Below are 143,202 nucleotides of genomic sequence, written 5' to 3'. Positions count from 1 at the left end.
CCCCATAAGTGGGAGCAATAACTGCGTGATGAACGAAGCTGCTTCCCTAAGCTGGAGCAATCATCACAGGATGGGAGCCAAATTGCCCTTTCATGTGATGATGACTTCAGAGCCTCATAGAACCAGTCTGCTTGATAATTATCAACCAGAAACCTGACCAGGATGACTTACTCTACCATCTATACAACACCCCAAGCCATTTGAGCCCATAACTGTTGTCTTTGTTCCCCTTTTCTACAAAACCTCAAAGTTTCTGTTAGTCCTTGAAGACAAATCTTTAGTAACTATTAGACAAGAAGATAGACCACCCATAGTCACCCAGGAAAAGGGTCTCAAAGAAGAAAGAGGATAAGAGAATGGGAAATCAGTCTTCTGACTCCAGCTGGTCCTAGCCACAAGGACACAAGGACAATTCCTTAACAGTCCCTAGACATGACCAAAATGTTCTCTAAAGCACTTCCTCTTGCACCAACAAACCTTTACCCACTCCCTCAGCCTTGTGCTAATAAAGCCCTAGAAGTCACTTTTCTCCAGAATTACTGAAGAAGACAAAGTTGATTGGCCCCTTTATGAATCCTGTATTTATATGTCATCCTGCCAGTCATCTACAGGGACAGATTAAACCCAGAAAGCCCCGTAGTAGACAACAGACAGCCATTATCAACCCTCTCTTATTCCCGCTTCGGGATTTGTGCTTTCTTTCTATTACTCTAATAAATCCTGTTACTTTACACTCACCCTTGTGTCTCTGGATTTCATTCTTTGAATTTGTGAGACAACTCACCTGACAACCACACTCCATGTTACAACCATACCCTTATATCTGTTCTTCCTAGCATGGCCACATTCATTAAAAGCTCCTTTCCTGGCCTTCACCACTGCTTTTCTTTTCATTGACATTGGAATGAGTGGCAGAGCCTGGTCTGTTGGGATGACCAGGGATGGAGTCAAGGATTCCAAGGAATCCAGTAACATGGTGATGGTTTCAATGAAAAAAAAAAAAAAAAAAAAAAAAAAAATATATATATATATATATATATATATATATATATTTGAAGGAGAGCCTAGTCACGACCTAACCAACTCCTCTGTGTGTGTGTGTGTGTGTTTGTGTGTATGAGAGAGAGAGAGAGAGAGAGATCTCATATATGAAAACTAATCAAATTGCACACTTTCAATTTGTACATTTTCTCGAATTTCAATCATATATCAATAAACTTGTTCCAAATATTTTTCACTCAGTATTTTGAAGGTATTGTTCCACTGTCTTTTAGCTTGTATTTTTGTTGAAAAGTCTGATGCCATTGATTCTAAGTCCATTGTGTGGGGCTTATTTTTATTTGTCTCTGCTGCTACTGCTTGCTATTGGAGTGTGTGTGTGTGAGTGTGTGTGTGTGTCTTCTCAAATAACAAAACTCCTAATAGTTTCTGTTTCTATTGTTCTAAAACATCACAAAAATGTGTAGGCATACCCTTTGCTGGCCATTTTACTGGCCATATCACTCTCAAAATTTGTTTTGTTTTGCTTAGTTCTATTGTCTGTACATGCAAATGGGAGTGCTGTAACATTGAGCTGCATTCCTAGGCCCCCACCCCGGAATTTTTAAAAAACAAAATTCTCTGTTCTTCTATTTTCTTTCTAGAACTCATAGTGGATCTCTTGGACTTTCCTCCTAAGCTTTAACCCATCCCTCATTAGTGGTGCTGGGGATCCAGTCTAGGGTTTCACACATGCTAGGCAAGCATTCTATCACTGAGCTACATCCCTAGCCTACCTTCAATTTTTTATATCTATTTTGGGGGAGAGCTGCTGAGAATTATATTCAGGGGCGCTTAACCTCTGATCCACATCCCCAGCCCTTTATATTTTTTATTTTGAGACAGGGTCTTGCTAATGGCTTAGATCCTAAGTTGCTGAAGCTGGTCTCAAACTTGCCATACAGGTTGTACCACCAGACCTAGCTCTCTTGTATTTTATATTTATTTATTTATTTGTTTGTTTGTTTATGTACTCTTTATTAGATTGCAACTCTAGTTTGGAATATTTTATTTTAGCTACTATATATTTTTCCCAGTTAATTGGAATTGATGAAGAAGCAACCAAGTGGTTCTATCATTCAGTGGGAATTTTTTAAACCTAATTTTCCTGATTTCAATCTAATGTCTTACTATTGTAAGGGACTGGCGAACGATGGAGTAAGAGACCACCAAGAGACCGACTCATGCAACAGCAAAAGGGGGTTTATTACAGATCCAGCGCGCTGGGGCTCCGTGCTCAAGAAGGGAGAGCAGCCAAGAGCCCCGAGCAGGGGTTAAGCAGTGCTTAAGTACACTTTTTGGGGAGGGCGGGGGCTTTGCATACATCAGAGCAAATCATCATGAGGCAGGGGAAAATCGAACAACAACTCTCAAACATGATTAGTACATTCATTGGTGGGAACAGGTTGGGCGGGGGTGATAGGTCAGTCCTATAGCGGGGTATACATTCAAACTGATTGGTTTAGGCCCTGAGGTGCCTATGTGCTGAGCTGCACTGGGTCCAGATTGTTAAGCAACTAAGTGGTCAGGAGGGATTTTGACACATATCTAATGGGCAGTCCCGGGAATTGTCTTAACAGCTACAGGAATTTCAGGCTTTGAGTGTAGCTTAGAAATTTAACAATACCTGGTCCTTTACATTTTAACTTTAGTTTCTTTTATCCTTACACTATTACTTTCTACTATGCCTGGTATAATAAATTATACCTCTTTTAACTTGATTTCTTCAGAAAACAATAAAATTTCTTTAAGCCTTCATTTATAAAACAGGAATAAAAAGATACCAATTTCATACAATTGTTATGAGATTAAAGATGTAATACATTCTAGGAGCTTTGAACCTAATGAGTAGTAAGCATCTCATAAATGCCTGCGATTATTATTATATTAGTGTGACTTCAAGAGGGAAAGTAAATCAACACATGTGACCATCTTTCATTTTTAACCAAAAATCATCTTGTGCTTTTTTCACACTAGCTATCATTAGTACATACCTATCATGTTCTATACAGTTGGTGTATGATTATGCCTTCTTGTGGTAAAATATTTCAGACAAGTAAAAATGTGTAAAGAAAAATGTAACACTGGGTATGGTGGTGCATGCCTGTAATCCCAGCAATACGGGAGACTGGTTCTGGAGGATTGCAAATTTGAGGCCAGTCTGGGCAACTTAGAGAAACCTTGTCTCATAATAAATTTAAAAAGGGCTAGTAATGTATCCCAGTGGTAGAGTACACCTGGGCTCAATGTCCAGTATTGGAAAAAAAAAAAAAAGAATATAAAAATAACCTGTGTAGTCACTGCCCAGCTACGACCCAAAACATTACAAACATAGTTGAAATCCTGTGTACCATCTCAAATCAGTCTCCTCACTCCACAGAAGAGATAATAATCATCCTAGGTGTAGTTTTTATCATTCCCATGCATGTGTTCATATTTTTGCTTCACACTGTATTATTATGCTTAAACTGGCTTGAGTCAAATTTTTTGTTGCTTGCAAGTAAAACAAGGATGATAATTTTTAGGAAAAGGAGGAGGAGGGGGAGGGGAGGGGAGGGGGGATAGTAGAGGATAGGAAAGATAGCAGATTACAACAGTCACTAGTTTGGCAATATGTAAAAAGGTGGATGTGTAACCGATGTGATTCTGCAATCTGTATACAGGGTAAAAATGGGAGTTCATAACCCACTTGAATCAAATGTATGAAATATGATATGTCAAGAGCTTTGTAATGTTTTGAACAACCAATAAAAAAAAAGGAGGAGGAAGAGGAGAAGTTGTCCAGTAATACTGAAATGAAGAGATGCTGAGCACCATGAAGCATGAAATGACCTTTGGATTGGGATTAGTACATAAGTGTTGACTTTGTAGGGGAGAGATCTCCCCTCTACCACTTTTGGTTCCAATGTAGGCTCTTTGACTGGATTCAGGAACCTAATTTATATAAGAGCTGATTAACAACAACAACAAAAAAGCCTAAAATGTTATTAATTTTACATGTGCATGGGGATCTTCATAAGAGAGTGAAGTCTGAAGGACTAACCAAAATATGATACTTTTATATATGTCACACAAAGAAAAATACATTTGTGAAGAAATGGCAGGGAAATTGGTATCGTCAGGACTAGTAAATTCTAGGGATATTAATAAGAGATTTAGGGGAGGGAAGGATGTAGAGATAAGTGGGAGATAAGGGTTCCTTCAAAGAGTTTCTTTATTCAGGCTCAGTGCAGCCTCAGTTACCAGTCTCCGATAAGGGAGACTGTTTTCCACTCTCAGTTGAAAAACCAGCCTCTACCTCAGAGCAAAGGAAGGGACATCACCTTTGTCCTTGAAAAGACCCACAGAGCACTCCTAGGCACATTCCCACCCTGCTAAATTGTTTATCTACAAATAACAGGAGAGATCTGCTGTGCCAGGTGTCCCTGACTCAGTCAGGCTAGGTGGGGATCCATAGCAACCCCCTAGCAGCCACCAATCAGCATGAGACAGGGAAATACCTGGGATGCCAGATGACCCTCCCAATAGTTTATGGTGGTTGATAACTGTTGGGTGCAGAGCAGGCTGAACTGTGTTGTCTGCAGGGCAGGCTGAACAGATGTAGGCTGCAAGATAGCCCACTCACTCAAACCCCCCTCTATCTGGTCCTTTATCATCTGTTTGTGTCAAGTCCCACTCAAGGCTGAGCACTCAACCCCCCTTGGGCCAACAAGGCAGCTTGCAGACCCAGAGGCCCCATTAGATTTGGGCTATAAAAACTCCCTCCTGCCAGGCCCCCCTCTCTCTTGCTCTCTCTCTCTCTTGCTCTTTATCTTTCTTGTGAGCGCTCTCTGTCTCTCTCTTGCTCTTGCTCTCTCCCTGTTCATCTCTTCTCTTCTTTCTCTCTCTCTCTCTCTCTTTCCTTCCTTCTTTTCTCTTTGTTGCACTGCTGCAATAAAGATCTTTTGGTTGCTCTGAGTATTGTGGTCACTTTCCTTTCATTGGTGCCGAAACCCGGGAGAGGGTTAAAACCCACTTTTGGGTCCCTCTTCCTTTGGAAGTGCCACTCACCGGATGGCCTGAACCCAGGCCTGAACCCATTTTCTAGACTGCCAGAACTCCATCCACCACGGACCTTCGATTGGTGAGTTTCCCCTTCCTGGAGCCCTAAACCCAATGGTGGTGTCAGGAGGATTTGACCGTTGATTGTCCGGCAAACCTCTTTGCCCACCTGCGGGGAGGAAAACACCCCACCACAGCCTTCAAGGCCACGGTGGCCCTCAGGGACTCCTTTCGGCAGAATAGACTCCTGGGTTCAAAATTATTCCCTTCCCTTCCCAGCTGATAGTTTCCCAGCATAGGCTTTGTAGGTCTCCCTCAAAGGATTGTGTAACCTCCGGGGACACATAACAGAGAACTGAGCATCACACCCCACCCAGACCACTTTAGGTGGCTCTCCTAAAGTCCTAGTCCTCACACCTCCAAGACTCAGCCACCAGAGAGACGCTTACCCTCCTTCCTCCCTCTTCCCCTGTCTCTTTCCCTCTTTCCGGCCCTGCGAGTCTCCGGCCTCTCCAGGAGGGGTCCCTAAAAGAAAAGCCTTGGCCAAGGTCTCCCACTGCTCCGGCTCCGTCCAGGACGAGACTGTCAGGATTCGGTGACGACCAATCTCTGCAGCTCGAACCTGCCACTAAGGCACTCCTGATTTTTGGCTCTAGCGGGGACACCCCTTTTGCCAATAAATCAGTTTCCTCCTTCTCTCTTATACTACGGTTGCGTCTCCTTCCTTCTCCTCTATACCAAGTTTGCGTCCCCTTCCCTCCTCCTTATACTACTTTGCGACATGGGTAATGTGTCCTCTCTGCCAGTCAACTCCCCTACAATGCCTCTTGGATAACCTCAAAACCCTCTCCTTGACACCAGACATCAAACCCCCCAAACCCCCCAAATTGATCAAATATAGCACCCAGGCCTGGCCCACTTATCCCTTAGACAACCAAAGCAGATGGCCCCCCTTTTGGGTCCCTGGATCCCTCCATTCTAAGGGATCTCTACAATTACTGTGAGCATTCGAAAAAGTGCTCTCTGCACCTCTTGCAGACCTCTGCAAATTTTTCTAGCTTGCAAACCAACACCCACAACCACTGATCCCCAATCTTCTCCTCCTCCAGACTCATCCACTACTTTTGACCCTACTGATGAATTTCCACCCTATTGCCCGGCTCAAATAGGTCCTCACCCTCAACCTTCTGCCCCAGCCCTTCCACTGTCTCCCCCACCTGAACAACCTGACTTCTCCTCTCCACTCACTAGATCAAAAACTAAACAACCATCGTTCCTCAAACCATTGCCTCTTTTCTGAGGTAGCAGGTACTGAAGGAATCCTCTTACCCACTCACTCCTCTCTTCTGTCAGCGCCTACACCAGGTGTCACCAGGTCCTCTTACCAGCTAACCCAAAGCTCAAACAAGCTGAGGAGAGTCCTTGGACCCCTATCAGAGATCTGGTGAAAATGGCCTTTAAAGTTGCTTTGTCATCACTGAAAACAGGTTACTAAGAATTGTCCCTTACAGGCTTTTAGGGATATTCACTTCCATCCTCCCCTCTGCTCTACCTGTTCTACCGCTCAAGTTTTCCTTGCTAGGGAAAATCCTATTCTTTTACATCACTCCTTCCTCATTCTCAGATCCATGGAGCTGCTCTCAGCCCCGCCTTCCCGTCTTCCCCCTCCCTACCCAGGCCCACAGAAAAGGCTTAACTGATCTTCTCCAGAAATCTTCACCATGGCTGATTTTAGGACTTTCAGCAAAAGAATCTCTACAAAAAGTTCAATGTAGATAAACTTCCTATTTTCCCGTTGCCCTGTTTTACTTGGTCACTGGCTGGAAAAATCAGCACTCAAAAAGCTGGACACCCCCTTACTAGTTTTTCACAAAATATGTAAAACAAGGCCTCTGGCCTTGAGCTGGGGCTTCACAGAGAAGGCTACATGTCTAAGATAAGGAAGTTGCCAACTGGGCTCCATGATAACAGCTGGCAGGGGTGGGGAGGGTGGAAGGAAGAGGAGAGAAAGGGAAGAAAAAGCTCTCCCCCTCCCAAGTGTCCTTGAAGGGTTAACTTGCCCAGAACAGAGGGAAAAAAAAAAAACCTGCTTTTTGTGAACTTCTGCAGACTGTGAACTTCTGAGCCCCTTCCCTTACTTGTTGGGTACAAAATTCTGAAACAACCTAAACTTGGGGTTCAGGAGATTAATTGATTACAACAGAAGCAGTGCCCTCTAAATCTGGCTGCTACCAAATGAGACTGTTTCCCTATCTTCCGTGCTATCTTAGGTGCCTTCCCTTGTCTGTCCCTACAATTCTATATACCTAAACATTGTTCATGTTTTCATGAAATGGTCAACAGATGTGATTAATTGTGTGTTGCAAATAACAAAATATCTCTTGTTAAAATGGAATAATTTGCCTAAATTCAGAAATTTACAAGGATTGTTTCAAAGTGTGAATAAAAAAAATAGGAAAGAGAAATTAGAAGGTTCTAGGTATGGATTTAATAGAAGGAAAATGTGTTTCTGGATAAGAGAGTCTATTAAGTAAATAAGAGAGTTTAAGTAAGTGCTAAAGAAGGTCTGTATATACAACTATGGTTAAATAACAACTGTTATTTTGCAATATTGTAATATGTTATTTCTTTAAGAGCTAAACTTGATTAATATAAAAACATCAATAATAATTGTGGTACTATTACTCTTCTTTGTATATTAAATGCATTCATATTTTCCAAGTATATTTCATTAAGATAGAAGCTTTAAAAAAATATATCAACCTGGTGTTCTCCAAAAGGTTGCATGGTTATTTTAGGCTTATAAAAATAGCATATCGGAGATTTATTTATATCATTTAATGTTCTATAACTGGACCTGTTATCAATAAGATTAATATAAAGTTCTATACACTGGGTACAATTTAAATGTAATATACTGTATTACCTAGTTTTCATGTGACATCAAGCAACAACATATATGTAAACTTTATAAAATAATATTTTTTAAAAAAAAAAAGATCAGCTTCAATACTAGAACACTTTACCTAAGATTTAAAGAGCCCTAGCTTACTTGAGATAAGGCTGTGCTTCCCATCTTACTACATGTCAGAATGACTCCAAAGTAGGCCAGACTTCAGCTAAAGCCCAATACTCTTAATTTGGCGTGAAACTGACTTTGCTGGATGTTTATGATCAAGATTTAGAGTTAGGGCTGGGGATGTGGCTCAAGTGGTAGCACGCTCGCCTCGCATGCGTGCGGCCCGGGTTCAATCCTCAGCACCACATACCAATAAAGATGTTGTGTCCGCCGAGAACTAAATAAAATAAATATTAAAAATTCTCTCTCTCTCTCTCTCTCCCCTCTCTCCTCTCTCACTCTCTCTTTAAAAAAAAAAAAAAAAAGATTTAGAGTTAAATTAAAATGGCCAAGAAAACCAATATTTGGCTCTTGCCCTCTGAGTCAGTCTGAATCCAGGGAACAGGGAACTTCTCTAAAGAGCTTTTCAACTCTGGGCCACATAACCTCCTGATCAGGGAGATTATTGAGACCACTGGAGAATGGAAAAGCCAATCAGTGCATTTGCTGTGAATAGGAGGGTCACTGGAGACAGGAGACATCCCTGATGCTTCCAAGCCACATGGTCAAGCAAGACCTGGAGCCATCCTAGCACAAATGGCACTAGCAGAACTGAGAAGCTGCTCTCAAGTTCCCCCACGAGTGACCTCTAGGGAACTTGGCTGACTCTTAACAATAGATAGAAACAAAGTCAATTTTGACCAGCTTGATCTTAAACACCTACCAAAACCAGTTAAGCCAAAACACAGATATTCCTGGGAGTAATGAAAGACAAGAACAGCTAGAAAAGAGGAAACAGCAACTAAGCCAATAGGCTCCATGGGGAATGTTCAGTCAAGTATGGCCTTGGCTCCTCCCCCTCACAGGACCCCTATTAGTCCTCTCTATGTTTCTCCTAATAGGACCATGTCTATTAAATTGCCTACAGAAGTTCCTGCAAGATCAGATATACAAATTCACCAACAGGTCAATCAATCAACTACTTCTTTAAGACTACCAGCCCTGATGCCCAAGATGGAGACCTGCGACTCATGACCAACTCCTCTGGCTCCAGAGACACTGTGCCCACCTAAAACACTTTCTAATCCCTTTTTCCAATTTTCACAACCCCTCTTTCACTTCATAGGAATGAGAACTACTCTCCAGCATGTCCACTCTGCTTATTCTGTCTGCTCTACAGTATCCCCACAAGGAAGCGTCAAACCTAAACTCCCCCTAGTACCATGTCTCCCACCTTAAAAAGGCACTTGTTCCAAATGTCCAGTCCTGGACTTCCACCACGGCCACCAAACTCAAAATTTCCCGCCAACCCTCTTCTTCTTTTACTAATCATTATTCTCTCTCAAGTTTTTATCTCAAACTACAGATACTGCTTCTACATCAATGTGACATGACACCAGGATGACACCACCCACTCTCAGTTTATGGGTCAAGGCGATTGCCCTTCCACTGGCTACAATCAGGCTGTCACCCTTAACATTACTGGATTCAACCAAGCCACCTCCAATACTTCCTAGAGTCCCTGCTACAGGACCAGTGGCTGATACCAAGAATCTCTTCCATCCAGGACTGGTTTGATGCCATCGAGGACTTGTGGCTTCAAGGAACTTTTATGGACTTTACCCCTACCACAGTAGTTGTCTGTAGCCACTGAGTGTTATTTCTGGCTGCCCTGGTGTTCTCAGACCTGTCCCCCGAACATTCCTCCACTTCCCCTTCTAGGTCTAACGCCGTCCACCATTAAGGAGGAAGAAGCCAGAGGACTTTACGCCGTCCCCCATGTCACTTAGAAAAACAAAAAGGGAGGAATGTTGGGTGCAGAGCAGGCTGAACTGTGTTGTCTGCAGGGCAGGCTGAACAGATGTTGGCTGCAAGATAGCCCACGCACTCAAACCCCCCTCTATCTGGTCCTTTATCATCTGTTTGTGTCAAGTCCCTCTCAAGGCTGAGCACTCAACCCCCCTTGGGCCAACAAGGCAGCTTGCAGACCCAGAGGCCCCATTAGATTTGGGCTATAAAAACTCCCTCCTGCCAGGCCCCCCTCTCTCTTGCTCTCTCTCTCTTGCTCTCTCTCTCTCTCTCTCTTGCTCTTTATCTTTCTTGTGAGCGCTCTCTGTCTCTCTCTTGCTCTTGCTCTCTCCCTGTTCATCTCTTCTCTTTTCTCCCTCTCTTTCCTTCCTTCTTTTCTCTTTGTTGCACTGCTGCAATAAAGATCTTTTGGTTGCTCTGAGTGTTGTGGTCACTTTCCTTTCAATAACGTGTTGGGAAACCATGTAGTTTAGCAAGAACACCCCTTTTGGCTTAAAGCAATCAGTTCAAATGAATCTCTCTCTTGTAGTAACCAATCACCCCTACCCAACTTGTTCCTGCCAGTGAATGTGCTAATCATGTTTTAGAGTTGTTATTTGATTTTTCTGCGATGTGTGATGATTTGCTAAGAGATGCTATGATGTATGTGGGGGTCCTTGCCTTCTCCAAAGAGTGTATAAAACTGCTGCAAACCCTGGGCTCGGGGTCTCTCAGCGTCACCAGTTGCTGTGTGCACGTGGAGGGCCGAGCTAGCTCGAAATAAACACCTCTTTGCTGTTTACATCGATCTTGGTCTCTGGTGGTCTTTTGGGGGTCCCGAATTCGAGCAAAACACAGTATGTGGAGGACATCCCTCCAGGAAGAATCTTATTTATGGTTCATTGCATATAGGGAAAGACAGGACAAATGACTCTTCCTGTGGTTACAGTTCCTCGAGGGATTTCAGCTTCATATAATATAACAAGTTGTTATGTTTTGCCTTAACTCCTAACTTGCTAGATTGTTCTTCGATTTGACTATGATAGGGGACGTTTAGAGCTCAGATAACACAGGGCAGAAGGGCAAGTGAGGTGATAGAAAATAGGGTTGGGGCCACTACTGGGAAGTTTGGCAGTAAGAAGAACATGTGAGGACAGTAGTGTAAAAGGGAATATGGGTCCAGAGAGATTATTTTAAGGGCAATCACATTAGGTAGGATGTGTTTGAAGAGATAAGAGAGGGTTCATAAAAAAGAATAAACTTGGGCTGGGGTTGTGGTCAATGCATGCGTGGGGCATTGGGGTTGATCCTCAGTACCACATAAAAAAAAATAAGTAAACAAAATATGTACACTCAGAAATTATATCCCATGTGATTCAAATGTATGATATGTCAAAATCATCGTACTGTGTAACTAATTAAAGCAAATTTTAAAAAAGAAAAAAAAATAAATAAAAATATTGTGTTTGAAGCCAGATTTAAAATTAGGTAGTCAGTGTAGTTAGGTAAATCGGGTCTAATATCCAGTGAAATCTAAAATGGAGGCCATGGGGCTAGGGATGTGGCTCAAGCGGTAGCGCGCTCGCCTGGCATGCGTGCAGCCCGGGTTCGATCCTCAGCACCACATACCAACAAAGATATTGTGTCCGCCCGAGAACTAAAAAATAAATATTAAAAAAAAAAAAAAATCTCTCTCTCTCCTCTCTCACTCTCTCTTTAAAAAAAAAAAAAAAGATGTGCCTGTGGACAGAAACCCCTTTAAAAAAATAAATAAATAAATAAAATAAAATGGAGGCCATGCTGAGAATGAATTCCCCGGAAATGCAGGACAACTCATGGAATGTTAATGAAGTCCCCAGAAAAGCCCAGTGTCCATCCCAAAGAAATGCTAATGTACATCCCCAGCAGATTTGAAGATAGCCCATCCCAAAGAAATGTTAATGAAGTCCTTCCTGCCCAGATTACTTCTTTGGCCCACCTGTGTCCCATCCCTTGGGCCTTCCAACCTACATCCCATCACTGAAAGAACTATATAAAGGGGAAACAACCGCACTTCCATGGATTCCACCTCTTGAGTCCCCTTCTTCCTCCGGGAGAAGTCTTTTCTGCTGTCCTTTAATAAACTTCTAATTTCTACCCTGACCTTGCCTCGGCGTGCTTCTCTGGTGTTATTCTTCAACATTGGGGAAGCAAGGACTCGTCACTGGTCAACAGTGGTAACATGTTCATCTATAACTTTTTTAAAAAACAATAAACTCCAAAAAGACAAGCAAAGGGCACTGTGAGTGCATGGACCATGTCTTGTTTATCTCCATATCCCCAGCCCCTAGCACAGAGCCTGCTTATAGAAGGAACTCACTAAATGTTAGTTTGATGAGTGGGTGGATAAAACACAGAGGCAGTTAGCCTTGGAGTTGAGGAGGGACACCTTTTCTTAGAAAAAAGAATAAAGGAAGAGGGAGGATAAAACCCAAAACACTAAATGAGATAATTTGCCATTTATCAGTCAAGTAAAAGACAAGGCCATTTGCTAAAAACAAGTGGACAGAATGGTTTTGGCAGGTGGTGCTCTGAAGGTCTTCCACTCACATGAATCAACCGAGGATTCTTGGTGCCTATGAAGCAGCGATCCCAATTTGGGAAGGAACCCACAGATATAAAACTTCAAGTATACAAGGATATTAATTGCAGGTTTATGTGTATTAGCAAAAATCTAGAAATAACCTGGATACTCTCAGTTGGAGAAGGAAAAACAAACAGTAACAGACATGATACATTCAAACCTTGGTAGTTATTATGTTAGTCTGAGTCTAAAAGAGAGGGAAGTTTCATATGTTAATGAATCATAACAGGGGATTAGCATAAAGAGGGATTGGCTAGAAAGAAGTAAAGAGACTTCTAGCTGGACACAATGGTGCATGCTTGCAATCCCAGCTCCTTAGGAGTCTGAGGCAGAAAGATTGTCAAGTTCAAGACCAGTCTGGGCAACTAAGTGAGACCTTGTCTCAAAAATAAAGACTAAAAAGGGCCAGGGTTCAATCTCCAGTACATGCACTCTCTTCCAGAAGTAAAGAGAATTCTAGAGACTATAGAAAGCAACCACTACCTCTATAATTGAGATAGAACATCCAGAGAGTAATCCCCTGCACTACAGCTCACATCCAGACTTGTTGGAGAAGACATTACTATGGCTCACTGAGTGGCAGAGAAATGAATGGAACTTGTTGGAAATCTGACTTCTGGAACTTGATATCTGCCTTCTACGAAGCTGGGGAAAGCTGTTCTCAGGGAGATGTCTTACTGAAGGTGCTCTTTTACAAAACTACTCAAGAGTGTGGGGTGGAAGTCATTGTTGATACTGTCGGCCATGCACTGCAAGAACTATGTCTCTCTAGCACCCTCTACTGACATGGCTTCAGCAGAGGAAACATTTAAAGGGCCCAGACTCTTTTTCACAGAGCTGTCAAAAAGGGTGAATTTGCACAAATAACTGGCACAGTAAAGTTATATATACAAGGAAATTTATTTCAGGATTCTTTTTAATGGCTAAGACCTAGAAACGACCTGTATGTTCTCAGTAGGAGAATGATCAACTAATATCATGGTGCAGCTACATTTAAAACATGTTAAATCTGTATCTATTCCTTTAGAGGGATTTCAATGTTCTTTGGACAAAAACAAATTTAAAGATTACTTCAGAGCAAAGCATGTGATTCTGTTTTTGTGATATGAACAAGGATTTCACACTTACATAGATAAATATGGTGATATAAGTATGGTGAAATAATGCGGGGAATGGGTGGGAGGAAAGAAGGAATGAGGTTTTAAAAAAAAATCTCCAGAGCTGTGGCTGTAGCTCAGTGACAGAGCGCTTGCCTGGTATGTGTGAAGCACTGATTCCATTCTTAACACCATATAAAAATAAACAAATAAAATAAAGGAATCCTGTCCATCTACAACTACAAAAAAAAATCTTCATCTGGTCACAGTGGTGCACGCCTGTAATCCCAGAGCCTCAGGAGGTTGAGGAAGGAGGATCACAAGTTCAAAGCCAGCCTCAGCAAGGAGCAACTCAGTGAGACCCTGTCTCTAGATAAAATATTACAAAAGGGCTGGGGATGTGGCTGAATGGTTAAGTGTCCCGGGGTTCAATTTCAAGTACCAAAAACAAAACAAAACAAAACAAAAAAACCAAAAACCAAAACAAACAGACAAACAAAAAACAACTCCAAAGTAATGAGAAAAAAATACAAAGATGAAATAAGCATGTTTATTGCCATGTTCTCTTTATACTGGCAGAAAAGTAGAGCATAAATGTTCTACTATGGAGAGTTTATTAAATTAATTATGATATTCACATATAATAAACACTCTATACCCACTTAAAGTGATATTGTGTATGAAATAGTGTTTAAAATGCATGCTGATAAGTGATAATGAAAAAACATGAGCTCATCTACTTATATGTTTGTATATGTGTAGAATAATCTTTTAATTGAATCACAACAAACATGCTGAAAAATTATCAAATCACAAGTGTACAGATCAATGAATTGTCACAAGTCAGTATATTCCAGCAGGTAAATCAAAAACATTTCAGTTTTCCCAGAACCCTCCTCTGGTCACTATCCATCCCCCAAGGGACACCACTATCTTGATTTCTAACAGCATAGAATAGTAGTATGCACCAAGCCCTGGGTTCAATTCTCAATACTGCAAAAACAAACAAACAAAAACCTGAAACTAACAGCATAGATTAGTTTTGACTATTTTTGAATTTTATATAAATGACTCAAAGTATATAGACTGTTGTGGCTTCTTTTGCTCAATATTATGTTCATGATATTCATCTATATTTTTGTGTGTACTTATAGTTTATTCATTTTTATCATTGTGTAGTACCCATTGCATGGATATGTCTCAATTTATTCTGTGTTGATGGATATTTGGGTCGTTTCTAGTCTGGATCTACTGTGAGCTGTGTTGCTATGAATCTTCTTGAACTTGTATTTTGGTGAATATATGTAAAAATTTGGGTCTATCTCCCCCATTATTAAGTTTAATTGATTAATCTGGGTACAATGGTGCATGCTTCTAATCCAAGCTACTCAGGAGGCTGAAGCAGGATGATCACAAGTTTGAGGACACCCTCAACAACTTAGTGAACCCTTGTTTTAAATTAAAATAAAAGGGTCTGGTTTGAAGCTCAGTGATAGAGCTCTTGCCTATCATGTGCAAGGCCCTGGGTTCAAGGTCAAGTACCATAAAGATTTTAATTGATTAATTAATAAATTAATTAATTTTGTGTTGGGAATTGACCTAGGGTCTTGCAGAGAGACAGGGTCTCCATAAATTGCTTAGGGTCTCACTAAGTTGCTGAGACTGCTTTGAACTTGAAGTCCTCCTGACTCAGCTTCCCAGGCTGCTAGGATTACAGGAGTGCACCACCAGGCCCAGCTTCTTCTGTCTTTTTTTGATAATAGCCATTCTTATTGGTGGGGGGTGATATTTTGTGGTTTTGACTGTTATTTCTCCAATGATTAATGATACTGAGCACTTCTTCATGCACCCACTAAAGACTTGTATATCTTTTGTGAAATAGTTATTATTTTGTTTATTTTTAGAAGTTTTTTTTTTTTTTTTTGGTACTGGGGGTTGAACCCAGGGGTGCTTAATTTCTGAGCCACATCCCTAGCCCTTTTTTTTATATTTTATTTTGAGACAGGGTCTTGCTAAGATGCTGAGGCTGGTGTTGAACTCATAATCCTCTTGCCTCAGCCTTCCAATCTGCTGGGATAACAGGCATGTGCCTTTTTTTTTTTTTTTTTTTTTTGGCAGCACTGAGGATTGAACTCAGGGGCACTCTACCACTGAGCCACATCCCATTTTTATTTTTTATTTTGAGCTGCCAAAGCTAATCTCAAACTTGAAATTCTCCTGCCTCTGCTTTAGAGTTGCTGGGATTACTGATGTGCATCACTATGCCCAGCTTTCTTTATGTACTCTAGATATTATCCTCTTGTTAGAGGTGTAGTTTGAAAAATTTTCTCCTATTCTTTAGGTTGTTTCTTCTCTCTGATGATTATTCCCTTTGCTGTGCAGAAGGTTTTTAGTTTGGTGCAATCCTATTTGTCTATTTTTATTTTGTTTTCTGTTTGTTTGGGGTTTTATCCAAAAGGACCCATTTTAAGTTGATTTTTGTCTCTGGTGAGAAATAGGGGTCTACTTTTATTCTTTTGAGTGTGGATATTTATTGAAAAGCAATAAATTTTTCTCCAATGTGTTTTTTGTTTGTTTTAATTAGTTACACATGACAGTACAATGACCTTGACATATCATACATTTGAATCAGATGGGATATAATTTCTCATTTTTCTAAGTGTACAGTTTGTAGAATCACATTGGTCATGCAGTCACATATATACATACAGCAATAATAATGTCTATTTTATTCTACTATCCTTCCTATCCCCTGTCCCCTTCCCTCCCCTCCCATCACTTCTCTCTACCTAATCTAAGGTAACACTATTTTTTTCTCACATCTTTATGCATATATTTTGTATAATGATGAGGGTCTCCTTTCACCATCCATTCAATTCCCCTTCTCCCTCACTTTCCCTCCCATCTCTCTTCCCTATGTAGAGGTAAACGTCTTCCCATGCTCTTCCTTTCTACCCCATTTTGAGTCACCCCCCGTATATCAGAGAAGACATTCGACATTTTTTTTTAGGGATTAGCCAACTTCACTTAGCATAATGTGCTCTAATGCCATCCATTTCCCTGTAAATGCCATGATCTTATTATTTTTTGGTGCTGAGTAATATTCCATTGGGTATAAATGCCACATTTTTTAAATTCATTCATCTATTGAAGGGCATCTAGGTTGGTTCCACAGTCTAGCTATTGTGAATTGTGCTGCTATAAAGATTGATGTGGCTGTGTCCCTGTAGTATGCTAATTTTAGGTCCTTTGGGTATAGTCTGAGAAGAGAAATAGCTGGGTCAAATGGTGGTTCCATTCCCAGCTTTCCAAGGAATCTCCATACTGCTTTCCAAATTGGCTGCACCAATTTGCAGTCCCACCAGCAGTGTATGAATGTACCTTTTTCCCCCACATCCTCGCCAGCACTTGTTTTTGTATGTCTTCATCATGGCTGCCATTCTTACTGTAGTGAGATGGTATCTTTGAGTAGTTTTAATTTACATTTCTCTGATTGCTAGAGATGATGAGCATTTTTTCGTATATTTGTTGGTTATTTGTATATCCTCTTCTGAGAAGTGTCTGTTCAGGTCCTTGGCCCATTTGTTGATTGGGTTATTTTTTTTGTGTGTGTGTGTGTGTTTAGCTTTTTGAGTTCTTTGTATACCCTAGAGATTAGAGCTCTATCTGATGTGTGAGGGGTAAAAATTTGTTCCCAGGATGTAGGCTTCCTATTCACCTCACATATTATTTCTCTTGCTGAGAAAAAACTTTTTAGTTTGAATTCATCCCATTTGATTCTTAGTTTTAATTCTTGTCCTATAGGTGTCTTATTAAGGAAATTGGGGCCTAGCCCCACGTGATGGAGATTAGGGCCTACTTTTTCTTCTATTAGATGCAGAATCTCTGGTTTATTCCTAGATCCTTGATCCATTTTGAGTTAACTTTTGTGCATGGTGAGAGATAGGGGTTCAACTTCATTTTGTTGCATATGGATTTTCAGTTTTCCCAGCACCATTTGTTGAAGATGTTATCCTTTCTCCATTGCATGCTTTTAGCACCTTTGTCTAATATAAGGTAGTTGTAATTACCTTAGTCTCTGTGTCCTCTATTTTGTACCATTGGTCTACCAGCCTGTTTTGGTGCCAGTACCATGCTGTTTTTGTTACTATTGCTTTGTAGTATAGTATAAGATCTTGTATAGCGATACCACCTTTTCACTCTTCTGGCTTAGAATTGCTTTAGTTATTCTGGGTCTCTTATTTTTCCATATGAATTTCATAATTGCTTTTTCTATTTCTATGAGGAATGCCATTGGGATTTTGATTGGAATTGCATTGAATCTGTATAGTGCTTTTGATAATATGGTCATTTTAATAATATTAATTCTGCCTATCCATGAGCAAGGTAGATCTTTCCATCTTCTAAGGTCTTCCTTTATTTCTCTCTTTAGGGTTCTGTAGTTTTCATTGTATAGATCTTTCACCTTTTTTATTAAGTTGATTCCCAAGTATTTTATTTTATTTTATTTTTTTGAGGCTATTCTAAAATGGGGTAGTTTTCCTCATTTCCTTTTCAGAGGATTTGTCACTGATATACAGGAATGCCTTTGATTTATGGGTGTTGATTTTATATCCTGCCACTTTGCTGAATTCATATACTAGTTATAGAAGTTTCTTGGTAGAGTTTTTTGGGTCTTCTAGGTATAGAATCATATCATCAGCAAATTGTGCTAGTTTAAGTTCTTTTTTTCCTATAGTTATTCCTTTAATTTCTTTCATCTGTCTTTTTTTTTTTAAAGAGAGAGTGAGAGAGGAGAGAGAGAGAGAGAGAGAGAGAGAGAGAGAGAGAGAGAGAGAGAGAATTTTTAATATTTATTTTTAGTTCTCGACGGACACAACATCTTTGTTGGTATGTGGTGCTGAGGATCGAACCCGGGCCGCACGCTTGCCAGGCGAGCGCGATACCGCTTGAGCCACATCCCCAGCCCTCTTTCATCTGTCTTAATTGCTCTGGCCAGTGCTTCAAGAACTATGTTGAATAGAAGTGGTGAGAGAGGGCATCCCTGTCTTGTTCCAAATTTTAGAGGGAATGCCTTCAGTTTTTCTCTGTTTAGAATGATCCTGGCCTAAGGCTTAGCATAGATATCTCTTTTACAATGCTGAGGTAAGTTCCTGTTATCCCTAGTTTTTTTGAACATAAAGGGGTGCTGTATTTTGTCAAATGCTTTTTCTGTGTCTATCGAGATGATCATATGGTTCTTATCTTTAAGTCTATTGATGTGATGAATTACATTTATTTATTGATTTCCGTATGTTGAACCAACCTTGCATCCCAGGGATGAATCCCACTTGATCATGGCGTACGATCTTTTTGATATGTTTTTGTATCTGATTTGCCAGAATTTTTTGAGGATTTTTGCATCTATATTCATTAGAGATATTGGTCTGAAGTTTTCTTTCTTTGAAGTGTCTTTGTCTGGTTTTGGAATCAGGATGATATTGGCCTCATAGAATGAATTTGGAACTACTCCCTCTTTTCTATTTCCTGAAATAGATTGAAGAGTATTGGTATTAATTCTTCCTTAAAGGTCTTGTAAAACTCTGGTACATATCCATCCGGTCCTGGGCTTTTCTTGGTTGGTAATCTTTTGATGGCTTCTTTTATTTCCTCACTTGATATTGGTCTGTTTAAGTTGTGTGTATCCTCCTGACTCAATCTGGGCAGATCATATGACTTAAGGAATTTATCGATGCCTTCACTATCTTCTATTTTATTGGAGTATAAGGTTTCAAAATAATTTCTAATTATCTTCTGTATTTCTGTAGTGTCTGTTGTGATACTACCTTTTTCATCCTGTATGCTAGTAATTTGGGTTCTCTTCTTCTCTTTATTAGCATGGCTAAGGGTCTGTCAATCTTATTTATTTTTTCAAAGAACCAACTTTTAGTTTTGTCAATTTTTTAAATTGTTTCTTTTGTTTCAATTTCATTGATTTCAGCTCTGATTTTAATTATTTCTTGCCTTTTACTGCATTTGCTGCTTATTTGTTCTTCTTTTTCTAGGGCTTTGAGAGGTAGTGTGAGGTCATTTATTAGTTGGCTTTTTCTTCTTTTAAGGAATGAACTCCATGCAATGAATTTTCCTCTTAGTACTGCTCATAGTGTCCCAGAGATTTTGATATGTTGTGTTTGTGTTTTCATTTATCTCTAAAAATTTTTTTAATTTCCTTCTTTATGTCTTCTGTAACCCTTTGAACATTCAGTAGTATATTGTTCATTCTCCATGTGATGTAGGAATTTTTCTTCCTTATTTTATCATTGATTTCCAATTTCATTCCATTATGATTGGATAAAATGCATGGTAATATCTCTACTCCTTTGTATTTTCTAAGAGTTGCCCTATGGCATAATATATGGTCTATTTTTGAGAAGGATCCATGTGCTGCTGAGAAAAAAGTGTATCCACTTGATGTTGGGTTGTATATTCTTTATATGTCAATTAAGTCTAAGTTATTAATTGTATTATTGAGCTCTATAGTTTCTTTATTCAACTTTTGTTTGGAATATCTGTCCAGTGGTGAGAGAGGTGTGTTAAAATCTCCCATGATTATTGTGTTGTGGTCTATTTGTCTCTTGAACTTGAGAAGAATTTGATTGATGAATATAGCTGCACCATTATTTGGGGCATATATATTAATGATTGCTATGTCATGTTGGTGAATGGTTCCCTTGAGCAGTATGTAGTGTCCGTCTTTATCCCTTTTGATTAACTTTGGCTTGAAATCTATTTTATTTGATATGAGTATGGACACCCCTGCTTGCTTCCGAGGACCATGTGAGAGGTATGATTTTTCCCAACCTTTCACCTTCAGTCTGTGTATGTCTTTTCCTATCATATGAGTCTCCTGTAGGCAGCATATTGTTGGATCTTTTTTTTTTAATCAAGTCTACTAGTGTATGTTTTTTAATTGGTGAGTTTAAGCCATTAACATTTAGGGTTACAATTGAGATATGGTTTGTACTTCCAGCCATGTTTGTTTACATTTGTTATTTAATTTGATTTGTTTTTCCTCTTTGATTAGTTTTTCCTTTACTGTACTACCTCCCACTGTTGATTTTCATTGTTATTTTTCATTTCGTCTTCATGTAATGTTTTGCCAGGATGTTTTGAAACACCAGTTTTCTAGCTGCAAATTCTTTTAACTTTTGTTTATCGTGGAAGTTTTTTATTTTATCTTCAAATCTGAAGCTTAATTTTGCTGGATACAAGATTCTTGGTTGGAACCCATTATCTTTCAGCGTTTGAAATATGTTGTTCTAGGATCTTCTGGCTTTCAGAGTCTGTGTTGTAAAATCAGCTGTTAACCTAATTGGTTTACCTTTAAATGTAATCTGCTTCCTTTCTCTTGTGGCTTTTAAAATTCTCTCCTTGTTCTGTATGTTGGGCATTTTCATTATAATATGTCTTGGTGTGGATCTCTTGTGGTTTTGTACATTCAGCGTCCTATAGGCTTCTAGGATTTGGATTTCCATTTCATTCTTCATGTCTTGAAAGTTTTCTAAAATTATTTCATTGAACAGATTGCTCATTCCTGTGGTTTTGACCTCTATACCTTCCTCTATCCCAATAACTCTTAAATTTGTTCTCTTTATGTTATCCCAAATTTCTTGAATATTCTTCTTGTGGTTTCTTATCAGCCTTTTCTGAGCTGTCTACACTCTTTTCGAGATGATATACTTTGTCTTCGTTGTCTGATGTTCTGACTTCTAAGTATTCTACTCTGCTGGTGATACTCTTATTTGAGTTTTTAATTTGGTTTATTATTTCCTTCATTTCCATATTTTATATATATATAACCTCTATCTCCCTGTAGAGTTAATCTTTTGCTTCTTGGATTTGGTTATGTAATTCATTGTCAAAGTGATCTTTCAATGTCTGCATTTGCTGTCCAAAGTCTTCCTTCAGACTCTAGGTCATCTGAACCATGTATATCTTGAAATCTTTATCTGATATTCTTTCTGCTATAGCTATTATCTCCTCTATTGTTGAGTTGTCCTGCATTGTTTGTGGTCCTTTCTTTCCTTGTTTTTTCATGTTGCTCACGTTTCTTTCCAGCTCTGTGTGACTGTTGTATTGTTATTTTTCTCCTATAAATTTGTATTGCTCTTGTGTAGTTCTGAGATCTCTTCTTTGTGATGGGAAACTATGTCTGTTAAGACACTAATCGAGCTGTTACATCCGCCAAAAGCTGATGAGGAAGATTTTCCAAGATCTCCAATGTGTGTTTTAGCACCTTTTGTGTGTGTGTGTGTGTGGGGGGGGTGGGTACTGGGGATTTAACCCAGTGTGCTCTACCACTGAGCCACATCCCCACCCCTTTTTATTTTTTGTTTTGAGATATGGTCTTGTTAAAATGCTAAGGCAGGCCTCAAACTTACAATTCTCCTGCCTCAGTCTCCTGAGTCAATGGTATTACAGATGAGCACCTGGGTGCCCATTTTAGCAGCTTTGTTGAAAATCAGTTGGCTTCTATGCCAATACCATGCTGTTTTGATTTCAGCTTTGTAGTAGTAGTGAAGTCAGGAAGTACAATGCCTTCTACTTTGTTCTTTTTTGTTTACATACAATAAATTATTGTTAATTATAGTCATCCTACTGTGCTATAAAACACTAGAACTTCTGTCTGATAGTGGTTTTTAATACCTGCTAACCGACCCTTCTCCATCTCCTACCCTGCCTCCCAAAAAGAATTTTTTTTTACTCTAACAACAACAGGAACTGACATACACAAGTGTTTAGTGCTCAATAAATGGTAGCTTTAATGTTCAAATGATAATCCAGAGAAGAAAATACTATTGTCAAATGCAGTAGTGAGAAGGAGGAAATTCTCTATTATTCTTATTTTCTCGATGAGGCATTAGAAGTGGCAGACAGGGATTGATTACCTTTTGTGAGCTTTCACATGTTGTGACTGAAGCCAGGATTCAAATCCAGAATCATGATCTTGACTGCTGAAGTTCATGTACCACCGAAAGCTACCATTTTAGAAGTCACAGGAGTGGAATATAGCATCGTGGAATTTGCTGAGTATAAAGGAGGTAAGGCATGATGGGGCTGAGAACCTGAATGAGGTGGGAAGCCTTGGAATAAAGTTGCCAACTGAATTACAGGACACAGGTGAAATCTGAATTTCAGATATATAAAATTTTTTTTTTACAATAAGTATGTTTCAACTAAAATGTTATTGTTTATCTGAAGTTCAAATTTTCTGCATTTTGATTCGACAAATCAAATTCTAGCAGGAAATTTAGCACAAGGGAGGGGGAGGCAATTAGTGAGGGCCTGTGGTAAATCTAACCTGTCACTAGGCGGCGACAGAGAACTGAACAGAACTGGGGAGGGACCTGTGGTGGGGAAAGAAGAGCAGAGCAGTGGGGCTCCCCTAGATCCTCCTGTGGAACCTCAAATCAATCCAGCAAAAGACAAGGCCAGGCAACTCAGAAAAATAACAGCGTGTATATGACTAATAAGCATGAAAAAATGCTTAGTCCCACTCATTCCCTTAATAAACCTACAATAAAATGAGATATTTTCTCTCAGATTGGCAAAAATTAAAATATTAGAAACAATTATGATACTCAGTGTTGCAAAAACTGTAAGAAAATAATGTTAAGTGTGTGCTGCATCATCTTTGCATTAATATCAAAATGAGAAATACATGTATCCTTTAATCAATGATTTAACTCTCCCTTATATAGAGAGACATATAATGATACTTATTGTAGTTTGCACTTGGAAAAAACAAAGAAAACATTCTGAACATCATCCAAAGTGGACTAGTTAAATAAATGATGACATGTCTAGACAATGGAATACATGTGCTCCTTTAAAGAATGATGTGAATCTGTGAAGGGAAAAAACAAAGTGGAGCAGCACTGGTTCTGGGCACTTACTGTGGAGTCAGGAGACCATTGTTAATCAGATCTCAGGAATGTTCACAATTGAACTTTTGCCCTGGGCTGCCCACCCCAGATTTGATTTCCTGAAACTGTTAACTCTTGCTGAACCTCTCTGTACTAGGGACCCCTTTCCTCAATCTACCCAGTGAGTCCATACCGAATACCTTTCTTACAACATGGATTAACTTTTGCCAGAGTCAATCATAATTTCTGGCTAACTCCTATGAGGGTTAAAGCTAATAAACACAGCCACCATTTTGTAAACCTTATATAGAGACACATATAATGATATGACATATAATTATTTTTTTTAAACCATATATAAGTATTAACTTTAGGAATTTACATTAAATTTCAAAACTGCTTAAATCTGTGTTTTCCAGGATTGCAATCCTAATTAGTCTCAAATAAATGTAATTTCCTTGGTTTTTGACTAAGTTGATTTTATTCTTAGTTCCCAGATCTATACCATATGTTGATATGGAAAGAATTCTAAGACAGTTTTTTTATAGAGACAGAGAGAGAGAGAGAGAGAGAATTTTTTAATATTTATTTTTTAGTTTTCGGCAGACACAACATCTTTGAATGTGGAGCTGAGGATTGAACCCGGGCTGCACGCATGCCAGGTGATCGCGCTACCGCTTGAGCCACACCCCTAGCCCTCTAAGACATTTTGTAAAGTGAAAAAAAGTAAGGTGCAGACCAATACATACAGCTTTCTTCAATTTATGTGTAACAGAGAAAGATGAGAGACTGAGACATATTTATAAATTCATAGGTCATTTCTGAAAGGGTATCCAAGAAATCACTCATATGGAAGAGAGAGATTTTTCTTGTTAATTTTTTTAAACCATATAAAAGTATTAACTTTAGGAATTTTCATTAAAAAAGCAATGTGAAAAAAACAAAGAATGTCAGAGTCAGACTGAGGTAGAAGGAAATGTGTCCAAAATTGAGGTAGGAAAAGTGGAATTTGGTCTGGCCTCTGGGTAATGGTGTGATTCCTGAAGCAATACCTGGCTACCCCTGGGGTAAGCTGGGAACCTGCCCACAATCTCTGTATTGTGCGTGGGCCTGGCTCCTTCTGGGCAATGTGAGTATGACATTCAGACAAACTGGTCAACAGAGCACAGGGTGCAGGTTAGTTAACCACTAGAACTATTTTTTTTTAATACCTTTGTTTTTATTTATTTATTTTTATGTGGTGCTGAGGGTCGAACCCAGGGCTTCGCACGTGCTAGGTGAGCCCTCTAGTGCTGAACCACAACCCCAGCCCTCCACTAGAGTTTTTAATTTTACTGATAGGAGGAGCTCAGAAGATTAACAATAGCAGCTGGGCTCAGTGGTATGTAATCCCAGCTAACTAGGAGGCAAGGCAGGAGGATCTCAAGTTTGAGGCCAGCCTCAGCTACTTAATGAGTCCTGAGCAACTTAGTGAGATCCTATCTCTAAATAAAAAATAATTTAAAAAAAGGACTGGGGTTATGTGGCTCAGTGGTTAAACAACAGTGAGAAATTCAAGATGGAAGAAAATATTTGGGGATTTAATTAATTAATACCTCAGCCTGAGGCAGTGAGGACAATGTGGTCATCAAAACACCAGACAATGGTCAAATGCATACTTAGAACAACATATTTGGCCACTCTTCATCAGATAGTTCTAAGATGCAATTGTAAAATGCCTTAGGAAACTTGGCTCTGGGGCTGCCTAGCTCCTGCCTCCTTAAAAAAAATTCTACCACCTGCGGTGCTTTTCCTGAGGTATCTTCAATTTTTTTTTTTTTTTTAAACTGGGGATTGAACCTAGCTGTGCTTTACCACTGAGCGGCACCCCCAGTCCTTTTTATTATTATTTTGAGACAGGGTCTTGCTAAATTGCTTAGGGCCTCGAGAAGTTGCTGAGGCTGGTTTTGAACTTTGTGATCTTCCTTTGCCTCAGCCTCCGAATTGTTGGAATTGCAGACATGTGCCACTGTCCCTAGGCTCAGGTATCTTCAAACAGACTCAGTGGTCTTGTTATTTGTAGACTTTTTTTTTTTTTTTAAGAAGAATGAATGAATGAGCCTCAGACAGAAATGCTATTCTTTTTTTTTTTTTTTTTTAAAGAGAGAGTGAGAGAGGGGAGAGAGAGAGAGTTTTTTTTTAATATTTATTTTTTAGTTCTCTGCGGACACAACATCTTTGTTGGTATGTGGTGCTGAGGATCGAACCTGGGCCGCACGCATGCCAGGCGAGCGCGCTACCGCTTGAGCCACATCCCCAGCCCTATTTGTAGACTTTTGTTTTTGTTTTTTCAGTACTGGGGATTGAATCCAGGGGCACTACCACTGAGCTACAGCCCCTTTTATTCTTATTTTGAGATAGGTCTTGCTAATTGTTGAAGCTGGCCTTGAACTTGTGATCCTCTTGCTTCAGCCTGCTGAATTGCTGGGATTAAGGGAATGTGACACCATGCTTAGCTATTTGTAAACTTTTGGTAGTATTGACATACATATTAATTTTAACTATTTATTATATAACATGCCATAACATACTAGAACAAGTGTCAAAGGGTTAATAAATAATACATGAAATAAAAATTTAACATTGAGAAAATTAAAATTGAGAACAACCCTAGGATTCTTTTATTATAGTGGTACAAATCTGTTTTCAGACCAATTTACAGAATAAGGAGATTTTAAAGTCTTGCAGGAATGTGGTTTGAAAATTGCCATTTTACCACTCAACCATCTCCCTTCTTAACCCCTTAACTGCCCTATTACCAGTGAACTTTTTCTGTGCCACAACATCAACTTTCTCCACCTCTCCCTCTTTATCTTTTCTAGCTTTCTTCCCTCAATGGGATTCTTCTTGGCTCTATAGCATGTATAATCAGGTATGCACTCATTTTCTTAGCAAGTATTGAGGGTCTATTGCCAGGCTTTATATTAAATACTAGCAGTACAGTGTTGACCAGAAACAAGCACAATCTCATCTCTTATGGGATTTGTAATCTCACGTATATGCTCATAATTACAAATTGAGATGACATGTGGAAAAGAGCAAATTGATATACATGTCTTGAAAGTAAATATTAAAGGCAGTGGTTTGGTGCTGTCCAAAAACTAGTGACATCACTAGTACAGTGACTTAATGAAGTCAGATAACTCATAGGAAGTTAATTATAACTTATGGCTAAATTCAAATTCTTAAGGAAACCTGACTTACAGGTAAGTCCTTTGCCATTCCTAGTAAACAAACTTAGAAACAGTCTTAGTCAGCTTCCATGACAAAATACTATAGACTCTGTGGCTTAAACAACATATATATATATATATATTTTTTTTCCCCCCCAAATTTCTGGGAACTGTAAGTCTGAGACCGGGGACCAGGGTGCCACCATGATTGGTTTCTGGTGAGGGCCTCCTTTCTGGCTTGCAGATAGCTGCCTTCTTGTTCCTTCACATGGCAGAGAGAAGCAGCTCTGGTATACTTTTTTTTTTTTTTTTAAAAAGAGAGAGAGGAGAGAGAGAGAGAGAGAGAGAGAGAGAGAGAGAGAGAGAATTTTTAATATTTATTTTTTAGTTCTCGGCGGACACAACATCTTTGTTTGTATGTGGTGCTGAGGATCGAACCCAGGCCACACGCATGCCAGGCGAGCGAGTTACCGCTTGAGCCACATCCCCAGCTCCAAGGTATACTTTTCTTTACTTATAAGGTCAGTGGTTCCATAATAGGTTTTCTACCCTTATGACTTGATTTGTCCTAACTATATCCCCAAAGCATCATTTCCTAACACTATCACATTGGGGATTAGGGCTTCAACATATGAATTTTGGTGAGATACATCTAGTCCTGTGCCGCAGTCTGGCTGGGCACAAGATCACGAGCCACTCACAGCTTTGTAGATTCAAACAGCAATTCTTTATTCCCGAACTCACACCTGCCCTCTACAAACACGTTCTGGGGAAATTCAGGTTCTGCCCACAAAATTCACGTACTCCACCAGGCTTTGAATCCCAAATACTTTCTGAATTCCATGAGAACTCAACGGGAACTCAGGCTGCAGTATATGCCCTATTCCCAGCAGGAATAACCTTAAACCTGGAACCGCCCTAAACCCAGATTGTCCTAAACCGGGAACGCCCTAAACCCAAGGAGCGGGATACTCCCTAAAACCTGCAGGATACACCCTAAACCTGGATCCACCCTGGTCCTTGAGCAGGGTCACCTTTCTCAAACATACATGCAATGTCACAGTGAATGTCTAAGGCAAGTCCATTTCCACGAGTCCTTCCTCTAAGCAACATGGGGTACGCTGGCAAGGAAATTTCGATGCGTCATTCCTACTTGGCAATGGCCCTCAGCAGTCCTGAACAAAAACTCAACTTTATAATTATAGGATATAGAATAAAAATAGATTTAACACAAATTTAGTGGTAACTGATATGTAAGTATTCTCCATTCTTTTCAATATTGTCCAAGATGTAATGACTAGCTGATAAGTAACAATATCAACAGTTTTCTTTTCAAGATTTCTCATTAAGTGGGGAATTAAGGCTTGTGGTCTCTGGCTTCAGATATTATTTCTGACAAAAGCTGATTAATGAGTTATTCGGGCTTTATAATTTTCCATTTCCTCATATTTGACCTAGGGCAAGTCTTTCAGCCTGCTTTTTTAAGCCTCAAGTTCCTCATCTATAAAATGAAGATAATAATAGTCCCTATTCATATTGTGAGAAATAAAAGAGAAATTACAGGTAAAGCACCCATCACAGTGTCTCTGGCATATAGAAAACACTAGAAAATACTTGCTGGGCTGGGGATGTGGCTCAAGTGGTAGCGTGCTCTCCTAGCATGCGTGAGGTGAGGCACTGGGTTCAATTCTCAGAACCACATAAAAATAAAATAAGATATTGTGTCTTCCTAAAACTAAAAAATAAAAAAGAAAATATTTGCTATTATTAATATAGGAAGTACAAAACTATAGAAAATTAATTGAAACAGAAACATAATCGTCACATACTGCTTAAGTAAAGGGCTTACAGAATTACTTATCAGATGAATTAAGGTTCTTCATAGCTGTTGCAGAAGATGAGAGTAATTAGGCAATTTATCTGGAGAGCAATTTGTGAATCATAAATATAATAATTTCCTTTGGTTTAAGCACTCTACTTAAATCTATCCTATGAAAATAGTAAAAAATATGTACAAAGATTTATGAAGTTGATGCTCATTATAGCATTTTAATAGTAGGAAAACAACTTACATATCCAAAAATATGGGAAGATTAAATAACTTATGATAAATTTACATTTTAAAACCTGAAATAGGGGCTGGAGATGTGGCTCAAGCGGTAGCGTGCTCACCTGGCGTACCTGCGGCCTGGGTTCGATCCTCAGCACCACATACAAATAAAGATGTTGTGTCTTCTGAAAACTAAAAAATAAATAATAAAAATTCTCTCTCTCAAAAAAAAAAAAAAAAAAAACCCTGAAATACACATGCAAAAGAATTAGAAGCAAATATACTATAACATCCCATTGATTATCTCTGGACTATGATATTATAGGGAGTTCCTATTATATTATTTATACTTTTCTACAGTTTCTGAAGTTTTCATGATGATTATGTGTTATGGTCACAATCAATATTAATAGCTTTATTGACAAAAATTTTACCCTAATTTTTGTTTTGTTTGTGTAGTACTGGGGATTGAACTCAGAGCCTTGTGCATGCCAGGCAAGTACTCTACCCCTGAGCTACATTCTCAGCCCCTTTAAAATAAAAAATTAAAGAAATTTTTTTTTTTTTTTTTTTTTTTTTAAGATATGGCTAAGTTGCCTAGGTCTGGTCCACCCTAGACCTTTAAAAGGGCCACACAGGGATGAGAGAATCCCAAGTTTATGTAGGAGAGGGTTTGCTCCTGCCCTCCTCAGTTCTTATTTATTTATTAATTTGTTTTGTACCAGGGATTGAACCCAGGGAGTGCTTAACCACTGAGTTACATCCCCAGCCCTTTTTATTTATTTTGAGACAGGGTCTCACTAAACAGCCTCAATAAGTTGTTAAGGTTGGCTTTGAACATGTGATCTCCCTGCCTCAGCTTCCTGAGCTGCTGGGGTTATAGGTGAGCACCACAATGCTCAGCCTTTAGTTCTTATGTGAGATCTTTGGCTACATCTAGGAACACAATTTATATAAGAGCTGATTAACAAGAGAAAAGAATGCACATTTTGTTAATTTTACATGTACATAGGATCTTCACAAAAGAGTGAAGTCTGAAGAAATGAACAAAACGTGATGCTTTTATGCTTCTTTTAAAAAAATATTTTTCAGTTGTAGTTGGACACAATACCCTTATTCTACTTATTTATTTTGATGTGGTGGTGACCATCGAACCCAGGGCCTTCCACATGCTAGGTGAGGGCTCTACCGCTGAGCCACAACCCCAGCCCGCTTTTATGCTTCTTAAAGAACAACAAATTTGTGAATAAATGACAAGAAAAATGGATATCATTAGGACTGATAAATTCATGAACGTTAATAAGAGACTTTTGGGTGGGGAGGATGGATGTAGAAGCTAGTGGCAGATAAAGGTTCCTCCAGAGAGTTGGTTTATTCAGGTTCACTGCAGCCTCACTTATCAGTCAGTCTTTGATGACCAAAACCATTTTCAGCACTGGTGTGTGAGGACAATCCTTCTGAAAGTATCTTTTTATGTCTTGCTGTATGTAGGGAAACACGGATCAAATGGCCTTTCTTGCACTTAAAATTCCTCAAATTGAAGCCAGATTTACAGATAAGGTAGTTAGTGTAGTTAGGTAAATCAGGTCTAATAGCCAATAAGATAAAGAAAATGGAGGCCTTTACCAAGAATGGAGTCCAGGAAAGCAGAGCAGCACTTGGGGAAAGTGAAATGTTAATGTCCTCAAGGCCTGGAACCCATCCAAAGGAACTATTAATGAAACAGCTCCCAGCAAACAGGGAAGTGCTAATCAAAAGCCTCCCCAGGCCCTTCCTGCCCAAATTACTTCTTCAGCCCACCCATCTCCCACCTTTTGGCCTTCCCACCTGCATTCTATCACTGCAAGATAAAGTGAAACAAAGGACAGGAGTGTGGGAAAGCCGGAAGAAGACCTTAGCTATAAAAGAGGGAAGACCTTGCCCTTCTGCGGATTCCACCTTTTGGGTCCCCTTCTTCCTCCAGGGAGAAGTCTTTTCTGCTGTCCTTTAATAAAGCTTTCTACTTGACATTTGCCTCATCGAGCTTCTCTGGTGTTATACTTCAGGAAAGCAAGGACTCGTCACCTGTAAACAGTGGTAACAAAATGACTTCAGCTTCGAATAATCAATAAAATAATTTGGCCTCTTTTGAGAAGGCATGTAAGTCTTTTAAGCTTCACTGGAAGGAAATACTTAAAAATTTTTAGATTTGGTTTCTCCACATTCTACTGCCATTACTCCAGCTTGGATCATCTCCAGTATTCTCTGGGCTAGTGTAACAACTTCCTGATTGTAAGCAAAAATACCCCCAAATGGGGGCAGACCTCGAATCAACAAGCTGTCTTTATCAAGCAGTGGCGGAACGGTACATTTTCAGGGGAGAAAATGGCAACCGGTTACAAGAGGGGTCTGTATTTTATAGGTTTTAATGAGAGTTAATCATAGCAGAATGTTTAGTGTGATTTAATCACTTGAGACTTGGGATGTGCCAGGTGAGGAGACAGGAAACTAGTTGTGCAGGTTAAAAATCTAACGCAGAAAAACAGGTGTAAAAACTCAACTTGTAACTCAGGGAAAGAGTTGTGAAAGCTTGAAACTAAATGTGTTACTGGGATAAAAATCCAGAGCCCAGAGCCCATTTGTTTGCCTTCCCCTCCAGGACTCAGTGTTACTGGGAAAGGATGAAAGCCCAGAGTCCAGGGCCAAACGTTTACCTTCTCTCTCCCAGGATCCATTGTCCTCCCTCCTCCCTGGAGGCTGTCATTCCCCTTTTCTTGGGGGCTGTTATTTTCCGTATCCTTCCCTGATGATTCTGCTTTCCTTCAGTATGGACCCTGTCACCCCACTGTCCACACAGGTCACTGCTAGTTGTAACATGGATTTAGACTCTTCACTTTTCACCTGCAAATGTCTATTGGTGCAACTAAAAGCAGGATTAAAAACTTGGCATCTCTGCTTCTATTTTGCATCTGTCTCTTTTGCTTAGAGTCACTTAGGTTTTCAGGAACAGGTCTAATGATAAATATCTTGTGATAAGTGGAAACTACCTCCAGGCAACAGCAACTTTCTTATCTTCAAGGCCCTGCCTGACCAATTCTGAGATAATGATGGACAGACCGCACCTGATCAAAGTTGCCTGCGTGGGCAGCTGTGCAAACCCTTCAGCTTTGCGAACCCTCAACCCTTACCCTCATTTTCCTTTATGTAAAACCTCAAGGTCATTTTTAGGCCCTCAAACTCAGGGCTAAAGCCAAGGATTCCCTCTGTCCTCCTATTGTAGCTACACTGATTAAAGCTACTTCCTTTTTCCTTTTACTATTTCTTTTTGATTTTGGGGGCAAGTAGCCAGACCTGATATATTGGGCCCCAGAGTCAGGCCTTGGCTTAGGCCTCTACTAACAATGATATCTCTCTACATGAAAATCTGTTCACTCCCTATTTGAAAACCTCACTGGTTCCCTATGGACTTCATCACAAAGTTGAAACTCCTTAGCAGGGTAAGGAGTTCATCACAATCTAGTCCTCAAATCCACGTACCTCTTCCTGCTTCTTTTCCTACCATTCTTCCTGGTATCTTAAAATCTAGACTCTCATATCCCTTCTTTGACACAACTTTAAAACTTTGCAAAATCTACTACTCTGGTAGGCAAATGCTACTCTTTAAGCTATTATATGCCCCCTCCCCTAGGAAGCCTTTTCTGCCATCTCCCTCTGCAGGCAGCATTAATTCCCTTTGGATATTTTTTTCCTTGGTGCCAATTTATTGATTGATTCATACTTTTGTCTCCCTCATAAGATGCACCCCTTTGAAGACTTATTTGATAACCATTTAATAAGTGCCATTATGTGCCAGGCTCTGTGTTAGGCATTGGTATTTAAAAAAATATGTTTTGTTCTTTGTGTCTGCTTAGAACCAGGCACATGCTTACTGGATGAATGGGGCAGTGAGTTATATAATACAGAGTTTCTCAAGGTTCCATGTGCATATGAATCACTTGGGGGAGCTTGTTAAAATACAGATGTTAGGGCCCCACCCTAAAGCCCTTGAATCAGAACTCCTGAGTAAAGTCTGGTCATCCATATGTTTACCAAGCTTCCCAGGTGATTATGATGCTACTTCACAGTTTGTGCACACTGAGAAGGTCACAGTGTTTGTGAACATTGAGAAGCCCCAGAAAAGACCACACTTAAGTCATTCCAGGCAGATAGATAGTAACCCACTCTGAAGTTCAGTTTCTTTAAAAGAAGGAAGTTACACTCTACTGTCATGTATATCTAAAAAGAACAAATTTGAAAAAAATAAAAGAAGGAAGATACTATTTATTAAATACTATTTCAGTTGCCTTATATTTAGGTGCCTTACATACTTCTTTCATTTAGTTCCCATGAAAACTGTTGGAGGGGACTACTCATCTCTCCATTTCAAAAGAAACAGAGGCTCAGAAATATTGTCACTTGCCTGGGAGAAATTGTTGGTGCTAGATCTAACCAGAAACTTCTGGTCTCTGAGGTTGTTTCCATGACCAGGCTGCTTCCTCACACTTGTCACAAGGAATGCCTCTTATTCCCACCCCAAAACAGGTGCTGTCCCTGATAATGGTTTCACCAGGCCTAGGAGAAATGAGAAAAGGAAATTCAATTCTTTTCAGTAAAGTCTATTTAAAGAATTGACCTCAATTCTGTGATTATTTTCTTTCTTTCTTTTCTTTTTCTTTTTCTTTCTTTTTTTTAGGAAGGAAGAAAAATGTAACAGTGGTTCACTTTATGCTTTGACTATATCTTTGTTGGTCTAAAACTGACATGTTTTTTATTTTTTGCAACTTCTTCCTGATCTTCTCCTCCCTAATCTCAGGGAAATGGGATTTCTATGAATCAATCCCCTCTTTAAAAGAAACCCTGTTCCCTGTGATGGGGAGAATCACAGCCTCTAGGCAGGAGTGCCTGTGTTTCTCCTCTGCTAGCAAAGCAAAGCAAAGCAGTAAAACTTCTTTTTCTTTTTGCTTAAAACAGTGTCCTCATTACTGGGTTGGCACTGGGGACAAGGACTGAACTTTCATAACAGAAAGGACTCTATTTTCTTCATTTCTAGAGTTAAAATATCTTTTATGAAGCAATGGTGGTGAGTTGATAGTTTGCTTCCTTTTTAAATTCCTTACTTAGCAAAAGTTAAAAAAAAAAAAAAAAGAAATAAGCAACACCAGTTCAGTGTCCAAGTGTTTTTATAATTTGACTGGTTCTGTTAATCCCAGTACATGCAGACTATTAAAAAAAGACAAAAAAACTCCTCAACTCTGTGAGCCTGTTTCCTAAGCTGGCTTGCCCTGGAGTAAATGGAGATCACTCATAATACGTCCACATACAAGGGAGGTTCAGAAGCTTGTTGCAGGTACTGGGTGTTTTGTGGTGTAGTAATAAGAATGGATCAAATATTCAGTTCTGGGGAGGGGGGGAATTGAACTGCTTTGTGCTTCCAACTCAACAACTGTCTTTCCTCTTCTTCGTATCCTGGGACCCATGAGGGTTGGGAACAAGAAGAGGAGTGTGGTCACAATTCCAGTCACTTCTCATTTCCAGTCTAAACCTTATCCTAGTACATGATTACTAAATGCTCCCAAAGTTTGCCCTTCTCCGGATGGGAGGCAGGAAGCCGAGCTGGAATAGGAAAGAATTTGGAGAGGGCAGAGGTAAAATAAACAAGAGACCTTTGTACCTTTGTACCGGGTGCCTCAGCTTCACTGTTATATTCTCCACTTCTGGTGCATGAGAGCAATCTTCTCAAAAACCCAGCTAGGCCTTGATGCTCCTGTCCAGTTTTTTTGGTCCTGGGAGAACTGGGGAGAGGAACATCATTGTGTTGGCTTCTCCAGCTAGACTGTGAACTCCATGAGGACAAAGAAACTTTGGTTGTTTGTTTTTTTTTTAGTACTGGCAATTGAACCCAGTAGCACTCGGCCACTGGGCTACATCCCAAACACTTCCCCCACCACCTTTATTTTAAAATTTGAAGCAGGAACTTACTAAATTGCCCAGGCTGGCCTTGAATTTGTGATTTATCCTGCTTCAGCCTCCTGAGTAGCTGGGATTACTGGTGTGCTGTACCACACCCTGCAGAGAAGGTCTGCTTTGTTCATATCTATGTCCCAGATAAGTCTAGCCCTATTGTAAAAGTGTAATAAATGTTAGGGACTAGGGGTGTATTTAGTGGTAGATCATTTGCCTAACATGTGCAACCTTCACTCCCATCACCAGTGAGGTTCATCTGCTTGTAGAAAAGGAGTCTGAGCAGGGCAGATCATCTGCTGTCTGGGGAGATGGGTCTCCAAGAGGAAGACTTAGGGAGGTCTGCTCCAAAATTGGCCCTTAGGTACTGAGATTGAGGAGAAAACATTTTTTAAAAATACAGATGTCAGGGCCCCACCCTAAAGCCCTTGAATCAGAAGTTCCTGGGTAAATTAATTCAGGGTCCTGGGGGGCTTGGTGAGTGAAATCCTTGAGTTTTTTTTTTTTTTTTTTTTTTCTCTCTCTCTCTTGTCTAACTCCCTGACACTTCTCCTTTTTTGTTTCTATTTCCTCCTACTAACTTTCCAACACTGAGGAAAGAGCAAACCAAAGGTGCATGCGGGGGAACTTAGGGTGTGAATGCGGGTTGTGTAACTATGGAAACTGAGGGTGATGAGAAAGCTGAACTTGGATGACCACAACACAAGGACTTAATAAAAACACTTGGGGTCAGGGGTGGTGGCACATGCCTGTAATCCCAGCAGCTTGGGAGGCTGACATAAGAGGATTGCAAGTTCAAAGCCAGCCTCAGCAATTAGGCCCTAAGCCACTCAGTGAGATCCTGTCTCTAAATGAAATACAAAAAAAGGCTGGGGATATGGCTCAGTGGTAGAATGTCCCTGGGTTCAATCCCTGGTTCCAAAAAAAACAAAAAAACAAAACAAACAGACAAGAAAAAAAAATACCATAAAAACCAAAAACCAAAAAGATTTCACGGAGCCTGGGACTCTGGAAGCTCGGGTATTGAAGGTCATCAAATCCCACATACTACAGTGAAAAGAATCCCTTCTGGCTCATTCCTGGTAATGAATCTCATTAAGAGACCCTTAGTTGGGCAAATTTATAGTTAGAAAAATCGACTGGTGCCTCAAGGCCTGACAATGCCCTTGTCAATCTATCAAAAAAAAAAAAAAAAGGGGGGGGGAGAGTAAGCATCTCGGGGTGAAGGACTGTGCTGGATGTGGTACAGCATTAACAAACTCCCCTTCAGACCACCCTTGCCAGGTTTTGTATTTTATATAAAAGGAAACTGAGAGTCAGAGAAGTTAAATAATTTGCTAAGGGTACACAGTAGATGAAAAGCCTGGACTTTAAGCCCTGGGGTGCCTGGCCCAAAACCCACAGTCTAATCAAAAAATCCATAATGTCCTCATGGATCCTGCCCTCCCTGCCTGTTATTTCAGGACAGCATAGAAAATTAGCCCTCACTACGGATCTGGAAAGGTGAATTCTGCTAACATCTTTTGTCCATAACTGCTTCCAGGAATCCACCCTGCATCATGCGTCACATTGGCTACTCCAAGGCTCATTTCCCTGACCCAAATGGACTCCAGCATGACAAAGGCACTCTGGAATGGTTGTCTTCAGAGAATGGGTGACACTAGCATTTGGTATTCCTAGGTTGGTTCCTGGAAGAAGAAAGGGCAGAAGGGGCCTGTAGGAATGCCCTAGGTCAGGGTTTGGGGTGTGAAACCTCACACAGACCATGGAGCATAGGGTTAAGAATGATAACGGGTTATGGTTCTCTGTCTGCAAAGCTTTTGGTTCACCACAGAAGAGAAGCAGAACCACCAGCTGTCACCTGTTTGGAAGGAAGAAACCAAATCACAAAAACCACAGATCAGCTGGGCCCAGTGGTGCATGCTATAATTACAACTGGTGGGGAGGTTGCAGGAGGACAGTAAGTATGAGGGCAACCTCAGTACCTTATACCCTGTCTCAAATGTAGAGCACCACCGGGTTTGATCCTCAGTACTACAAACAAAACCAAAACCCACAAAACATTTGCATGAATGTGTACTTCTCTGAATATGTCTGTTTCTTTCCCTGTTAGTGTACTTGGAGTTTGGGTACATGCGGGTGTAATAGATACCTCCTCAGCATATCTTTTGTATATGAGTACATGCGTGCATGGGCATAGTACCAGGGATCAAACCTAGGGCCTCATACATGCTAGGGGAGCACTTTACCACTGAGCTACATTTCTAGGCTGTCAATATATATATATATATATATATATATATATATTAAATTAATTATTTTTTTGCATTATAATTTTAATACACCATTATACAATAATTTATCGTATCTCTGATTATATATAAGGTATGTTGACACCAAATTCACATCTTCATACATGTATTTTGTATAATGATGAGGGTTTCCTGTCAACATATCTTTTACCTGTGTATTTGTTCCACTTTGTTCTCTTTTTTCTACCATTCCCTTGAGTGCCATTGCCCCCTCATCCTACTGCCCCAGGAATTGGTCTGGTCCTTCTCTACTCCCTCAAGACCATTTCATGGTTAATCACATCCACAGAGCATTCAGTATGTCTATGACTTCTAAGTCTACACCAGTCTTCACTTATGGGAAAGAGGTATAGATCTGTATCTAGCTCCTCCCAAACACCTGCACTTGGCTAACACATATTCAGCTCGATTTTTAACAACTCATCAACTCACCACCCCCCCACACACGGCTACCAAAACTAACCTTGTGACACCCTCAACATTTCTAATTGCCTCCCCATATTTCTAGGGATAGGGGTTCCGAGAGTTGCTGAGAAGTGCTCTGAGGGTGGAACAGACACAGAGAAATTAGCTGAGATCTTTGGCAGCCAGTCTGGAAAAAGGCAAACAGTTTAGAGGTGGATTACAATCTCATATGGGGCAATCTAAGTGAGGAGAAATTATCCTGAGGCAAAACGATGGAGGTCAGAGATGGAGTGGGCCACTGAGAAAGCCCCACAGGAGAATGCAGGGCAAGTCCAGAATGATGGTTGATTATTCTTCTATGCATTGTCCATGTTTCTGGTATATGAGAATCAGAACAAACGAGAGAACTAAGGAAACGAAGATAATTGGCCAAGGTCAAGTCCAATTTCCTTAGTAGAACATTCAAGGGCCTTCCTCACCTGGCTCAAGCTTACTTGTGTAGTCTTTCCATTTTGACTCTTCTGCTCATCCAAGTACTACAGGCACTTCTTTGAACTCAGTCTCTCTTATGCCATTAGTAATAGTATTAGTATTGATACTGGGGATTTTTGTTTTTTTCGGGAGAGAGAGAGAGAGAATATTTTTTAATATTTATTTATTTTTTAGTTCTCGGCGGACACAACATCTTTGTTTGTATGTGGTGCTGAGGATCGAACCCGGGCCGTACACATGCCAGGCGAGCACGCTACTGCTTGAGCCACATCCCCAGCCCGATACTGGGGAATTGAACCAAGGGGTGATTTATTCCTGAGTTGCATCCCCAGCCCACCCCTCACCATTTTTTTTTTTTTAATTTTGAGAAAGGTTTTCACCAAGTTGCTTAGAGCCTTGCTAATTTGCGGAGGCTGGCCTTGAACTTGCAATTCTACTGCCTCAGCCTTTGAGTCACTGGAGTTATAGGCATGCACCACAACACCCAGCTCTCTGTTGCTTTTATGTCCACATCCAATTTCCTCTGTCAATGTCACAACCTTGGTGTCTGCTTAATTAAGGCCAACTCATCCTTCTAGATTTGGCCCCAGCTTCCTCAACTGTGACAGGTGCAATGAATGTTCCTGATATCTTTTTGATGTCACCTGTGACATATCTTCATACCTGAACTATTTCAGTTGCCATACTCCATCACTTGTTTACCTTCCTGTCTGCGTGAACTGTGAGCTCCATGAGGACAGTCTGTATTTTACTCAATATTTTCAACTCCAGCATTTCACACACATATTAGATGCATAGTAAACATTTTGTTGGATGGATGAATGAGTGAAAGGGCTCAATTCTTACAGAAGACACAAACAAATACAGAGACAATTCAAAGCTTCATGAAAAAGACCATGCTAATAAGTCATTTTGGGTACAGAAAGGAAGGATTGCCAGTGGCAGGGAAAGGGAGGGGGCAGGGGATTAGCAAGGATGGTGGAATGTGATGGACATCATTATACAAAGTACATGTATGAAGACTTGAATTGGGTGTCAACATACATTATACAAACAGAGGTACAAAAATTGTGGTATATATGTGTATTAAGAATTGTAATGCAACAACAACAACAACAACAACAAAGTAAATGTATAAGGGCATAAATTGGCGTGAACATACCTTTATACAGATTTATGAAAAAATGTGCCCTATATGTGTAATAAGAATTGTAATGCTTTCCACTGCTGTCATGTAGTTAAAAAAAATTAATAAAAAGAAAGGAAGGATTGCCAATTTTCAGCCAGCTCTATTCTACTCTCTGCCCCTGAAATATGCAATTAAAAATAAAAACACTGAATAGTAAATAAAATTGATTTTTAGAACAAATACAACCTTACCCAAATGTATAAAATTAGGAAAAGCTCTTTCTTTTTGGAATGGGCTAGTGGCTTGTTGGTGCCTGTATCAATCAGGGTGCTGGCATCTCAAGAATTTACCTGAAGAGAATTTAATGATTATCTGCACAGATGTGGACAGGGTTAAAAAAAAAATTAGTCATGGATGAAGAGGCCCTGCCACTGCAGAGAGCAGTAACCCTGCTCTGGGTTATTCTACAAAGAATTAAACAGCAGTTTTCAAGCTGGCAGTGGTTTGCCATGAGTTATTCCATTTTGTGTACAAGTGCTGAGGTAGAATGACTCTACATTTACAACCACCAAGTTAACAACCACCATCAGCCTACCACAACCTAAGAGACAAATAAATTAATCATGCAAATAAAAATGACCACCTGTGAACTTACTGAATTAATCAGAAACATATGGATGCACAGGCTTATCAAACTCATTTCAGAAAAACCAGGTCCATGAGCTTATGGAACACACCCAACCACTGAATGAAGTGACCCTCTCAACTGGGGTCCATAAAAGGAGGCACACTGACCCTGTCATCTGGTCATTTGTCATGAGCCTTGCCCTTAAAATTTCTATAGCAATTAATGTTTTATCCTCTGTCCAGGGGCTTTAGCACAGCATGGTTTCTCCAGCCCATGACAACCTGCATAGGCCCATTCCAAGCTGACATAAGAAGCTGACACTCTGACCTAGAGTAAGTTCCTGCACTTTGACAGCTCTGTGTTCTGAACAAGATCTTTGGCTCATTTGTAATCTTATCTAACCACTTTCAGTGATATTTTGCATTTATATCTGATCTCTGGCTTTGCTCTCAGTTTAGCCTCATTAATCTCTGTGGCTGCCTTAACCCTTTCTTAGCTATTCTGTAACACTTGCAAAGTGTAATGTGAGATATAAAAATTGTGGTATATATGTGTATTAAGAAATTCTGGTATATATGTGTATTTTTTTTTAGATAAGTGTTTTAGATATTTGTAGTTAGGATTGGAATAAAAGGGCATGGTGGCCCAAGCCTATAATCCCAGCAACTTGGGAGGTTGAGGCAGGAGAATGGAAATTTGAGGCCAGCCTCAGCAACTTAGCAAGACCCTGTTTCAAACAAGACAAAACAAAACAACCACAACAACAAAATAAAAAATTGTGATTGCCCAGTTTAGGATTGTCTGGTGACCCACAGGTACTCAGTGAGCTGCCACTGTTGAAAGTGGTATAGCCTGTGAATCTATTGTTATTCAGTAAGTTCAGACATTGCGTAAACACACACACATGTTTAGTCTATGTTAATGACATAACTAGCTCCGGAAACCACCCTGGGCCTGAAGGTTCAGGAAGGGAGCCTGGAGCTAACAATGGAGGAGCACAGCTTCTAGAACTGCCAGTTCTCAGATTGGTTCAGCAGACTTTATCTGTTCTCCTCCCATGCTCAGACTGGTCTCTGACTCTCATTAGCTGAACTCCATTAGAAGCCAGACCCCTGGTGAACCATGGTAATATATCCTATAGAGCTTGAACTCCCAGGGCAGGATGTTAGGATTAGAATAAAAGAGCCTGGGAGGGGAGGTGAGGTGAGGGGAAGGGGGATAGTAGAGGATAGGAAGGGCAGCAGAATATAACATACACTAGTATGGCAATATGTAAAAAAGTGGATGTGTAACCGATGTGATTCTGCAATCTGTATACGGGGTAAAAATGGGAGTTCATAATCCGCTTGAATCAAATGTATGAAGTATGATATGTCAAGAACTTTGTAATGTTTTGAACAACTAATAATAAAATAAAAAAAATAATAAACTGTTTTTAAGACTTTATAAAAAAAAAGAATAAAAGAGCCTGGTGGATCTTGAAATACCAAGAATGGATCTTGGTGGGAGTGCAAATGAAGAATAACCAGCATAGAGGGAAGATGTCTCAGCTTTGTGAGTGACACATATATATGGTTAGTTTGCCTATTGGGTAATCAAGTACTGAGTCAAACCCTGTGGATAACAATGATAGATCTCATATTTTGCATATTTAAGTATGTGTGTATATAAATTTGTTAAATCTATGAATTAGTAGGTCTAGGGTGGGACAAGGACATTTATATTTTAAAAACTTCCCAAGGAATTTTTATAGGTCCTGCTTGTGAATCACTGGTAAAGTCCACCTTCTTTCTCTTTTTTCCTGTTTTCTTTTTCAGTGCTGGAAATGGAACCCACGGCCTCTCCCATGCTGGGCAAGCACTCTACCACTTAGCTATACTCCCAGTCCAACTATCTCAATTTTTATAATTAGGTAAATGAAGGTTCATAGAAATGAAAAATACCCTGCCTTGGCTACTCTTGGTTTGAGAACTATCCCTTAAGTGACATTGGAGGGTGGAACAGGAAAACTGGAATGTTTGCACCTATCTTCTTGTATAAGTCCTCCATTTTCTTTTTCTTTTTTTTAAAATTTTTAATATTTATTTTTTAGTTCTCGGCGGACACAACATCTTTGTTGGTATGTGGTGCTGAGGATCGAACCCGGGCCACACGCATGCCAGGCGAGCGTGCTACCGCTTGAGCCACATCCCCAGCCAGTCCTCCATTTTCTTGATGAGGGAACTGAGACTTCATAGATGGCATGGTAATTATACAACTAGTAAGTCACAGAAAAGGAGAGACCAGTAATAAGTACAGTATTTTTCTGGGTCCAGTGTTATTTACAAGCAGCACATTTTGTAGGGGTGTGTGTGTGTGTGTGTGTGTGCGTGTGTGTGAGTGAGAAAGAGAGAGAGAGAGAGAGAGAGAGAGAGAGAGAGAGAGAGAGAGAGAGCGAGAGCACGCCAGACAGACAGACAGCAATTCTAGTCCCCCATTTTGGTAAGATGGATCTTCTCACAGCCCCTGACAACAGAAAAAACAGAAAACAGAGCAGGCAGAGTTCATTGACCACAGGGTTCTATGGTGGAAGTGCCTGTAGGGGAGGAGCCAATGGCTGTGGGTGGCTGCTTCCCATCCTGTCTGTGAGAAGTCTTGACTCACACACTTAATTGCATCAGGTTCTGAATCTCTGGCTATTTTATTTTATTGTGGCATTGGAGATTGTACCATGGTGCTCTATCACTGAGCTATTTCCCCAGCATGGTAGCATACACCTATAAATTCTGCAACTTGGGATAAGGAGGCAGAAGGATTGCAAGTACAAGGCCAGCCTTGGCAATTTAGCAAAACTCTGTCTCAAAATAAAAAAATAAAAAGGGTTGGGGAAGTAGCTTAGTGGTAAAGTGACCCTGGGTTCAACCCTCAGTGCCACAAAATTAAAAAAAAAAAAAAAAAGAAAAAAAATAAAAAAGAAAGAAAAAGGAATTTGAGGCAGGGCCTAAGTTGTCTAGGCTGGCCTTGAACTTGAAACCCTCCTGCCTTAGCCTGCTGAGTTGCTAGGATTACAGGTATGGACCACCACTCCCAGCATGACTCTAGTTGTCAATTTTGTCACTAGCAGAGGGGTATTTCTTCTTTGAGTGGGTGTCAGGTCAATAGCACAGGCTTAGGAAAAGGTGGGTAGGGCCCAGAAAACAAAGGACGAGACCTATTGTGGAAGGGGCTCACAGGAGATTTCAGTCTGTGCAACTCTCCTGGGACAGTACAAGGCTGGGTTCCAGCAGGAGGGCTTCCATGTCACCATTCCAGGAAGATACTCCTGATGACTGCTAACTAGGTCTGGTCATTCTTTTCTCCCCAGTTCCCAAATTCAGAAACATAGCTTCTGCTCCTCTACTGCAGCAAGTCTGCTGGATTTAAAATTTCTGAAACCAGCAGCCCTTTCCTTTCCCCATCCTACACATGTCAGGTGGAATTGGGCAGAAGCTTAGAGATCATTCACTTATCTCACAGATGAGTAAGTCAAGGTCAGAGAGAAGAGATTCATCAAATCACAGGGCAATCAAAACTGGGACTAGATTTCAGTCCATTTAATTACCTACCAGTCTGCCCATGAGTCTGAACTCATACAGTTCCAGATGTGCTTCTGTACCTTTGGTATATGTAATGTCAACATTAAATTCACTTCGTTTGTATTTCTGGCCAATTTAGTTTGCACCGCTTTGAATTCTTAGGTGTGCTCAATTCTGCGTGTCATTCCTGTTTTTTTTTTTTTTTTTTTTGTGTGTATGTGTTACAGTTGTCTGAGTTGTGAGAGGTGTGTGTCTAAGGGCAATTGAGTATGACTGTTTGTTTCTGTGTTAGAATTATGGGTCTATGGGCTGCTGCTTGCCTATGTTTGTCTGTTTTTGTGGTAAAGGATAGAGGTCCAGCCTCAGCCAATTAAGGAGATCTCATCTTAAAACAAAACAACAAAAAAACTTTAAAAACTGCTGGGGATGTAGCTCAGTGGCAAAGCACCCCTGGCTTCAAATCTAGTACCAGACCTAAATAAACAAACAAACAAATAAATAAATAAATAAATAAATTTATTTTAAAAAGGGGTGGGGGGGTGATTGTGGTAGGGTCAATCCACAGTTGATGGTTTTGTGTCTATACTTTTTCAGTGTAATTGTGATTCTGTATGTGCTTGTGTATATGTTACAATTATGGGTCTATGGCTTCTGTGTACTTATATATATATTCTCTTCTCAAGTTGAAGGTTATGTCTGCTGACCACTGTGTGTCCATTTGGATGTATTTGTACTCAGAGTTGTATCTAATTGCAGTTGTGTCTACAGGGACTGCAAGTTTAAAGGCTGCAGAGAGTCTGCCTTTCATTGCCTTTTGTTCCTGGGTTATGAGAAAATGTGTCCAGAGCAGAGCCAAGCTCTGTCCTCACCCAGGCATTGTGGGGGGGGAGGGGGTCAACCTCAACGTCCGGGATGCCCAGGCTTGAGTTCGGGGGCGGGGCCTGGGCCTCCACGTGAGAAAGCTCATTTCTTGAGGCAGAAGCGGGGAGGGCCTGGCCGGCATCTCCAGCAGCGCCCCGCCCACACTGGACTTGGGCCCGCTGATTGGCGGTGTCTGTGGTGACGTCACGGGGTTCGCAGATAGAACTCCGAGCTCCCGGCGCGCGGGAGGTTCTGTCGTTCACCTCCAGGCTTTGTTTCGTCGTCTCCTGCTCACCTGGCCCACCTGGCCGCGGGTGCGACCTGGCCGCTGTAGCCCGGGGCGGGTGCCAGCCGCGGTCGCCATGGTGTCCCCGTTCACTGTGGTGAGTGAACGAGCCAGCCAGTGTCCCTTGTGGCCAGAGCCCATTGGCCTGATGACCGGGCTGCCGCAGGCCAAACTGTTTTGGGGTGAGGCGGGGCAGGGGGTCGCGCTGCGGCCGGCTTCCCCCAGCGTGAGTCGGGCGTTGTCACGGCCCTCTGCTCCCCAGACCAGCTGTGCCCGCCCTCCGAGCGCCCCCCAACCTCCCACCGGCTTGCGGGAGGGAGGAAAACACTGGGCACGTGACTCGGAAGCGTGACTTTGTTGACCTGTGTGTGTCTGGCGCGGGTCGACGGGGTCGCGGCCTGGGAGAGGGAGAGGACTGCCTAGGGCCTACGGGTTCTGCGTAGGAGGACCACAGGAAGGCGTGGGAGAGGGCGGAGCGGAGGAGGGCGACTGGGACCGCTCGGGAATCCTGTCCCAAGTTGGTCTTCTCCTCTTCCTCACGTTATAAACAAGTCGGGGGCGCCGGAGAGGACGCCCCTGAATCTAAGCAATCCTTATAATGTGCTAGGGGAAGATGGGTCATTCTCTCTTGACATCGCCTCATTTTCAGACTTTCTCAACTTGAACCTTTTTTGTGTTTCCCCACCCTTCTGTATCTAGTACTGGTCTTCCCACCTAATGCCAGTTTCTCAGAAAATATGGGACTAGGGGAGGAGGGTGGAAAGGACAGTTGATGCTCTGAAAGGCTGACAAGTGGATGTTGTGAAGCTGACCATCCCTTCCAGTCTCCTCCTCTGGCCATGCCCTTACCCTGACCAGCCTTGATAAGGAAATTTCCAGGGGGTAGAGGAACTCATCTTTACTCCTTGCTTTCACCTCTGGCAGAGAAAGAGCAGGCTTAGACCCTGTACCACACATTTGCTTCTTCCTAGTCCCCTTTATCACGTCTGATCCATACCCAGGTAACTGGTGGTATAGGAGTCTTGAGTGTCTCCCCAAAGCCCTATGTTGGACAGCTCACCTAGCCAGAGACACAATCACTTTAGCAGAATGTGAGTGCACAGGGAACCTCAGCTTCTACAAATCACCCTCCAAGACCCTGAACTAGCAGCCCAAGGAATGTAGCTTGAGGGAACCCAGATGCAAAATATCTGTAGCAGTCCCCTCCTTCAGCTTGGACTGTCCTTGCAGCCCTTGGGTACAACCTTTCTTTCTTTTGCCACCCTCCCCCCTAATCCGGCTGAGACCAAGTCAGCTGCTCTAACTTCCTCCTCTCAGTTCTCCATCTCCCAGTCTGTTTGCTGGCTCCAGATCAGAAGCTGGGAAAAGAACCCCCATCCTACCCCCCTTCCTGCTTATTGCTGGTGTAGTTGAGTTGCTCTTGTTCTCTGGGAAACAAGACTGACAGACATGCACCTTCCTTCCCCTGATACTTGAAATCTTGGTATTTCAGGGACATTTTTCTTGTTTCCAACCAATGAGTCTGTTTCTCTAGCATTCTTAGTACCCCTCCTTGTCTTTTTTTTTTTTTTTTAAGAGAGAGTGAGAGAGGAGAGAGAGGGGAGAGAGAGAGAGAGAGAGAATTTTTTTTTTTTAATATTTATTTTTTAGTTCTCGGCAGACACAACATCTTTGTTGGTATGTGGTGCTGAGGATCGAACCCGGGCCGCACGCATGCCAGGCGAGCGCGCTACCGCTTGAGCCACATCCCCAGCCCCCCCTCCTTGTCTTGATAAGCTACCTTTAGTCTAAGGCAGATAGAGTGGAGAATGAGGAGTAGACCTGCCAAAAAGGAAGAGGAATTGGAGAGGGAGGAGGTTGTCACTGTCTACCCTCCCACATTCCTTGTGTTGCCAGGCCCTAAGCCTGTGACCTGGCCTCATTATTGAGGATCTTGAGTTGGCCAGTCTGGGTGTCTGTTTCCTACAGATTTCATTCCAATTCCAGATAGCTGGGGTAGTGCTGATGCTGGCAGGTGAGAGGCTAAAGGGGTCCTAGGGAGGAAAAGGAAGGGGACCAGAAGGGGGAGGCATGTTGGGTTGCAGAAGGGGACACTTTCTTAAAGACTGCTTGCTTTTGGCCCAGATCCAGAGCCAAGAGTAGTCAAATGGAGCCTCAGGGTGATGATGGGTTGTTTAGACTCTGCTGGGGGTTGGGGCAGGCCAGACTGGGTTTCTGTATATCACCCTTCCCTGTTTGGGGTGGTATGGGGGGTCATAGGCCTGTCTCTAGGGTGGATATCTGGGTTGAAGGTACTGACTCTGAGCCCCATTATGAGCTTCTGAACTCCAAAGCTCTGAGTGCTGCCTTTGTCCTGTATCCTCCAGGTGAAGAGCGAGGGACCCAAACTGGTGCCTTTCTTCAAGGCCACCTGTGTATATTTTGTGCTCTGGCTACCCTCATCCAGCCCGTCGTGGGTCAGTGCCCTCATCAAGTGCCTGCCTATCTTCTGCCTCTGGCTCTTCCTTCTGGCTCATGGCCTTGGATTCCTGCTGGCCCACCCCAGCGCCATCCTCATCTTTGTGGGGCTCGTCTTCTCTGCCCTAGGTGATGCCTTCCTCATCTGGCAAGACCAGGGCTACTTTGTGCACGGTTAGTGGTCATAGTAACTGCCGGGGGTGGGGTGGGGGGGATCCTGGGGCTGGGGGAAAGAGGGTCCTGGGGTTGGCAAGGATTTAGAAAAGGGAGCTTTTGAATGGGGGAGTTAGAGGGTTTTTGTGGTGTGGGGTCCCCTGTTGGAGGACTGCCTGATCACTAGGTGAACTCTAGTGATCAGTTCTGAAGTTCTTTAGGGGAGTATGTGTGTAGGGGTGATCATTACCTTTGTGGATCTTCCTACACTTGTTACTTCCATAGAAAATCTGTTGGATAACTCCCCCCAATACTCATTAATTACTAAGCTTGCCTTCAGCATCCCTTATCCCCTCTTACTCCCAGGTCTGCTGATGTTTGCTGTGACTCACATGCTCTACGCCTCAGCCTTTGGCATGCGGCCACTGGCTCTCCGGACAGGCCTGGTGATGGGAGTGCTGTCAGGCCTGTGCTATGCCCTCCTCTATCCAGGGCTTTCAGGTGCCTTCACCTATCTGGTGGGGGTCTATGTGGCCCTTATCAGCTTCATGGGCTGGCGAGCTATAGCAGGACTGCAGCTGGCTGGGGCAGCCTGGCGCTGGACTGAGCTGGCAGCAGGCAGTGGTGCACTGCTCTTTATCATCTCAGACATGACCCTTGCACTGAACCAGTTCTGCTTTCCTGTGCCATACTCTCGGGCAATCATCATGTCCACCTACTATGCTGCTCAGATGCTCATCGCCCTGTCAGCTGTGGAGAGCCGGGAGCCAGTGGAAGACTATAGACTGAACAAGGCCAACTGAGGGACCAGGATCTGCTCACCTCCCTCTCCTAGGACTGGGGTCCAGACCCTGGGGAACCTACAGGAGCTGGATCAGGATGGCTGCAGTGCCAGCCTGGGCAGTCGGTATCACTTGGGAATTGACAAGTTTGAAGGGGTAAGCAGGAGAAGGTTCTCCCTAGCAAAGCTAGAGGTTCAGGATAGTGCCGAGTACTCAGAGAAGCAGCTTCCTTTCTGGAGCCAGAGTACATCACCCCACCTCTACCCCATCAGGACTGTCAGAGACCTCCTGAAGGGTAATGGTGCTCAGCTTCTTGACCCGCCCCTTCCCCTACTAGGTGAAAGAGTCTGACTTCATCTCTTATGCCTAGAACAAGTGGCAATGCTGGACGAATCCACTCCCAACTTTTCTGTTCTGTATAGTCTAGGGAAAGAGGGGAGAAATCTGTGTTGAGATGATCCAGGGCCAGGGCTTGAAGTCCTTTTAACAGGCCCATAGTTGGGAAGATTGGATGAAGATGGAATTTCCCTTCCCCTTGACTATCCTTGTTACTTGAACAATCTCAATCTTTAAGTGTGACTATGGAGGTGAAGGGTAGGCAGGAGAGGAATTTCCTTGGTCTGGGAGCCTGTGGATACCAAGGATTAAAATTGATCCCATCTCACTCACAGGCCAGCCCAGAGCTTAGGCCCCATACCACCACCCTTAGTTCCTGTTCCCAGGGCTAAGGTAAAAACCATGCCAAAGGAAAGGGCCAGGCTCTGTGTGTGTGTGAGGTGTATATGTGTAGTCTGTCTCCTAGCTAGTCTGTGTGTTTTTCTGCCATATGTCTCTGCCTGCTGTCTGTAAAATCTCATAGGGAGAGGGCCTCAGGGAGCCACTGAAGGGTGCTGAGCCTGGCACCTTTCCTCCCAACATACCCACTCAGTGCTTTCCTCCCTGTCCCTCCTACACTGGGCTCCAATGACATTCTAGGGTCTTAAGACCCAAGGCACATTCAATGCAAGGGAAGGAAGGATGAGGCAACTCCATCCTCTACTGTCCAAATGAAAATAAATAAATAAATAAATAAATAATAAATAAATCAAGGGCCACTGGCTCCCCTGTTTGTCTGCCTGTGTAGCATGCACGTGCCTGTCCTGGAGAGTGGGTGGGGGCATGGTGCCAGGGGCCCTGGCTGTCCTCACAGCCTGGGTCAAAGTCTTGGCCAGGGCATCTTGGCGCCAGCCTGGCTCTCTGGTTCTGCTGACACTGTGCTAGTTGGAGTGGGTCTCCCTTCTCTGGTCACATGTGTGCATGAGGAGAGGTAGTTTAGGAGGACGGGGGAGGGTAGTGTTTGCCATTGTCCAAATTTGTCCTTGATACAATTTCCCTATGCACAGGTGCCCAGCAATATTGGTGACCTTTAGTTACCCAATGTCCTCTACTGCTGCCTGCCTCCTCCCCTCTCCATTACAGACCTGCTGTCTGCTCCAAATGATTCAGATTTCCCTTCAAGTATCTCCTTCTTCTGGGACTTTAGGCTTAGTTGAACAGCTGGGAGGAATGGGAATAGATTGGCTGATTCATACTTTAGACATAAAGCCCTGTCAGATTAACATGTCACACTACTCCAGGGGCATTTGCATTTTAACAGGCAATGCCCTAACCCTGAAGTAGAAAGGAAAGCCTTGGATGGTGGTGAATATGCCATTGGTAGAACACATTTGTGGGAATGTGATATAGGACACTCAAGTCTCATAGGTGTTGGGTGAATCAATGATATTTCAAACTAGGGTTTTATGGATTTTGTTTTTTGTTTTTGTGGTGCTGGGGATTGAATCTAGAGTCTCGTGCATACTAAGCATGAACTCTACCACTGAGCCTCAAACTAAGGATTTCTTCCCCTGCCTTCATGGTACTAGGGATTGAACCCAGGGGCACTCTACCACTGAGATACATCTCCAGTCCTTTTTCTATTTTATTTTGAGACAGGTTTCACTAAATTGCCAAAGCTGGCTTGGAACTTATGATCCTCCTATCTCAGCCTCCCAAGAATCTAGAATTATAGGTGTATGCTACATGCCCAGCCAAACTAGGGTTCTACGAGATCCCTGGTGGAGAATAGGAAGGAATAAGGAGAGGAAGAAGGCTCAATGACCCTAATTTCAAGTGCAGTAACTTAAGATTTTTTTTCTTTTAAGGAAGGATTCTGCTGTAAAATATTTGAAACTGGATGATGAGTCCCTTCTAGCTTTAATAGTGGGACCTCTGGGCACCAAAGAGGCAAAGTCCTGATCCTTTCAAACCTCAGAGTGCTGAACACAGACCTACTGTGTGTGAAGAAATGGGATTGAGCAGGATGCAGAAAAGGATGAAGTCTTCAAGACTTGCCCTATGCCTGAGGGCAGTGGGAGAGTGCAGTGTGGCAGTGGAGGAGAGGAAGGCAAGTCAAGGCCCAGTCAAAAGGAGGCTGGTCACTCCTTTGTGGATGGTTTTGGAGCTTGGTTCATCTTACACTTGAATCCATATTCTAGGCCCCTATTGTACTCCACTCTCAGGAGTAGTAAAGTGTAAGCTCAGTGAGTTTATTGTCCTGTCCCTTCACAGATGTTTACATTGACATACGCCAGAGAGCAGATTGGGCTTTGTACACTGAGGCCATGCAGAGAAACGCCAAGAAGCCCCACGTTACAATAGCCTCCAGATGCCTGGGCCGGGCTGGAGCTCACATCAGGTGCTTTGATTTCTTCTGTAGGTTCTCAGTGATGGATGTTAGAATTGACTTGTCATCCTTGTCTGAAAGGTCAAAGAAAATATTTGTTAGTGTTAATGATGCTAGGGGCCAGGGAAACTACAAACTGCTGGGCTTAGTTACTATGTTACTACACAGGAACTGGGAACTGGACCTTGGGACCCTCAATCTGGGGTTGGCTAAGCAGGGCAGGGATCAAGAGCTGTCCCTTTTTTTTTTTTTTTGGCACCAGGGATTGAACCTAGAGGGTTTAATCACTAGCTACATCCCAGCCCTTTTTATATTTTATTTTGAGATGGGGTCTTGCTAAGTTGCTTAGGGCCTCACTAAATGCCTGCGGCTGGCTTTAAATTTGGGATCCTTCTGCCTCAGCCTCCCCAGTTACCAAGAATACAGGTGTTTGTCACTGTGCCAAGCAAGAGCTGCCATTTTCTGGGGGATGGGTACTGGGTACGGGGGCACTCAACTACTGAACTACATCCCCAACCTTATTTTGTATTTTATTTAGAGATAGGGTCTCACTGAGTTGCTCAGCGCCTTGCTGTTGCTGAGGCTGGCTTTGAACTCGTGATCCTCCTGCCTCAGCCTCCCTAGCTGACGGGATTATAGGCATGTACCACTGCCTGGCAAGAGTTACCATTTTTTTCAACACTGAATATTTAACCATGCATTGTGCCAGGCATTGCCATGTACTATTTCATTGAAGCCCCACAGCCTTATGAAATATGTGAGATAAAAGAATCCAGAAGTTTGCTACGGTTATGTGGTTGGTCAGTGATGGCATCAGGGTCCTGGGTTTGTGTGCTTAGAATCAGAGTTAAATCATCAGGGATCTCTCTATCTGTGAAATCAAAGCTGTATAGCTCCCACAGTGCCTGCCCTGGCCTAGTTCTGTGCAGTTTAGCAGCCACTCCAGAGGCATCATTATCTCAGTGCCACTGAACTGAGCACTTGAGAGACAGAGCCAAAAGACATGGTTCTTTCCCCAAGGAAAGGCATCTATAACTGGATGGAAAGAGGTCTGTAACCATGGAGACCATAGCAATTGAGCACCACTCACCTCTGAGAGTTGATAGAGTGACAGAGGATGAGGATGGAGAGAGGAGGGGCAGTGGGAGAGACTTGTTGGTTAGGGACTTTATTTTGAGGATCGGGGAAAGTTAGGGGGGTATTTAAGCAAGAGGAAGCAAAGAGGTTAGTTTTTTTGGGTTCATTGCTGGCTATGTAGCTATGTGTGGGAAGGAATGAAACATTTCCCTCTATGTGCACACATATGAGCAGAAATAAGACATGCATATGCCAGAGGGAGGGGAACATTCAGTCCCTCTGCTGTTTGTGCCTTCCATTTGTCCTTGCCCTAGACCAATAGTTTTCAATCTTGTTTGCACATCAGAATCACTTTCAAAATCTTGTAAACATACAGAGTCCTTCCTGAACCTTGCTAGAGCGATTGTGGTTGGCGAGTCTGGTGACCATCTTTTCTAAAGGTGGTCTAGGATTACCAAAGGTTGCAAACCACAGCTTACTAAAGGATCACAAACTTACATCTGCAGGGGCAAGGAACATAACAAATGATATTGAGAGGATCCAAGAGTGGTAAGAACCCTGAAAATATTTGCACCATCAGATGGCAGTTAGAATAAATAAAAAATGGTGCTAGCCAAATGAAGAGAGTTGATTAATGGCCCCCAAACTGAAATAACTGCTTGGCACCCCTGCCCCTGACAGGATGGACTCTTTGGGGCCTTACCATAGACGGTAAGTGTGCAGCTGCTGCGGTCCTTGCCAAGTTCATTCTCCACCAGCACGCTGTACTCCCCACTGTCCTTTAGTGTGCAGGTGGGAATGACAAGGGTGCATACTCCACTCGTGGAGTTGTACCAGAACTTGGAGTTGGCCGTGATGTTGACATCGCCCTTGTAGAGGGTCACTGTGGGCCGTGGGTTCCCAAGGAAGGCGCAGGTCATGGTGCAATCCTGGCCTTGGAGCACCATGTGTGGCTTGAGCGGAGTCAGGAAACGAGGTGCGTGGCGCCAGTCCTTCTGCTGGTATGGCTTCAGCTTGGTGTCCAGGTTTTCAACTGTGCAGGAGGGATGGGGTGGATGCCTGTGAGTGGCTCCCTAGCTGTCTTAGAGCTTGGAAGGCACCTGGAGACCCAGCCTATATGAAACCCCAAGGACTTGGACCAGATTCTCAGACACCATCAACTCTGGAAGCCCTGATGTTACACTGGTTCCTAAAGGCTCTACCACACTACCCCTCCCTCTCCCAAGCCATTCTAGGGTTCTTTGACCTAAACAGGTTCACAGGTTTTTATACTCTCCCACACCCCAGGAGCTTAGATGTCTTTCCAGTGCCAACTCCTCAGACCTGGGTATTCAAGCTGTTATCCTGGCCTCCAACTCCCCTCCAAACTTCCCCTCTGTCATTTTAGCTTCCATTGGCTAGTATTCTCTGTTCTGTCCCATTTAGTCCCTCATTTCCATTTTTTTCTGTTATCTCCACCCTAAATTTCTTCATTTCTGCTCAGACTTCATTCCTGCTCCTCATAGTCAGTCCCCAGCCCTCACTCCTATAAGCCCCTCTTCAGAGCAGACCAAGAGTCTCTGCTCTAATCCCCTCTCTACCCAACCCTATCCCTGCCTCAAAAATAGGGTATCTACCCATCTCCATGTTTGTATCATCTCTCAAAATGCCCCTAAGATATCTTCTCTAATAAATACCCCTAACATTGACTTTCCTCAGTGTCCCAGATATTAACTTTTCCATCTCAATGGATCTCTGATTTTGTTTATATGTTTATGGATACTAGAGATTTAACCCAGGGATGCTTTACCATCGACCTACATCTCCAACTCTTATTTTTTTTATTTTGAGACAGGTCCTCAATAAGTTGCTGATGATAGCTTTGAATTTGCCATCCTCCTGTCTCAGCCTCCCTAGCCTCTGGGGTTACAGGTGTGTGCCAGGGTTCTCCGATTTTTATCTCAACTCTTGCGTACCCCTTTGTGACCTTTATGTCATCCCCACCATCAGGGCTCCCAGATGTAATGCAAACCTCAAGCTCCTACTTACTGTGGTCCTTATTGACGAGCCAGGTATCCTTGGAGTCCAGTGGATCACTGTCACCAATTTCATTCCTGGCTACCACTCTGAAATAGTACTTTCTGCCTGGGAGCAGCCCTGTCACTGTGTATTTGTTGCTGAAGACACGCTCAGCTGCCGTGAACCATGTGGGACTGCTGGCATCCCGCTTCATGATGACATAGTGCGCATCACCATCTTCCTGCACGTCAGGGCTGTGGTTCCAGGTCAGAGTCACTGTGTTGGGGACCTCCTCAAACAGTTGTAGGTTTGTAGGAGGCCGGGGGAAATCTGGAACAATTGGAAAGTCTATCAGCTACCTGGGGGCTGAAGTATTATGTCCCTATCCTACCTACTTGCCCAGCCCACTGGAAAAAAGGATGAGGCACTTCTCTTCTTTGATTCATAGGCAGCAGATGTCTTGGAGCTAGACAAGCCTCATTCTGAAGTGTTACTCTGACATTTAGTAGCCCTGTGACCTTGGGCAAGTTATTGAGACCTATTTCCTTATTTGCACTATGAAGAAAAACAATGACTACTTGCTTCATAGGAATAATGGATACACTGCATGGTATGGAGTTACTACTACTCAATAAAAGTTTATCTTTTCTTTTTTTGGAGGCTTAGAGCTTTATTATAAAGCTTCCTGTCCTTTCTGTCACTCCAGTTATTCATGGATTCATCTCCCTTTGTCCTTCCTGCCCCTCTCCCATTCTCTAGTCTGTCTGCTGACCATATTCTCATGTCCCAAAGCTCACCAAATAAGACTGAAGAAACTGAAACAATGGCTTGGTCCTAGTTGAATATCAACCAGAGGGGCATCGGGCCTTTGAGAATCAGAGGGGAATCAAACCTCATCACTAGGCAAAGGTGATACAGCCTTTGTAGTGTCAAAGAAGGCTTCCTTAACCTAAGGCCCACTTTCCAGCGGGAGGAGCTTAAACAGCAGTAAGCTACATTTGGAATATGCAGGGATACCTCCTGGGGCCTTCTGCCTGCTGTCCATACCTGTCACATGCACGTGAATGTCATAGTGTGCCTCTCCAAATTCATTCTGGAGCAAGATTCGATACACCCCTGAGTCAGAGCGCTTGGTGCTATTGATGAGGAATTGGGAATGGTTTTTGCCTTTGGTGATTGTTTCCCGGCCCTTTGTAGTGATACCATCTTTCTTCCAGATCACATTGGGTGGTGGTGAGCCCTGGGTGGTGACAGGAGGTGGTACCATCAATCACCCAGATGGTATTTGGGAGAAGGCCCTCTCAAGAAGTCTCCTGCCAGTCTAGTGCCAGGAATTGGGCAAGGGGGAACAGAGTCAGAGGCAGAGACTATGATGTCTACAATAGTCATCTTGGTTATGTGGAGGGTATATGGTGGCCAGGGTCAGCAACAACTCACAGAGAAGGCTGCATGGATGCAGAGAGCTGTCCCAGCACGAACCACCATGTGACTCTTCAGCCGTGCACTGAGGTCAAACTTTGGGGCAGCTGAGATGGAAGAGAAAGAAGTAAGGGCATGAACCTCTTTCCAGAAGATTCAGTTTAAGACTTCCCTCCAAAGCCTTTCCCAACCTCTGCTCTTTCCTGGGCCCATTAAAGGATATCAGATCTATAGATGCCCAGCAACACTGTGAAGCATTTATTTGTTTCCTGTCAGTCTCCCTCTACTACTATGTAGGATCCTAGAAGGCAGGTCTTGTGTCTTGTTTATTTCTATATCCCTGACACTGCCCTTGGCTCACAGTGGATACCATTTGGCACACAATGAGTGCTTCTGGGGTTACTTCTAACTCTGTCCAGGTACAAGGCACAAGTGAGAAATGAATTTTTTTTTTCTCAAGATGCTGAGGATTGAATTCATAGCCTCATGCATGCTAGGCAAGTGCTCTACCACTGAGCTATAGCTATAGCCCTGGATTACTTTTCCTTGTTCTTCTCTTTTTGTTTCTGAGATGGGGTCTTGTTATGTTGTCCAAGTTGCTCTGAAATTCCTGGGCTCAAGTGATCCTCCTACCTTAGCCTCCTGAGTAGCTGGGGCTACTTTGGATAACTTTGTCTTGATATAGCACCACCCAATTTCCCCTTGTGGGATGAGACCCTTGAGAGGAAGGTTTGGAGCTAGAATGATAGGCCTGAACCCTCAGCCCTCTCTGTCCTTACCTGGTGGTGGCATGGCACGAACCCCTTCATCTAGCTCCACAGGCTCCCCAACCCCAGCTTCATTCACAGCCCGGATGCGGAAGAAGTACTTCTGCCTCTCAGTCAGGCCCCCCACTGTGTAGCAGGTGCCTGAGATGGGGATTTTTGTGCACTTGGACCACTCCTTGCTGTCTTCAGCCCGCATCTCAAGGATATAGCCAGAGGGTGGGTCTCCTTCTATAGGCTCCTGCCAGCCCAGGGAAATACTCGAGTTGGATGAATCAGACACATGCAGTCCCTGCACCAAGCCTGGGGGTTCTAGATAGGACAGACATCCAGTCAGTCCCCAACTGATCCCACTCACCCTCCCATTCATCTCCCCAACACCCTCACTCAATCTCAACAATACCTTTACTACCTCATCTGACCATGCCTACTTCTCACCCTCAATATTCCTGGGCCCTAACTTGTACCACTTCTACTACCGACTCCTATAGCTCACATCCTCAAAACTTAACCTTTCACACCCAACAACCTCCAAATTCAATTCTTTTACCAATTCAATAGTTTCATCCTTAAAATTAATATTTAACATTCCTCACACAAATTCGCATAACCCATACATTCAAGCCTACATTCAAAACGCCAACTTTTAACCATTTCTACTATATCAATTTATAGGGAGTACCATGACCTCATCTTTTAAACTCATCCTCCCAATCATCTTCCCAACACCCTCACTCAATCCTCAACATACCTTTACTACCTCACCTGACCAGAAATGTTTAAAGCTTGATAATACCTTTTCCCACACTGACTCCTCACTATTCCTGATGCTCAATCTTTATTTTCTTTTCTTTCCTTTTTTTTTTTTTTTGGTACTTGGTATTAAATTCAGGGATGCTGTACCACTGAACCACATCCCAGCTCTTTTTAAAAACATTTTAAATATTTTATTGAACTTAAATAATTGAATATCCAGCCATTTTCCCCAGCCCTTTTAAAAACTTTTTATTGTGAGATAGGGTTTTGCTAGGTTCACTAGGGCTTCAGTAAGTTGCTGAGGCTGGCCTTGAACTTTTGATCCTCCTGCCTGAGCCTCCCAAGTCACTAGGATTACAGGCAGGCGTGCACCACTGTGCCCAGCTGGCTTTATTTTGTGTGTGAATCCTGTCCCTCCACAAGCCTGGAAGTTTCTAATGAATGGAGCCTGTATGATCTCTTCTATCAGACTTTTCCAGGGAAGAAATTCTCTCTGTGCTTTATGAGCTAATTCCATTATGTGTTGAGGCCTGGCAGCCCCATACTCACTAACAGGATCCTTGGCTACCACTGAACTGGATGGCATACTGGGCTGTCCAGGGCCTGCCTTATTCACAGCTATAACTCGGAATTCATATTCTGTGTCCTCCAGGAGACCATCCACGGTATACTTGGTATCTGAAATGGGGAGATGAAGGGTTTATGAGTCTAGGAGCATCCATGGAGTGAGAGGTCAAAAAGTGAGATATCTTAGAAGAGGAGGTCATGAGATGCTGTTAAAATACTCAAAAGAGTAGGGGAAAGCAGAAATTCAGAGTAGCAACGGGTCCCCTCAGCAAGATTTCCTTTGGTCCCTCTTGAGCTTCTGCTCCTAGGACCTTACCCTGTACGGGGTCCTTGTTGACTGGTACCCACAAGTTACTGCCTTTCTTTCTTCGCTCCACAATATAGCCAAGCACTGGGGCTCCCCCATCCTGTGTAGGGGCATTCCATGTGATGGTCACAGTTTCTTTGGTCACATCAGTCACTTGAGGCTGGGAGGCAAAACCTGGGGGTTCTGTGGAGCCATGGAGAGGGCAAAGGTTAGGAGAGGGGAGCACATAGACTGTTGTTCCCCCATGTTGACCTCTTTCCCCTAATAAAACCTGATTGATACTTAACTTTGGTTGTACTTTATCATCAAGTGGGGTATAAAAGGAAATCACCATTGACAACTAATGAGCTTCTGGGGTTACTTCTAACTCCAGAAGTAACCCTATCCTATCTAGAAGTCCTGTCTAGAAGTAGGACCCAGTAATATCTGGGTCCTACTTCTAGATATTCTAATTTAATTGGGCTGGGGTAGAGTGCAGGCATTAGCATTTTTAAAAAACCCTATGTGATTCTAATATACAGCCAAGAATAATGATCACTGACTTAAACATTCCAATCACGTGACCCCCCGTTCCCCGTTTGCTACAGTTCTCTTTCTACTGTCTTGACACATTGAGACCTGGAAATCAGTTGGGAGGGGTGTAACAAGTAATTAATTAGCAGTCATAATTAAAATGCCCATATTGTCAAGGGTTTTCATTGGGAAAAATATGAAGAGAATTTTCAAAATTATCCCTAAAGTGACATTATGTTCCCTGGGATTCTAGGATGGTATCTAGAATAGTAAAAAAGTGAAGTTAGTTTTTTGGAATTGTGCATATCTAGGTATACCCAAGGGGATATGCTGCATATGTGATCTGATGGGAAAAAGTTTGGAATTCCTGCCCGAAATTATGTTCTATTCTTCCTCTACAGTCAATCTGTTTCACAGGTCAGTTAGATGATCCTGTGGAATTCCCCAGTGTTCCTCACTGGCTGAAGGACCCCAGCCTGACCCCTGGCTGAGCCCCTGAGTACCAGGCAATCTCACTGACCTATGGGATTTCCTGCAAATACTTCGTCAGTCTCCAGGGGGTCACTCACACCCTCTGAATTGACTGCCAGGATACGGAACTGGTAGGCTTTTCCCTCTTCCACCTTATTGGTGGAGAAGTTGGTGACTTTGCCATCCACCTCGCCTATCTTAATCCAGGATTTCTTGCCAACTGCCCTCCGTTCCACTATGAACTGTGTCACAGGTCGTCCTCCGTTGTCCTTAGGGGCCTTCCACTTCATGTGCACACAATTACCCGAGAGCTCCAGGAATTCCACTCGGCCCTGTGGAGGCTTGGGGCGGTCTGAGGACAGAGAACAGCTTCACAATAGGGCTTTGAAGCAAAGGATCAGAAGAGGCTCCTCCCACTCACCAGGTGTCTGGCCAGCCTGAGGCATAAATGGATTCTGAGCTTTCTGGATCTCTTGCCTTTCCCTGTGTCCATTAGCCTTCCTCCTAAGACTTGCCAAAAGAATTTGATCCTTGCCCTCTGAACCTCCTGCCTGGATAGAAATGGGTGCATTTCTGCACCCCCTAGGAACTCTTGCTTTAGCTGGTCCTCTGGTATCTTTCTAGACAAGTTCTCTCCCACTTTTTAGCTTCCAGAACACCAGTGATTTCTAGCATCACATTCTATAATTACTTGTTTATCCCTTTTGGGTTGAGGTACTGCTGGGGATACTTCGTCTCTTTATCTCCAACACTGAGAACACAGAAGAGGCACTCTTCTGAATTGAATTAAAACCCAAACCTTTCTATCCCACAGTGGTGGAATTGCAGGCAGGGGAGGTGGTGATAGGGTGTGCATATATTGGAGGTTGAATATAAGCTCATTAAGGCCAGCTCCTCATCTAATTCTTTATCCCAATGTTTAGACCAATCCCAAATCCCAATCTCATCCCCATCCAGATTTCCCATTTTATTTATTTCCCTACCCTTTCACCTCCACCTCACTCCATTTCTTTTCCTACCTCACCACTTTACCCAGCGAACCTCACCTCCATTCCTAAAATCCCACCTCTCTTTCTCCTCATTTCCCCCTAAACTTCTAGCCATGTCTTTGTTATTCAGTCAAGAATAATACTTAATAACATACTGAAAATTCTACTATGTGCTGTGCACTGGTTATACACTTTAAAACCACTAAAAATTGATAATGTAGGGAGAAAAACATCACCCCGTTCCTGGTGGGAAACAGGCTTGAGAAGCCCACTTGACCAGGGTCACTTAGGAAGTTAGGAAGTGGTCCTCTGTTTGTTAGCACTCCAGCCCCATCCCCTGACCAAACAACTCTGTGGTGGTCCTCCTCACCAGCCTGCCACTTGCCCTGAGCGCTGGGCAGCCAGTGCCTCCAGATAGTCCTGCCGGGCCCTTTCCTTACCCAGTACATTGAGGTGCAGAGTGGCTGTGGCTGTGCCGTAGTCATTCTTAAGCTTGAGCAGAACCAGGCCACTGTCTTCACGCACGCAGTTTGAGATGGTGAGCAGTGCCTGGTCTTCCCCGCGCTCCATGGACACGCGTTCCTCCTCCGTAACTTCCATGCCGTCCTTGTACCACGTCACTTTGGGCAGTGGCTTTGCCCGAAAAGGCACCTTTATGTGGGCTGTGTGGCCTACCTTCACAGTCACAGGGTGTGCAGCTAGTGCCTCCAGGATTGAGGGGTCAATGGCAGGAGGATCTGAAGAGGAGGGTAGCAGGGAAGGCTTGCCCACCAAAGATGGGGAGGGGTCAGTGGGGAGGGGTCATGAGCGTGTGGGCAGGCCAGGAGTCCTTGCAACTCCTTGGACAGGACCTTACCTGCGATGAATACGGAGGCTTCACTCTCGGCGCCCTTGGCTCGGAATGTATACTTGCCCTCATGCTCCGGGCCCATGTTGGGGAAGATGAGCTTGTGCACTGCACCCTGCTTCACGATCTGCACACCCGGCAAGTCAGTGATCTAGGGGACAAGGGGTGGGAGTGAGTGAGAGCGTGGGCCAGGTAGATCTCCTTCGCCCCTTCCCTGGTTCCTGCCTCCAACCTCCTTGCCATCCTTCAGCCACACGCCTTCCACCTTCTCGTCATTCAGCACTACGCACAGTTCCGCTGGGCTCCCGGTGGCAGCGTGAACGTCAGACATCCCGCTCTTCACTGTGGCCAGGCGCTCTGGGAAGAAAGGGTCTGGACTGACTCAGGGGGAAGGAATTCATGGGAAAATGGCTGATGGTATGGTAGTGGGAGCAGTTAGAGATGAGATGTCAATCAAAATCATTTGTGATGAACAGATGAGTTGGCCTTGGTCTGTAGATTGCTCCATGGTCAATGTGTGGGGTGGGGGGCTGGTGCAAGTAGGTGTTAGAGGATTTGGGGAAAGGTCAGTGTTTTGGGAAATGGCAGCCAAGAAGACTGAGAGATGGTTAATGGGGGAATTGATTAGTGGAGGATGCTTGGCTGGGACGTAGGATGTGATATTGAAGACAGAAATGATGTACATGCAGGTTATGAGTGGAGTTTGGATGTTTAGTTGTGGTTATGTTGGTTGATGGGATGCCTAGTGTCATTGGAATTGAGGTTGGTCAGGGTCAATGAGGAATGGTTACACTTAGGGAGTAGCGGATGGTCAGGGCTGCTGGGGATGTTCAGAATCTGGAAGTAAAAGATGAAGTTAAAGAATTTGGGATAGAATCTGGGAGATGGGGGAGGATCATGGTCTAAAAAGTATGAATGTTCAAGGAATGGGGGATTTGAGATTGTTGGAATTTGGGAGATAGTGGTGATCAGAGTGGGGAGGTACAAGTTGGTCATGATCTGGTGAGGTTTGAAGTCAGTAAGGAGCAGATCAGTATCTGTTGTAAGGAAATTTCTGGGTTAGTGGGTTGGTAGTGTGGGCTGACGGGGTACCTTCCACAGTGAGGGTGGCTGTACTACAGTATTCAGTGGGATCCCCATTCTGCATGGCCACCACAGTGTACTCGCCACCGTCACTGAGCTGTGCATCCTCAATGATCAGTTCTGCTCGCTTGCCCTCGTGGTTCATGCTATACTTGGAGCCATGTGCCAGCAGCTGCCCATCTTTCTTCCATCTCAGTGTCACATCCTTGGAATTCAGCTCACACTCGAGACATGCACGACTCTTCTCTTTCACACGTGCATTTTTGAGAGTGCTCACAAACTTTATGGGGATGCCTGTAGATAGAAAGACACACACACTTTGGCCTATTCCTAAACTCTTAGTATCCTTTTAGTGCAATTTATATGCTGCTTTGCCCTCTTTTTGGCCCTAGAAAATGTAAGAACTTGACACATTGAGTGTGTTTGTATGCAATACGTGACCCAAGGAACTGCATGGCAGGGAGAGTCCCAGCTCTGCCCTTACTCAGTTGTTGATTTCATACACCTCATTTACCTTGTTGAGTGTCAGTTTCCTCTTACGTAATGTGGGATAACAACTTCTACAGCACTGCAGGCAAGATCTCTGATGTTGTACCTGCCATGTCTGAACTTTCGAAACTGCTGTACTTCTCTTGGGGATGTTTTTTTTCTCTCCCCATTCTCTGAAAGCAGAACTGCTTTTTGTTCTCCTTGTTAAGACTTGGGCATTACCTCATCATATCAGTATCTGACATTGCCAGGTGGTGCCCCTTCCTTGTGCTCCCATGGCCTCTATAACTGTCTCCATCACAGCAGTGATGATTCCATGTGGCAGATCCCAGGTGTGATTCATGTGAGTAACATGTTCATTGGTGTACCCACCATCATGTACAAATCTCCAAACTAGCAATAATATTGGAATGCTACATAAATGTGCTATATGATATGACGTTAAAGCCATAATAATTTCCATGATATCCCACCTCAAAAGACTTCAGCATGTCTTGATCCCTAGCCCAAGAACTGCTATTTTAGTTATTTTCACACCTGCCTCCCTTACTAGACTAGGAGTTTTCAGAAAACCCTCTTCCCAGTACCTGTCACATGAACGAATGGACAGGAGGATGTATGATTGCCCTTGCAGAGGTTACTATGGCACAAAGCCCACCCCTCAGGTTCTTCCCCAACCACTCACGGTCAATAGTGAGCTGAGCCTTCTGTACCAGGTTCCCTGCTTGAACAGAGAACTCGCCACTGTCGCTGAGTCTGGCATCCTTTATCTTAAGTGTGTGGGTCAGACCATCCTCAGACACTGAGATTTCATATTTGTCATCCCTCTTCAACTCCTTCCCATTGAACTTCCACACAAAGTTGGGCTCTTTCTTTGAGAGGCGGACCTCAAACAAAGCTGTCTGGCGCTCTGTCACCTTTAGTGGCTTCAGATCTCCTAAGATCTTCAGTGGCTCATCTGCAGCAAAGAATGGGGGAGGTTGAACACAGAAGGGAACATGGATATGCAAGTGTCACTGGTGTTCTGTAGACCACCACTGGGGGGAAGCACCCTTTCTTTCATCCCACTGGTGAGCCCTTCTTCTCTGGAGTCTATTCCCAGGGTCTCCTCTCCAGTAATGTTAATAGCCATTTTTTTAAAAAAATATATTTTAGTTGTAAATGGCTCTTTTATTTTATTTACTTATTTTTATGTGATGCTGAGGATCAAACCCAGGGCCTCACACATGCTAGGCAAGTGCTCTACCACTGAGCCACAACTCCAGCCCCTAATAGCAATTTTTAAAAACCTTCTAGCCAATTTGCACATATTAGTTCATCCATTTATCACATATATTTTACCTGATTCCACGTTTTACAGTTTTATTTTTACTGAAGAAAAGAAGTTAAATAACTTGCCTTAAATCTTACATCTCATAATTAGCAGAAGCTGGGATATGACTTTCCAGTAGTCTAGCTTCAGAGTCTGTGCTCTTAACCAATATGCTACATGTCCCACAGCACTTATTATCTCACAGTCCTCTCCCTTACAGCTTATTTTTTTTCTTCTATTAACACCCATCTTCTTGCAGTTCTTTCATGCATAATCCCACAGTTTCTCTCCAATATCCCCAAGGACCCCTCCCTGGCCATTCCTCTCCCAGACCCACATTCATACCCAGCACTGTGAGCTGTGCACTCAACCGCTTATCACCCACAGACAGGCTGTAGACGCCGGCGTCACTCATGTTTACGTTGGTAATCACCAGCATGTACTTGGTGCCCATCTGCTTCACATCATACTTGCCCAGGGAGTATTGGATCCTCAGTGGCTCAGTATCCTGCCTCATGGAACAGGTGGGAAAGCTGATGAAGGGGTTTAGGAGGAGTCTTTCAGAGCTCCCCATTCCCCAAAGCCAGCTTAAGCAGGTGGATGCATTGTCCATCTCTCTAAACATTCTCAGAGGCCCCTATAATCTCTCTAGTCTCATTTATCTGGCTTGAGGGATTCAGAATCCCTGTCTCCCCATAAGGCTTTTTTTTTTTTTTGAGAGAATTTTTAATATTTATTTTTTAGTTCTCGGCGGACACAACATCTTTGTTGGTATGTGGTGCTGAGGATCGAACCCGGGCCGCACGCATGCCAGGCGAGCGCGCTACCGCTGAGCCACGTCTCCAGCCCCTCCCCATAAGGCTTAAACTCTTAATATGTATGAGTTCATTAGATGCTTTCTCCTAGAGGTACAGATCTTCAGTGACCTTATGATTATCTAATCTAGCCTTTTAGTGTAACGACAGGTAGACTGAGGCACACAGAGAGAAAAGTGACTGTCTTTGATCAAAAGCAAAGTGATGGAAGAGCTAAGAATAGAGTCCAGCTCCCTGCCTCTTTCAACTGTATGAGGGCATTCTCTTGATGGGATGGAAGAGAGGCCCTGGCTTAAAATAATGAGAGGGTCTGAGAACAGAGAGGATGCAAAGAAGAAATTATATTGCTAGGGTGGACCCCTACCTTGATCCATATCATCTTGACATTGGGGTCCTTCAGCTCCAGGATGCACTCAAAGGTTATTGTGGTATCAATCTTGGTCTCTATGTCTTCCAGGGGCTTCAGAATCCGGATGGCCTGTAAGATTATTTTAATAAAATGGCAAATGTTAGAGCATCTGGAGTATGCCCAGGTGGTTTCCAAAATTCTAGAGGAGACCCCCTAAGGGACTTGGGAGAAATGAGTAGGCTCATTAAATAACTCCTTCCCCCAGGGTCATTGATCAACTAGAAGGTTTAGGAGAAGAATATTATGGGGGATGAGAAAGGAACTGCTATTTGTGAAAGTGACTTTGTATCTGGGCCTATTACACAGATTCTGTAAAGTTTTGATGCTTAATATGAGTTTGTTGAGTGAAGAAATGAATGACAACAACACAAAAACAAATAAAGGAGGAAAGTATAGTTTTCACTTTGCAGATGAGGAAATGGAAACTCAAGAGAGATACTCAAGGTCACACAGCCAGTAAAGCAGTAGAGCTGGAATTTGATGCCAGATCTCTATGATTCCAAAGTTCATGCAAGCACACACCAGGAAGAGGTAAAGAGAGGAGAGGTAGGAGGAAGTGACTTGAGTTCCTTTCCTGCTCTTGCAGTGGAAAGTAGGCCTCTGAGACTGTGTGTGCAGGTTGGCTTTAGCACTGGCATTGAAGCCCACGCCCTGGCTTGCAGGTTCCAGCCCCCTGCTGGGCACTGACCTCCACTTCTGCTTTCTTCTTCATCCCTTTGAGCTTCTTGAGCAGCCCCCGGAAGTCAGTGAAACCATACTCCATGCAGACCTTTTCAAAGTCTTTCTTGGGCACCTTGGACAAAATTTCCAGCATCTCTTTCTCATCTGTCACTTTCTGCTTCTTCTTGGGGGGTGGAGGAGCCCTGGAGAAAGAACGGACCAAGCTGTACTAAGTGCCTCCCATCTGAGGACAGAGGGAGCTTTCCCAACTTTGAATCCATGAATTCTTGGAATTCAGGGACCTGTTGAGGGGCCTTTGAAGGCTCCAGCTTGGGTGGGAGAGTGTACCCTGGGCTTCCTAGTCTCACCTCTTCTTCAACATCTTCTTGAAATCTAGTTTTTCTTGACCTGAGGACAGAAAGAGGGGCAATGTCAGACAGAGGGGAGTCTAAGTCTATCTTAAGAGCAAAGGCCAGGAGGAGGGGGCTGTCTCACCCTCTGTCACCAGCAGGGACACGGTGTAGATGGCATCTGCATGGTCATTGCTTGCAATGCACTTGTAGTTGTCGGAGTCATCTGAGGTCAGTGGTTCCAGCTGGATCAGACCATTAGAGGGCACAGGGAGGGAACCACAGAGTGACTTCTTATGAGATGAGGAAAGAGACTTTCTTTGGGGAGGGACTGAGTGTTGGATGGATTGAGCAGCCTCTATGATTTGGAGGTACCAAGTAATAGCTAGTTTGAGGATGCCTGTTTTCCACCTGATTTTCTGGTAATAACATTCTCTATCTGCTTCTCAGATTCTGTCCCTGGGTTGAGAGCTCCTAGAAAGTGGGGACTTTCTGACTTCTAAGTTTTCAGCACCAAATGAACATTTTCTTCATGTAATACATTCATTTACTCCTTTGTATTAGTGGCTGTGCTAAACCCCAGGAAACAGTGAATAGGGTTGACTTGGTGCATGTCTGCAGGCGCTTACAGCTGGATGGGCTCTGGGAAGTCAAGGTAATCATAAGTGCTGCTGAATGAATGAGCTTATGTAAGGGGTGGCCAGTAGGGGGACTCTAGGGCAGCTTGTGTGCTTGTGCCAGGCTGAGTCCAGTTAATGCTGGGATTTGGAAGAAGAAGGAGCCAACTTCTGTCAGAGGGATTCTGTCCTTCTGGGACTTGGGGGAGAGAGGAGATCTTTTTTTCACAAAGGGATGTGGGGCAGGACCAGAGTAATTATAGGGTCGGGAGTAATTATAGGCCTACATCTCCCAGTAATCCACCATCCCTTTCCTCCAATGGCCTGAAGCCAGAGGTTGAAGCCGAGTACCAGCTCTTGGGAAATGACCCGGAAGCTGATTTTCCTAAGGCAGGACTTTTCTGGGTCCAAACCTCCCTATGCTCATACCTGCTCTGGCCAATCGATCCCAATCCCGGAGGCTCTACTCCTCATTGTCACTCTGCCCACTATGATTCTGCAGCTTCCTCCCACATCCACTGATTTGATCTCTCCTTTGTCTTTGGCTCTCTCACCTTCTGGCCCCATCCTTCTGACTTTGCCTTAGCTAGACCTTGCTATGTGGGTAATTTTGGTTCCCTTCTTTGACTAGCAAAACCACAGTTCCTGAGTCGGCCTCTTCCAGCCTGCCGGTGCCTTTAGGGCAACAATGTCCTGTTTTCCCACTGCCCAGTTTTTGGGTGGCCCTTGTGGCTCTCTTTTAGGTGTGAGGAAAGGCAATCCGCCCTGGGCTCCCTGCTTCCCACCTCCTTGGTAATGGACCTTGACATCAGGGCGCACCTTCAGCACGTGCTCCTTGTTAATGCTGTCGTAGAATATCTTGGCGGACTCCTTGATGGGGATGCCACTCTCCCTCTTCCAGGAGACGTTGGGTTTGGGGTTCCCCTGCACCCGTGCTCGGAACTCAGCTTTATCCCCTGTGGAGGGCACAGGACACATTTTTACCTCCGCCCACAGGCTAGACACTCTGCCTGCTCTCTCCTCTTCCTGGGGATCTGGGCCTGGCCCAGGCCAAGGGGAGGATACTACTCACTTGGCTCTGCCAATGTCTGTGTATTGGGGAACATTGGGTGGGGCGGGTGAACCTGGGGACGAAAGGGAAGCACCAGGAGATTGGGGAAAGACAGGCAGTGACACACCCTCAGGTAAGGTGATTGGGTGAGGTTTCTCCACAAACTCAGGGACGCTCTCGCCGGCAGGGATGTTGGAACTCCGGGTCACCAAACTGAAGAACTCCACTGTGCTGGAGGACTTCCTCGTCATGACTTCCTCTGTGGGAGCAGGTGAGAAGTCAGAATGGGCTCCAGGTAGGGAGCTCAGTTCTGGATTGGAGAACTCATTTTTGCTTTAGGGGATGGATGGTGGAGCAGGAGAGCCAATAGCCAGCAGGTACGGGACCCACTTTCGCACAGAAAGAGGGACCTCAGTGCCTCACACATGCTAGGCAAGCGTCTACTACTGAGCCACAACCCTGGCCCCACATAAAAAATAAAAACCAAAACAAATAAAATAAAGGTGTTGTGTCCATCATATGAGAGAGAGAGAGAGAGAGAGAGAGAGAGAGAGAGAGAGAGAGAGAGAGAGAGAGACCTTAGTAGATGGGGCATTGCTATGTCAAATTGTAGCCACTAGGGGACGTCAACTCCTTTCCACTCCTCAATGGTCAATTACCTCACTGTTCCACAGCCCTGAATCTTATTATTTTTTATTAAAAAAAGAGTATTCAGGGACTAGGGATATAGCTCAGATGGTAGAGTGTTGCCTCGCATGCAGAAGGCCCTGGGTTCAATCCCCATCACCACACAAAAAACAAAACAAAAAGGAGTCTTCCCTGATATACATCTACAATCTCATTGACTTGGGAAGCTGAGGCAAGAGAGTTATAAGTGGAAGGCTAGCTTGGGCAATTTAGCAATGCCCCTGTTTCAGAAACAAACAACAACAACAAAAACCCACTTCTATTTTAGGATTTTCTTGTTTTCTTGGGCTTCTCTTCTGGAAGTCTTTGTACCTCACTAGCATTAAGATGGGCCAGACATTTCTGCTTGTGAAGGCTGTAGCTTAGTTAAGCTTGGCTCCAGACTTTCCCCCCTGCCATTCTGTGGATTCATCATTCATTGTCTTGAAAGTAGTGATTTTCCCCAACCTTCATTCTGGGAATGGAGCTTTGGGGTCCTCTATCATTAAGATATACTCCCAACACTTTTTATTTTGAGATAAGTTCTCACTAAGTTGCCCAGGCTCGCTTTCAATTTGTGATCCTCTAGCCTTAGTCTCCAAGTACTGGGATAAAAGGCATGCACCACCATATCTAGTCTCAGAGTGGTGATTCTTAATTGAAGGACAGGATATAGTCCCATTTCAGCAGGGATATGCATATGAATCTCATTATTTGAGTATATTCACTTTTTATTTGTTTATTTTTCAGTGCTGGTAATCCAACCCGGGACCTTTGCACATGCTAAGCATATGCTCACTGAGCTATACCTCTAGCCCCCAAGAGCATATTCAATGTGGTAATATAAGTTCCTATTTGGAAAACAAAAAACTATTTTAGCACTATAAACAACAGAAAATCTTCTTAGCTGGTGAGTTATCAACAAATAACAATTGTTCTCATTTATGGGGCATGTTCCTTGTACAAGAAACTATGGTAGGCACATATCAGAGATGATTTTATTTAATATTCACAGCATTCCACGGAAGTAGGTGCCTTTAGCATCCCCATTAATTGGAAGGATCAAGATGAGAAAACAAAACCAAACCATAATCCTATTAAGCTCTCATGGTCTTCTTTGAAATAATGACTGGAGTTCTTAAATAGCTGTGTGGAGGCTGTATCTGGCCTGAAGATGTCTTTTATTTGACCTCTGCAATATGTAGACAAAAAAGCAACCCTATGTCTGAAAACTGAAATAGTTCACATAAAAATTCAGATTGCTGTATTCTCAACACTGAACTCATTCCCACATTAACAGTCAGTGGGAGGTGAGATGTGGCTGTCCTTTAGATGGAGTGTCCTTTCCAGTTTACCCATCCTTTACCCACATTTATATTCACTGCATGGACTCTGTTGGTCAGTAGTTTTCAACTCTGGATACACATCAGAATCCCTGGAGAGCTTTATGAGAATAACTGATTTAATGGTCTGGAGTGAAACTTAGGTATTGACATTCTTTTCACCTTCTCCACCCACTAAACTAAGGTTGCTCTATTATGTGACCAGAGAGGAGAACCATTGATATAAATCACTTGAATTTGCAACTTCTGGTTTAGAATTTAGACCTTGGGTCCTGGCTGTTCTACCTACTCTGCCTCATTAGCCAGGAGTGCTTGGTCTAGAATGTTTATCTGACTTTGACCTTGTGCACAGAGGACTTTGAGAGACTCTATCCTTCTGGAACCTTGAGGGAGAGGCAATGATTGTGAGGATGGCCCCTGGCCATCTTTTAATCACTTTCCACTAGAGACATTAAACTAAAACAGTCTGCAGTGCTCTGAGACCCTTTCTCAACTTTCTCTTGGATCTATCCTGGCCCAAGTCTGGTCCCCAAGGGTTAAGAACCTGGGAGCTTAGGTCACTTGTTTATGTGTTCATCCTCTCTCCACTGGTAGCCAAGTCTCCAGTTTCTTAAATGGAACAGTATCAGCATTACTCATATGTAGATAAGGTGACTACCTTCCTATCTTTCCTCATGTTGAAATTCTACTATGGGAAACACAGTCCATTAGCCTCAGGTCTCCTTAAGCAATTTAGATTTTATCAGTCTTTCACACACACATCCATGTGACTGGTTTTTCATAATCTGTTTTCCTGGATCTATGGGTGAACATCCAGCTGGGTGAAGATTTATCAAGCCCCAGATTAGAAGCACAGGTTGGAAGGGGGTTGCTATTGGTATTGCGGGCTCCTGAGAGGCCCACTAGTGGCAAGGACTGAGGCTACTCCAGGATAGGTGTGGACGAATAAAGCTGCCCCTTCCCAACCCCCCTTTCTCTACTTGCCTCCCACGATCTTGGTTGTCTGGGAGAAGGTCTGTATGTGGGTGGTGGAGCTGGAGAACTCCATGGACACGTGCTCCTGCAGCATCTGCTGGTGGTGAATGGTCGTCATGGTGACAATAGACTTGAGCACTCACCTGTGAGGACCAGGGGAAGAATGAGGCCACAAAGAACATGGGAGGGAGAAGGAGGGTGATTCAGAGATGTTTGTTCATGTGTGAGTGCATGTGTGTGGGTGGGTGTATGGGCAATGGGAATGCAGAGGAAAGGGTGAGGAGAGCAGGCCTTTGCTCTCTGGCCTCTCTTTTCTTCACTCCTTATCCCTTTCTCTGATTGATTACAAGTACCAATAGGCCTGTCCCCTCACCAGGTAACCCAAAACAATTCCAAGTTCTTAGAAGGGGAAGATACAGGGCTGAGAATAAGTAAGCCAACCAAGTAGGGTCCATAGGGTGCTGAGGATACCTGTGGACATGGGTGCTTCACCAGGAGGTAATGACACAGGACCTGAGAAGGAACTTCCTGACTAAGCCATGCTGGAACATTCCTTAGAAGGAACCTCTGGATCTTCTCTCTGGGTCCTAGGGACCCCTGGCTTTGGTGGAATGCTAAGATAGATGACCATTCATTCCCACAGCTTTGCTTTCACTTATGACACAGTAAAGACAGAGGCTTAGTTTATATTCATTATAATTTTATGACGTATATAAGTATAGTTCAACCACATTAAAAAAGAAATTAAAACATCTCCTTCCCACTCCTGGGTGCCCCATCTCCCATGCTCCCCTGAGAGGTTACTGTATGTAGCCTTTAGGCTCCTTCGTGAGAACACAGATGTATGTTCTTTTTTTTTTTTTTTTAATGTCTATTATACACACTGTTCTGCCCCCTTTCATTTTTTACTTAATATTATCTTGGAGACCTTTGCATGCCAATTCATGAAGAATTTTTTCATTCTCAACAGATCCACAGTATCTGATAAATGTATATACCTGCCTCCTTTAATCCGCATATCAATTTTAAACCCTTATTTGATATATGAGGAAAATTATGCCTAAGAGAAATGACCTGTCCACTGTCCAAGCTTACTCAGAACAGGGTCCTAGCTGCTGCTGCTGCTTCTTTTTTTTTGTTGTTGTTGTTGTTGGAAATTAAACCCAGGAGTGCTTAACCACTGAGCCATATCTCAGGACTTTTTTATTTTTTGAGACAGGGTCTTGCTAACCTGCCGAGGCTGGTTTCAAACTTGTGATCCTTCTGCCTCAGACTCCCAAGTCACTGGGATTACGGGTAAGTGCCACTGTGCCTGGCAATTCATAACTTCTTGGCTTTCAGGCCAGTGGACTTCTAGGGAATCAAAAGCCTTCTCTGAGCTATGTGGTTTGAGACTACCCTCCTATCCCACCTCTTCCCTGTCCCCTTAGGGGCTCACAAGTTACCAGCCTGTGCCCGCTTCCAGGGGCATGAGGGAGGCCTTACCTTCTGAACTGACCAGTACCTTCCAATACTTGAATGCTGTATCCACGGCTTGGGGTTCAGCTGGTGCCCGAGCTGTAGGGTGTCCGTCTCCTTCTTCTTTGCCCCAACAGCGGGCACTGAGGATCATCAGTTCCTTAAATACCTGGCCCCCTGGGGGGATCCCTTACTTAGACTCTTACCTCAGCCGGATGGCACACAGCTTCAGGGGTGAGAAGTTGGGGAGGGAAGCAACATGGAGGGCTGGAGGAAATGCTGGGGACCAGGTGGGAGGGAGGCAGAGGGTGGTGGTCTCTAAGTACGTTTTTTTTCCCCTTGTGGTAGGAGTTTTGCTTCTCGCTGCTGCTGTGTGGACTTCTCTGAGCCGAAGTTCTCTTGTCAGTGTGTGTACATGTACATGCTCAGGTATATGTGCATGCATAGTCCAGCAGGGGTTGGGAGCAAAGCCACAGGTCTTTGTTTTTCTGGGATGCACTGGGGAAGTTCTAGGGTATCTGCCACTTGCACCAATCCAAGGGGCTGAACACTGCCATGTGTGGTGCATGTGCGGCCCAAGCAGAGAGGAGAGGATTTCTGTACCATTTCTGTAATCTGGGTAGAGGGGCACATCCTTCTGGAGGGAGATCTCTATTGGAGGGTAGCTGGAGAGCATGCCCCCTTCTTTGGGACCTCCATGAGAGCTACTTCAGCCACCCTGCTGTTCTTTTCCTTGTCTGTAGCATACTCTGCACATCTGGACCCACGGCCAACCCACTCAAGGTTATAATATCTTGCAAGGCTGGCCAGAAGTCCCACCCTGCACCTCGTCCTGTCCTGGGGTGACCCCCATCTACCTTCAGTGGTGTCACAGCTACTTTTGCTCCATCCCATGGGGAAGGGGATAAGAATAGAGCAGGAGTGTCTGGGATGGCTTAGGATCAGATTCCCTGGGTCCTTTGGGAGGGGCTACTCTCGGTCCAGACCTTACAAGGGAAATTGCTGGGCTGCAGCTGCTGTTGTGACTGGTGGGGCTACCATGGGATATATGGGCTGACAACAAGGAGAGGCCTAAGTGTGACCTGAGTGTCCCCTTTTCCCAGCCCTGACCTCTCTAGCCCATTTGTTGAACCTAGAGGCCTGCCAGACACTGGGCCTTCTCTGGAAGCATCCCACAACTGTCTTTGAGGCTCCCCATGGCCTAGGGCACCTAGTGGGATAGGGCTGAGAGTGTGTGAGAATCTTGCAGAAGGGACTTATTTTCAATTTTGGATTTGAGTCTCCACAAGGGGCACCAGTGAGCATGCGCGCCCAGCTGTGTGTGCCTGTGCTGGGAAAGAGGGGCACACAGCCCCATGGAGTGCAGGGGACAGGTAAATCACAAAGACCTGGGAGGCTAGTTTTGCTCAAAATGCTCTGTTTATTGCTCTATTCAATGACCACGAGCGAATTATAAAAAGACACCAAATGTCTCTGTCTGCCGTGGAATAAATATTTAAAGTCATCAATAAAAACACGTGGCTCCAAGATAACACATGTTGCCAAAGAGTCATGCATGCCCAGCTGATGGGCTCTCACCACACACATGGACACAGGAACACACGCAGGGCGACATACAGCGAGACTTTTGGGAAGGCTTTTCCACAGTGACAGAAAAATGTCTTACGCAGATCTGGGGCCAAGTCCCCGTCCCACCCTTGGAGATCCCCTCCCCAGCCCCCCATCAGGGCCCAGATCTTTGGGTTTCCCACCCCCATCTGTCCCCTTCCAATGAATCCTGAGGGCATGTGACACCAAGAGGTCACCCTGGCTGTGACGCCCATCCCAACCCAGAGACCTTCCCTAGCTGGGATCTCTGCCAAACCCTCAGGAGCTCCCCAGGCCTGGCCTCCACGTTGTCAGCCCCATCCTGTATCTACTGGTACCAGTAACTGGGTGCAAAATGCAATTTGCCTGTTTGGGAGAAGTGGGAATGGGGGCCTGAGGCAGGCACCTCTGCCTGGGCTGCTTAGGGGCTGGAGCTCATTACTCCTTTCCTGGGCTGAGGAGACACAGTGTCCGGTATAGACAGCAGAGATGATGGACAGACAGAACACACTGCAGCAGGAGGACACTTGGAGTGAGGCATGGAAACATTTTGGATCAAGTAGCAATGGAACCATCATTAAAAACTAAGGCCCCAGGTCTGCCTGGGGGTTCAGGCCCTGGGGCCCCAGGCCTGGCCTGGCACATTCCTCCCCCACCCTGCCACACTCCCCAATATGTACAGAAGGAAGAGCTATGCTGGGGGTAGGGGCCCAGATCAAAGAGAAGGAAGAGGGACAGATAGGATCAGGGGAGCAGGCCAGACCCAAGGAAAGGCCCTGGATGACTGTAGTGAGGGCCCAGACTCTGGCTGGGCAGTGCCCAGTGGACCTTGGAAGAGAAGCGTGGTCATTCTGGGGATTGGCGGGACAGCTGCTTCTCATAGAGGCTCATGACGTGGTGCACAAACTGGTACTGCTCACACGTCTGGATCATGCCACCCCTGCCCAGCAGAGATGCAAAGTGGGATGGAGTCACTAAGGGATGAGTTACAGGAGGGGGCCCCCAAACCCAAGGAGTACTCATCATTCATGAAGCATGCCAGGGGCCTTGTGCAATTTGGAGGGACCAACCCTTGCCAGCCAATGTCCCTCATCTTTCTTGTCAGGGACACAGATGATGTGTCCCATGCTCTCAGCCCATCCTGTCTGCCAGCTCTCTCTTCCCCTTTCTTCCAGAAGAGGAATCATCTGGATCTTGCCCTTCTATCTGCTGTCCTCCATATTTCTTATCTGCCCATTAGCCCATGCCTGGTGTGTCATCTTCCCTCACCCATGTGTACCCATCAGTGTCCCTGTGTGCCCCCACCACTGCCTGTTGGGCTGACCTGTCCTGACGGAGCTGGCATGTGGTCTTCAGGATGTCCACCACACCCTCCTGCCGCAGCTGCTGGCAGCAGATGCTGGTGGCAATGAAGCAGCCGGTCCTCCCGATCCCTGCACTGAGGGCCGAGGGGACGGGCAGGGTGAGGGGAAGAGTACCCAGGGATGGGGAGGGACCCTATCCCAGTGGGTAGCTAGGAGAACCCACCTGCAGTGGACGATGATGGGGGCACAGTGGGGCCCCTCCTGCTGGGCTGCCTCTTCCACCTCCCGAACCAGGTGCAGGAGTGGGGGGGCCCGGTCTGGGGTCTTCTGGTCCGGCCAGGATGTGAACCAGTAATGCTTCAGGCCTCGCTCTTCGGCCCCACTCTGCCCAGGAGACAGAGTCCCACCCCAGATACATGTGAATGCTTTCAGCCCACAAACCATCCTGAGATGGAGATGGGGTACAAGGAGGATAAACATAGGAAGGACACAGGAAGTGGGAGCCCTCAGCCCTCCCACCTACACCATACTGCCCAGGGACACCAGACGGGCCAAAGTCAGCTTGGTACCGGGGGCTGGTCTTTAGTTCTGCCCCAACAATTCCAGAATTATCCGAGAGAGGCCAAGAGCTCCTTCTCTAAGTCATTACTGTCTCCAGATTCCAAATATCCTAGTTGTCCCTTAGTCACATGGCCCAGAGACTTGGGACTCTTCCTTTCTCCAGATTTTGCTCTGCTTGCCTCATTTCACCATCCTTATTAGGTGTTATTTCCTCTCCACTTTGACCTTTACCATCTCTCCACTGCACTGAGATCCCGTCTCCTCCCTAACCACACAGGGACCACAGAGGTTGAAGTGGTCTGTCCATAACACAAATCTGGACTTGCCACCCTGTGCTTAAAATCCTTTGCTATGGACTGAATGTGTCCCCCCCCCCATCTCCCCACACCAAATTCACACATTGAAACCTAATTCCCAGTGTGAGTGCCCTTGGAAGGTGATTCAGTCCTGAGGGCAGAACTCTCGTGAATGGGATTCAAGTATTTATATAAAGGCTCCAGAGAGCTTCATCCTTTTGCCATGAACCAGGAAGTGGGCCCTCATCAGAACCTGACCATGCTGCTGCTTTGATCTCAGACTCCCCAGCCTCTAGAATTGTGAGAAATAAGCCTGTCATTTATAGGCCACTCTGTCTGTGGTGTTTGTTATAGCAGCCTGCACAGACTAAGACACCCTTCAATGGCTCTTATTGCTCTCTGAAAAAAACCCATTCCCCCTAGTTCTTAGCTTGGCAAATGAGACCTCTGGCATAGGCTCTACCCTTCCAGGCATATATGTCACCCTGTGTACTTGGATTGGATGCTTCCGAAAATGGTCTGTGGATAAAATATCTGTAGCACAGCACCTGGATGCGTGCACATGCCCACTAGTGCACGCGCAAACATACACACATACACACACAGAGCTGTTTCTCTGCTGAGAATGCTTCTCCTGCTAGTCTGTCCTCAGTCAACTCTTACTCATCCTTTGAGTGTCCATTCAGCATCCCTACTTCAGCATCTCCCTGAGCATGCCAGCTAGCAGAGAGTCCTTCTGCATTCTTATCTATCTCTAGCTTCCTTATCATCTTCTGTGTGCTTCTTGACCAGAGTTCAGGCTTTGGACAGCTGTGTTCCCAGGATCCAACCCAAAACCAAGCTCAGGCAGGTGCTTTTAATGGTTTATGGACAAAAATAAATACCATCTAACCTCAGATGCCCTGTTTTTTTTTCCTTTGACCAGCTCCATGGCATTGAGAAAATGAGGCAGCCCCCAACCCTCTCATCTCAGTCTTTCTTTCTGGGAAATTTCTACTTGGAAAGCTGTTCCTCAGGTCCTTGGGTAACTTGGCTGTGACAACTACTATAACTTCTGATCTTTACTCCCTGGCCCTTCATGCCCTCCAGAAAGATCTATAGGGGCTGCTAAGGTGGGTACTCCCCTCTGGGGGCTGAGGTGCCCCCTGACATCCCTTTACAGTGAAAGAGGGACAGCTCAGAGGGACAAGTTTCAGGCCTTGAGCTCACTTTCTGTGGCTGGACCCTGTGGCTGTCATCACTAATGGACTTCCCAGGTTGCTTGCAGATTGGGTGTCACCTTCTTGGTGCCTGCCTCACCTCTTCTTCCCTTCGGAGTTGTTATTATTAGAGTCTACTTCCCCCAAACTTGAATCTTATCGTTTCTCAAAACCAGAACTTATTAATCTCCCTGATTCCAAAGGAACAGTCTCTTCTGTTATGCTGATACTGGAGGAAGTACAGCTCCAGGGTGGGAGGATGCCTTCCCCGACTCTGTTTTGTATTGCTCATATTTTGTGTAGCTTCCTTTTTCTTGACATTTTCTGTTAACCATGGAAGCGCCTGACCCCTGGTGGACATATTGGGTATTGCATACCAGAAGCCCAGCATCCCAGTTGAAGTGATGTTTCTAGTTTGGAACTCAAAGTCATAATGAGCCTTTAGTTATAAGGACAATGCTGGAGGTTGCTGATTTCTCTCACCCAATCTTGGCCTAGGGAGCATTTAAAGCTGAGCTAAAAGTCATTATGAATGGCAGCGTAGAGAATGAGCCCAACAGCATTAAATGCAACCACAGTTTGGGAAATGCAACGGGGGTTTGGTCTGGCCTTTCCATTCACCACTCCCTCACCCTAGCTCATCAGTGAATTCTTGGAGTGACAGAGACCTTTACATCAGCTACATTGTACTCTTGGGCCTTGTTCTCTGTGGTGTCCTCAATTAAACCCCCATCCCCCATCCCCCCAGCCCAGCCCAGCCCCAGTCTCACCCTGAGGGAGATGAGTCGTAGCCGGTAATCCTCTGTGTGAATGACTTTCTGCACAGTGATCTCCACGCCGTCGTGCACCACCTGCTCCTCTGGCCAATACTCAGTGCATTTCTGCAGGGGCCCAGATCAGGTTTGGATATATCCCACCCCCAACCCTGCTTCCCTCTTATTCTCTCGCTATGATTCTTCAGAGCTGAGGAATATACAAGTTTGCTGTTAACCCTGGGTGTAAACCTCAGCTTCATCATCTAAAAGCTAATTGTCTTCTCTGAGCCTCAAGTTTTCCCATCTGAAAATGGAAATAATACCCATTTTGAAAGACTTCTATGGGGATTCAATTGAATGGGTTACTATTCCATATAGACATAGTCCTGGCAGCCTTGTACTTACGATCATGTGCACTGGAGTGGGAGAGACCAGGTCTAGGCGTTGCCTCTGAGTGTGTGGCACTGAGCAAATGATTTAACCTTACTGAGCCTCACATCTCCTCATCTGGCCAGGGGAGCGAACACTACCAGTCTCACAAGATTGTCATAAGGATTAATATGAAAACAAGATGCTTGGTGTAGGGCACAAAAAAGCAGACACTGGCAAAGTGGGGTCCCTACCTCGTTCATCTCCTCGATGTTGGTGATCATGACAATGATGGGTGTGTGCTCCTGCCACACCATGCGCCAGAAGTCAGCGATCGTGCTGACAATGGGTCCCTGTGTGGCGATGTATACCTTCTCCTCCCCACCGTAGCCCTGTGGCCAGCCAAGTCCAAGGTCAATGTCAGAGGCAGTGCTCTCAGGGTCCTGTCCCCATCCCAGGCTTTTCTGGGGTTTGCAGACTGGAGGATGGGGTCCCATCAGCTCAGGCCTCTCTTTCAGTGGGAGGCCATTGGGATGGGGCTACATACCCGGATGTAGTTGGCGTTGATGTAGGAACTCAGAGGATCATCAGGGTCGGGCGAGGTGAGACACACTCTGCTATGAGGATCTGTGGGGGACAGGGGAGGCTATCCCATCTCTAGCTCACTTAACCCCCTCATGGGTGCTGCTAGGGCCCACCATTCCTGGTCTACTCCAAAGCACCACATTTCTTCTGCGATCCTACAGTTCTTCCTTCTCCTGCACACTAGCAAAATGATGACCCATCCTCGGTCCATTCAGGCAGGTGATGATCCAGGATGAAGAGGAGGACAGAGAAAGAGGCCCTGGGTCTCACCTCAGTGCCTGCCCTCTGCCCCTGAAGCTGTCCTGTACTCACTCGCACCTTGTATTCTGGAGTGAAGAGAGCTAGTTAAGGAAGGAATGGCCTGGGTACAGCACCTGGGCAGCAGGCAGCAGCTGGAGTATGAGAACACACTGTCACCGACTTCTCTGTGAGCTTATAAAGCACATGGCCTTTTTAAGCCTCAGTTTTCTCATCTATAACATGGGGGTAAGTATACCTCCTTCCTAGAGCTATTGGGAAAATAAATGAGAAAACAGAGGTGGAAGTGCTGAATAAACTGTGAAATTCTTTGTAAATATAAGGGCTGTTAAGATTTGGGGGTAGAAAGCTGAGAAGAATACTGGGAGAAAAAGGTCAAGTTTCCCATGTCTGAAATGAGACTGGAGGGTCTTTGTAGAGTTGTGAGCACAAAGGGTCTCCTCCCACAATCTTTTTACTTGTCAAATTCCATGGTAACAGATTCCCTTAACATCTTGTTCTTCTTCCTGGAGTAGAATTTGTTTTGTTCCAGCCAGAGCCTCCCTGTATTGACTAGTCTTGAGAGGCTGGGATTGGGACGTTCTGTGGGGTGTGTAGGGAAGCTGGCTGGGGGCCTGGAGCATTGGGTCCTGGTTGTGCTTTGTCACCAGCCTCCTGTCTTGTCCCCTCTCTGAATCTCAGTTTCTCTACTGCAATAGGGAGGGCTGGAAAGGCGCTGCCAGTGTGCACATGATGGGGCTCTCAAAGGCAGTGTGGGGGTGTCATTAAGAGACATGACTGAGCCAGAGAGCCTGGTCCAAATCCTGGCTCTATGACTTCCCAGCTTGTCAACATGGACCATTTACTTAACCTCTCCTGCCTTATCTACAACTGGGGACATCCTCCTTCTACAGTGAACTCATTTATCTTGTAAAGGTTAAAGGATCTAACATTAATAAATGGAGCCTTTAGATCAGAAAATAATGTGGGCCACAGTAGACACCACGAACTAGCTGCTCTTGGGACCATTTTTACAAGTTTTACCTTAACTGAGTGGATAGAAAGAAGCAAACCTGGAGCAGCAGGAGGGGACGTGCTTAAGTCTCTCCCCTCCAGCCCTCTGCTTGTCCCAGTCCACTCTCTGGATCTTGGTCAGTGTCTCGGGGGTTTGGTAGATTTCATGGAGAGGGGCACAGAAGGGTGGCAGGAATGGAGAGGAGTGAGGGTGAGCAGGAGGGGGCTTCTGGGTGACCAGCAGAGGAGAGGAGCAGGAAGCTCTGCCTGGGCCATCTCCCTTCTTTCTAGCTGCCCTTGCCCAGATTAGGTGCCAGAAAGACAGAAGTGGGCACTGTCCCCTCTGGTCAGATACCCAGGTCTTTGGTATTAAAGAACCATTGTGGCAATCATGGCCCTTATGGAGCACTGACTCTGTGCCTGGGGCTGTGCATGTGAGAAGGGACTCCTAAAGCAATAAGCCATGGTCCCTCCCCCAAAGAAGGCATAGCGGGAGGCAGACAAGTAAGTAGTGGCGTGTGAGCACTGGGGCTGTGGTAACAGCGGGGGCCTGGGTGGGTGGGTAGGTTTCCTGGCTGGAGCAGAAAGAACAGGGAATCCTGTCCTGTCAGACACAAGTGCACACAGGGCCAAGGCTGGGACTGGTGAGAGATGTGGCTGGAGAGGAACCAGCGGCCAGAGTCTCATAAACTATGCTTAGATAGGGTGACAATGACACTGTTTAAGGAGGAGAAGGACATGGTTAGATTTGTTTTGTACCATTCTGATGGCAAGAGTAGAAGACAGACAGGAGAGGAGAATGTGGAGTCAGGAGACCAGTCAGGAAATTACTATGATGATCCAAGAAAGAAATATCAAAGGTCACAGGGCTGCCTGGCATGGCAGGGCTCTGTGGAGCATTTATGTCAATGCAGTCTATGTAAATGGCATCCCTTAGGATGGGGCAACATGGAAGCTCCAACTCCAAAAAGTCACTTTGTGGTGAGGATGGAGAGGGGAGTGAGATTTGAAAGATATTCATTCTCACTCATTCATTCATTCATTCAAATGGGTGCAGAATACCTACTGTGTGTCAGACACTATTTTGGTACTTGGGACACCATGGTGATAAGAACAGAAATTGTGTCCCCGTATCTTGCTCTTGGTGCTGCTGGGGTTAGTGATTCCTCTGACTGTCCATAGACCTCTCTCTCCTACTAGCCTGGGAGCTCCAAGTGCACAGAATCTGTGTCTCATTTGTGTCTGAATTCTTAGACCCCAGGCAGGGGCTCAGAAAACACAGATGAGAGAAGAAACCTCAGGGTGTTCTGCATCTAAGAGGGGGGCCTCTGCTAAGCTTGACCTGCCCTCTGTCCCCCAACGCAGTCTCTGAGGGTGAAGGATCTGTTCTTGCTGGACACAGATAAGATTCTCTGCTGGGCTGGCTTGGAAGCCTGGAGGCTCGGGCAGGGTTGGAACCAGGGTGGCTGGAACCTGTCAGCAATCCAGTGAGGACCACGTGGAGCACGGTCTGACTCCCGTGGCCATTCTGAGTAGCCGGCAAAGCCCTCCTCTCCACTCTGGGGTGCCCCCACCCCTCCTTCCAGGTAGAGTTGGGAAGGGGAGGGAGAGATGAGGGAAGAGGTGGCAGCCCTGAGTAATGCATCCTGGCCATAAATGGTGCTTTGTTTAACCGGAACTACCTAGAGACTGTGTAACTATAGCAACCACAAGTCGATATTTTAAAAGTTAAAAATAAGTTATGACATCTTACATGTTATTGGAGATGCTGACAGCGAAACCGCTTTTTTAAAGCTTCACTACTCTACAAATTGAGTGGAGTAGGTTTTGGGGGCTCCACTTTCAACAAGTTACCCCCAGGTTAGCCCAGGTGCCTGGGGCCAGACACCTGGCCCCAATCCCTGTAGTAGACAGTCAGGGATTTGATGGAAGTTATCTGAAAATGGTGCCACGGGGAGGAAACTGGAATGCACCCCCAAAGGAGAACCCCCTTCTCAGACCTTCCAGGGGACTGCTCCAGGCAGATTCGCTTGGATGCACTGTGTGATGGGACCTCACGACTTGACAGGGGCAGCTCATTCCCCTGTGGGGTGGCTCTACCTGATGGAGAACTGACAATCTGATCAAATGGAACATGAGGTAGACGAAGAGTCCAATTCTGGGGTCACCAAACTCAGCTCTGTACTTCCCAGCTATGTGACTGTGGATGAGCCACTGAGCCTCTCTGAGCCTTAATGTCCTCTCCTTAAAACCTGCCCATTCTGAAGAGAGAAGAGGATGGGAAAACACTTTTCAGTCACTATATACTATCTAGGAGCTACCCTTTGTCTCTGGGTTTCTATAGAGCCCAGCACAACACTTGGCCAGGCCAGGCAAGGGCCAGGCCAAGGGCTGTGTGAGAAAATGAACTGACCTTGGCCTCCTGCTAGGGAGGCTTTCCCTTCACCGGTCACCCCAGCCCTCCATCTGGTGCCCTCTAGGGATGAGTGTCCTGCCACCCTGGAGGCCCAGTTCTGGGCTTAAGTCTTCCCAGGTGAGGGTGAGCCTGTCCCCGTACCCCTAGGGCAGTGACTACTCACTGGGAAGGATGGTTTTGTAGCGGTTCTTCCGCACCAGCCCAGGGATGTCGTACTCTTTTGGATCCACAAAGTTCATGGGGATTTCCTGCAGGAGAAGGACATGGGGGTGTGAGCAGCTGTGGGCTGGCTCTTGAAGATGTTCTAACCAGGTGCTGCTTGCCCTCAAGTTTTGTTGGGCTACCTTAAGTGCACTACTCATTCATTCAACACACATTTACTGTTAAATGAGTTAGTACACGTAGGGCATTTAGGATAGTGACTGGCACACGCCAAGAGCACGACACATGTTATAACTAGTGTTTATTGAGGGCCACCCTGGCACATGGCAGACGCTCAGCAAGTGATGAATAAATGAAGAACAAGACAGAAGTGACAAGGCCAATCACTGCATTCTTCCATGTTCTCTGTGCAACAGCGAAACCAGGTAGCTTCACTGAATTATGTGCCCACCCTAGGCGTCCCTACCTTGGTGGTGCTGCTTTCCTGCCACACCTGCCCCACCCTCATCTCCGCATGCATCTATCTGAAAGGCCAAGGCCTCTGAGAAGCCTCCTGAGTCTGCAGCAGAAGGGGTCTTCTGCCAAGCCCCCAGGACTGTGTGTGCCCCTCCACCTGTCCTCTGTCCAGAGCTCCATGTCTGCCCTCTGCTCCTGGCATGCAAAGTCTCCCTGTACCTGGCCCCTCTTGACTTCCAGTTGTGCCCGTGTCTTTGTGGCTATGATCATGCCATTCACAGTCCTGCCTCCAGGCTGAGCTTGTGGCATTCCACTCCCTGGGAGCTCTGGTCTCACTATCCATCTCTCCAAAACATTCCAATACCTAAAGGTTCACCCCAGCTCCACCTCCCTAAGATGTCCTCTGGGACGTGTCTCCAGTGCCTCTTGCCCCTGCGATCCCATCTGATCTGTCCACACGGTTTACCACCTGAACGCAGTGTCCCATTGTTTGTTGTTTCTGGACACATTATATGGGCTGTTGTAAAATGCAGATCATGATGCCTTCCAGGGTTGTGAGAATCCAAAGGAAACAAAAGCACACATGTGCAAAACTACCCATGGAGAGGGTGCTCAGGCCATGTTCCTTGCTCTCTGGCAAAAATCTACAATACTCAGGCTGGGGATATAGCTCAGTTGGTAGAGTGTTTGCCTTGCATGCACAAGGCCCTGGCTTCAATCTCCAGCAACGACCCCCCCCCCAAAAAAAAAACCCAAAAAACAAAAAAAAAAACAAAAACAAAACCAAAAAACACAAAACCCAACAAACAAACAAACAACAACAATAAAAATCTATAATACTCTATTTAACAGAAAAGGACATGGTGGATGGAAGCTATTTCTTCAAGGGGAGAAGGTGGTGATGGGAGCCTGGAGTGGGAGCTGAGGCTGGCTGTCAAGAACGCCTTTCCAGAGGCATCAGGAGGGGAAAGATGTGAGGAGGAAATAGGGATGGGGACGCAGGCACAGGGCAGCTGGCCCAACTGTAAGTGCACAGTCCCTGCAGGGGTGGGATGGGGCTGGAGCACAGGCTAGGAAAGGAGGTGGGGATAGATCAAGCAGGCGGACCCATTTCTTCTGCAGGGTGTCAAGTTCTGGAGAACCTGGAGCAGTGGGTTTGAGGGTGCTGGTGGGTGAGTCATCTGATTGATGAAGTTGATTGAGGAAGTGGGCTTCTGAGCCTCAGCCCCTTTCTTCTTCCTCCTCATGGAGGCCTCCTGCCAAGAAAGAATGATGGAGGCACCCCATGGGGCAAGGTCCACCATGGGCCACACTGCCTCAGTGGTGGGAAGTTTGTGTGATTCTGGGGCTTGGTATCAGGAAGCTTACTCTTGCTGTACCTTGTGCAGCCTCATTTCAAACCTACCCTTTCTGCCGTAAAGGTGTCACTATGACCTGCCATGTTTTAGCTCTTTACTGGCTGTGCGCTCAGGCAGGTGAACAGGGCTGTCAATGATTGGACCCCTCAAAGTCCAACAGCCAGAGGCTGTTGCAGACGCTGCAGGAAGAGATTAGGACCTAAGCTAGAGCCTTAGAGGTGGCAAGGAGGGGAGGGGACTGGAGAGATGTCAAGACAATGTACAGTGCTTAGGGATGTCAGGCAGGAGGAGGGTGGGAAGACAGGAGGATAGGAAGTTCAGCTTTCTGAGGCTTTCAGAGCAGAGTCCTGGCAAAGACCCAGGAACACCACAGCATGCCAATCACCCAGCTGGCTACTTTGCACATAGTAATTAATCTCCATAATCCTATCATTTCATCCCATTTTCCAGATGAGGACACAGAGGCTCAGAGAAAAATCAGTTTGCCCAAGGTGGCAGGAGAGCTGAGAATGAGGTGGTGCTCATTACTCCAGATGCCAAGTCTGGGCATTACCCACAACTTGGCTGGCTGGATGAGTGATATGAGTGGAGAGTCCGCCTACAGAGGGTGGCAGGCACAAGGGGACTCACAAAGAATTCGGCCTGTAGCAGGAAAGGGTCCAGGGCCTTTTCATGGAGCTCCTCTGCTCGGAGGACGCGGGAGGCACTGAGCAGGTACTCGTGGGCTGACTCCTCACGTGGGGACACGAGATAGCCAAAGCCTTCTTCATTGCAGCCCGGGGTGCACATGTCCAAGGTCAGGGAGACATTGGAGCCCCTCCTGGAAGGACCGAGAAGGAGGAAATGAATCTTGGGAAGGGACAGGCTTGGGCCTCAGAGGGGAGGATGGGGGGGTTATGGGGGACAGGGAGGGATATGGGAAAAGGAGTGGGAGTGTGGCAAGACCCTGTCACAGATGCATGAGACTCAGTCCTGAGGTGAAATTCTGTGCCCTTCTCTCCTGCCTCCTGCAGCAGAGCAACTGGGTGGGTGTTTGGGGCCTCAGATTCCATCCAAAGCAACCCAACACGGCCCTCCCCTGGGCTCACCTCTGTCCCAGATGGAGGCAGTTTCACCCTATGGCTCCTAAGCAGCCCCCAGAGTAGTCCCTGCCTAGGTCAGAGGAGCAGGGCTCGAGCCTAAGATGGCTCCAAACCTCTGCAACACAGCTCTGGGCCCAGTCCTGACCGAGGCTGCCGGTGGGTCAAGAACCCATCCTCCAGAAGAGGTCAGGACCCTCAGGAAAGGAGGGAGTCCCAGGAGCAGCTTAGTGGCAGCAAGGATAAACTTCCTGTGTCCAGTAAACCACAAAACAGAAAGGACCCCCTCTACATAGAGATGGAATGTGAGTCCTTATGAGGGGACCAGAGACGCCGAGGCTCTCATTGTGGCAGAGATGAAACAAAAAGCTGGGTTTCCTGCCTCTTCATCCAGTGCTCTTTCTCTGACATCGTGGGGGTAACTCAGTGGTGAGACCTGGCTTACGCAGTTAGGGTCTGAGAAGAGGATTTCACACCTCCAAAGTGCTCTGCAGAACACTGAGACACTTTAGAAAAGGGTTCTGTGGCCAGGTGACTTTGGGAAATGCTACATACTGTCTCCTTGCTGATTTACAATGAACACAGGCACACTAAAGGCCCTGATGCAGAAAGGAAAGCTACCGGAACTTCCTTGAGCAAAGGAGAGTATACACATGTGCACACCGGCAGATGCCTAGGTGTGCTTGTGTAATAGCACTATTTTTTTTTTTTTACACCTGAAGATCATGTATCTGCACTAGCTGGGCTATGAGAGCAGCTCTCTCCTGGGCTGTCAGAGTCGACATCTACCTTTTGGGATGGGAGCTGAAAGCATGAGGGCCCGTCAAGCCCACCCCTCCTCCACCCCTCCCACCTCTCCTGCAGACCCATGGACTTGACGGTCAGTGAGGCAGGGTCAGCCTCAGGCTTGATGTCCATCACGCAGTCAAACACAGGAGTCTCGGGCACTGGATCCAGGTCCAGGAAGTCATCCTCGACTTTCTCCTCCATCCACTCTGAGTAGGTAAAGGAGGGCTGGCGGCTCACAGATTGGCGCCTGTCCTCTGGGGGCACCGGGGTGGGCGGCTCTGGGGGAGCCTTTAGGAGGTGCCACACCTGGTTGGGGATATAGGGCTTAATGGACCTAGAACCATGCCAGCTGTGATGTCCTGGGGTGACCACAGGATTGGGCCCTCTGTCCCTCCATGTATCTAGAGCAGCCATGCTCTCCTGGGAGCTGTCTATGAGGAACTCTGATCTCCTAGGTGGGAGGTTCCTCCATCTACTCTCCCTCCCTGTCCTCTGGGGTTCTGGGAGCCTCCCTGCTTCAGCCCCTTTCCCCAGCCCAGATGGCTGCAAGCCAGTTTCTAGGAAGAAGGCATCTCTTGCCCCAGGCCAGGCATCCTGGCCAAGGGAGACAGATACATGTCCTTGTCCTACCCAGCACCCAGGATGTCTAGTCTGTAGATCAGATGGGAGCTGGTGAGCAGCAGGACCTCAGGGCCAGAGGAGGAAAGCACTGAGGTTGGGGCAGGGGGCACCTTACCAGGGTGGTGACGAGGACCAGGCCCACGGACAGGGAGACCAGCAGCAGACTGGGGACTCCCGAGGTCCCTGCGCCCAGCCAGGCCTGGGGAACATTAAACAAACAGGTCAGGGTGGTGGTGGGGGCAGAGTTCTTGTCTATTCCAAGGGTGACAAAGCTGAGGCTCTAAAAAGCATCTCTGGGGTCTGAGGTGGGGAGCAGGCAGAACTTCAGGGGCTTGGAAATATCTCCTGAACTCAGAGAAGCCCCATTCAGGAGCCGGGGAGGGTGGACTGGAGGCCCCTAACACATCTCCCCACCCCAAGGTTCCCCAGAGCTTACTCACCGCGGGTCCCAGCGGTTTCAGGATTGTGAGCCAGGAGAGGATGAGATCTGTGGCATTCTGCAACCAGATGTGGCCGTAGCCGCTGAACCAGAGCACCCCACAGGCAAGCTGGGGCAGTCGGGGGATCAGGCTGAGTTCAGAGCCCGGGCTCCTTGCCCCCACATTCTCAGCCTCACCCTCAATCTGGATCCCCAAGGAGGTTCCTGAACCTTTCAGGTCCAGATGAGGTAGCTGAGGGAAGGGCCCAAGCGCTGTGTACCCAGAGGAGAGATTTCAGGACTCTCCTTGGAGAAAAGCAGACTAAAAGCCGTCAAAACCAAGGGACGACCCCACAGGTGCATACATAAAAAGGGAAGCCTCCCAGAAAGGCTTCCACAGACAGGAAGGCAGTCCTCAGGATCAGGGGGTCAAGGGTCTGGGGGGGCCCTGCAGTCCTGATCCTTGAGTGAGGGAAGACAGGTTGTGAGGGGCTTATCTCTTGAAGCTGCAGCAGAATTCCTGCCCTCCCCTCACATGAGCTTCAGGACTTGAAGTTACCCAGCGCCCCTCTTCTTGGTCTCCCCAGGTAGCTATCTTGGGGAGGAAGTGGAAGGCTGTCCCTCAACCCACCCGCTCTCCAGGTCCTCATGAGGCCTGTGACATCCTTACCAGGAACTGTGAGGCAGCGAACAGGCACAGGCTGCTCCTGACAGTGAGGGAGTGGCTCCCGGTGCCTTGAGGTGGTGGTTTCTGAGCTGGCTCTGAGGGTGGTGGGGGCGGTGGCATCTCTCTCTGCACATTGGGGAGCCCTTTGGCCTCGTCCAGCGCCTCCATCACTACCGGCTGGGGGAGACCTGTGCAAGGGTGGGACACGCAGGCCAGTTACACCAGGCCTTGCCCGTGCACAGGGTTCTGCTGACCCACGGTGGACAGTTCCTTCTGGAGTTGCTGTGGCTTCCTCCCAATCCGGGATCAGTCAGCGTGGCTCCTCTTCCAGCAGTCACCCTCGATTAGCAAAGCAATATTCACCTACCTTCGTCAGAAAGAGCTAAGTGTGGGTGGACAAATTATTTCTCTTTTATTTCTCCAGTAACAGAGTTAAAATGGCAGGAGGTTTTTCAGAGTTAATATCGTTGTATTTACGCAGCTTCATTCTTTTCCATTTCTTAAGGAAACAAAAAACAACCACCTCAAACTCGATTAAAAAAGAAAGAAAGAAAGAAAGAAAGAAAGAAAAAAAAAAAAGGCACAGCATAACCAGGCCGTGACCCTGAACAACCCACCTACGCCTGCTCTCTGGAGTTTTGTTTTTGTGGTCTGTGTCCTGACTGGGACTGAAAGCTGGACTGTTAAGATCACAGCCACATGCCTCCCCCACCTTGGGACCCCCACGCTGAGAGGGGGTGGGCAATCTGGGGGATGTGGAAGAAAATCTTGGTGTAGTAAGATCGATACCACATGTTGGGGTCGAGCTCAGGGTCTGTCCGTGGTTGGTGTGGCCTCAGGAGAGTCACTTCCTTTTCGAATCTCAGTTTCCCCACCTGAAAAGTGGGGGATGGGCTCAAACCCCTGTTTTTCTAATTGTGCTTTTCGGAGCTCCAGGGTTTCTTGGGTGCAGCAGGGGCTGTTACCAAATGCCTGGAGTTCCTATGCCTGTGTCTCAGCATGGAAGCTATTCCTGTTCCCATTCCATGTGCTGGGCTTCTGGTACGATGATTTCAACAGTTCTGCTAACGCATCTGACCACCACTGGCTACTCCAGTGCTATCCATCCTGGTGAGTCCACATGTTAGTCCCACCCAAACTCATGTCTCAGTTTATCACCCAGAAGGGCAAGACCAACAAAACGGATGTGTACGGCTTGTTGGCTGGGATGGAGCTGCCCACACATCACTGTGCAGATGGGACAATGGACTTCTTTTCTGGTTGGGGGACAACAGAACCAGAGGAGACCAACACAGCTATTTGTGCATATGCCTGCTCACTCATGCCACAAACACTTCCAGAGCCTCTCACAGCCCAGATCAACAGTGAAATACACAGCCCTGATCCTGGATTATACCCGTGTGAACATAATAGGTTCCCCCTTTCCAAATGGTTCCTCTTCTTTTTAAAAAACTTGTTTTAACTAGTTATACATGACAGTCGAATGCACTTTGATACATCATATATAATGGAGTACAATATCTCATTCTTCTGGATGTACATGATGTAGAATCACACTGGTCATACAATTATATATGTACATAGGGTAATAATGTCTGATTCATTCTACTATCCTTCCTACCCCATACTTCCTCCCTTCACTCCCCTCTACCTGATCTAAAGTAACTCTATTCTTCCTTAACCTTGCCCCCATTGTGAATTAGCATCTGCATATAAGAGAAAACAGTCAGCTTTTGTTTTTTGGGGGTTGGTTTATTTCACTTAGCATGATATTCTCCAGCTTCATGCTTTTACTGGCCAATGCCATAATTTCATTCTTCTTTAAGGCTAAGTAATATTCTATCATTCATATATATATATATATATATATATATATATATATATATGTGTGTGTGTGTGTGTGTGTGTATATATATATATATATATGTAAATATATATATATATATATATATATATATGTAAATATATATATATATATAATTTTTTAAATCCATTCATCTGTTGAAGGGCAACTAGGTTGGTTCCATAGTTTGGCTATTGTGAATTGAGCTGCATCACTGTAGTATGCTGATTATAAATCCTTTGGGTATAAACTGAGGAGTGAGATAGCTGGGTCAAGTGGTGGTTCAAATCCAAGTTCTCTAAGGAATCTCCATACCAATTTTCATAATGATTGCTCCAATTTGCATTCCCACCAGCAATGTATGAGTATACCTTTTCCCCCACATCATCGTCAAAATTCATTGTTGTTTGTATTCTTGATAATTGCCATTCTGATTGATTGTATTTCTTCTTCTGTGAAGTATCTGTTCAGTTCCTTAGCCCATTTATTGACTGGATTATTTATTATTTTTGGTGTTAAGTTTTTTGAGTTCTTTATATATCCTGGAGATTAATGCTCTATCTGAGGTGTGTGTGGTAAAGATGTTCTCCTATTCTTTATGCTCTCCCTTTCACATTATTGATTGTTTCTTTTGTGGAGAAGTTTTTTAGTTTAAAATCTGTCCAATTTATTGATCCTTGATTTTCTTCTTGCACTTTAGGAATCTCATTAAGGAAGTCAGATCCTACGCTCACATGGTGACGATTTGGGCCTACTTTTTCTTCTGTTAGGCGCAGGATCTCTGGTCTAGTGCCTAAGTCTTTGGTCCACTTTGAGTTGAGTTTCATACAGGATGAGAGATAGGGGTTTAATTTCATTTTGTTACATGGATTTCCAATTTTCCCAGTACCATTTATTGAATAGCCTATCTTTTTCTCCAGTGACTGTTTTTGGAAACTTTTTCTAGTATGAGATAACTGTATTTATGCGGGTTTGTCTCTGTGTCTTCTATTTTGTACTATTGGTCTATGTGTCTGTATTGGTGCCAATATCACGCTGATTTTGTTACTATGGCTCTTTAGTACAGTTTAAGGTCTGGTATTGTGATACCTCCTCCTTTATTCTTATTGCTAAAGATTGCTTTGGCTATTCTGGGTTTTTTATTTTTTCAAATGAATTTTATGATTGCTTTTTCTAGTTCTATGAAGAATGTTATTGGGATTTTAATTAGAATTGCATTAAATCTGTATAATGCTTTTGGTAGTATGGCCATTTTGACAATATTAATCCTGCTTATCCAGAAGCATGGGAGATCTTTCCATCTTCTAAGGTCTTCTTCAATTTCTTTCTTTAGTGTTTTGTAATTTTCATTGTAGAAGCCTTTTACCTCTTTTGTTAGATTGAGTCCCAGGGGTTTTATTTTTTTGAAGCTATTGCAAATGGGGTAGTTTTTCTTTTTTTTTCTTTTTTTTTTTTTTTAAATGACACTTATTTATTGATTTATTTATGGTAGTGGACTGATCCGAACCCAAGAGCACTTAGCCATTGAACCATTCCCTGTCCTTAAGTGGCTTAAGGCGGGTCAGGTGTCACCACACTTGGTAGCATTTGTCTTGAGAACTCACTTGGGCTTGGTCTATTAAAAACCCCAAATTGAGCCTGGTAGAGGGGTGCAGGCCTATAATCCTAGGCATTCTGGAAGCTGAGGCAGGAGGATCAATTACAAATTCAAGGCCAGACTCAGCAACTTAGCTGATGCTCTGTCATTAAGTAATAAATATGAAAAAGGAGAGATGTGCTTAGCGGTGGGTGCCCAGGATTCCATCTCCAGTATTAAAACAACAGCAGCAAAAATACCCTGCCGAACTCCACAGGCCATTCTCCAGGAGGGCCTGAGACCCAGCCACCCACTATGCCCGTCTTTGTTCCTCACTGGGGGACAGCACCCGCTTCCCAGAGCTCCCCATGGTCACGTGGCCTCCCTGCTGGGCACGGAGGAGTGGTGGTGAGCCCCCGTGCAGCCTGGAGCGCACCGAGGGGGTTCTGAAATCTGCTGGAGCAAGTACACGGTGGGGTCCCGGCAGCAGCCAAAGTGGATCATTTTGTGGCTCCCGGCGTGGACTGTGTGCATCTTGAAAGGGGGGCATATGCTGAGCTGGAAGGAGGGGGTCTGGCGGTTGGTGTAGACTGGGGCCGCGAGGCAGGGACCCAGCTCCTGCTCTCGAGGGGCTGCGACTGCCCTGCTCCAGGTGGGCCCGGCCTTGGCTTGGATCTTGGCTTGGGGCTCCGCAGACTCCTGCTGGGGGGCTTGGGGCTCCGAAGACTCCCGCTGGGGGGCTTGGGGCTCCGCAGACTCCCGCTGGGGGGTTTGGGGCTCTGCAGTCTCCCGCTGGGGGGCTTGAGGCTCCGAAGACTCCCGCTGGGGGGCTTGGGGCTCCACAGACTCCCGCTGGGGGCCTCGGGGCTCCGCAGTCTCCCGCTGGGGGGCTTGGGGCTCCGCAGACTCCCGCTGGGGGGCCTCCTGCTTTTGCTGGACGTGCAGTTTTTGTTTCTTGAGTTTTGCTCTGTGGTTCTTGAACCAAACCTGCAGGACCGATGGGTCTAAGTTCATTTTGGAGGCCATTTGTCTCCTCAGGTTGGGGTCTGGGTACGGGTTCCTGTTGAAAATGAGGGTCAGATCTTCCAGCTGTTTCTCCGTGAACAATGTTCGCTTCTTGTGGAGATGCCTCTCTTGCTTGTCTTCAGGAAGGGCCTTGGAGTCTGACATCTTGGGACTTGGATGTATGCCTGGCTCAGCCTCTGCAGTCTGGGGTAGTTTTTCTAATTTCTCTTTCAGTAGATTCATCACTGATGTATAGAAACACATTTATGGGTGTTGATTTTATAACCTGCTTCTTTGCTGAACTCATTTAGGAGTTTTGAAAGTTTTCTGGTGGAATATTTTGGCTCTTTGAAATATAGAATCATGTCATCAGAAAATAGTGATAGTTTAAGTTCTTCTTTTCCTATTTGTATCCCTTTAATTTCTTTCTCCTGTTTAATTCCTCTGGCTAGAGTTTCAAGGACAATGTTGAGTAGTAGTAGTAAAAGAGGGCATCTTTGTCTTGTTCCAGTTTTTAGAAGGAATTCTTTCAATTTTTCTCCTTTTATAATGATGTTGGCCTTGGGTTTGGCATATATAGCTTTTATGAAGTTGAGGTATGTCCCTACTGTCCCTAATTTTTTCAGTGTTTTGTACATGAGGAGGTGCTGTATTTTGTCAAATGCTTTTTCTGAATCTGAGAAGATCATATATTCTTGTTTTAAGTCTATTGATGTGATGAATTACACTTATTGATTTCTATATGTTGAACCAACCTTGCATTCCTGGGATGAACCATACTTGATCATGGTGCACTATCTTTTAAATATGGCTTTGTATGCAGTTTGCCAGAATTTTATTGAGAATTTCTGTATCTATGTTCATCAGGGATATTTTTCTTAAGTTTTCTTTCTTTGATGTGTCTTTGTCTGGTTTTGGTATCAGGGTGAGATTAGCCTCATAGAATGAGTTTGGAAGGACTCCCTCCTTTTCTATTTCATGGAATACTTTGAGGAGTATTGGTGTTAATTATTCTTTGAAGGTCTTATAGAACTTGCCTGAGAATCCATCTGGTCCTGGGCTTTTCTTTATTGGTAGGCTTTTGATGTGTTTTATATTTCATTACTTGTAATTGATCTGTTTAAATTGTGTGTATCTTCCTGATTCAGCTGGGTAGGTCATCTCTAGAAATCTGTAGATGTCTTCAAGGTTTTCTATTTTATTGGAGTATAAATTTTCAAAATAGTTTCTAATTATCTTCTTATTTCAGTCATGTCCATTGTGATATTTCCTTTTTAAATCACATTTTTCAGTAATTTTGATTTTCTCTCTTTTTCTGTTTGTTAGCATGGCTAGGGGTTTATTTTATTTATTTTTCCAAATGACTAATTTTGTATTGTCAAGTTTTTCAGTTTCATTGATTTTAACTGTGATTTTAATTATTTCCTGTCTTCTATTGTTTATGGTGTTGATTTATACTTCTTTTTCTAGGGCTTTGAGTTGTAATGTTAGGTCATTTATTTGTTGACTTTTTATTCTATCAATGAATGAGCTCAATGCAATGAACTTTCCTCTTAGCCCTGCCTTTAAGATGTCCCAAAGATTTTGATATGTTGTACACTATTCTTATTTACCTCTAAGTATTTTTAAATTTCATCTCTGATTTCTTCATTTTCCACTCATCATTCAATAGTGTATTATTTAGTCTCCAGGTGTTAGAGAGTAGCTTTTATTTTTTATTCTATCATTGATTTCTAATTTTATTTCATTATGATCTGATAGGATGCAGTGTATTATCTCTATTTTTTTTTTTTTTTGTATTTGCTAAGAGTTGCTTTATGGCATAAGATGTGGTCTATTTTAGAGAAGGATCCATGTGCTGCTGAGAAGAAAGTATATTTGCTCATTGATGGATGAAATATTCTATATATGTTAAGTATAAATTATTGATTATATTATTTAGATCTAGAGTTTCTTTGTTTAGCTTTTGTTTGGAAGATCTATCCAGTAGTGAAAGAGGTGTGTTAAAGTCACTCAGTATTATTATGCTGTGATCTATTTAATTCTTGAAGTTGGGAAGGGTTTGTTTGATGTACATAGATGCTTCATTATTTGGGGCATAAATATTTATGATTGTTATGTCTTACTGATGTATAATTCCCCTAAAGAAGTATGAAATATCCTTCTTTGTCCCTTCTGATTAACTTGGGCTTGAAGTCTACTTTATCTGATATGAGGATAAAACCCCTGCTTGTTTACATGATCCACACAATCTATATGTTTTTTCCCATTCTTTCACCCTCAGTCTATGGATGTCTTTGTTTATGAGGTGAGTCTCTTGGAGACAGCATATTGTTGGGTCTTATTTTTTAATCGAACTTGCCAATCTATGTCTTTTGATTGATTAGTTTAGGCCATTAACATTCAAGGTTATTACTGAGATATTATTTGTGCCCCAGTTGTTTTTTGTTTTTTTAATTTGACTTAATTTATCCTTTGATTTGACTATTTTGACTATTCCTTTGTCATTGCTCCCCTCTTTGCTGGTTTTCACTTTTTTTCCCCCTCACTTCTTCCTCATGCTTTCTGGTCGTGAGTTCTTTTAACTTCTGTTTATCATGGAAGGCTTTTATTTCATCTTCAAATCTGAAACAATTTTGCTGGATATAAAATTCTTGGTTGGCATCAGTTTTCTTTCAGAGCTTGAAATATATTATTCCAGGACCTTCTAGCTTTGAGGTTCTGGGTTGAGAAATCAATTGAGATCAGAATTGGTTTCCCTCTATATGTAATTCATTTTTTTTCTTATGGCCTTTAAGATTTTATCTTTATTCTCTGTGTTAGTCATTCTCATTATAATGTGTCTTGGTGTGGGTCTGCTGTAATTTTGTACATTTGGGGTTCTACAGGCCTCTTGTATTTGATTTCCCATTTTATTCTTTAGATTTGGGAAATTTTCTGATGTTACTATTAAAGATATTGTGCATTTATTTGGTTTTTATCTCTGCTCCTTCATCACCCTGATAACTCTTAAAATTTGGTCTTTTCATGTTATCCCATAATTCTTTTCATATTATCCCATAATTCTTTTCATATTATCCCATGTTCATGGTTTCTTACCATCTTCTCTGCTTGGTCAACTCTGTTTTCAAGATTATATATATATTTTTCATTGCCTGAAGTTCTGTCTTCCATGTGGTCTAGTCTGTTGGTAATGCTTTCTATTGAATTTATAATTTGGTTTATTGATTCCTTCATTTCAAGGATTTCTGCTTGTTTTTTTTTGTCATAATCTTTAACTCTTTATTAAAGTGATCTTTCACTTCCTGTGTTTTTTCTTTGATTTCACTCCTTGTATTATCCTTTACTTTGCAGATTAGTTTAACCATGTACATTCTAAACTCCTTCTCTGACATTTCTTCTACTGTGTTGTCAGTGGATTCTCTCTTTGGAGCATCTTGGTTTGTTTGGGGCGCTTTATTCCCCTGTTTTTTTTTTTTTCATTTTATTCATGTGTTTTCCCATCTAGCAGTATGGATCTAAGGCAGCACAAATTCTACCCTGCAGACCTATAGTGTCCCTGAAGTTTCTAGCACCTTGCCTTCAAGGGGGGAGACCAACATTAATAGCATCCAATGTAAACAACACACAACCCCAAACCCACTAGATCCTATCAAGACTTGCACAGTTTTCTCTCAACAAACAGAAATGACAAGTTCAATTACTGTCCACACTATATACAGCAAATTTGCTAAAAGGTTTCACAATCCCAAATGTTGGAGAAAGAGAGAACAGAAGTGGTGCAAGGCTTGATGTTCATGAGGAAGGACAGAAGCCAGAAGCAAAAACTTATAGTAAGAGTGGAAGAGGAATTGACAGAGGCTGTTAGTGGAAGAAAAGATAGAGAATCCTTGAAAGCAGACAAGTGAGAGGAAAAATATATACAATAAAAAATTAAAAATATAAGCCTACACAACAAAACTGCAAAATACCATCCATATCCCAGTCAACAAAATCATGCATGAAAACTACCTGGTCCCCCAAATAGTAGAAATGCTAGAGAAGAGATTTAAAAAATATTTTAAAACAAAACAAGCCAAAACAACAACAACCACTACCACTACCAAACCCTAAAACCAAAACCAAAACCAAAAACCTCAATGGAAAACTGAACAATTGTTTGCTTCAGAGTTCAAAGTTCTCTCAGTCCTGTCTGATTCTTCACAGGATCACCAGGCCCAGATTAGCCCATATAGACCCAGCCGCTATCCCATAGATCTGGATTTCAGATACTCCAGGCTTGGCCATGTTGCATTCCCAAGATCTCAATGCTGTTCCAATTTGCAGAGAGATCACCAAGGGATGTGCTCTGAAAAGAAGAGCCACCCTGAAAAGAAGCTGCAAGATGGCAGTCACCAGCACTCCCAACAGGAAGACTCTAGGTGCAGCCAACCCTGCAGGCACTCTGACCCAGGACCTCCAGGTCCCAAAACTGTGTCCCCAAACAGAGGCGGCTGTTCCCCAAGATGGCAGTGGTGGCAAAGTGGCTGGCACTCTGACCCCCTGACCTCCAGGCGCTGGCTGGAGTCCCAAGATGGAGGTGGCCACGTGAAACCAAACCTGCGGGCACCCGGCTGTGGACCTCTGGGCAGCGGAGGGGGTCAGTGGCGGCGATCTTCGCCAGCAGCACTGGTTGGTCGTAATGGCACCCGGAAAAAAGACCTCCTGGTGACAGTAGGAGTGGTGTAGGAAGCAGTGTAGGCAGCAGCCTTGCCCTGAGAGAAGACCTCTGGGCTATGATGGTGACCTCACACAGAGAAAAGACCAAGTCTGGGACAGCGGTGTGGGGAGCAGAGGCGTTAGGGTGGCAGTGTAGGCTGCAGCTGCGTGCCGTGCTGGGAGAAAAGACCTTCCTGCCATGGCGGCAGAGACGTATGTCCTTGAGTGCAGCAGTGGTCTGTTGGCAGTGCTCCTGCCTGGTTCCTCTTCTGCTGTGCACCAGCTGTGGCCTTGTAGTTCCTCAGGTAAGTCTGTCCCTAGTGCTTTGTACATGCTATTCCTTTACCTGGAATCTCCCTCCAACACTCTGCTTCCCTCCCTTGCCTACCCTATACAAGGTAACTCCTATTCATCTGATGGATTTCAATAAAATGCCACCTGGAGTAGGTCCTGCCCTATCATGTAATAGCACCCCATGCCATTCCTTCAGAAGCACAATAGCTCTGGAAGGTGTGGAGCTCTGTTCTGAGTGCTTTACATGCATTGAGGTATTTACTCTTCACAGTTACCCTATGAGGTGGGCAGTGCCATCACCCCCATTCTACTGGAGAGGAAGAGGAGGGGGACACAGCAGCTAAGAAGTTCCATGCTTCTTAGATTGGGATGCATGTACCCCGGAGGGCAAAGCCACAGGATAAGTGTCACTCATCTTCCTGAAGCATAAATTTGATCTGAAGCTTTGGGTGAGGGGAAAATACATTTTAATGTCAAAATGAGTGCAGATACACCATAGTATAGGATATAGAACACCCAAGGTCACCTAGGTGGTAAGTAGCAGAGGTGGATTCAGTTTGAGGCAGTCAGATGGGCTCTGGGGTACATTATATTTGCCATGGTTTGAGAAATGATTTGTGGAGTATCATCTCCTCTACTTTCCTGGAAGTCCTGTGAGGGCGGGGGTGGTATTGGTTTTGCTCATCATGATTATCTACGGCATCTAGCACAAATCTTGGCATGAAAGTCTCCAGTAAATATTTATTAAATGAGGGTATGGTGATGGACAAGTGAGATTCTTAAAAAAAAAGTACATTTTTAGTTGTAGGGGAATAGAATACCTTTTTTTAAAAATTTTTTTTAATATTTATTTTTCAGTTTTTGGTGGACACAACATCTTTATTTTATTTTATACGCCCCGTGCATGCCAGGTGAGCGCGTTACCGCTTGAGCCACATCCCAGCCCAATACCTTTATTTTATTTATTTCTATGTGGTGCTGAGGATCGAACCCAGGGCCCCATACATACTAGGCAAGCGCTCTACTTCTGAGCCATGACCCTAGCCACAGAAGTGATATTCTTTTACTCAGTTTTCTTACCCTATAAAGGGGGATAATAATACACATTTTGAAAAGCTGTTACGAAGAGTTTAGAGACACAGATAAAACACCCACCATGGTGCCTGACATTTATGGTTTGCAGGTACCCAATCAATGGCAGATGATTAAAGATAACACAGAATGTTTGCCTTCAAAAGACTCCTAGTCTACTGGGTTAAACAAACTAGTAAATATATGTTTACCATACAATGCATTAAGTGATACATCTTAAGGGCTGGAGTCTAAGAGATGGGGGAGGGCATCTACCCATGGAGGCTATATGGTTACTGACAACCTGTGTAGTCAGCTCACAGCAAGATGAGAGGGGGAAAAGCTGCTGCTAGAAGACAGATCATGTGGGAAGCCAAAAGTTTCCACCACTGATGAGCAGGGGGTGGATTTCTCAAGGGCAAGGTCCTCACCCACACATTTGGCCCCAGGTCACCTGGCTTCTATGCCGCAGCTCTGCAATGCACATGCTGTGGACCCTGGGCAATCCCTTCTTTTCCCTGGGTCTCAGTTTCCTTATCTGTAAAGAGAGGGGTGTGAAGTACAATGTGGTTCTTCTTATATGTTTCTACCATCTCAGAGGAGAGGAAATGTGGGCCTTTGAGGAATAACAACAAGCACACACAATTTTGGACTTTGCTGCTTAAAATCCACGGGTGCTTTATATCCTATAGTATGGTGTATCTGCACTCATTTTGATATTAAAAATTTTTTCCCCTTACCCAAATCTTCAGATCAAATTTATGCTTCAGGAAGATGAGTGACATTTACCCTGTGGCTTTGCCCTCAGGGGTACATGCACCCCAGTCTGAGAAGCATGGAACTTGCCTGCAATAAAATATCATGCAGCCATTATAAATGACTGTGTTGATGAATATTTAATAACACAGAAATTTTGAAAGTATGAAGTTAGAAAGGCAAGGTTATAAAACTGTATGATCTCACTGAATTTGAAAATTAAGAAAGTATAAATGTGTCTATTAAAAGATGGAGGATACCTGATGTAAGATGAGAGATCTGGGGCTAGGGATGTGGCTCAATGATGGAGTGTTTGCTTAGCATTCTCAAAGTCCTAGGTTCAATTCCCAGGACTGGGGAAAAGGGGGAGGGGAAGGAAGCTCAAGTCTGTAGAGCATGGAGAACAGTGAACAGTGAATGCATGCACATAGTAAGTGCTTAATAAATGTTGCTCAAGGTAAACTGGAAGAATATAAGGCAGGAGTTAATAGTATTTTTGTGGGGGAGATGAGATTAGAGGTGATTTAATTTGTATATCCTAATTTCCTCCAATAAATATATATAAACACACACATACTTGTAGTGAGAGAAAATATTTTTTAAAAAGAGATGAAAGTTCCTAGTTTCGATATCACAATATCTAGTTAGAATTTCCCAGGTTTCAGGTCCTGACTCCCACCTGTCATATCTAAATGCATGCAATGCGACATTAGAGATCGACAGAGTGTGCACAGCTGTATGACCCACCCAGCAGAGCAGTCACTCAGAAAGCAAGCCCCTCTGAGAATGTGATTGTCACTTTTGCATATGAAAGATGGCAGGTTAACTGCCTTGCACATATGGGGGTGTGAGAGAATATGTAGGCTGATGGGGCCCTGTATGCAGATCTGAGACAAGGGGAAGCTTTTTAATTCTTGTTTTTAAATCACTGGGTACCAGGCAGTCCTGAGGGCCTGATAAATCTAAGTGATGAATATTGACTGGGTACCTGATAGAGGCACATTTTTTCAGAGCAGTTTATTTAAAAGTATACAGGAAGATACATTTTCAAACCCATACTATATTCTGCATGTAATTTGGGGGATCCACAGACCTCAAGTTAAGATGCCCTAATCTCAGGAGTGGGCAGTGGGGGGTCTGTTATGGAAAATGATGGCTGATTTAGGGGTAGAGAACTGAACTAGGAACATGTCTCTTTGATTTTAGTCTCTGCTTCTCTGTGCAGGAGTCCAACACACATTTATTGAACATCAACTATATGCCAAGCACCGGGAAAACCAAGATTCACTTTTACTCTATTTAAGAAGTATTTGCTGTATACCTACTTTGCCAAGCCCTGGTCTAGGTTCTGGGAGTTCAGCAGTGAACATAGTGGTCCTGACTGCATGGACCATTGTCCTGCTCCTAGGGATGATGTCAGCTCTTCTCCTTGCCCTGCCCTCCCTTCCACTCACTGTCTTATTCGGGGGATGATAACGCCATCTCATCTCACTGTGCTGTTCCCAAAGCGCTTCCGTGCACACAGTTGCATTTGCTTTCCTCAGCAGCCCTATGAGGTAGACATTATCATCATCAGCCTGTTTTGTCAGTGAGAGGCGGCTGCTTGTGTCAAGGGCTGGCTTTTCAATAGTTCACAGCGAGGTAGCTGCTTTGCCACGCATGAAACTCTGACTCAGAGGCAGCTTGCTGACAAGCGATTTAATATCAGGCTTGCCTCCTGCCCAGGGTGAAGGGGATTTTCCAGGCAAGGAAATCGAGGCTTAGAGAAGTCAAATGCCTTGGTCCAAGTGAGTGCAGACCCTGAGATTCCAGACCAAGTGATGGTTCCAGTTTGCCATACCCCTTCTCAGGAAGGGGTCACTGCAGCAATGGCAGGGAGGAATGGGGAGAGTCCGAGAGGGAGGGAAGGAGGCCATTTCAGTGGAAACCTTGAGCCCTAACCAGCTGCCTGGGGCTGCTGTGCAGTTTTTGTGCTTGATATCTGGCTAACAGGTCCTCTGAGGCCAAATGGTATGGAAGGAAGGAAAGAAGAAGCTCAGCACCCCAGCTCAAAGCTCCAGGGATCCTGGGTAGGGCATTCAGGCAAATGGCCTTCAGATGTCACCTGAGGCACAGAGGAACACTGTGATCCCTCTCTTGTCACCCAGCTCCCAAATCCACCTGCTCCTCTGCAGCTACTCTGCCACAGGGCTGTTGCCACTTGAGCTGGAGAACTGTACTGTGGCTGTTCTGTCATGACTCATTCTTCAAGCTCTGGGCAGCCAGCCTACCGGAACTAGAGCAGAAGGCTGGCTCAGCCTGTTCCTGTTTACATGAGAAGGGAGTTTCTGTCCCATTCAGCTTTTCTTCCTTCCCAGTGTGGCCGAGAGTGACCTACCAGCTAAGCCCACACAGTCACAGGGGACCCTGCCCGAAAGAACATCTCACTCAGTCCTGCCAGAGCTCTCAGAATTGCTGTCAGAGCCTGACTCGCCCTGAGGGATATCTTGTCCAGTCTGCCAGTTTCTCAAGTGGCGAAATTGAGGCCCAGAGAGGGGAAGTGGCTTGCCCAAGGTCAATGGCTGGAGAATGTCAGAGTCTGGACGTTGGCTGCTACCATAACCACCACGGCTAACAGATTCGAATACTTGCCACCTGCTAGTGCAGCTCCCAGCGTTTTACACATATGAATACTTCAATCCTCCAAATAACCCAAGAAACACTGATGCACTTATTCTTAGTTTTAGAGATGAAGAAACTGAGGCCTAGGGGAATTAAGTCCCCTGGCCAAGGTCTGCTAATCAATGGGTATAAACTGAGACTAGAACCCAGGCAGTCTGCCTCCAGAGCCCACCCTTTCAGCCAACACACTAGATGTGACTCCTCTTTGAGCCTAGGACCAGGCCCTCTGCTTTCCATACCATCTTCAAGAACTCTTCAACAACCGGCATGGATTTATTTCAGATGTCATGGTGTTCATAATACCTTCATTAGACATTGTCTCCTCTTGTTTACAAGATTACTGCTCCTACTTCTTGTGGGGATAAAGGGGAGTGGGGAAGAGGTGAGGTAACCTTGGCCAATTTCTAACAGCTTCCATCTGTGGAGGATTAACTGGAGGGGTGGCTCTGTTAGGTTCTCACTCTGCCTACTCTGAGCCAGGTGCACTGTGAGTCTTGTGCCATTCAATGCTATTCACAGCGAGGATGTGGGTTGACATTATTGTCCACAGCTTACATATGAAGTCACAGAGGCAAAGAGAGCTTAAGTGATTTCCAGGGTCAGAAAGCCAGGAAATGACAAATTGGGATTTAAATTCAGGTCATTGGGCCTTCATATTTAATGATTTTTCTCTTATTCCAAGAAAAGTCTGGAAACCCATATAAGGGATGAGTTGGGGCAGGTATGCCTACCTTGTTTTGAGTTTTGCTCGGGTAGGCCCTGAATGCAGAATCAAGGCAGGTGCTTTGGGAGGTACTGAGAAAGGCCAATGGGTTGAAGGGTCTAGAAAGAATAGGTCCAATCAGCTATTTCTGCCATCATAATATCACACTGTCAGCAGTGCCTTGAGCTCTGAGAGGGAGAGCCTGGCCTTGATGGGCATGGCTGTGGTCTCTGTCCTCACTGGGAGTCTGGAGTGGAGATGCCTCATTTTCTGCTGCTTTGGGATATACAGCAGGCATATTAGGGGGCAGAGATTAGGTGGAAGTGAGAGGGTAGAGTTGCCCAAGCATGTCTTTATTATTCGTAGACATGTCTGGTGTCTAACTGGCATGACTCCTAGAAGGCACAACAGCCCTGGCAAAGAAAATTTCTAGCTGCTCCCAGCAAAGGTAAACAAATGATGGATTTGGGGTCCTGGGAGTTCATATGGGCTCCCTACAACTCCTCCACCCATCAGTCCTGCTAACCAGTGAGTAGCAAGACCAAGAGATCCACAGAAGGGGTAACAAGATGACAAGGGTCTGGGCTGGCAGTGAGTCTGTTTTGGCTGGAAAGCTGGCTGGGGTGGGGTGGGAAACAGAGGCATTCAGAGGATTCTGAACTATTACGTGGGTGCTCACCATTTATCAGCTACCTGACTTGGGAGGTTTTTTCATTCCTGTGACGGTCTCCCAATGTGTCAATTCTTCAATATTACTTCCATCAATAGGTACAGTCTGTGTTCTCCACCCTGGCTGATCTCTCTGAAGAAGAGAATGTGGCAGACGTGGTGTTACAGGACTGTGAGGACAGGTTAGAAAAGCCCATGTGGCCTTTGCTGGATACTCTGAGGCTGCCTGGTGCAGAGGGGCGTTTTCATAGACTGATGTAAGTATTGACTCATTTAACCCTTACACTGGTAATGACATAAGAAACAGAACTGTCCTGAGGCTGGGAATGTGGCTCAAGCGGTAGCGCGCTCGCCTGGCATGCGTGCGGCCCGGGTTCGATCCTCAGCACCACATACCAACAAAGATGTTGTGTCCGCCAATAACTAAAAAAAATAAATATATATTTAAAAAAAAAAAAAGAAACAGAACTGTCCTTTAAAGATAGGAAAAGAGAAGTGTGAGAGTACATGACTTTCCCAACGCCATCACAACTTATGGAAGATCCAAGACTTAGATCGATCGAGGCCATCTGGCTTCAGCACTTTTCCTCTTACGAGACTCTGGGCTGCCTGCCCTGCACTGGGCCTCCACTACTGCTTCCTCCTACCTGAGAAGGAGCTTCAATCCTTTCCAGGACAGAGAGAGCAGGAGCCATCCCAGAATGTGTGTTGGGGGGCACAGGGACAGGCCTTTCCCCTTGGCATGGTCCATCACAACCTGGATGGGGGGCTTTTCTGGAGAGAGAAGAATAGAAAGGTAGGACTGGGATCAAGACCATGGGAAGAGAGGTCTGGGAACGAAGGGCATGCACCCACTGCTTGGTCTGAGTGGGAGCAGGGACAGACCACCATTTGCAGGCATCAGAGAAGCTATGTGAGGGAAGGCGGCACATTGTGGGCGAGAATGGCACCTGTGCCTGGAAGCTCAAGGCAGGCAGATTTCTGGCAACTTGAACTAGCTCTGGCCAAGAGTACCTATTGACCCTACAAGTTCCACTGCAGCTCCTCCTGCCCCCACCCCCAGTGGCCTTTTTTCCAGGCAGGCAGCTTCTTGTAGTGGCTTGCAGTCAAGTCCTACATTCTGTTTTGAGTCCCAACTTTGCTATTTTACTACATGTGTGACCTTGGGTAAGTGGCAACCTCTCCGAACCTCAGTCTTGCCTCTGGAGAAAGAGATGTGCTAAAACTTCTCTCATAGGAATTTCAAGATACCATGAGGTGAACTATACAGAATGCTTATTAGCCTAGTGCCTGGCATATGGTGAATGTTCAATAAATGGCAGCCAGAGTTTAGAGATGAGAGGGGAAGGGGAGCGAGGGAGAGGCCATAGTGAGGATTTCCCTTTCATATGCCAGGTGAGCTCCCAGGAAGACAACGGGTGCCGCACCTGGATGTGGGCAGAGGCTTTGAGGCTGCTGGCTGGGACTGGGGTCTGTGGAGGAAGTGGGCATGAACTAGGGGCGGGGGAGGCAGGGCAGCTTTGTCTCTGTCAGTTAATTAAATCCGGAATGCTAACAAGCTTTCAAAACAAAATGCGACTCAAGTACTCTTTGGATGGGATATTAAAAAAACGGTTCTATGAAATTGCAAACAGCTTTGTTGCTGCAAACAAAGGCCCAGTTCTTTGTGCCTTTCTGGAGCTGAGGCCCAAAAGTACAAGGGTGAAAAGGGTCAGTGAAACTCGGAGGGTGCACTCCTGCCACAGCTGCCCACGCAAAGAACTGAAAGAACCCACAGGTCCTGGGGCAATCGAGTACCAGAGGCCCCCAGTGCCTGAGACTTAAGCACAAATGCATGGAGAGGACAGGAAGACTTTAGACAGCATCTTGTTCTACCCTCCCATTTCACAGATGAGGAAACTTAGGTCTAGAGAGTAAGAGGCAGAATCAGGATTGGTAAGTCTTTAACCATCTTGTTCAACCTTTTCAATATGAAGCTAGCATAGGGTGTTTTAACAGGGGCTGACTGTGGGTGTCTGGAAGATCTGAGGCCTGAGGCCCTGTGGCAGTGGGAGCTGGCTCCGAGCTTGGGGTTCTTTGGTGGGTCCTATTAAATGCCCTCAGAATTATAGGAAAGTACAGGTGATAGCAATAGAACAAAAGCAGCCCAAGATATCCCCTTGACAGTAGTACCAACAAATTCCATGTCACCTGGAGTATATATGGCTTTTGGTAACCCAGAAGACTCACAATGCACTTGAAAGGTAGCAAGAGGCCTGAGGGATCTTGGATCAAGCTGCATGTTCCCGGGCATCTCACTGTCTGTAGGCCTTCCAGGCCTTCTTTAAATTCAAAGAGCTGGTCTTTAGGAGACTTTCCAGCTCTAAAAACCAACTTCTGGGGGCTGGGGTTGTGGCTCAGAGGAAAAGCGCTTGCCTAGCATGTGCAAGGCACTGAGTTTGATCCTCAGCACCACATAAAAATTAAATAAAGGTATTGTGTCCACCTACAATTAAAGAATAAATGTTTAAAAAAAAATAAAAACCAACTGCTGTTTTAAAAAAATCTGCCTCCCTTGATTTAGTTTAATTTAATGGCTTCCCTTTGATCTTAGGATAAAGACCAAAATCTTGTCATAGCCAAAAAGAAGGGACTAGCATGCTCTGGCAAGCTAGTCTCATGTGTCTCCCCAGACTCCTCCATGACACCTTCCTCCTGGTTGTCTCTGCTCTAGTTTCTTCCAGATCCTCTGCTGGAACTAGTTTGAAACTAGTAGTTCTACCCCAGGGTGTAAACATCGAAGAAATTTTCATATGGTGCCTAAATGAGTATGCAAATCAACGTTTCCTGCAGTGGAGGCATCTGCAGGCCCATTGCTCTGGTAAGCGAGGTGTTCAGGGACATACTGTGGAGCACTTTGCAGCCCTTAGGAGCAAAGGATCAAAGTTCAATGGAAGGAGCTTAGGAGCACTCAGTACTGAGTGACAGCAATGAGATTTCACACCATGCACATGCTTTTCAATTTGCAATGGAGTTACGATGGGCCCACAAAATCCACTGTAAGTTGAAAACATGGAAAGTAGAAATGGATTTAATGAACCTAATCTACTAAACATCAAGCTTAGCAACACTGCAGACTCTCAGTTGTTTACTCTTGTGATCTTGAGGCTGACTGGGAGCTGTGGCTTGTTGCTGCCACCCAGCATTGCATTATAATGAATATCACACTGTGTATTGCTAGCACAGGTCAAGATCAAAATTCAGAATGGGAAGTTTGGTTTCTACTGAGTGCATATTTCTTCTGCATCACCTCAGGTCAAAAAAAACTGTAAGTTCCATGATTGTAAGTCAGGGACTCTGTATTCAAGACACACACTTAAAAATATAAGACAAAAACCATTGCCTCCCATCCTGTAAGAGCACAGAGAAACAAAAATGCACATTCAACACATGAAGTATGCAGAGAAGGGCATAGCAGTGGCAGATAAACAGGATAAATAAGGGAGGAAAACCCAAGCAGTGAACCACTGAAGATGCACAGAGTGCCACACACAAGACTTGGGCCAACAATGATCAGAAAGCTCTCAATAAACCCCTCCACCCTCCCCAAGGAAACCCAAAACAAAGCCAGTGAGTTGGAAGTTGGGCCAATGTCCAAAGGGAAAGAAAGAACAGAAGCTGAAGGCCTTTCATCCTATCTGAACCAGGAACTGGGAGAGCTGGAGAGAGGCCCGGGCTGCTTGGGAATCAACACTCCCAGAAGGGGAAACCTTCATGGATTTAGCTGCAGCACAGCTGACCGTCAAGAAGCTCCTGAATCTCCTCTTCCCTGAGCTGGTTCACCTACGTGCCATCTGAGTCATTCTGTGGATCTCTAAAGGGAGAGGGAATTCCCTGCCTTGATGGCTGACCCCACAGATGCCCCCATAGGATTACCCAGCACCTATTAAGATTCCTGGATTCCTGATTTAGGAACTGTGTGAGATAGTAAATATCATTTTAAGCTATAAAGTTTGGGAGTAATTTGCTGTGTGGCAAAATATAACTAATGCAAAAACAGTGTTATGCCTTTCTTTGGCTAATGTGAATTTTCCCTACAGGCTGGACTCCTATTGGAGAGAAGCAGGCCTAAGAGGCTGAGTGTGACCATGGCTGGCCTTGCTGCTGGATGCCAGGATCAACAGGGTGGGCTGCTCAGATTGGCAGAGGGTGGCACTGGGCTGGGTAGGGGACAGAAGCACAATTCTAAATGGACTTGTCTGTGATGGAGAAATGGTCTATCTTAAGCTAGGTGATGTTCAACAGGGATGTGGGCAAAAAGATCATCTTTCTAAAGGTCTAACACAGTCAGTCACAGCCCACATGGGGCTGACAGAAGTTTAGAGATGTATAGTGGTTTGTGCAAGATTCCAAGCTCAAAAGGGACAGAACCTAAATTCATTCACAGCCAGGCCTTCTAAATCCAACAATTAGAAGCCATAAAAAATGACATGTGAAAAGACTTCGTGTTTTACAAACCCCCATTCACATGCATCATCTCATTGAACTCTCAAACGGCCACAAAAAGACGGCTTTTCCCATTTCTCCACAAAGATGTCGGACGGGAAGGCTGGAGAAGTATAGAGTACAGGGCTTGCCCAAACCCACCTATGAGAAGTGATGCCCAGGCCTGGGCCCTTGGAGCCTGATGCCCAGTACCAGGTCAGGCCTGTATGATGGCTCCTGTCCTGGCCTCACACTTTGAAGAGCCCTGCTTTAATCCTCTACCAGGCATCCTCCACACAGGGGAGGAGTCCACGGAGCCAGGAGGACGTTTCCCCTTTTAGACCATGTTCTGGGTATCCCAACCCCTCAAACTCCCTGCCCACACTTTCTAAACCTGACTCCAGGGACTGAGGCCCCTTTTTTTTTTCTGATGTCTTTGTGAGGGTCCTCCACGATGCTGTGTGCATCCCCAGGTTGCTAAGGTGACTGCTTGCAGGAGGTGTGTTTGGAGCTGTTGTGCGAGTCAGGGTTCCTAACCACATAATGCAAATGAGGAGATTAACCAGCCCTTAAATGCTTTTTGGGGGAAGGAGGTAGGAGGACCCTGGATTGAACCCAGGGGCACTTTACCACTGAACTACATCCCCAGCCCTATTTATTTATTTAATTTTTAGACAAGGTCTAAGTGGCTGAGGACCTTACCAAGTTGCTGGCCTTGAACCTGCAATCCTCCTGCCTCAGTCTCCTGAGTTGCTGGATTATAGGTGTGTACCTCTATCTGGCCCAGTGCTTTTTAGCAAGTTTCTAAAGACATGATCCTGGACCTACCCATCCTCTCAGCCACTTCTTTCAGAAAGCCTTCCTTGGCTCACTAAGCTAGGTCTGCATTATTACTGCAGCCTTCCAAGACATCTTGTATTCTTTGAGAGCTTGTGGGGGAACATACCTGCTTGCTTCCCTGTATCACCAGTGCCTGGCAAGCACTGGGCCTGGAGTGGATGGCTAATAAATTTGAGTTCATAAAAGGGTCTCAGGCTGCCTTTTCATTTGCCCTTATTGGTTTCTGGTGCAAAACCTCATCAGTGGCAAGGCGGAATGGCTGAGAAAGCTATGACCTGATCCTTTCTGCTGTTCAAAGGGACTCACTGTGGGATCAGGAGAGCAAAGCTGTCCTCCTCCAGGTCTTCATTTACTTCATAAAGTGGCATCCGGGATGGGGTGGAGGCCTCTTACTGAGATCGAGACCTTATCCCTGCACTCAAGGAGAGTCCTCTAAATATTCATAATGATACAGACTGAGAACTGTGCTGGGCTGGGCTGCAATCAGCCTTCAAAACACTATGATTTAAGGTGGAGAGTGGAGCCTAGAGTCATTAGCCCAAGAGATCAGCTGTTCCTACTAAAAGGGTAATGCCCTACTCAGGTCTTCAGCATATACTCAAAACCTGGCATAAACCCAACTGATAGTGATTCACTTAAATCTCAGGACATAACTCCAGCCAGCTTCTAGCTGTAAAGGGCCCTGGGAGTACCTTGCTCTTCAGAGCAGTGTTGTCTTTAGACCTGAACCCTGAACTCCCCTTTCTCTGGCCATGCCACTCCCTACAGAAGTTCACAGGCTCAGGAGATGTGCTCACCTGGAGTCTATGACCACCTAGTGTTCATACCCTCATTCTAGGCTGTACTACTAGAATTCCAGAGTTCCCTGATCAGATGACCCTTTGCTTGCAGGGGTCTTTCCCTCATAACATCTTTCTGAGGGGAGACATTGACTCCTGCTTCGGTATTTTTAGATTTGATGGGTAGCTATTGAGGGGGTGGTGGACCATGCCTGAACCCATAAACGGATATACCCACATGCATGCAAGGACGCCTTTGCCTTTGCCGTGCAGCATTGAGCACCACTAGGAGCCTTGTTATTTATCTGGCCCCAGTCCCTGCAAATGGCAGGAGCCATCCTGTCCTGAGTCTGCCCGCTGAAGGCACTGAAAGCAAGACTTGATGAGGTTCTCCATTCCATGTCCTGGCCATGGCTGGCACCGACTGTTGTCTACCTCCTTTTCCTCCTCTGGATCCCCAAGGAAGCTGATGGGTCCCAAGCTAGGTGAGGAGCAGAGGCCCCTGCATCAGTGGTGTTGCTTGCTTTCTTGCGAATGTGAACACCTACACACAGAAGAGGGGGAGTGTGAGTGTGTATGTACCCAAGTGTTTGGGTGACTGTGAGCAAGGAAAGTGAGCAAGTGAGGGAGAGTGAAAGAGAAGAAAAGGAAGGTGAGCATGTGAAGAGTGTGTATGTGAGGGAGAAGAGAAATGTGTGTGTGTGCAGGTGTATGAGGCACGGAAGGCAACCCAGTTCACACCAAGTGCCTGCAACAGTACCTGGGAAACGTGTATGACTGAAGGTCTGGGAATCATGTATGACCGAGGGTCTGGGAAAAGACAGAGAATGCAAAGCAGAGGAGGGTGCCTTCTGATCTTCATGCATGCGAGGGAGACGGGGTGTGGGGTCAGTCATGGGGGGAGAGAGAGATTCAACGTTGGAATGACAGCTAGCACAGCTGTCCATCATAGGAAGCCTGCAAGGTGGAAGCAGGCGGATGGGGTGGTGACAGAGGGGGCTGAGCGTGTAAGGAGAGGAAGACATGCAGGTGTGTGTCCTTTGGAGGTGCGTGTCCACCCCCACAGGACTCTGTGAGGCAGAGGCAGGCCACGTGCCTGGATGACTACGCGTGGGTATGTGCCACGTGTGTACGTGAGCGTGCGGCTGTGTCAGTGAGAGCGAATGTGAGTTTGGGGCCCATGTGGAGATCCCTGGACAGGCCATTCTGCAGCAGCTCGGGGCTGTCTAGATTGCTGGCCATGCCCCAGGGGGTTTCTATTCCAGGAAGCGCAATCAGAGAGGCTTATACAACCTGCCTGATGCTTGCTCAGGTCTGGGTGACCATGGCTGGGAGTGCTGGCCATGTCGCCCTGCCCGGAGGTGTGTGTGGGAATGAATGAGTCACCCAGGCATGGCTGGCCCTGGTTCTGCCTTCTTCTTACCCAGCAGGGAAGACAGTGGGGAGGGGGAGAGAGCACTCAAGAGCTGTATTTTACACCATCATTATGCAACTGCGTGCCTTGTCCGTGCATTTTTCTGAAGGCTCAGCACCCCGACTCTCTTAGCCTATGTACCTCCAATCCATTTGCGTCCAAGTTACAGTTTAGATGAGTGGCTCTGCCTCACAAACATTTTTGGCAGTCTGCACCATACCAGGCTTGGGTCCACAAATTTATGATGCCAAGCCACCCCCAGTCCTTTCCCATCCTGTCTTCCTGGCTTTAATTTTCTCTACAGCACTTATGCCTATTTATCATATTATCTATTTTACTTTTTGTCTATCTTTCCCTTAATAGCAAATGCCTATACAGTGCTTGCTCTGTGCCAGGCCCTGTTCTAAACTCTCTAGAGTCCCTGATTCTCTCAATAATTCTAGACAGCAGTGATTATTATTCCTGCCATTTTGCAGATGTAAGGGCCTGAGAGGGGAAGTAGCTTGTCCAGGATCATTCTCCCCATAAGTGACAGAGCCAAGATTGGGTCTGGAGTTCCTAGTCTTACCCAGCACAAAATGTTGTCCTGTGAAGGTGGGGAATTTTCTCCGTTTTGGTTCACAGTTGAATCTTCAGTGGTTAGTAACAGTGCGTGGCACATGTAGGTGCTCAATTAATAGTAAATGAAGAAATAAGTGAATAAATGTTGAACAGGGAGGACGCAGAGTGGAAAGAGAGGTGCTTGCCTTCAAAGAACTCACAGTTCCACGAAGGTGACAGATAAATAATTATTGCAATAATAAATACCATGTCAGGATGGCATTATGGGACTCTAGAGAGGTTTAAAACTCAGCTGGACCCTGGCAGAGAGGGCTTTCCAGAGGAAGGACACAGGCATGGTGACATTGCCTACCTACTCCCAACTCCTCCCTGGGGAGAAGCCCTCTAAACCCTTTTTGCCTCACAGTCCACAGGGTGCCTGAAGACAACAGTAGTTCTTTGGGGACATTGGAGCAGAACAAGGAAGCAGCAGTCAGCACAATGGCTCTGGAGAGAGACTGCCTGGACTGAATCCTCCCTCTACCAAATACCAGCTAAATGACCTAGAACAGGCAGCCCAACTCCCTGGGCCTTGGTCCCCTCATCTGTTTAACAGGGTAGCAAATGATACCCGCGTCCCTGGGCAGTGCATAAGGCAGGTAATGAGCCAGCTTCAGTGGAGATGACTAATATTCCTTTTCCATTCTATACTGTTTCCTGGCTTTGGGGGAGGAAAGGGAGAGAGTTGGAATTAAACATATTGTGCTTAATACTATAACCTCTCTGCTAAGGATTGATTCCATTTTTTCAGGAATGGCTCAAAGCCAAATTTACCCATGAACCTTTGTTAAGACAGGGACTACGTCTGTTTTATCTACCATTATATCCGAAATACCTAGTATAATGCCTGAGATATAGATAAATATTTGTTGAATGAATGACTGATTACATATATTTAACCTCCCAGGACCTCTGTGAGGATAAATATTCATGTTGCTGTTGTTTCCATTTACAGATGAAGGACTGGAGGCCCGGCAAGGTTAAGTCACTTGCCCACGAACATACAGCCTGTAAACAGATCAACCAGACTTAAATGCCAAAGCCCGTGCTTTTTCCTCCACACCATGGCTACTCTCTGGACTCCTATACATCACGTCCCACTTTCTGTGGATTTTTTTTCTAGCCAGAGGGGCCATCCCTGATTGTAGAATCATCTCTGAATTCTATGACTCATCTCTGAATCACAGAACTGTTTAATAGTTGAAAGGGACTTTTGATGTCATCCAGACCTCCCACCCACTGTGGAAATTTCCTCTCCAATGCTGTCTTCTCAATACTTGAATGACTCCAGTGATGAAACACTCATTTTCTTCCTCTGGAATCATTAAGTTCTATGACTGGACCACTTTTAGAGACGGAAAGTAAGTTCTGTATCCCTTGGGCCAACAGGTCTCTCTTTCATTTTTACGTACTGGGCTTACATCCGCCTCCTAAGGCACACAGAATGGGTCTGCTGACCTTCCATGTGATGGCCGCAGATATTGAGACATCCCTTCAGAGAACTCTTTTCTTCAAGTTTGCTGTTCTGGTCCCCACAACTCTTCTGTGAGACGCTCTGTCCCAGACTAGCTCAAAGGTCTGTTCAAAGGGAGCAATGGCTCCCCTACTGGACAAGGGGTGAACTGCACCGAAGGGCTCACTAGGCAGGATAGCTGAGGAGCTTCTTGGGGAGCCTGGGCACCAACACTGGTGTGAATAAAATAACTGCCTTTTCTCTGTCTCTCTTTTTTAAAAGAGTCACTGCTTTAGTGTCACATCTAGTTGTTGCGACATCAATCTTAGAGGGTGTCACATGGAGACTCCATTCTAAGGTTTCTTACCAACCATGAGGTTTCCGACAAGCTCCTGGTTTAGGACTTCAGTTAGAATTCAAAAGGCTATTTCTTAAGAATTTTTTTCTTTAAGAGGGATATGAAAAGCTGTCTTTGCTTATGATGATTTTCTTTTCTTTCTTTTTCACTTGTCTTTATTTTCTAGTATTGCTACCATGGACATTTGTTATAAGAAAAAAATTTATAAAAAGAAGGAAACATACATTTAAAAATCCTCTCCTTGCCCCTTTCCCTTTATTCCTTCCAAGATTGTTCATCACGACCTGGGTATGTGGTCTCCAACTGGTAGGGCATGCTGCCACCCTGTGGGCAGGAGTGCCTTGGTAACACCTCCGTGGTGACTGCAATGGCCGGGGTTCAGACAGCCAGGCTCCCACCAATGTGGTCAAAGTCTGCCCAACACGTCGCTGGTCAGCAGACATGTCCCTCTGAGCCCTCCACCTCTCAGCACAGCCATAGCTGCCCTCTCTTCCTGGCTGCCTAGAGAAGCTCCAAAAGCTAGCAGGTCAGGAAGACATCAGAGATGAGGAAACTCCCCATTTAAACCCTGGAGCAGCTGCACTGTACCTCTGGACCAAGATCACAGTTAACCAGACTTTCTTCCAGCCCCATGTCAGCTGGGGCCCTCTCTCTATGCTGGGAGACCCTGGGGCACTTGGATGCCGGGGGAGACTCACCCGGCAGCCTCTCACAGCAGCACATGTCCAGGGCCCCTCCCTCGGAGTCATCAGCGTTGAGGCTCTCTCTCTCACTCCTGCAGCAGGATGAAAGATAGGAGACGAGGCTGTTGAGCCTGGATCAGAACAAAATCCCAAGCAACGATAAAAAGACTTCGGCACTCTGTCCCTTAAGTAGCCTCACCTTATCAGAGGGATGAGGGAAAGACCAATCTATCAAATAGGTTAGACACCTGCAGAATTGTGCAGGTGTCTTCTATGTAGAATCATCATCATCACCACCTTCCCTAATATGGGGGGGCTTACTTTGTGCAAAAGCACTTTACAAACTTTACCATGTTGAGTTCTCACCATGACCCCATGAATCAGGGGTCATTAAACAAGTTCAGAGAGATTAAGTAACTTGCCTGGGATCACAGAGCTCATTAGAGTGGAGCTGGGTTTGAAATCATGGATTCCAAGCTCATGTTCTTATTGCTCTGTAGTTCTGCTTCCTAAATCCCGTGGTTTTTGAACCAGGGCTGAGCAAGAGGAGGGGTCTGGTAACCACAGTCCTATGTCCAGCTCACCAAGATGTACAAGAGCCGTGGGCCTCTGACAGTGGAAAGCGGCAGGCAGAATTCTCCAGAAAGAGCTAGAAACAGGAGTGATGTATGTATTTTGCATCTTCTAAATGTTCTCTTTCTGAAATTAGAAAATCCTCTTTCTAGCTCATTAAGGTAACTTATAGGATTGTCCTAGTCTAACTTTCCTTCTTTACCCAAGAAGCTGGAAAAAGATGGTGGAGATCAGTTAGACCCATGCAGGGGATTCAGAACTGACAAACCTGAAGGGCACCTGCACTGCTCACAGGGTCCCCTACTCTGGCAACAGCCTGAAATGCAGGGGAGAACTCCAATGGCCCCGTCTGCCCTTCCGGTCTCTGGCCTGTGGCAGGTGTGGGTTGATCAAGGCTGAATACACAAACCAGGGCGAGTCCACCAGAACCTCTCTCCTGCACAACTGTAATGTATTCTGGAGGCCTGGAGCCCACAGCTGCTGGTGCTGAATCATGGTAGTGGTCATCCCCTGGAGAGAAGGGCCTCAAACGCCTGCTTCCAAGGGCCCCAGAGCCGTCTCATTCCTTCCTGTGCTGAGTCTTGATTGGACAACATATTCATCAAGACCATGAGATGCCCCAGGATCCCTCAAATAAGTCATTACCTTCTGGCTAAGCCAGGGGAATTTTTTTCCCCCTGAAACTGACAATCAAAAAAATCTTTAACACAGATGTACTAGCTCATTGCTCCTAAGACGCCCAGGAGGTCAGATGTCTCATTACCCACCTGACAGGGAATCTTGCCTCTCACTGGTCCTGAGGCCTGTTTCAGGTCCAACTGCAGATTTTAAACAATTAAGGGCAGACAGGCCAGGTCAAGGGTAACTCTTCACATTTTGATATTTTCTTCTCTTAACTGACATTGTGTTGTTTTATTTTTTCCTCACTCCTACTGGCAGAGTCTCTGAGTCCCAGGGCCCAATGTTCCTGCAGAGAAAGGGCTACTATCTTCCAGCCAAATGCCAAACTGTAAGGGCTCTCTTTCTTTGATGGTCTCTGGCATCCACTAAGGCTGGCCTCCAAGACCTTCTCCACGTGGCCCCAATGCACATGGCCTATAGAGGTTGCCCAGTTTATACCTTGCACAACTGGATGGGGCAGGCTTGAGCTAGAATCAAAACTGAAATCTGTCACATAACCTACCTTGAAAAAAAATACTTTCATGGCATCCTTTTATACTTAGAACAAATATAAACATCCTTTGGCACAGTTCACTAGCTCTTGTGTGATGTGGCCTCATTTATTCCTCCAGCTTTATTGCATGTCCTTCTGCCCCCAACATCTACACTGCAGCCACCCTGGACAGGGTCCTTCCCTTCACAGTTTTTTTTTTTTTTTTTTTTTTTTTGCACATGTTTTCTCTGCCTGGACAGCTCCTCCAGCTCTCCCAGTGGTTTTTTTTTTTATTTTTAATTTTTATTTTACTCATAGCACTTGACACATTTGGGAATTCATTTTAATTTATGCCATTGTTTGATTAATTAGTCTCAGACATTAGACTATGGGCCACATGAAGCCAGGGACCGCCATTGCTGTTTTATTTACCATTGTGTCTTCAAAGCTGAGCACAGTGCCTAACTCATAGTAGGACGTTCAAGGTTTCCCTGACATTCTTAAAAAAAAACCTCAGGACTTCAAACATAGCCATCATCTGAGATACTCTGTGGCACGTCCTTGTTAAGCTACTTGGAACCCTCCCCCACAGCTGCTGACCAGCACAATTAGAGAAACGCAACCTGGAAGGGCTCTCACTTTACAGAGGAGGAAACTGAGGCAGAGGACAGGAGTCTGACTTGCACCAAGCTATAGACTGAGGTTGTGGCCTCAGGGATCGGGCTGGAGAACTCCTATCTCCGACCTGCCAATCATGAGCTTTCTTTATACCAAGGATCATGCTCGCCCAGGAGGGCTGACCCATGACGGGGTGGGGGTGGGGCAGAAAGTCACCAGGGTATCCTCTGGAAGGGACCCAGGTGTGACTCACACCTGCTTTCACACCTTAAGCCTACCAGGCCCCCAGCCGCATTCAGAATAGCTCAGTGCTGCCTGTGTGCAGCGGACTCTATAAATAAGCTTCCTAGAAAATGACTAATTTCATAATCAGAGAAGCAGAAAGAGTAGCACTTCCCAACTGCAGGGGAAAAATGGAACAAGGGCCTGCTGCTCTGCCCCGTGGTAGAGAACTCCAGGAACCCCCTAGGGCAACGCTGCGCATCTGGGCTATTCAGGGGAGGGTTTAGCAAGATTTTCAAAACAGAGATGGCCCATGTAAACTGGATGAAGAAACCCCATCTCTGGGCACTGCCCTCCTTCCTGCCCACCAGGAGCAGAAATAGCTGCTTATAATGGATTGCTATAGGCTCTCTCTCTCTCTCTCTTCTTCCATTTCTATCAGCGGGGCGACAGGAGCAGAAAACTGTCCTGTATCAACAGGCAGCAACTTGCTGGGCTGGCCCCCCACTGATGCTTTTAGAACCAGAGAACCCCAGAGATGGAGGTGCTCATTTGACAAGCATCTGCTGAGCACCTCCTGCAGGCAAGGCCCAGAGCTGTCCCAGGAAAACAATAGTGAGCAAGCCAGGCCACTGCTTACCCGCTCCTGACTTTTCAAGGAGAGAGACAAGCAAACATGACTGCACCCGGATGCCTGCTTTAGTTGATGTATATGCTAAACTAAATGGGGGGGCACATCAGCTTGTGGTGAGGGAGCAGGGAGAGAGGAAGTCTTCTCCAAGGGGCAGACAGGACCTGATTCTTTTTTCTGGGGGGTGGGGGTGGGGGTACTGGGGATTGAACTCAGGAGCACTGGACCACTGAGCCACATCCCCATCCCTATTTTATATTTTATTTAGAGACAGGGTCTCGCTGAGTTGCTTAGGGCCTCGATTTTGCTGAGGCTGGCTTTGAACTCATGATCCTCTTGCCTCAGCCTTTTGAGACTCTGGTGTGCCCCACCATGCCTGGCCAGGAGCTGATTCTTAAAGGATGTTTTTAGGTAGATGATGGGTTGTAAGGGAAAGAACTCTTGGAACAGTGCAAATAATAAGAGCAGGGCTTGAAGGCCCAGGATTCATGGAAACTTTGGCACTAATGAGAAGTCAGCTGGTCAATGGGATGGGGAATCAGGCTTCAGTACAGGCACATGAGCAAGAAACAGGCTAGACATGAGGAACCCTGCCCCAGGAGGGCAGCCCTCCTCCACTTGACCATGAGGCTTCCCTGCATTGAGAGGGGGCATGTGCTCCCCTTGCCTGGACTGTGGTGGGGAGGTCTGTAACAGGAAGGTGGCATATGTTTGTAGAATGGACATGAGATTCAGCTGGTGGCATCTTCTCTGATCCCAAACTACTCCCATTTTAATTGTGATAAAATTCACAAAATTTTCACCATTTAAAGGTGTACAATTTGGAAGCATTTACTACATTTATAATGGTGTTGCAGCCACCATCATTATCTACTTCCAGAAAATTTTTATCAACCCCAAAGGGAACCCCATGTACTCATTAAGGAGTCACTTCCCATTCTCCCCTCCCCCAGCCCCTGGCAGCCACTAATTTGCTTCCTATGACTTGCCTATCCTGGATCGTTCATATAATTGGAAGCATTTTGTTTGTTTTCTTTCACTTAGCAGAATGTTTTCTAGGTTCAAACAAGTTGGTAGTACGTGTCAGTACTTCATTCCTTTTTGTGGCTGGATAATTTTCCACTGTCCATTTGTCCGTTTCCATTTATCAGCTGATAGATTTGTCAACTGCTGGACATTCAGGCTGTTCAGGCTTTTGGCTATCATGAATAGCATTGCTATGAACCAAACTACGCTTTCCCATTATGTTCCCAACAGCCTTATGCCTTTGGGTGATCCTTTCCTTGCCCTGGGCCTGAGTCCTCACCTATAAAATAAGGTGGTCAGACGATAAGCCCCTTGCAACTCAAATGCCAGCACCTTCATCTGTTCCTTTATATTGTGGAGGGAATATCACCTTATAGCTATTCTACCAGTGGGCAGAGGAGCCCAAGTCTGCTTCCAGGATGGGTAACAAGTCAGGTGGAGCTAGGATACTGAAGTCAGGATTCCTGGGTGTGAAACTGAGCCAACTCCAGGCAGACAAGGCCTCTGTCTTGGACTTCATGCCCCCGGACCCCTCTGAACACTGCTGCATGGAGTGCTTACCAATCTCCTAAAGCTCCAAGTCCTCCAGACATCTCTATTCACTGAATCAAACCTCTCCAGGCCTTTGTTCATGCTGTTCCTCTGTCTGCAATATCCCATCCACTCTCCTTGCCAAATCCTACTCATTCTCTAAAGCTCTTCTTAGGCATATCCTCTTCCATGAAGCATTCTCTGATCTCCGAGAAGAACCAAGCTGTCCTGCCTCTGGGTTCCCCACACACCTGGCTTCCACTTCTGTTGTCTCTTACTTTGTTCTGCTGCTATAATTAGCTGCTTATGCACCTGCCTCCCCCACTGGCTTTCTGAGACTCTGGAACATCCTCATTCCCTCCACCACCACTGCCATATCTAGGCATTCAGCACAGGCCCTGAGCCTATTAATGGACAAGTTAAAGGTCAAATGCAGGCCAGTGGCAGGGTCTCAAGGTTGGTAGCTTTGGATTCTCTGGGAGGGCAGACTCTAGCTAAGAGCTTCTCAAGCTAGAGATGATGGCCAGATCATGGCCAGGAAAAGCCCATAATGCCATCCAGAATGTTCAGCATGCAGGAGCAGAGGCCATGCTGGCTTGGTGCAGAAGAAATGATCAGGCTGGTCACCTCATGCAAGTGAGTAACAAATCACAGAGCATGCAGGTGGAGAAGGCTTGGCTTCCTCAATGGGTGGGCTGTGGGGCACCACACACACTCACCTAGCTCCCTCAAACTTCATTCCCAAGGTATCCGGATGGGGAAAGGTGCCATCTGAGGCCAGGGCGGGAAGTTTCTCAGCAAAAAGCAAACTGGAGATGTGAATGGAGGAAGAGAGGCCAACTTCAGAACATCCAGTTGGAAAAATGGAGGCCCAGAGAAATGACTTGCCTCAGGACACACAGTATGCTAACAAATATTTTCAGGTAGTACACAAAATTCTGAGATTTACCTCTCTCCTGATCTGGTACCCTGCCTTCCCTTCACCATAGGGAGGACCCTCAAACCAAAGCTCTGTTATCTGGTACTTCTGTGTCACACCCCTCAAGCCTTCTAATAAATCTCTCTGCTGCCTAGGTTACTCAGTCAGTTTCTGTTGCTGGCAGCCAAAGAACCCGACTGATCTGTGCAGCAAACTCGGGGAACAGATAGGCTCCGAGCCCAGGACTCCCAATGCTTAGTTCACTGCTATTTCCATCCTTCCAAGCTGCCTACCCTCCTGGCCCAGCTGTCCACTGTCCAGCCATCTGTCCCCATGTCTGAGCAGACTGCAAACTTGGAGTGTTCTGGATCCCAAACACAGGGTCTGAGTGTTCTCTGGGTGGGATGGACCCAGATGAATGAATTCCCTTTCATCCCTACCCTGATGTTGGATTTGGGGCCTGGGCGTGACTGAATCCTCCACAGAACGGGATGGAAGGGAACTCATGGGTCCCATGAAAGGGAAAATGGAAAGTCACTGGGCCGGCTCAGCTTGCTGACAGGCTCAGGCAAGTTTTCTATCTTTTAAGTGAGTCTGATTCAGGGAGTGGCTGAATCTGATTCGGGATTAATTTGCTCAACATGTGTGTACAAAAACCTACTGTGTGCAGACCACATGTGAGGCCCCTGGGAACATAATGAGCTATAAGCATCTCCTGGGGGATGTAGGTTAAAAAAAATGGTCAGGGCCAGGGGGCATGTCTGATGGGAGACATGCAGTTGACCCTGGGAGCACTGCTGAGGTTCCTAATGATGCATAGGAGTGATGGGGATGAGGAGCAGGAGTGACTGACTGTGGGTGGTGTCCAGGCAGAAGGGGGGCATGTGAATGGGCCTGGAGTTGAGAGAAAATAGGACACATTTGAGGAATGGAAAGACTTCAGTCTGCCAAGGCCAGCATGGAGAGCGAGTGTGGCAAAGGACAGGATGGTTGCTGAGCTGCTCCTTGGTGATGTTTTCCTTTTCCCTTCCCTTGTTTCCAGAGAGGTAAGACAGATGTTTTCTAGTGGCCCTGGGGGAGGTTTGGTGGCAGGACCAAGGGCATATTCCCCGAGGAGTTGTCCTTCATTTTCTGTGTCCTGTGGGTGCTGAAACCCTTGAGGGGAGTCTCTTGATCAGGATGGTGAAGGTGAGGGAGTGGAGGCCATGTCTAGGCTTAGGAAGCAACAGAGCCAGCGGGTTCCAAGATCAGTGCCTGATGTGTGTGAGGGCCATGGCAGGATCACCTGGGAATGGCTTTGAGGTACATGGAGAGGGCCAGATCTTAGACTAGGGTTTCTGTGCCCCACATAGGCAAACCCCACCCAGGGCAGAGACAACGGACCCTAGAGAGGCCCTTCAGGCTGGAGGGGAAGGAATCTCAGCTTAATCAGTGTGATTCCCTTGATGGATGGCAGTCATAGCAGCAGGTAGAGACAGGTTCCCGGTAATGACTCAAATTGACTTTCCCAGTAGCCAGGGTGATGGGGAGCTCTGAGTGCAGCCTTGTTGCATTTAAGAAACACAATAAGGCATTTCTTCCATACCTGACCAGAGATCTCCTGGCACCAAGAGTGGACTCTTGACCTGGGACTGTCAGGTGTGATAATCCAGGGTGGAGAAAGGGGGTGTCCTGGCCTGGGCTTGCTGGACCACCTGCCCCAGTTGCTTGAACTTTCAGACTGTAACTGTCTCTCCTGCGCCTCCATGACCAGGAAGCATAGTCCCCTGCCTGGTTGCCATCACCTCTTGCACCCCTCCTCAAAATCTAGCTCAGTCTTTAAGCTCCAGCTGAATCTTCAAGTCCCCCAGAAAGCCTTCACTGGGGAAGATCTTTACTCGGTTCCAGTCAAGCTGTGTGGCTTTGGGAAAGGGTCTTTATCACTATGGGACTGAACTTTTTTTAATTTGGCAAATAGGGCTGATGATTCTTTCCACACAGGATTGAGGTGAGGTTTACCATCGAATAAGAAAAATGTGGAGGTGACTATCATGGGTTCTAGTAAACAGCACATGTTCAGAGCTATGCAAATGACCAACAGAGGCACAGCACAGAAGAGGAATGAGGGTGATGGTGGGGAAGGCGAGAAGGCAGACAATGCACAAATTGCAGCCAAGGGCCAGGACCTGGCTTCTAGAAAGCGGGCCAGGCTCTGAACTCTGCCTACCTGCCTTGGCAGTCTTAGGATGAGTGAGGCATCTAAGGACTGTGCATAGTTCTTGGGGACAACAGGGATGAGTTTTCAAGCCTGAAGATGCCTGTGGTTTGGTCCAAAGATCTGGCATAATTAAATTTACTGCTACTCCTGTGCCTTGAGGAGGTGGCTGCAGGGAGGCGTCAAAGGTCACCATCCTACAAAACCCTTACCTTGGGTGTGGTGGGGACAGCAGAGACACACAAAGGTTCTCTGCACATCTTGGTCAACACACTAGGACCTGAGCAGCAGAGGCCAGCTGTGTGGGCAGCATTGAGAGAGGTCAGGGAACTCCAGGCTGAGGTCAGAGCATTAAGTCCTGACCTCATCTTTGGGGTGGAGAGGCAAGAACCTCACTGTGGTCCAGCTCAGGCTCTCCAGCCTCTCCCTGAGGCCACTCCTACTTGCTTTCAAAACCCAGATTCTTTTGCTCTCACGGTTGGTTGGTGAGGATGGAAAGGAAGTGGTGACCAGAAGGAGGAAAGTGGGCAGAATCAATCTTTGGGTCACTTGTTCAGGAACATCTTCCACAGCCCCCTGCCTGATAAAAAGATGACAATGACAATAGTATCAACAATAGAAAGAGCATCTGTCCCTGGGGAGCCCTTACCATGTAATGTGCTTATAACAGCCCTGGGAGAAACACACTATCATTACTTGCATTTTTCTAGAGGGCAACATAGAGATTCAGAGAAGGGACGTGATCTGCCCAGTGCCCCACAGCTGGTAATTACAGATCTGCCCGCCACTGCCCATATTCCTAACCTTTCTTTTCTTCTACTTTTTAGCCTTTAATGAAAACCATACTCTTCAAAGAGAAAGAGAGTACCCAGTATAACAGTTGCTATATGTTCTTTTAGAGAACCCTCAACATAATCCACTGGGTAGCATGTAAGGGTGACCATATTAAAGATGAAGAAACTAATGTCTGCTGGGCTCATACAGTGGGCAAGTTAGTGGAGGAGCTGGGGGTACGGTTGGGGGGTTGCCCAACAATCCTGAAGGTGCTCCCTGCTGTGCCTTCCCAGGAACAAATGACTGGAAGCCCAGTCTTGGACACGACTGTAGGTTTCTCCACTGAAGTGGCACCTCCAGGAACTGGCCTTGGGAGGCAGGTATGGTGGGGAGTGTGGGATGGTGTCTGCTGTGTTCCATCAATGGAGGGACAAATATATTCACTGGCCAAGGACCCACCATCTCTGGGCTGTGGTCACAGGCTGGCTGTATTGTGTGACTGTGGTCCAGTCATTTCCCCTGATCTGAATCTCAATAGCCCCAAAGAGAAATCAAAGGGTAAGTGAATGCCTTTAGAGGCCTTTCCTTACAGGACAGTCTTTGGTTCTGGGACCAAGTGCAAGGAGGCAGATGGTGGAGTGGCAGTGCACCAGCAGAGGACACTCACAGCAGCAGGGAAGCAAGGCCTTGGTCCATGGAGCCTAGGTAGAGGCTGCTCCAGTACCAAGCAGAGGGGAGGCTGTTCCACCGAGATTATCTGGTGCTGTGGGTGGACTCGATTATAAACTGTGTGGTACACAGGACCTCAAAGGAAGATCATAGAACTTTGGGGTTCAAAGTTCATCTGGTCTAACCCCCTGCTCCCCAAGACTGCTCCCTCTCTTTACAACCCCCCCCCAGGTATACAGTTTAATTTACAAGGAGAAAACAGGCAGTCATAAACATGAAAGTGTGATCACACCTCTTATAGGTGTGTTCTGGTATTTCCTTTTAGTGAGATGCTGCTCCAGTCTGCAATGCCTTGGAATGTACTTCCTCTCCCCTGGGAACCACTCTCCCATTTCCTTTCTCTGCCTGGAAAACTCTCCTTTGCTCTTTAAGACCCTGCTCAAATGTAACCTGCAGCAGAACCCTCCCTGTCTCCCTCAGGAGCGCTGGATGCTCCCTTTTCTTTTCTCACCTCTCCCGATGGGGATTATCTGCTGATGCCTGTGTCCTTCCTCACAAGAGTGTCTGTACCCAAGCCTGGGGTTTGTAATCACTGTGACTTCCCAAAGTGAGGGATCACTGTGAGCTGGATGCCATGCCAACCACTGACCTGACACGATGTCACTGTTCCTCACTAGAACCCTAGGCAGCAAACAGTCATCTTCCTCCTTCCACACAAGTGGAGATGGGGGCCGGGAGAGACTGAGTCATTTGTTCAAGGTCACACACTTGGCATATTTGAGAGGAGCAGACTTCAAACTCACTTTGCTGCAGCTCCAGGTCCAGGCTTTGTTTAAGCCTCCAGGTTTAGAGTCTCTTGATATGGACCTTCCTGTTTGCCATGCCTACTCTATCTGGCACCAGGCAAATGTTTAAATACTATTTCTCAAAAAGGTAAATGAAAAGTGGATAGAGTTTGAGCATTGACAAATGGCTCATTCAAAACACCACAAAGGTGGTGGGCTGTGACACTGGATGGCCCAAGTGTGAATCGTGGCCCCCCTATTGGCTGGCTGATCTTGGGTGAGATATGTGACTTCCCTGCGCCTCAGTTTCTTCATCTGTGGAGATAACAGTATGCACCCCTTAGAGGTTGTTATGAAGATTAAATGAATTTTGATTTTCACACTCAGTTTTTACATGTGATACATGTAAAATGCTTCAAACAGGGCCTAGCATATTCCAAAAAATGTCAATTGGCATTTGCCAATAACTATGGTGTAAGTGGTTCCTCATAGCTGGTTTTGATCTATGAGTGTGAGAGTTTATGTTGCCAGTTTTAGATGAAGTCAAGAGTTTTGCTCCATCTTTCCATGCCTCAGTTTCCTCATTTATAATACGGCCCAGTAGTAATACCTAACTCAATAAATCCCTAGTGAGTAAGCCTAATTCAGAAGCGCGCATAGCACATAGCACACTATGTTAAATGTTAGCCAATAGTACTGTCCTTAAAAGAGTTTTAATTCAGTCTCAATGTTGCTTGTCTGGCTCTGGCTCAAACTTAGCACCTGGCCTTCTGCCTTCTGCTCTAACAGGTGGAGTCCCTGCCACTACGATGAGACTTTGTCTGCACCTGAAGCTCTCCCCTCCCTGCCTGAAACTAGACTTTAGACCTCAACTGTGTTGGGGGCACCCAGGTTACATGTTATTTTACATTTGGTCTCTACTTGCATCTGGTTTCACCCCTAGACTTCATGATGCGATCCCTGGCCTGAACTGCCAAGTATTGCCTGTGCCTGACTCTGGATCTTCTGCAATATTTCTGCTTGGCGTCTGTTCTGTTCTTTGTCACTTTCAAAGCTCTTTCCCATAGGGCTTGGATGCACTTACGGAGGGGAAATTTGAGGTCCAGGGCTAAGTCTGCTCCTACCTGCAACTAGGAGCCCTAGCTTCTGCCATACCCACCGTAAGCTCTAGTTACCCATCAGGACCTCTGTCCCCAGCCTCTGATGAACCCTCCTGTGGTCATACTTGGCTCGGGCTGTGGCAGTACAAGCTGGGGAAATGCTGCCATCCTACAGTCTGATGAAATCAAACTGAGTCAGCAAGGCCTGGGTTTAGTTAGATCTGAGGCTCTTCTGCAAGGAGAAAGACTAGTGTGAACTAGGAAAAAAAAATCTAGGTGGGACCAGGAACCAAGGTTGAAAAGGGTCTGACCTTCTGAATTCAAATTTAATAAATATAAGCTCCATCCCTACTATTTGTCCCTTGTGACAAACAAGTAAAGAAGACATAGGCGCTGAAAAGCACTTAGAGAGGTTAGGGTCTAACACGAGAGTGGGTGAGTGGTCCCGCTGGTCCTGCTCAGATAGCCAGTGGAGAAGAAAAGAAGGAGCCAGGATGGTGGATCCTCTCACTGCCTTGTGCTGAAGACAGCTGGAAACCTGGAGCCCAGGGCAGCGGTCAACAGAGGTCCTCGGTCATGAGCTGAATCAAAATATGACAGACTGACCATCCTGAGGTGGCACACCTTCACACAACCACTGTCCTCTGGAAAAAGGATGGATTCAGAGGCAGGGACCTGGTTGAAATGCTGCATCCTGCTGTCTTCTCCCCTGGGGCCCTGAGGAGTATCTGACCTCTTGAAGCCCCAGTTTCCACCCTGTAGGAGCTGCAGGGTTGTGGCGAAGGCCAGGAAGGGAGTGACGTGTGTAGGGAGTGCTAGGCAATCTTGAGGCGGACATCCTCCTCGTTATTCCTGCTGACCTGGCTCAGAGATTCATTTCCGGTCTCCCTCTAAGTCAACCCTGCATGAGATGTTCCTGCTCTTTGTACCAGGCAGTGCTGTCAGCTATAAAGGTCTGTTTCCTATGTCCTCAGGCTCTGCCAGGTGTTCCGGGAGCTAATGAGAACAACACAGAAAGAGGAGCGGGAGGATGAGAAGGGCCTCCCTGGCAGAACCGATGACTCCCCCTCTGGAGAGCTCCAGGCTGTTTCTAGGTCCCCAGAGCCAGAGCCCCTGGGAAGAGTAGGTAAAAGATGTGGATTCCCCAAGCTTTCCTCTGACACGAAATTGGCCCACCCTCTCACCGTGCTCACCCCTGTCTCTCAACATTTGTCTCCCTGTTCTTCCCCTTGGAGCTGTGGCCTCCTGCCCTTCCAAGGGTCATCATGGGACAGATCATGCTCTAAGGATCTCTATGAATTATCTCTAGATTATGTAAGTCCCAGACTCAACACAGGTTTCTCTTTGACAATCCTGGAGCTCACCTCCTCCAGGAACCTTCCTGGAGAGACTCCTCGTCCCTTTGGGACCCCAAGCTGCATTACTTCACACTCATTGATGCCAGGTATTTGGGGGAAAGACTGGAGCCTTTGCTCACTGACAGTTAGGTTTCAGGGTATATTTACCATCAGTAGTCAGAGATTAGGCTTTCCTGACTACTTTTTTTTTGGTCTTAATCCTCTTCAGAGAGTGGTTTAGGATCCATTTTGCATAGTTATTTTAATCTGCTTCATCTCGTCCCAGATGTGGAACACCTCGAAAACTTAAATATAGTATATAATATATAATTGTATAGCAATAATCACATAATGTTATTAACATAATATTAATGCCAATTAATAAAAATATATGGAAGTTCTAGATTATGATTTCCCACGTGTTTTTATGCACCGTGTCCATTTTGTTGAAATATTTGCAGAACTGAAAACCTGGGACTTAATGGGTTAAACTCTGTCTTTAAATCTTGAGGCAAAACCTGCTGTAATTTTGCATCTATTTCTTTTTTCCTATTTTTATTGGTGTATTATAATTATGCCTAATGGTAGGGCTGGTTGTTATAGCCATGTCTTTAATATCAGGCTCTGTGCTGGGCCTGTGGCAATATGTAGCTGAACCCGGTCCCTGTACTCTGCTAGCTTCCAGCACAGTGAGTAGAGCCAGGCTGTGTTAGATGCAAACTGAGACTGTCTTATGTGAGGGTGTGGGAGAGGTCAAGGGGGAGTCACCACATGTGACAAGGACTTTCCAGGCAGTGCACACGGCAAGGGCCAAGGTCTGGAGAGGGAAATGAGCAAGGTATACTGGGAGGAGGGGCACGTGAGTGGGGCTAGAGGCTGGGGATAAGAGGGACTCCAATTGGAGTCCTGTCAGAGGGCTCTGAGCATTCAGCTAAGACACTGATCTTAACTCAAAGGCCATTTTTTCCTCAGGGGAAATAAAGCAGGTATTGCTATTCTAGTTGGTATTTAGAAATGAGAGTGAGAGAACAGAGTTAGTTCTGTATGTGTGTTGTGCAACCCAATAGGCAGATCTCAAAAACTACTTTATGACACAAAGGGCCACCTACCTATGAGATTTCATATACATGAAAGTGGAGAACAGACAAAATTATCCCACAATGATAGAAACGGGAGCAACTATTGCCTCTGAACTTTGAGGGGTGATGGAAATGTCCTACATCTTGATCTCGGTGATAGTCATACAAGTTCACACGATTGTCAAAACTCACTGAATGGACCATTTCAGATCTGTACCTCAGGTTGCTTATAAAATAGATCTTAAAATTATGCGTGTTTCTGGTTGTCACTATGACTGAAGGATGCTACTGGCAGATACAAAGGATGAGATCAGAGATGCTCTCAGAGCAAATGACTCTCCTACCCAAAGGCCCGTAGGAGCCCAGTTGAGAAATGCCACTGCAGGCCATAGGGAGCCTTGGAGGAACTGAAAGAGCAGAGAGAAACTGGCTACATATGTGCTTAGGGGAGATGGGGCTTTGGTGGTGATGGGAGCCAAAAAGTCCAGGTGAGTGACAGGCACAGAATAAAACTTTCACGGCCTTGGACTTGGCTAATTGCAGCCCACTCACTTGATTCTCCCCGTGTCCAAGAGGGGCCCCCGAGGCGATATTCCAGATAGCACAGGGTTGGAAGGAGGGCTGCTAGGGAAGAGGAAGAGGCAGCAGATGTTGGAGGGTAAAGAAAGTGCCCCTCCCTGGCCTTACTACCTCCTGCATAAGCACCAAGAATAAAAGTGACCATCTTCCTATGAGACAGAGACTCAGTAAGGCAGTGTTCCCTGGGAGTTTGGAATCCCTGGAAGCAGAACTGGCTGCTGCTGCTAGAGAAACTCATTTTCTGAAATCCTGGGCTAAAGAAGAATACAACTAACTTAAATGAAAATGCTCACCTGAGCCCCTCCTTCAGGAAACCTTCTGTGACCTCCACCTTGGGCAGGTGCCTCTTTTGTGTTTCTGTGTCTCAGCACCAGAGCAGCTGCAGCCTAGGTCTGATTTCTGGCTCTGCCTGTTTACTTGCTGTGTGTTCTTGGCAAATTACTTAAGCTCTCTCTGAGCCTGCAAACTGAATATAACAAAAACCTTCTTTACTGAACTGTTACCGAAGATTAAGTAAGAGAATGCAGTTAAGCACTCAGTAAAAATTAGTCTTGTTATTATCATAGCATGCATCAATATGGGTCACTGTTGCCAGGTTGTTTCTCTGGCAACTAGACATCATCTTCTTGAGGGCAGGGTCCTCCTGATCATGTCGACTGCTGAGGTTCCTGTGTCCACCACGATGCCCAGAGCAGTAAATACCTATATGCATGAATGAATTCCACCCACTATGGTCTCCCCTGAGAGCTTTCTTTTTCTACCCACAAGGCATTTTCATCATAATAATTCTTCAGAAATGGAGGTTTGACTCATTCGTATTTTCCTCTGTCTTTCCTCCTCTCTATTACCTCCAAGGCCATGCAGAGCTCACATAAAATATACTTTTTTTTTTTTTTTAAATTGATGACTTCTTCCCAGACTCAACTTTTAAGACTTCCCTCAGAGGTCTTTTTCAAGCCAGGCAAACAAAATTCTTTAAAAAAAAAAAAAAAAAGCATCCAAAGCTGGGCATGGTGTTGCACATCCTAATCCCAGCGGCTCCAGAGACTGAGGCAGGAGGATTGCAACTTCGAAGTCAGCCTCAAACTTAGCAAGGCTCTAAGCAACTTGGCATAACCCTGTCTCAAAATAAAAAATAAAAAAGATCTGAGGATGTGGCTCAGTGTTTAAGCATCCCTTGGTTCAATCCCTAGTACAAAAACAAACCAACAAAAATACATATAGAATTACCACATTACCATTGGTAGGTATATAATGAGTAATTTCCCAAAAGAATGGTTAATTTCACATGTTTTCTAGTATTCGTAGGGCTGTATGATTTTCACTACTGTGATTTATTTTTTAAAGGCTGGGTAGTACCCCTTGGCAGGTGATGACATAGACACACTATCAGCCTTGCAACAATCTGTGAGGTTGACTCCAGGTACCCACATAGCTGCCACCACTGAAGTCCACCAATTCTTCTTGAATGGTTTCCAGATAGAGGGCAGGGTCAGGAGGGCATTTGTGTTGACTTAAAAAAGACATGCTGAATCTCTGTATGTCTCTCTAATAACTGCAACCACCCACCTCACCACAAAAAGGTAAGGCAATTCAATGTCCTCATTTTGCTATCAGAGTCCTCAGGAGACTGGACTGTGAACAGCCTATCCCCCATGGTAGCCTGAAGTTAGGAATATGCACCAGGATGTGTGCTCCATTACATATCTGCCAACTATGGGCTTCCTGCTTGGAGCTCAAGGAGAGCCCTTTCAACCCATGCTGCATCCCAGGTATGGAAACTAGAGTCATGGATGCTTCAAGGGACACAGGAATAAGGGTGGCTTTTGTTCCAGGTGTTGCAAGCTCAGGGAAACAAATGCTTTCTTCAATCTTACATGGCAGAAATTTCTGAGCTTTGCAGATATTAGTGGCCAAAGTGCCTTCCGCTTCTCACTAGATGAGAAGAATGGGAGAGATCTTATTTTCCATAATATTCTAGTTTAAGGCAAGGAAGAGTTTTTTTTTTTTTTAAATTTTTAATATTTATTTCTTAGTTCTCGGCAGACACAACATCTTTGTTGGTATGTGGTGCTGAGGATCGAACCCGGGCCGCACGCATGCCAGGCGAGCGCGCTACCGCTGAGCCACATCCCCAGCCCCGAGTTTTTTTTTTTTCTTGGAAGAATATTATTCAAAAATTTTCAGGTTTTTTTCCCGTTAGGATGACCTGAGTTTCCAATTTAGAGGCGACAGATCTGTTGATCTGGATGGAGTCTGTACTAGAAGGCTCAGAGATTCTATGATTCTAAGACTGAGACCATATGTCAATTTGCTTATCATAAGATCCAACATGATACCTGGCTTCCTCTGCTCTTGGGACCATCTCATCTCCACAGCAGGATCAGGGTGTCTGCCTCATACCCACCAAGACCATCTGAGCACCATGGGGTCCACACTGTATACAAACACTGTTTTGTTCAAAGACAATAACGTCGGCCCACAGATAGGCCAGGCCAGACAAGCTTTGGGATTCAGAGGCCCTAGAAACCCAAGCTTTACCTCACAGAGATAAGGAAAACTTGAGTTTGGGAGATGGGGAGAACCTTACCCCAGGTCACTTGCTCACTGATAAGATTAGGATTAGAACATGGACACTTATATAGACAGCTGTGCTGGTCCACACTGGCAGGAACACTAGTTCAGAGATATTTCCTGGTGAACTGGTTACATATTTGGTTATCAGGTGCCATAAAATTTGAAATGCGCACAGGTCCTGGGTCCAGTTTAATGCAGTTGAATGCCTTACATAATTGGCTACCTTCTGGAGTTCTCCCATTCCCACTTGTAGATTCATTCAAATAATTATTTAAGTGTCAGAGAAGAATTTCTACTCCTATAAATGATTTCTCTCTCCTCACTTGTCTTTTTGGGTGTTGGATGATGAAGATGTCTTCTCTTACAAACATGGGCCCTTATGAGGGCAATGGCCGAGAGCATGAGAGTTACACAATGGAAAGGTGAAATGAGGCCAGGAGGATGTGTCTTTGTGCTGGAAGGGGGATGAAGGAAGACCCCCAGATGTCACCATTTTAATTGTTTTACAGTAATTTCAGGTATGTTTTGCTATTTAGTCTTAGTCAACAGCAGTTTCTAATATCAAGCCCTCCTGAAGAAAATATGCAGATTTGACTCAAAAATTCATATTTGAATCTCAACACAGACATTCAAGTCCTCTAAGCTTTACCACCGTGATCAGACCACAGCCTACTATGTCCTTACTATGCCATGATACCTTTATATAGCGGGTCATAGTAAGTCTAACATGAATTCTCCCACATAAATGTTCATTTCCAACATTCATTAACTATTTAGTGAGCCACTGAGTAGAGTCAGGGTTATTTTTCTAGGCACTAAGTACCCAAGGGGAACAGAACTCAAGCTCTCTTGGACCCATTAACTCCATGCAAATTCTCATTTCTCAGGCCTTGAAGAACTTACATCATTGGCCCTGCCCCTTTCTCCTACCTTTTTCTCTGCCATGCTTCTCCTTTGCTTATATCTTACAGCTACTTTTGAGGTTCCTTGAAAACACTGAGCTACTCTTACCCCAGGGCCTTTGCACTTATCTTCCTTGACAGCTATTCCAGTTGGTCTCCACTTCATTCAGGGCTTTGTTCAGATATCACGCCTCAAAGGCAATACTGTTTAAAGGCAAATCTCTTCCTCAACCTTTGCCCCTAGTAACCCTTCATCCTGCTTTACTCTTCTCCAGAGCACAGCTTTCCATAAGAAATATTTATGCTTAGGTTTTATTTTCTGTCTCTCCTGGGAGAGCTTGGGCAGGAAGTTCATCTTTTTCAGCCGTGCATCCCCAGAGCCTACAAGAGCCTGGCATATCAGAGATGTTCACATTCACTGGAGAATGAATGGGATGAATGAATGAACCGGCTCTTGACAATATGGATGGTGACTGGTGAGCCAGCACTGCAGGAGTGATCGTCATGGTTCCCCATCAGAGTCATGGTTCCTTTGTAAGCCTCCCCACTCCCCATCCTGCTGGGCTCTTCTAGAATGGCAACCTCATCCATTCTGCTGCAAAGCCTTGCTGTCACTTATTCCTCCCTTCCTGTAGCACCCACATCAAATTGGGTTTTTGGTGACACTGAGGCCTCTTGCATCAACTCCTTTTTCTACCCATTCTTACAACCACCCCAGGCCAGACCCTCCTTATTTCTCACCTCCACCACCGACAGCGACAGCGTTTCCTAGCTGGGCTCCCTGCCAGCAGGCTTTCCACCTCCAACCTGTTCTCCATGGGGCAGAGTGAGTTTCTTCACACTTTAAAATGTGTCTCCCCTACTCAAACTAAAGACTGACCCCTTAGTTTGTCACTCAGTGCCCTAACTACCTCTGCCCCTCCGATCCAGCCTTCCTTCCCATCACTCCTCTTTTATCTGTTTTGCTCCAGTCGGAATGAACTGCTCTGCTCATGTCCTAGAAGTCCTTCCTAGTGGCCACTTCCACTTCTTGAAATGCTCCTCCAGTCTTTCTAATGTACAAGATTTTCAGACCTAGCTCAGGTGCCACCTAGCTTCTGTGAGAAGCCATCTGATCTTCCAGAAGGATAAATCTCCTCTTCTTTACTCTTTCCAGAGGGTTATTGTCTCTCTTTTAGGGCAAGTCTCCAGAAAGGACAGGCAATATGATACAGAAAAAAAGAGTTGAGATTCTAGAGTCAGATCATCTGAGCTCGAGGCCTAGCTCTCTGGCTCTGACACTCTTAAGGCATGCACCCTTAGAAAAGCTAAAAGCAGAGTCTTGCCTTCCCCATCTGTAAAAGGGGACCGATAACACTACTGTGAGTGTGTTATGAAGAGTAAATACAAAAGCTAAAGCGTAAGGAAAGTGTTGGCACTATACGTGTACACACACACACACACACACACACCCACACACACACATATTATTACTTACATTATGTTGCAAAATAACTGATAAATAAAAGTATATTGTTCCTCCTAGGATGGATGTCTTAGGCTGTCTGAGCATTAAATCCAGGAATAGGTCACAGGGAAGAGATTGTTTTGAGAGAGAAGGACTTTAAGGATTTAAAAATCCCATGTCCTTGGATGATTTGAAGGAGGGAAGTGGAGGGAATATCTATAAAGCTGGGGCCCTAATGGTATTAATAGTTACCAAATTCTTGAGCTTTTTCTAAGCCCCAGGTACTGTGCTCAGTATCCTACCTACATTATTATCTCTTTAAGTCAGGAATTATACCCTCATAGAGTCAAAGCAGAGGAATTCAGGGCCATGGTAGTTATATAAAAGTGCTCTTCTCCTTCCCCCTCCCACCTTTCCTCAATACATAGTTCAGACCTGAAAGATATCCTGAAAATCTCCCATCTCACAATCCTATTTTTCTGATGGAGAAACTGAGATGCAGAGAGAGTGTGAGCATTTACTGAAACTGTACAGCCAGCAAAGAGCCTTGGCCTGGCCTGGACCCCTGCTCTCTGCACTCTTGCAGTGGAAGCCCCTGCATGGCAAAAAGCCAGGGCTACTGTTCATTACAGTGTCTGTGTCTGTGTATACCGTGCCTCTTGAGGACAATGCCAGGGACCACCCCTGGAGTTATGCCAGTTGGCCTCCTGGCTCAGTTCAGCCCACTCAAGAAAGAAGCTCTTGAGACAGAGCCTCAGGCCCCTAGAGACTGAACATTGTCCTTCTGCCAACCATTCTATTGAGTCTCTTGGAAGGTGATGGACTTCATCCCTTCACCAGACACCTATGCTTGCACTCCCTCAACCCACCTCTGGGGGCACCCTCTGTACCAGGCATGGGGATCAGCTATGGGGACACCCAGCTGCCCTTGACTGAGCCTTGTGCTGAGACACTCTGGAACCTGGTGTAGTTGTAACTAAAGATTCTCTAGTAGCTTTGTCAGCAATACCAAGAAGCTGCGCTTAACAAACACCAAGGAAGAAGAGGTAGCCTGGTTGGATTAGAAAACCTGGGTCCTTAAGGAGTAGGGGAGAGGGACTGGGAGGGATGCAGTAAGTCAAAGTGGGGGAAGAGGAGGAATCCTTGAGTGCCACTGGGCCAGCTGAAGACTCTCAGGCTCAGGGACTCTTGGAAGGACTGGGACTAACACCCTTGAATCTCATCTCCATTCCAGAGCTGTTTCATTCTCCCAAACTAAATCCTAAACCTGGAGTGCTTGCAAAACAGCTCGCCTTAGAGGATGAATGAAACAAATGAAAGGACAATTATTTATTCATTTTTTTAAACTGTAAAAATGGTAGCAAATGAATGGCACTTGCCACTTCAAATGGGGGCAGGGCTGGAATTACAAATATTAGTGGTTCTTAGGTTAATTTTTGGGTTCTGTGGTTTCAATGAGAATAGGATCTAGTTGTGTGTGTGTGGGGGGGGGGGAGGGGCTGAATATGAAAGCCAAGGATCCCAGATTCTAATGCAGGTTTTGCCACTAACTCTCCGGTGACCTTGGTCAAACCACCTCATTGGGCCTCAGTTTCCCTATCTGTAAAATGAAGGGGTTAAATGAGTTCCCAAGGTTCTTCTGGTCCTGACCCTCTAAGATGTGCGATTCTTGGTTAAGGGACCACCTCCAGGGACCCCTCCACCCCCTCAAGGTTTTGACCTGGGCAATCTATGGGTTTTGCAGGAACCTGGGCCTCATCCAGGAAAAAGCAATATGATGGGGGAGGGGAACACTTTGGGCTTTTATTTTGTGAGTGGGTGGGACGCGGTGCCTAAAGCAAAAGGGTCGGGAAGGCAACGCGATGATGAGAAGGCTGTGGGAGCTGAGGTTTAGAGGCCATCAGTCTGGCGGCGACTTCCAACCTCCCTCCTGGGGTTCAGACTCTGGAGAGGCCATGCAGCCAAGAGCCACGCACCAGCCTGGGCCGCAGAGGCTCGACCTGGACCACTGTCCGGATCTCTCCCTGGAACCGCGCAAGAGCTTCGCGGGGAGTGGCTGCCGCTGCCTCCCGGCCACCAAGCGTCATGCCCCCTCCCCCGCATGGGAGACCCCTCCCCCCGTCCGGGGGCGCAGGGAGCCCCACGGGGGGGCGTGGCGGGGGCGGGCGCCGGCTCCTCCGTTCTGAGCTGGAGGAGGTCTCAGCTTCGCGGCCGCCCCAGTAGGGACCCCGCGCCCTCCGCCTTCCGGCTCCATACACAAAGGCGCCCACGGAGGCGCCGCACTTACCGGCCAGAGCGGGCTCCGGGCGCCGGCGAGCGGGCAGGCAGGCTGGCGGGAGGATGTACGCGCGCGAGTGTGCGTGTGTCTGCGTGTGTCCCTGTGTGTGTGTCTGCGCGATTGTGTGTGTGACGGGGGCCGCGCCGAGCTCTGTGCGTCTGCGTGTGCGGGGGCGTCCGTCCGTCGGTCCGTCCGCCAGGCGCTCAGTCCCGCGCTCCGTGCGCGCACCCTTGCCCGACCGCCCCACCAAATGCGCTTGAGCTGCGGAGTCGCGAGCGCAGCCGCCGGGTCGGTTGGGCACCCACAGCCCTGGCTCCGCCCCGCCCCCTGGCGGGCTTGCGCTCGGGGGTGGGGGGGGAATTGCGCAGGGCTCGCAAGGTGGGGGGTGGGGAGCTCCCGCGGCGCCCAGGTCCCCAGGGGGCGAGTATCACACACCCTTAACCTCTGAACCCATCCCAGGCGCCCCGGCCCCCAGCAACTCTGAGTGGAGTCCCCGCAGGCACCGCCCCCAAACCAAGGTTGTCTAGACCGGGAGGGCGGGGGAGTGGGAGCTTCGCATCCATTTCATTCATGATTTTCTTCTCCTGGAGCCCCGGGTCGGAGTTGCGCGGCTACGGCCACCGCCAGAGGGACCCCAACAGGGCAGTGCGTACCTAACCTGGGGTAGAACAGATAGGCAGACAGGATGGGAGTAGAGGCAAACGATACAAAGGGTCAGAGCTGGGGGACGGGCCTGGTAGGAAGAGCGGTGCACTGAGCAGGGGCCTTGGCGCTTCCCGCGAGGTGCTGACACCTGCTTACGTGCAGCGGCTGCCCCGGGCGCACTCAGTGCCAGTAGCTCAGAACCGGTTCCAGGACTCGCAAGAGGTGCCGGTTTTCCCACTCCTCGGTTTCTCTCTCTGAGGAACGAGGGCGAGTGGACACCTCTTCCTTCACCCACCTGACATGCGTCGAAAGACAGCGCCTGTCTTACCTTCTTTGTGGGCACCAAGGGCCTGGACGTGCAAGCAACTGCCCACAAGCTCCACATTCCTCAGGCTGGCACCCTGCTGGCGCATTCCCTACACTGCATCCTGAGGGGGGCTTTTTGATGCTTTGGGCTGCATACAGGGTGGGGATCCTAAGGTTTTTTGTTTTTTTTTTTAATGCATTTTTTTTTTTTTTTGCACGGGGAAGCCCAGGAGAACCACCGCACCATTGCTACCCTGGTTCTAGTCACTGACCTCTTTAGCCTGATTTCTGCAATAGCTTCTTTACTAGTCTCTCAGCTTCCACCCTTGATCTGCAGTTGATTCTCTGCACAACAGTTGGAATGATCTTTTTAAAATCTAAGTCAGGTAATGCTGTTCCTTTACTGGAAATCCTGCAATGTCCATTTAATCCAAGTAAAAGTTAAAGCCCCCATTATGGCCTGCAGGGCCATTGGTGAACATATTTCCTTTTAACTTTGTAACCTCAAAGTCTCCTCCTTCCTCCCAAGGTCTAGTTACACTGACCTTTTTAATGTATCACCAATGTGGCAGCCACTTTGTGGCCTCAGGACCTTTGCACTGTTATTCTCTCTGCCTGGAATCTCTTCCCCAGGTAATCACATGGCTTAACTCGTCTTCCATGTGTCACCTCAAAGAAGCCTTCTGTGACTGTCCTACTTAGAACTGCAGGCCTGCTTTCCCCATTTTCTGTATGGTAGCTGTGACCTTTATTATGTACTCCCTGCCCCTGAGGCTCATAGACCTTGCTAGCTCCCACCTGCCTCCTCATTTGTCTCCCATCTAGTCTTCCATCCTCACTAAGTATTCTGTTTTCCCATCACTAGACCTTTGTCCATGCTGTGGAATGCCATCTCCCATAACTTCCTTACTACCCAGAGTACAGTTCAAATACTACCTTCTCCTCGGAGCCTCCCTGACATTTCCAGAGACACTCAGCTCTCATTCTGACTTTGATGGAGTTTTCTTATCTTTTCCCTGGGTGGAATGTGAATTCACGATAAGAAGATCTGGGTGCTTCTCTCTCCCTGACTCCAGCACAGAAGGGCTCTAAGGTAGGTGTTTCAAAGATATTGGTAGGACACCCTAGACTGGACCTTGATTAGCTTTTTTTTTCTTTTTCTTGGGAGGGACACAAAGCCCAGCTAGATCTCCTTGTTACCCCTCCAGGAGTTCCCTTTGGGGACAGCAGTTGTGGGGTAACCAGGCTATACTGCTTGGCTTCATGGATGTATGGGTGGGCCATGCTCGAGACCTTGTTTTCCCTCCCTGAGAATATTGACACCATGGTTGAAAGTAAGGCTGATTTCCCCCCATGTCGGCAGCAGTGTGACTGTAGCAGCTGCCATAAATGAGCACACTAGTCTGTGCCAGGCACTGTTTTGTATGTTTTCAGTGCCTTGCTCTAGTTAATCTCCATGGCAAGTTTGGAAGGTAGGCATTTTGATAGGCCCATAATCCAAAGGGGAACCAGAAAGAGTAGGTGACTTGGTTAAAGTTATTTAAAGGGTGTGTTTTTCAAATTAAGATCTAGCCAATCACAAAGCCCAATCTCAGAGAGCAGAGGTGATTTAACAGCAACAGCCCTGGGGGCTGATGGAAGTGAGAGGAGAAAGCGGGTCTTAGGTAGTCCTCATCAGATCCACCAAGCTGATTCCTGCTGTACCCAGCTCAGGAGTCACAGATGAGGTGGGCTAGGACCTCACAGGTTTTTGTCAGTGTTGTCTGGGATTTACTGTGTTATGGTTTGGATATGAGGTGTTCCCCCCCCCCCCCCCAAAGCTCACGTGAGACAATGCAAAAAGGCTTGGAGGAAAAATGATCTGGGTTACATCCTTAATTCAATCAGTGAACCAATCCCTGATGGGATTAACTAAGTGGGGGCTGGAGGCAGGTGGGGTGTGGTTGGAGTAAGTGGTTCATTGGGGATGTGGCTGTGTGGTATGTATTTTGTATCTGGAGTGTGGAGTCTCTCTCTCGTGCTTTCTCTCTGCTTTCTGACCAAGTGAACTTCTTCCCTCTGCCACACTCTTCCGCCATGATGTTCTGCCTCACCTAGAGCACAGAGGAATGGATCTGCCCTCTTATGGACTAAGATCTCTGAAATCATGAGCCCCTAAATAAACCTTTCCTCTTTACAATTGTTCTGGTTGGCTCTTGCAGTCGCAGCAGCGAAAAAGTTGACTAAAACATATTGTTGTGGTGGTAACTTGTTGTCCTTCCTAAAGGCAACCTTGGAAGGCCAGAGCTGCCTTCCCAAAATTTCCTAGCTGTGTGCTCTGGGTTCAAAGCCCAGCTCTGACTGTCAGTGTGGCTAATGACACCTACCTCAAAGGGCTGGGGTGAGGAAGAACTGGGATGACCTATTTGAAAAGTACTAAGTGCCCCAAAATGATCTTTCTCTTTTGCTTCTTTTCCTCGGAGCCTCCCTGACATTCCCAGAGACACTCCGTGAGTTTCTATTGAGCAGAGTTATACCTCACCCCACTTCTACCCCATCCACTCTCTTACTAAGGGGACTCAGATTCCCAGAGTCCACTGAGCATTACCCTGGGGTGCAGTTAAGGAAGGAAGGTCTAACTAACATTTATTGAGGGCTTTGAAAATAAGCTATCCAAGTTGCTTCCCTGCATTCTCCCCTTTCAACTGCACAAGAACCTTAGCAGGGAGGTACTCTTATTTCCAACCAGAAAGCAAAGCCCAGAGAGACCAGGAGGCTTCCCTGTGGCCACAGCACTCACTGGTTAATGGCAGTAATGAAATCCTAGCCTAGGTCTGACTGCTCACTGAGCTGGCATCCACCCCCTCCCCCCAACCATGGGGGAAAGTGACCCCATTGATTTCTCTTCTCTGATGGGGAAGGAGAGTGCTATGAGGCGTAAGGCAGTGAAGTAGATGTGAGTTTGGGAGGGTTTAGGAGGTGTCTAGGGTCATTTTTGTGTGACTCATTTACCCTCTCTTGTTGGAAGGAGGAAGAGGGGTTTGGGAAAGAGGGGAAGGGATGGTTTGAAAAACCAGAGAACATCTTGCTGGTGGTTTTTGATGGACTGTTAGAAATTAGAGTCAATATTTCTTGATTTTTGGCCTCACTTGCAATTCATTCTATTGGTAATGAAATGTTTTGCCTTGGTTGAAAGTATTCTCCTGCCCAGATTTTTATATATTTACTTACTTATTTATAACCCTCCCAACCCACAAAGGATTTGAGGTAGCTTACCACGGAAACAGAAGCCATAAAGCAATGCTAAAATATCAATAAGAATAAAGAGTTAGGGCCAAGTAAAATGTAAATAGATTTTGAGAGACAAGAGCAAGGTTCAATAATTACAGCTTATTTTTATTGAGTTCTTCCTGCGAGCAAAGGAAGGAAGCGTGTGCGCACAAAGGAATTTGTGTATGTTATTTCACTTAATCCTGAAAAGAGCCCTCCGAGGTAGGTACTTTTATTGTCTTCATTTTTGAAGCATTGGGAACACAGGCTCAGAGAAATGAAACATGATGTGCTAAGTCCTGCAGTAAGTGGAGGGCCCGTGTTTGAACCCAGTTTGATACTGGAACCCACGCCTTTAGCCACTGTATTGCCCTGCCTCTCGAAGGGACAAAAGACCACAAATTTGCAGTCCACAGGGGCCTCTCAGGTATTGTGATGAGTCTCAAATTTGGTTTTGATCATCTTGGATGCCAAAAGAAATGGAAAGAGTTACATAGAACACATACCCTCACCCCCTTCAAGTTTTTGCTCAAGCGTCACTTTTTTAGTGGGTCTCTCCCCACCCCCCCATGACCACTGTTCCCTCTCCTCCCTCCCCCCTTTTTTTTTTTGGTCAGTCCTAGGGATTGAACCCAGGGGTGCTTTACCACTGAGCTACACACCCAGCCCTTACAAAAGTTTTTATTTTGAGACAGGATCTTTCTAAGTTGCTGAGGCTGGCCTCGAATTTGTATTTTGTATCTGGAGGATACAAAATTGCTAGGATTAAAAATGTGTAGCATGGTGCCCGCCTCTGACCACTCTGCTTCATACTGGAGCCTGCCCCTTCTTGCTCCCTTCAGCTGTCCTATCTGCCTTTATCTTTCCTTTTACAATGGCATAATTTATTTATAAACTATATTCTGTATGCATAGAATATTATATATATTAATTATTACTAACATTATATGTACAATGTCTTATAATATAGTTTATAAATGTCTTATATACATCATTCTATAATATATCTTAACCTGTATATAATACAGTCTATATTTTATATCAGAACATTTATTTATGAATTAAAAACTAGAGAATTCATCTACTTAATATACTCACTGTTTTAAATGTATGTCTTTTCCCGCTAGAATACAAGGCTCACATGGACAGACATCTTTATCTGTACCATTGACCTGGTATGTAGTAGGTACACAATTACTTTTTGTTAAATGCTAGAATGATTATTTCATAGGTAAAGAGATACATTAGTATATCTGCAGTGCCAAAGTAGGTAAGTTTTGTTTTTGGACTAATTCATACTTTCTTTCCCTTCAGTCCACCTTTTTTTTTTTTTTTTTTTTTATCCTACTCACTTCTGTAAAAGATTTGAGGTAGCTCTAGGTCTTAGCTCTAAGAACAAGTCTTCTAGAGAATTTTTTTTTTTTTCTGATGGAGGACCCTTAGGGTTCATATGGCCAATGTCATTTAGAGCAAATGGATAAGTGGGATTTATGAACCTCATTTTGGTGAGATCTTTCAGTGAAAGCTACGTATTATTCCATACCTAAGTTAGCAAAGGTTATACTTTTTAGGGGTCTAGGGATAGCTCCCAAGCACCATATATTAAGGATTTGGGGACTGGGGTTGTAGCTCAGTGATGGAGCACTTGCCTAGCATGTGTGAGTCACTGGGTTTGATCCTCAGCATCATATAAAAATGAATCAATAAAATAAAGGTATTGTATCCATCTACAACTAAAGATAATTTTTTAAAAAAGGATTTGGGGGCCTGGGGCTGTAGGTCAGCAGCAGAATGCTTGCCTTGCATGTGTGGGGCACTGGGTTCGATCTTCAGCACCACATAAAAATAAACAAATAAAATAAAGTCATGCTGTCCATCTACAACTACAAAAAATAAAAATAAAAATTATAAAAAAAAGGATTTGGGGGTTTAGGACCTATTGTATGGAACAGAGATGGGAAAATAAAAAGCAGAGCTCTCGTGTGAAACAATTGATTTGAAGAAAGAGGGCACCCTGGTGTTCCTAAGAGCTCACCTCCGGAGTTATATTTCCTGGCTGCAGGCCCAAAGGGTGAAGAGCTAACCAAGGACATTAGAAAGTTTTCTCAGAGGAGAAACTTAGCTGAGATCAATTGCTGGGGTGTGTACAGGTTGGGGGTTAAGGGTGTGATCTCCCTGTAGGGGCTGGCTACAGATTAGACCAAGCCTCCAAGAGCTGTGGACACCCATCAATTAGCTCAAGGTGAGGGCCACGTTTGCCTGGCTGACGATCCCAGGAAGTAACATCAGAGAAACTTGTGTCGGGAGGAGTGAGAATCAGAGTTTTGTTTCTCCTGTGGTCATTGGGGTGCTTGCAGAGCACATTCATTGAACAGATGTTGAGAGTGTATTGTAAGCTCGCTACTGCTGCAGAAGTTGGGTACACATTAGAGAGCAAACAGTTGCCGCACTGCCATGGGAGAAATTCGGATTTTATTCTAATGAGTCAGGAAGCTACTGGAGGTTTCTAGGTGGGGAGAGTGATGAAAAGTGGACATGAACTGTGGGGATATAGAGACCAGCCTGTGGACCCTGGAGTGGAGGTGCACTGTCTTTGGCAGCAAGACACAGAAATAACCCTTGGCTCACCTGAGCATTGGAAAGCTGTGGGGAGGTTACAGATGGAGGGGAGCTGAAGAACTAGGCTTGAAATGTGAAAGTTGGGAAGTTTTATAAATTGGCAGGGTCAGGAACATCTCCACAGTCACATCAGGCATCCCTACAAGGACGCATGAACACTGACCTTTTCCCCCTTCAAGATTCATAATTCCAAGGCCCTTAGCGTTCACTTTGACTGAGTTATAGATCTGGATTTACTCCACTGGCTAGGGAAGGGAGCACCCCTAATTGATAAAGACTTTATTCAAGACTATCCAAAAGGAAACTGGCAGGCTATTACCAAAAGAACATCCCCAAATGAGCAGATATCCACTAAACACAGTGCCACAGAGGGTTGTCAAGGTCAGTCATCATTGTCAAGGTCAGTCATTGTCATCATACATTTATTTAATAAATTCCACAATGTGCCAGGCGATATTCAAAACATGTTACATGTATTAACTCACATTTTGAGGCTATGGAGGTAGGTACTGAGCCAGGAAACTGAAGCAGAAGGAAGATATGTAGCAACTAATGTGTTGTCTAGATGTGCATCTGTGGGGAGCCACAGTGAATGACCACGCTCTTTCCAGTCCTGATGCCTCAGATTCTGAGCAACCACTGCATTTGTTCTGGCTTGGGCGGGGTCTAGCTTGGATAGTAAGAGGTCTTCTTTGTGGGATGTGTCCCCAGGGTTGAGTTACATTCCCGGTCCCTTTTAGCCCTGCCTCTTCTACCCTTGTTTTCTAAGAACAAGAGTCCCCCCCAATAAAAGCTCACTTCCGAATGTGCTCTCTCTCTTGCCAGCCTCTCATGACTTTCTCTTGCTCTCCCTTTTGGGAGAAACTTATATAAAGGTAATTGTGTCTGTGTTTTATTTGGTGTCCCTGCAAATTTCACACACAAACGATCTTAAGTTCAGTTGCTGACGCTGGTCGGGAGTGGCATGTATGAGTCTAGATTTGGCGAGACACACAATAGAGACACACAGCTATTAAGCGACAGAGTCCTCAGCTGCTTATATTCATTCTTTCAATGAACATCACTTTGCTGTCAGGGCCTGAACCAGTGCTGTGCAGGGTTCTGGGAAATCCCAGGTGAATAAGCTATTCTCTCTCTCTCTCTCTCTCTCTCTCTCTCTCTCTCTCTCTCTCTCAGGCAGTGCATTAGGTATCTGCTAGAGAAAGCCAGGCATTGGGCATGTTAAGGAGGTTGGATTTCATTGTGAGGGCAACCACAGGAGGACTTTAAACTGGGAACTTGTGTTTTATGAATACAAATCTGACTAGAGAAGGTTGAGAATGGAGATGGAAGGGGTAGTGGGAGGGACTGATGCAGTAATTCCGGTAAAATTTATGGATGCTTGGATTAGGAGGATGGAGCTGGAGATGGGAAGAAGTGAACAGAGTTGGGAGATAAGAAGTTGGATTGATTAGAGTTTGCTGAGTGGATGAGAGTGGGAGAGAGGAATTTAGAATGAGGGCAAGGTTGTAGAGCTGGGCAGTTGGTTGAGGGGTGGTGCCATCCATGTGGGGTACAGTGTGAAGGGGAGAAGACCAGCAGGGAACCATCTGGGGAGATAATGAGCTCAGTTTTGGGCCAGTTTGAAGTTCAGTGGGACAGGGACATGGAGAGATACAGGAGGTTGCTGGACAGTGATCCTCCCACAGTGACGTGCTGATTTAGAATCCTCATCCAAAAAGACAGCCCAGTCAAACCTTAGAGGTCCTCTACTATATCC

The 143,202-nt window shown here is 45.4% G+C and overlaps 3 protein-coding genes across 4 annotated transcripts; 1 reads left to right on the top strand and 2 right to left on the bottom strand.

Annotated features, from left to right (window-relative positions):
- The first annotated feature begins 44,383 nt into the window (after positions 1-44,383).
- Positions 44,384-48,571, top strand: Tmem86a (transmembrane protein 86A). Its single transcript, XM_026414488.2, has 3 exons — positions 44,384-44,555; positions 46,825-47,089; positions 47,435-48,571. Exons 1-3 carry the CDS (start codon positions 44,535-44,537, stop codon positions 47,869-47,871), a joined length of 723 nt encoding a protein of 240 aa, XP_026270273.1. The 5' UTR covers positions 44,384-44,534; the 3' UTR covers positions 47,872-48,571.
- Positions 48,572-50,114: 1,543 nt separating this feature from the next.
- Igsf22 (immunoglobulin superfamily member 22) lies at positions 50,115-70,163 on the bottom strand. The gene is made up of 22 exons (XM_026414492.2): positions 70,042-70,163; positions 67,176-67,307; positions 66,817-66,953; positions 65,526-65,625; positions 65,399-65,438; positions 65,059-65,233; positions 64,326-64,439; positions 63,492-63,654; positions 62,520-62,792; positions 61,355-61,639; positions 60,495-60,619; positions 60,272-60,413; positions 59,856-60,152; positions 58,476-58,778; positions 57,452-57,625; positions 57,118-57,246; positions 55,828-56,124; positions 55,067-55,155; positions 54,677-54,869; positions 53,660-53,959; positions 52,335-52,664; positions 50,115-50,628 (listed from the first exon to the last, which is right to left on the bottom strand). Exons 1-22 carry the CDS (start codon positions 70,148-70,150, stop codon positions 50,558-50,560), a joined length of 3,978 nt encoding a protein of 1,325 aa, XP_026270277.1. The 5' UTR covers positions 70,151-70,163; the 3' UTR covers positions 50,115-50,557.
- Positions 70,164-73,923: 3,760 nt separating this feature from the next.
- Ptpn5 (protein tyrosine phosphatase non-receptor type 5) lies at positions 73,924-118,723 on the bottom strand. Of its 2 annotated transcripts, XM_077797510.1 has the most exons (14): positions 118,704-118,723; positions 113,246-113,322; positions 87,367-87,551; positions 86,719-86,826; positions 86,394-86,477; positions 85,722-85,963; positions 84,420-84,609; positions 81,977-82,061; positions 78,109-78,188; positions 77,816-77,953; positions 77,208-77,318; positions 74,605-74,765; positions 74,402-74,515; positions 73,924-74,017 (listed from the first exon to the last, which is right to left on the bottom strand). In XM_077797510.1, the coding sequence occupies exons 1-14, from the start codon at positions 118,721-118,723 to the stop codon at positions 73,924-73,926; spliced, it is 1,689 nt and encodes a 562-aa protein (XP_077653636.1). The 2 variants fall into 2 exon arrangements, with proteins under 2 accessions (XP_077653636.1, XP_077653637.1); XM_077797511.1 differs by lacking the exon at positions 86,719-86,826 and having other exon boundaries at positions 86,394-86,484; positions 87,362-87,551.
- Between the last annotated feature and the right edge of the window lie 24,479 nt (positions 118,724-143,202).

This window comes from Urocitellus parryii, chromosome 4 (genome assembly GCF_045843805.1).
Source record: "Urocitellus parryii isolate mUroPar1 chromosome 4, mUroPar1.hap1, whole genome shotgun sequence".
NCBI lineage: Eukaryota > Metazoa > Chordata > Mammalia > Rodentia > Sciuridae > Urocitellus > Urocitellus parryii.
The sequence above is the reverse complement of the archived record's forward strand: the minus strand, read 5'-3'. Positions and strand labels throughout refer to the sequence as shown.

What these genes read in the sequence shown, in the direction of transcription:
- Tmem86a (XM_026414488.2), top strand. Translation starts at nt 44,535, where the DNA reads ATGGTGTCCCCGTTCACTGTG. An exon ending in TGGTGTCCCCGTTCACTGTG is followed by an intron (nt 44,556 to 46,824) that starts GTGAGTGAACGA and finishes TGTATCCTCCAG; the next exon opens with GTGAAGAGCGAGGGACCCAA. An exon ending in CCAGGGCTACTTTGTGCACG is followed by an intron (nt 47,090 to 47,434) that starts GTTAGTGGTCAT and finishes TCTTACTCCCAG; the next exon opens with GTCTGCTGATGTTTGCTGTG.
- Igsf22 (XM_026414492.2), bottom strand. Translation starts at nt 70,150, where the DNA reads ATGACGACCATTCACCACCAGCAGATGCTGCAGGAGCACGTGTCCATG. An exon ending in GGCTCAGCTCACTATTGACC is followed by an intron (nt 61,640 to 62,519) that starts GTGAGTGGTTGG and finishes TTCTATCTACAG; the next exon opens with GCATCCCCATAAAGTTTGTG. An exon ending in AGCCTCCGTATTCATCGCAG is followed by an intron (nt 60,153 to 60,271) that starts GTAAGGTCCTGT and finishes CCTCCTCTTCAG; the next exon opens with ATCCTCCTGCCATTGACCCC.
- Ptpn5 (XM_077797510.1), bottom strand. Translation starts at nt 118,723, where the DNA reads ATGAAGTTTGAGGGAGCTAG. An exon ending in CTACAAAACCATCCTTCCCA is followed by an intron (nt 78,189 to 81,976) that starts GTGAGTAGTCAC and finishes TGTCCCCCACAG; the next exon opens with ATCCTCATAGCAGAGTGTGT. An exon ending in ACATCGAGGAGATGAACGAG is followed by an intron (nt 77,319 to 77,815) that starts GTAGGGACCCCA and finishes GGGCCCCTGCAG; the next exon opens with AAATGCACTGAGTATTGGCC.